This window comes from Colossoma macropomum, unplaced genomic scaffold (genome assembly GCF_904425465.1).
Source record: "Colossoma macropomum unplaced genomic scaffold, Colossoma_macropomum, whole genome shotgun sequence".
NCBI lineage: Eukaryota > Metazoa > Chordata > Actinopteri > Characiformes > Serrasalmidae > Colossoma > Colossoma macropomum.
The window spans coordinates 31,749,005-31,893,183 of NW_023494787.1; the positions used below are offsets into that span (position 1 = coordinate 31,749,005).

General features: G+C 37.9%; 4 protein-coding genes across 5 annotated transcripts; 2 read left to right on the plus strand and 2 right to left on the minus strand.

The window, feature by feature from the left end:
* The first annotated feature begins 667 nt into the window (after positions 1 to 667).
* Positions 668 to 24,317, plus strand: jazf1a (JAZF zinc finger 1a). Its single transcript, XM_036566951.1, has 5 exons — positions 668 to 782; positions 14,585 to 14,657; positions 16,928 to 17,124; positions 18,759 to 18,928; positions 20,833 to 24,317. Exons 1-5 carry the CDS (start codon positions 668 to 670, stop codon positions 20,977 to 20,979), a joined length of 702 nt encoding a protein of 233 aa, XP_036422844.1. The 3' UTR covers positions 20,980 to 24,317.
* A 2,385-nt stretch (positions 24,318 to 26,702) lies between these two features.
* Positions 26,703 to 63,921, minus strand: tax1bp1a (Tax1 (human T-cell leukemia virus type I) binding protein 1a). Of its 2 annotated transcripts, XM_036566949.1 has the most exons (18): positions 63,830 to 63,921; positions 62,412 to 62,492; positions 61,837 to 62,055; positions 50,813 to 50,915; positions 50,279 to 50,469; positions 49,189 to 49,296; positions 44,168 to 44,286; positions 42,146 to 42,236; positions 40,433 to 40,588; positions 39,214 to 39,453; positions 37,913 to 38,107; positions 37,208 to 37,283; positions 36,895 to 37,121; positions 33,885 to 33,971; positions 32,516 to 32,696; positions 31,467 to 31,618; positions 30,664 to 30,749; positions 26,703 to 27,979 (listed from the first exon to the last, which is right to left on the minus strand). In XM_036566949.1, the coding sequence occupies exons 3-18, from the start codon at positions 62,026 to 62,028 to the stop codon at positions 27,769 to 27,771; spliced, it is 2,415 nt and encodes an 804-aa protein (XP_036422842.1). In that variant the 5' UTR covers positions 62,029 to 62,055; positions 62,412 to 62,492; positions 63,830 to 63,921; the 3' UTR covers positions 26,703 to 27,768. The 2 variants fall into 2 exon arrangements, with proteins under 2 accessions (XP_036422842.1, XP_036422843.1); XM_036566950.1 differs by lacking the exon at positions 62,412 to 62,492 and having other exon boundaries at positions 63,830 to 63,911.
* Positions 63,922 to 66,179: 2,258 nt separating this feature from the next.
* hibadha (3-hydroxyisobutyrate dehydrogenase a) lies at positions 66,180 to 101,158 on the plus strand. Its single transcript, XM_036566952.1, has 8 exons — positions 66,180 to 66,291; positions 68,160 to 68,320; positions 71,002 to 71,111; positions 72,832 to 72,953; positions 90,085 to 90,218; positions 91,091 to 91,167; positions 98,546 to 98,702; positions 100,326 to 101,158. The coding sequence occupies exons 1-8, from the start codon at positions 66,222 to 66,224 to the stop codon at positions 100,482 to 100,484; spliced, it is 990 nt and encodes a 329-aa protein (XP_036422845.1). The 5' UTR covers positions 66,180 to 66,221; the 3' UTR covers positions 100,485 to 101,158.
* A 30,694-nt stretch (positions 101,159 to 131,852) lies between these two features.
* On the minus strand, positions 131,853 to 135,924 carry evx1 (even-skipped homeobox 1). The gene is made up of 3 exons (XM_036565696.1): positions 134,790 to 135,924; positions 133,638 to 133,873; positions 131,853 to 133,154 (listed from the first exon to the last, which is right to left on the minus strand). The coding sequence occupies exons 1-3, from the start codon at positions 135,274 to 135,276 to the stop codon at positions 132,609 to 132,611; spliced, it is 1,269 nt and encodes a 422-aa protein (XP_036421589.1). The 5' UTR covers positions 135,277 to 135,924; the 3' UTR covers positions 131,853 to 132,608.
* Between the last annotated feature and the right edge of the window lie 8,255 nt (positions 135,925 to 144,179).

A 144,179-nucleotide genomic window follows, 5' to 3' on the forward strand; every position in this document is an offset into this window, starting at 1 on the left:
TACTGACGCCCCACTGTCTCTGCTGTACTGAAACTGGAGCAAATAAAATATCTCTTCAGTTTTATGTGCCAAAACATCTAAGCTAATCTTCACAGGCCTTATTAAAAAGTTCTTTTTGTGATTAAAAGACTTATCGAGTGTTTGAGAATATATACTCGTATTTGGCCTAGTTTGACAAAATTCTTCTAAATACATGTCGAGAAGTTACCCAAACGTTAACAAGCCAATCTTTTCTCTTCACTCTATTTGTCAGATGCACATACAAATTTTATTATATTCACAGGAGTTCTCCTTGCCTATGTCTATAGCCAACTCCATAAACTCCGACCCTTGTCTAAACTACAATATCCAAATCTACAGATAAAAAACACACAAATCCTGTAAAATGTACATCACTTTTCTTCACATTGTACACGTTTTCTGCACCAGTCATAGTCCTTGAAGTAAAGGGACATTATGCTACATGTTAAATCGTGCTACACAGGTGACCGGCTTACCCTGTCGAGCCGCTCGGTCCCTCCTCCTCCCCTCCTCCTTTCCTCCTCCTCCTCCTCCTCCTCTCCTCCTCCCGCTGCTCCAGCTGCTCCGGGCCGCCGGCTCTGCTCGCCCCTCCCGCTCTCCTTTCCTCCGCTCCTGCCTGCCAGCTCCCCTCCACTCGGCCCCCACCATGACGGGCGTCGCGGCGGCCTCCTTCTTCTCCAACGCGTGTCGCTTCGGCGGCTGCGGGCTGCACTTCGAGTCCCTAGCCGAGCTCATCGTGCACATCGAGGACAACCACATCGGTGAGCCGCCGCCGCGTTCAGCCTTTAGCCGGCGCGCTAGCTAGCGGAGGTTTGGTTTGGGGTTTGGGAGGGGGGAGAGGAAGGCTAAAGCGTTTCCGTTTCGCTCTGTTGGCGAGGTGGGGCGATCTGAAACCTCGGACACGAACACACCGCTACACAGACCGGCTGTACTGAGAAACACTTTCTCCCAGATTGAGCTTCGGCTCCGGCCTGAGTGTGTGCAGGTTCGCCGGCGCTGCAGGCCTGCGCTGTGATTATTAGCTCTCGCCTCACAGCTTTGTTTAGTCTAGCCCTGTGTGTGTGAGAGTGTGTGTGTGTGAGTGTGTATTGGAGGTGCGTGTCGCCAGCGTTCATAACAGACTCTCACATTCACAGTGTGTCAGTCCCTGGAGGAAGATTAAGCAGTATATTCGTCTGTAGCTGAGTTCTTTTTGAACGAGGTTTACAGGTTTATATGCTGCTTTTGATGGAGACTGAGGTTATCTAGGCTTAGTACTTCTGGCAAAACTCAAATAGACAGAAACCAGCTGTGCTGCTGCAGGATTTCTGACAGCTATCGTTGCATTATATGTTCTCAGTAACTTACCCTGTTACCAGAGCTAATATGAAGTTACAGCGATATCATGTATTAAATTGAATATAATAATGTGCTTTTGAAATGTTTTTTGTGCAAATTACTGCAGCTGTGCAAATTTGTTCTGCTTTGATTTAGTTATGCTTATATATATATATATATATATATATATATAGATATATAGATATATATATATATATATATATATATGCAAAATTTTGGGTCCCCTGGTCACACTTCTGCATAATTTCTGTTTACTTGCTGAATTTAATATATTTGGAAAAAATAAAACATGAAATAAGCCTGTGCAAAAATGATGGCACATTTTGTATTTTACATTTAAGTTTTTCCAATATGTTAAAGCAAATAAATAGAAAATTTGGACTAACATTAGAAAAAACATACCAGTTAGGGGATGAACTTATTTTTACTTAGAGGACCAATTGCATGCAAATTGACTAAAGGTGTTCAAACGTTTGCAGTATGAGTGTATATGTGGCTCTGTGCAAACATTCTTGCATTCCTGCATTTATCAGAGTATCAAAGTACTAATGTATATGCTAGTAACAACCATGTAGTTGTGTATAGTTTGTAAATATGTGTGTGTCAGCAGTGCAGCTCTATGTTGTATGTCATCTTGAGGGGAAGGATTGCTGTTTCCATGGCAACTGACTGTCACACAGAGGTGATGAAAGGCTGTGATTGGTTGGATTGTGTAAACCTGGGCAGAAGGTGCCTGTTTTACAATGGAACCCTGCTGCCACTATCGTAACACTGGCACATGAAAAAGAGAAGAAGACAAAATGATCTCAGGTCTTTGTTAAGTTTCAGCTAGACTGTAGCCTGTTTTGCATGTCTGTCACCTTTGACATTTTGTGCATCAGCTGCTCTGATTTCCTCAGGGGGCCACAGATTGGACCTTTAGGGTCAGGAAGCTGACCTCTGGGCATCAAACACAATGCCCTGTGTCTTCGTGGATCAATAATACCCTGTCGATATTTAGGCAGTAATAGAAGTAGTAATTACATTGTAGAAATTGCAGTTTATTACAAACTCAGAAATTGAAATGTAAGATTCTTGTCTCTTGTTTTCTTCTAAAAGCATAGCAAAAATGAGTACTGAAAGCTTTGAGAGGTGTTTGTTTTGGTCCACCAGGTGCAGTGATGTGTAACAGACTATGTGAGATTGTAGGCTGTGATTTGATTTGCAGCATTTAAAATATAACATAAAAGCTATTTTTTCTCCAAACTAAGTATATGTATATGACATTGCACTGGATAAGTATTAGTTATGCCAGTTGTAAACTTGAGCAGCCCATAGAGCAGGGCAATATGACAATATTTATTGTTATCGAGATAAATTACGTCACAGTATGCTTTTCTGAGAATATTGTGGATATCAGCACTTAAAACCACTTACCAACTGCTTGTTTGATTACAAAGAGAGCATAATTAGTCCTGTTTAACTGGATTTATTGCAGCATAATATGTAAACTGTTGAATACAAATAATTGAATTAATAATTTTTGATAGTATTTTTAGAATGTGGGCTTACTTTTTCTGTTCTAACTTATCAGATGTCACAAAAAATAAATATTATGGCGTATTATGTGTTATAATAAAAAAACTATAGGAATATGACATTTTGCCATGTTGCCCACATCCAGCAGAACACATAAGGTTTATTTTGCCTTTTTTTTGAAGAATTTCCCTCTTTGCTCTTTCCTGGATCAGCCCCATGCGAAACTCAGTGCAAGACCAAGTTTTAAACATGCATTTGTGATGACTTGAGGGCCAGGCCAGTTGAAGCTTTTGCAAGTTTCAGAAACCACTATGTGACCTATTTTAATTTCCTTACCCATAGTTTTTCCAAACATCTTAATCTTATCTCTGCTTTGTATTCAGAGTGAGTCATTAAGACATTTTAATAGCTGTTATTCTCTTCAAACAGAACTTTTTAGCAGTGTAGGACAGTTGCACATATGCACCTTGCTAAACTTGAAGCTTACTCAAAGCTGAAGCGACTCTGCCTCCTTGTGGCAAAGAGCTGGCTTTTGCCTCAGCTTGTGGACGCTGGTTAGCTGTAATGTCTGCCATTGACAATGCTTAACAGCATCATTTAATCAAAAGTTACTACATCAATTGCTTCTGCAGCAGGAAAATTGAACTTTGAGTGGCCTCTCTTTTAAGATGCAGAGGTATTAGTTATCTTAAACTGTTATGTTTATTATGCAGCACTTTTCAGTTCCTACATGTTTCTGGGCCTTAAGTTGTGTATTAGTAAGAGAAATGCATGCTCAGTAGGTTCAGCCTGGGTGAACATTCCACAGTTTGGCTTTGAAAAACTCTACAGTCACTTTAGTAAACTTCAGAATTCATCCTGCTCCTTCCAGCAGCACTCATCAATAAAGACGAGTGAATCTTTTCCTCTGACAGCCATATATGCCCATGGCACCATGTTTCATAAAGGAAGTGGATATGCTTAGGATCAGCAGTTCCTTCTTACTCCGCAGTTTTCTTATCCTGTTAGTCTGGTGAAGATTAATCTTTGTCTTGTCTGTCCAGAAGACTTTGTTCCAGAACTCTACTGGCTTTTTTTTAACCTTTACCTGGCCTTTCAGTTCTTGTTGCTTATCAGTGGATTGCATCTTGTAACCATGCTGGTGTGTTCTTCTCTTTATGGCAGGCTTTGTTAAATCTGTGCAAACATTGTGGATTAGGGGTGGGAAATACACCATATGGACAAAAGTATGTAAGCAGGACACCTACACATTACTCCTGCAGGAGCTTTCATGATATCATATTCTAAATCCATAGGTATTAGTATGGAGTTGGTCCCCTTTTGCAGCTATAACAGCTTCTACTCTTCTGGGAAGCTTTCTACAAGATTTTGGAGTGTGTCTGTGGGAATGTTTGCCCATTCATCAGGAAGAGCATTTGTGAGGTCAGACACTGATGTTGGATGAGAGAGCTTGGCTCACAATGTCTGTTCTAGTTCATCCCAAAGATGTTAGATGGGGTTGAAGTCAGGACTATGGGGGCCTGTCAAGTTCTTCTACAGCACTTCTAAGATTTCCCTTCACTGGAACTAAGGGTCCTAGTCCAACCCCTGAAAAACAACCCCATAGCATTATCCCTCCTTCACCAAACTTTACAGTTGCCACAATGAAGTCAGGCAGGTAATGTTCTCCTGGCATTTGCCAAACCCAGACTCGTCCTTCAGGCTGCCAGATAGAGAAGCATGATTCATCACTCCATAGAATACGTTTCCACTGCTCCATAGTCCAGTGGTGGTATGCTTTACACCACTCCATCTGACACTTGGCATTGTGCTTGGTGTAAGGCTTGCATACAGCCGTTCGGCCGTGGAAAACCTGCCATGAAGCTTCTGGTGCACAGTTTTTGTGCTGATGTTAATGCCAGAGGGGGTTTGAAACTCAGTTATGGAGTAAGCAGAGCATAAGGAACTTTTATGCACTATGCTCCTCAGCACTTGGCGACCCTGCTCTGTAACTTTACGTTGTCTGACACTTGGCTGAGTGCTGTGGTTCCTAAACGCTTCCACTTTTCAATAATACCACTCCTGCTTGTGGAATATCTACTAGGGAAGAAATTTTGCAAACTGACTTGTTGCAACAGTGGCATCCTATTACAGTACTTTAGAATGACCTATTCTTTCACAAATGTTTGTAAAGGCAGACGGCATGGCTAGGTGCTTGATTTTACGCAATGGGACTGAATGACACACTTGAGTCTAATTAGTTCTGTACAATTGGATTTGGTACAGTATGTAAATTGTAAAATAAATAGGACAGTATTGATCATTATTTTTATTGAGTCTGGTTTATTTACAGCCAAAATGGCCAATGGCTGATTTTTATTAGCCTTTTTCGTAATCTGAAGCTAAGGTAAATGAACATCTGAGTCACACTAGCACATTTTCAGTGCATTCAGTGCAAAAATTTCCATTTTAAATCAACAAGCAACAGCTTTCAAATACAGTGTGATTGCAGTTTAAGTTATTTACGACATAAAACGTGGATCTGAGAAAATAAAAACAATTAATTGTCAATTTTATATTTTAGTATATTATTTATATATTTTATTTTAAAGTATTTAAATGTGGTGCTACTCGTTCTTTTTTGTTATCAAACCTCAGAAAACGAAACTGTAGTAGTATTGTGATATTGTATATTTTATCATATTGCCCACCTCTATTCTGGAAAGTATTGTTTGGCCATCCAGTACTGTGGCCTCTCCTGGTCTGCAAAGTGTTCTGTGCTATTGCTAACATCGCCAGTGTATTCTTTGGTGCTTAACAATGTACTTTGACATTTGACACCAAGGGCCTGTTTCCCAGATCCAGATTAAGCCTAAACCTAGAGTAAATTGAATTTTCAGTAGTGATTCACCATTGGCACTACAATTTAGACCAAAACTAGGCTTGATCCATGTCCAAGAACGCAGCTCGTGAAGTTTCTTGCCTTACTGTGGAGATACCGCAGTAACTATCTCCAGATGCAAAAGCCACATGTAGAACTCGAGGCCCCTTCTTAGCTTTTCTGTGCTCGAACTAATGATGCAACAGCACACAGCTGGCCAAGAAACAGCAGAGCAGTCGATTGTCAAGTAGTTGTATGTATATGTGTGTGTCTGTGTCTGGCTTTGTCCAACTGTTTTCAACTGGTTGCCTCACTGTTTGTCTAAGGAGAGAGGAATGTTGGATGATGTCATGCTTTCCTCCTATCTTTCAGTACACGGCTTCAGGTACTCTTGCCAGTGTTTTCCAGTGCGTGTGCGCACTTGTAAGTGTGTGTATAGAAAAAGGAGATGTACAAACATGCCCACGGCAAAATCAAGAGAGTTTGCTCCAGGTTATTGTTGCTGCAGTGTACGGGTAACAGATGACATCATAAAAACAGACAACAGTGGCGCAGCACAAACATTTCACATTATGTATTCAGAACGTTATTGTTCTCTTAGACATCTGGGCTCTCAGTACTATTAAGCTGCCTTGCTCACCATGGCCTAAATGGACAGTTTGTACAAGCAGACAATATTTGAACAAAAGTAATTTACAAAAAATGGACAGTTGCACACTATGCTGTGTTTACGTGTTGATATTGGAAAAATGATCTTACCATCATCATCATCATCATCATCGTTAACCGCTTAGTCCAGATAGGGTCGCGGTAGCAGTTGGGAGAGCAGAGAATCCCAGGTGACCCTGTCCCCCGCAACTTCCTCCAGCTCATTCCCGGGGACCCCAAGCCGCTCCCAAGCCAACTTGGAGATATAATCCCTCCAGCGGGTCCTAGGACGACCCCGGGGTCTTATTCCGGTAGGCCGTGCCTGGTACACCCCCACCGGGAGGCGTCCCGGGGGCATCTGGATCAGATGCCCGAACCACCTCAGCTTATGATGATCTTACCGTGCCTCATAATTTGCGACAGTAGGCAACTGAAGATGTTTAAACTTCGTCATGGTGATAGCGTTAAGGCGTTGACGTAATGACTATCAGTCCTTTGTAGTTCTTTGAACACATATAAATGTTTCTAAAGACACCTAATGTGTTTTCATCATTGTTCAAGTTTTGTTGTACGTAGCTAGGTATACTTGGACTTTAGCTGCGTCCTTGCTTCTGAAATTAACATACAGTTAATTCCACTGCTGCTCTGCATGTAACATTCTGTTGACTGTTTGCTGTCGTCTGTCTGTTGACATGATGTAAACGCAGCACAGTGTTAACTAGCTATATGATTTTATGATAGGAGCGTAACAGCAAACGCTAGCTAACTAAGATAGCTAGCATGTTGATCTATGAATATTCATAATGTACCCAGAGTCATAAAATGGCCATTGATGTATTAAAATTGTGCATAAAATTGCATTTCTATACTTTCATGACAAATAACACTATGGGCCAGTTTCATGGACATTAAACCTAGACTAGGGACTAAAGTGCACTGTCAATGTCATTGATACATAAAGTATGTAGAGTTACACACCTGGACATTCGATCAATGGCTTGATCAGTGGATTGATATTGATATTGCTAAATTCAGTGGATTGGCTATGTTCACAATGCAGTCTAAGGTAGATATTGCGTTGAATTGCTGCCTAGTGACTAGTCACACCCATTCTTTGTACGCAAATGTTTTATTGGATAAAAAGAAGCAGTTGAACCCTCATAAGAAATGCTTGGACATTTCGTGTTCAGGAATAGAATTATTTTTTTCTTGGAGAGGCAACCTGGACAATCCAGGGAAATCCTGGAATGGTGGCAACCCCTAGCTGTATGATTCTGCCTCAGTGTAAGATCAGTTTGGCCAAAATAAGATGCCATCTGGTGTTTTGTAAGCTGTCTAAGAACTGAGACAGTCTTCACGGAGAGGTCAGTAGTGAACAAGGTGGACCACATGCACTGCACACATTTATATTGTCCCTGTTTGGCCACACCTTGCTTATTAATTGTCTTATGAGTTGAAGTAGGTGTTCTAGAGCAGGGAAAATTTGTAAGAGTCAGCAACGACCATCAGCATATAATTCAACTTCACTCATATGTTGTATTATTCTTAGAGGCCACTAGAGGTCAGGCTTGTCCAGAAATGTGTGGTTTCAGCTTGTGAGACAGTTCAGATCTATTTCCCATGCATGATGTTGGCACTTTTGGTTGTTAGCTTGGAGTTGAAGAAAAAACTTTGCAATAATAGGCACGTTAGACGTGTTTTGTAGTACTTCTGTAAAATGTGAGTGAATATGTTATGTATAGCAATGTTGAAATGTGAAAAATAATGTTATTGTAATGAATCCATATAATATTTCAGCCAGTTTTTGAATAGTTTTAAAGTTAGCTATGCTATTTATGTGTGTGTGTGTCTGTGTGAGAGTGAGAGGCTTATAGAGAGTCACATTAAATGACTTGTCGGACCTTTTATGAGCCAATTAGTGAGATCCAGTGGAAAATCCCTCATACCAGCCTGCACAGTCCCACCCCATCCTTTTGTGTGTGTGTGCGGGTGTGTATTTATCTCTTTGTGGAGACTAACTAGCCCCAGGCTTTTCTGAAAATGTGAACATTTTGGGGACATGACGGAAAAAGATTACCTTTTAGTTACTGAGCTTTGGGTTACAGTTGGGTTTAGATGTATGCTTAGATAGTTATTCAGAAGTCCATGTAAATACCCCCACGAAGATAGTAATACAGAGTCATATGGGTGTGTGTGGGTTTATCTGTCTGTGCTTCCTGCGTGAGTGTTCACGCCGTCTTGTTGGCATGTGTGTGTTCCTTGTGTGTCTTTGCAGGTATCCTGCCGCTTCCGCGAGGAGTGTTGTGTACTGCTGAGCTCTGGAAAATATAATTACAGCCTCGTTTAGTGCTCTCTCTCTCCATCCCCTCCTCTTCTCTTCCCCTCCGCCCCCTTCCCTCCATCCGGAGACCTGCTGATCTCAAACACATTTAAACGCTCGCCTGCTTTTTAATTAGCCATCTGGAAAACAAGCATGGCATTCCTGCTTCCCCATACCATGCCAGGCTCCTTCACGCTCACACACACACATACAATCTGAGAGGAGGCCTGTACACAGCCTCTGAAAATCAAAAACAATCATAAAGTCATGGAAGACATGCTTTTTCATATATGTTTTTATCTAAAATCACCACAAGGTGGCACACTTGTACTTCCATAGCTCATAGTAAAGCCTGAAACCCTTTTCACTTTGGATTGGGGCTGACACCATTGCTCGGTTAAACTCAGTTTAATACTCTCAAAATATTATCAAAATTAAGTGTGGCATTGCAGTTGCATTCTGTCAGTTTTTAATCACTTAACTTAAGAAAAAGTGAATATTGTGCCAGTTCTTGTGTTATTTTGTGTTATATTTCTTCCACTCCTTACCATGTACCATCTTATTTTGGACAAATTGACCATTCAGTATGTACTTAGTCAATAAGGCAATCCCACAATGTAATACTTAGGACGATATAAGAGACATTTTGGTATCAGCAGATATTTGTTTAAAATGCATAGGAATTGGATGGATGTTTTTGGGCTACTGCTCAAAAATATTCTGCATTTTATTCATTTACTGCATTTGTAACCCTACAAAAATACCTGGTATGTTTCTCTTCAATGTGAATCCAGTAAAAAAAATCCAATCCTGTTATTGCCTGAAAACATTGTATGATATGATGTTGTTAGCTGTGTATTTCTTCTTATGGGGTGCTAAAGTGTTTGAGTAGTTTTTGAGGTCAAGGCTTCTTTGTTCATCTTTTTTCTGACAAAATATTTTGGAATTTTTTAACAGCTGTGCATGGCTTGCTATTGTTCATTTAGGTACATTTTTATTGTGTGGCCTTTTTAAAAAGCTCTTTAAAACAATTGTTACTTTACCCGGTTGCTGATATAGTCGTCGTTGGTAGCCGTGCTCTGCAGTGCCATTGTCACTCTTTCCCTCAGTCTTCCTGAGGAAGTTAGAAGTGAGCTAAATGTACCTGATTCCAAATCAGCCTTTAATCCCCCACTGCAGTATAATGCTCAGTGAAGTTTGATAGGAGGTAAAATTAATGACAGGGTCGGAATATAGAGCGAGTTTATAGGAGAGGTTCGTTCAGCGTCCCCACCGAGTCCAGAGTGTTATTAGACCTACATAAACAGATCACAGGGGTTTAATGTAGTTCATGGCTCATTAAAACACAATATCATCACCATAGGACAGTTTTAGAGAGCAGTACTCTTGCAAAATATGCAGCACAATGATGGTGGCTGATTTTAGTTAGCATAAAATTGAATTGAGTGTGTATATAACGGCTAGTGTTAAGTGAGTGTGTGTATGTTGTGTGCTGCCTTTCCTGCAGGAGGAACTTGTGTGCCTGTGTTTTGTAAGAGAAGGGAAATCATAAAATTTGGAGAACGTTAAATGTGCCCCCTGCACCGCTCTGCACCTGGTACATGTAATTACACTTCTAGATCCCTGCAAATACACCACACACTCCGCACTGAGGGCTACATATGCGCTGTTTCCTCTTGACCAACATACAGGGCCACCAAACTACTGAATTCTAAAGAAAACTACTTTTCAGCTGCAGCAGTATGTCTTTCAAAATTGCTATTCAGTAATAAATAATTCAACATTCAACAACTGTTGAAGACATTAGTTTATTAGTGGCCTGGTTTCAGTGAAGATTTTCAGTCCCATTTATCAAGGATTTTCCCTAAATATGTGACGATAACATGTTGACATGTTGTGACACTCTGTGTTAGTATTCAGATGTTGAGAATCTTTAAAAAGGAACATAAAATCCTAGCTTGAAATGAGTGACCCCTTTAAATAGCCAGGCTTAGTTCAGACTTTTATTACACTTCGGTAACCTAAAGGGCTCATATCGTACATTTCTCTTACATTTTGTATGTACCCCTTGAGGTTGCACTTATAATGTTAGTGGTGTTTTATGTACTAAAAATCTCAATTCATTTGTTCATGACCTTTTTAAATCCTCTCTTAATCCCTTAAAACACACAGGCTATTTTTGTTACTGTGCCTTTAAGACTGATGTACGTTAATGAGTTTTGATTGGCTGCTCTGTATGGCCTCATTTAAAAAAGCCTCCAGACTGGAACCTCTTTCTACACTTCCTATAACCTCAGTGTGAGAGGGTGGAGCTAAACTGCTGTAGGCTTAATAGGTGTATGTGTGTAATTGTGACATCACAGAAACAGTAAATTCTAAACAGGCCAGGCAGCCTAATTTCTGTATATGTACTGTGTGGAAGGGGAAGTGAAGTTTTTAAATTTTTACCAATGTTTAGATATTACATCAAACAAATAGAAGATGCAAAGGAACTATTTTAGTTTTAAAAAATAAATTACATTCATTAATTACTAAAACCTTTATAATAATCCACATAATATTTCAGTTGTTTTTGAATGGGTTTGAAGTTATTTCTGCGTATGTGTACATCACATTATTGTTTTATAGTAACCCCTTATATATATATATATATATATATATATATATATATATATATATACATATATATATATACATATATATACACATATATATATATATATATATATATATATATATATATATAGAGTGAGAGAGAGAGAGAGAGAGAGAGATTGGTTTATTTTATTTTTTATTTGATTTTATTCAGCTATTTTACTCAGCAGTTTAGCTCAAGCAATTTAATAAACGTGGTTACATTTTATTATAAAAAAAAGAAGAAATGGAAAGTAATTTGAATAATGACTTTGATTGATATATGTGAAACTTTTTTGGGTGTGTGAAATTATTATACAACATATAAAAAAATTTCAGGTTTCATTTGATTTCACTTGTTGCTTTACATATTATAACTGGTACACTATTTAAAAAATGTTAAATGTCAATGTAAGTTAATGGAACATAAATAATCAACTCATTATTTGAAGTTCAAATGACTCAAAATTTCAAGGCAGTCTGGACGATAACTTTAAAAATCCCAAAATGTTTTTAACAGTCTAGTTTGACTTGCACTTAAAGTGTAGCATGAACTTAATTGACAAAGAACTCAGGACGCTGGACTTAACTCAGATAGACCTCTTTCATTCACATGCTCACTGTTAAGGAACGACACTGCTTAAGCTCTGCAGAATTAACCAGGCTTATTACGTCCTAGGGAACTTATTTCATAATTACGTGGAAACTATGTGTAACTGTATCACTGTGAGGATTGGAAGCCTGGACCCCTTATAGGTGTGAAAAATAGAAGCCTGGACCCGTCAGCAGCTCCTGGCTATTTAAGCTGTTAAACAGAGCGTAATTAAGTGTTCTTACTCATAAGCAATCACTTGTACTCTGTGGTTGAATTGTAAAACAAGTTCAGGTGAGATGGTGGGTTAAAACAATGGAGGATAAACAAATATGGTCCAGGACCTTTCCTAATACTACAAAACTGGACTTTTCACTTCTGTAAGAATTTGCATAATAACATAAATCCTAAGGAGATGGAAGTGTGAGATGGGACTTCTACAAGGGGGGGCAATTTTATCTTTTTTGGCAGGGGAGGTGGCATCCCCCTACGCCCCCCACCTAAAATTGAGCCCTGCTCAGGTCTCCAAACCAAATAATTAAAGTGAAACCTTGATGAAGACCACCTGAGTGGGACCACCTGAGAGACAGACATCTGTCTGTGTGTGTGTGTGTGACTCTTGGAATTACAAGGTGAGAAAATCTTAATTGCTTCAGTGCAGTGGTTCAAAAGAATGCTCTGTGAATGATAATCTTGAGCTCAGTTAAAACAATCAGTGGTATTTTTGTTGAATACGTCTGATTAAAAAAATGGACAGCTGTTTTGTTTTGTAACCCAGCTGAGTATTTTCTATTGAATTTAGAGGTGCAGGCAAATCGGAGGTGCATGAAATGATAATATGTGTTGGGATATAGTGTAAAATAAGTAAGACTAATAAAGTTAATGTATAGCATGGAGAGTAATGAACATGGTGGAACATTCTGAACATGGCAGAGTGATTCAGACTGCTTCGAGTAATACCTCACCCCAACATATGGGATCCATTATACACTCTGCCTATTATACACAAATAGAAACTGACACACACACAATACAAACCATTCGTACATTCACTCAGGGAGCCTCTTGGTCTGTTTTTCACTTCTTTTCTCTCCTTTTGTGGCATTTTCTGAACTAAATATAAATATATGTAAAATGTGTCTGATTTCCACTCTACACTTTCCAGCCACTGTGATAACCATCTGTGATGCAATGAATTTACAAGTTTTAAATGTGATATTACATCAACACAGTTTTGTCTTTTGGTTACATTTTCAAATAATTGTGTTGATGTATTTTATTCAGGTGGAAATTATGTACACATTCGGCTCAAGAACATTCATTGCATGACTTTTTCAGTGAGCCTGTGCTGTCTGCCTTTTGGATACCCACACACATATAAAGTACTGTGCAAAAGTCAGAGAACCTTCATTTACTTACTATCCAGTCAAAAGAGCCGCTATGTTTGTTATTCATAGAAAAAGCAGAAAACATACATTTAAGAAAAATGTGTGTTTTATTAGAGAAAATTAAATAAAACAGCTAAACATATAGTATTAAATGTATCCAGCCTTTTGCCAGTCAGTTTTTCAAAGAAATCTGCGGGGTTATTCTTCCACAGCTCCAAAGTTCAGTCTTAGAAGCTGGTTGTGTTTTCTGCTTTTCACGAGCCGAGTAATGTCAAACACATTCAGTGGTGTTGAGGTCTGGTCACTGGGGTGGTCAGTTCATTGTTCTGAGAACACCAGCAGCTTCTTTGTTTCATTTGTGAATGTTCTTTTTTATAAAGCTTCTTGACAGCTAGAAATCCTTTCAGACACATAGTGTTGAGTTGTCTTCTCACAGTGGAATGATGGACAGAAACACCTGTGGATTTTTTCAGATCTGAAACAACAGTGGAGCTTGATTTTCTCCTCTCTCTCTCAAAGATCTCAAAGAAGTACTGTTTATCTGATGATGACAGTTTTGGTGGTCTACCAAGTCTTGCATGGTAGTTAGGCGTCACATTTTCTCTGTATCTTTAATATTTTTTTGAGATCCAGTTTTGGAAACTCTTGTTTGTTGTCTAACATTTTTATTTGACATTCCGTTCTTTATGCAAGGGGTGTATCTTAGATCTATCCTCCTTACAAATAACTTCCAAAAACATGCATAGCTTGTAATTAATTAAATAGCTGAGGGTAGTCTCTAAGTTCTAATCAGCACTGTACACACAAAGATACATAAAGTGTGGAGCACTGCAGAATTATGAATTTGATATGAACTTCCACAGGCTGCCACGTGAGGGCAATCACAGCACACAAATTGTACTGAGAGAAACAAATGGAAGCGCACATACACACACACACACACACACACACACTTTTACTTGGCTGAGGATCTTTTGAAGTTTTGCCTGGTTTGCCTCAGGCAGTGGAAGCTGCCTGCTGTCTCAAGCAGTGTGGAAAAAGTGCGTGAGATTGTGTGTGTGTGTGTGTTTGTGTGATGAGGGGGGCACACTTCTGTGACTAAACTTACAGTAAGATCTGTCTAAGCAGATTAGTTTTTAAAGAAACAGTTCATTTTTTCATACTTTAATGTGGCATATTTCTGTGTGTATTATTAAATTCTATTGTCGCGTCAGTAAATGGATCTTTTCTGAATTCTTTCTTCTCCTCTGTCCTCATTTTGGCAGACACAGACCCAAGGGTGCTGGAGAAACAGGAGCTGCAGCAGCCCACGTATGTTGCCCTGAGCTACATTAACAGGTGAGTGAGTGCATATGTATACAAGTTAATGATTATGTGTTCACGTTTTTCTCTTTGAAGAAAGTATGACGTGTACACAGTGATTAGGAAGAGAGTGTTTATAAACCTTACAGGAGTGGTTCTGTTTGAAATGCTAATGTAAGTAGCAGTGGATAATAGCTGATAGCTGGTATTAACAGGCTTGTATTCATTACTAGCAGGGGTGTAAATGAATATTTCAAATTTATGATTACATTATTGTGGTGTAATTCACAATAATTAAAAGTACACTGAATACACTAATGTGACTGTAGAAACTGTTTACACTGCTTTTTAGGTTTGAAAATAGAATTTTATTTTGTCCATAAAATGAGTGCCTACGTGTAATTATTAAGTAATTACGTGCAATTATTCCCGTATGAAAAGGAAATATTTTTCCATATTCTTTTCAAAATAATTGTCAAATTTGTAATGTATCTCCATATATGGTCAACGTATGTGGAAATACATTAAACAATATGTGGAAATGGAAACTGTCACATGTTCCTTTCACGTATGTGCATATATTTCAATATATTGACATATGTGTACATATAGTGGGATATTTCTAAGCCTTCAAAAATTGCTCAGTTATATTTGGCACATATATTTTAAACATCACAAATTGCACATATATTGTGGATATATGTTTTAATATGAGCAAATATATGTACATATATTAGTAACCTTAGCATTTTGCAATGTGGGTGAAAAATTCCTTTAAGGAGACCAGACCCATATATGTGAGTGTGACTGCTGAACAGCTGAAGAGCTGCTAGCTGGCCCCATGAACAAACTACTCCCAAAGCCGTCAACATATGCATGAAATATCACCAAAATGTTTACACAAAGCAGACTGATTTATATCCACATAATATGCCATTAGTCAAAATATCCATCATGCATTAGAATAAAGACACACTAGTCCAAGACCAATTAAAACAGTTCACAATTAAAACAATTCAATTAAAACAGCCATTGAATACAAGTTATTCATATTTCTGAGGAAATTAAATGTAAGGTAATCCACTTACATAAGGAAGGAGAAAGTCAAAAGAAAATAAGGGAAAAAAAACAGGAGTTTCCAAAACTGGAGTTCCAAAAGTTTTTTTTCCAAACATCTTTTGCCAAAAGTTTGGGTAATAATCTCTTGAGAACTTGTAAACACTTTTTTTGTAACAGTTAACACAAATTTCATTAAAAAACTAGCCTTATGTTGTCATGGAGAAAGCTCTGCCCCTCAAAACTTCACTTACTGTAATTAAACACAGATAACAAACACTTTTAACAAAGGCCTTACTGCTTTGTTGATTTTCATTAGTGTTTTGTTGATAATCATTAGTGTTTATGTATTTGATATACTTGAGTGAGTTTTAAAAGCAGTGTTTCATTATGAGCAGAGTTAAAATGCTTTTGCCAGAAAAAGATGCATTTTGGTGAATGTAGTTCGATTTTTGGAAAGATTTGACGTGTTAAAAATTAGATGATTTCAAACAGTGTGTTTTAACAGTTGTGAAAAACTGCAGAGGATACAGAGAAATACAGGATACAGGATAAGAACTGTAAAAGACCTGGTCGACCACCAAAACTGTCTCAGATAAACAGTACTTCAAGTTTTCATCTTAGAGAGAGAGGAGAAAATCAAGCTTCACTCTTGCTCCATATATGAAAAAATCCACATCCTTCCACTGTAAGAAGACAACTCAACACTATGAGTCTGATGTGTAGCTGACAAGAACCACACTGAGAAAAGGAAATAGATAAAGCTGAAATAGATAAAGCTGTTCCCAGAACAATGGACTGACCACCCCAGAGTCCAGACCTCAAAATCACTGATGTGTTTGGATTACTTGTGAGAAGCAGAAAATGCAGTAAACTTCTAAGACTGAACTTTGGAGGTGTGGAAAATATCCCTGCAGATTTCTTTGAAAACCTGAAAGCAAGCCTTTTTGGTGGTATATAGGACTCTTTTCAGAAAGGTTCTATATAAAACCATTTACAGCATATTGTCCATCAATCCAATTTTCATCATGCAAAGAACACTTTAATCATGCAAAAGGTTCTTTGAGTGTTCATGGTTCTATATAGAACCATTTTCTTTACTAAAGAACCCTTGAAGAACCCTGTTTTTTAAGAGTGTGTATATTATGTAAGACAGTATAGGTAGTACATAGTGATGAATTTATTTTCTAAAGCTGTATGTTTATTTTTTGTATGTTTCTATGTGTGTGTGTGTTTGTGTGTGTGTGTAGATTTATGACTGAAGCAGCTCGCAGGGAGCAGGAGAATCAGAAGAAGAAAGTCCAGCCTAAACTTGCACTGTCAGTCACTGGAGGCGTGTCCCGAAACAACACTTCAACCCCTCCTCGTCATAGCAACGGCAGTCTTACTCCGCCTGTGACCCCGCCCATCACCCCATCATCCTCATTCCGCAGCAGCACACCCACAGGTAACAGCAATGTGTGCGTTCTTACTTATACATATAGTGGGGTCCAAAAGTCTTAGACTACTGATGAAAATGCATCTATTTTGCATTCTTTTCTAATTTAATACAAAGATTTTCATTACAAATTATACTATTATAGCAAACACGTTATGGTGAAAAGTAGAAACTTTGAAATTTTAACATGAATTTCAGAATTTCTTGATATTCACGTCCCTCTTTTGCTGAGAAAGCAGGCACTCAAACTGGCGTGAACTCCACAAGTTTGTGCAAAAGCCTTTGATGAGTAGGTCAAATCCTCTTGAGAGTTGTCTGAACATAAGCTTTAATAGGGTAAATAAGACTAAAAAATCTGACCTCTATGTATAAAGGCCTTAACATGGTCAATGTCATGAATTTGCTTAAATTTGAATAGCGACCTACAAAAATAGTTCAGAATCTTGAACGGATATTTTTCATTTTACCTATCATAATTTTTGTTTGTTTTTAATTTTCTAGAAACTTTCTGTTGTTCATTTCCAGGTATAAATGAAAAAAAAAAGATTCTCAGTGTGGTCTCAGACCTTTGGACCCACTATATATTAGTATTGTAAACACAGAGAGCATAGTCTTGTTAGATACCTTTGATATACAGTTGCCAAAAAATGTGATTGTGAACATGTGAATATGCAGTTAGAGTTAACTGGTATGAATGGCTAACAAACCCCTGTGACTAGCAGACACTATAATTGGCTACATTTTTGATGTGGCCGAATCACACTGGGGCTGTCAATGTAAGACTCTTTGCTCGTAACCAAGATTGTTAGGTATCTTTTTTACAGTGAATATGTATAGCAAGTAACTGACAAAAAAAAGCTGGCTAAAAATGGTCATAGTGATGCTATTTTTTTTATCCTCTAACACTGTAATGTAGCCTAAACCCTGGTCTGTAAAACCAACATTTTGTTTGGAATGATGCTAAGACTTCTTTGGTTACAATCAGTGGTTATTTTCTCTGTGGTTATATTCTAAAGTAGTTTCTTGCCCAGAAATACAATCATATGCAAAAGTTTGGGTGCCCTGGTCAAATTACGTTTAGTTGATTTTTAAGTGAAACTAAGTTCACACATCCTCTACAGAAAACACACTTCTGCAGATTTTAATGCACAGTTACTGCTTATTTGCTGAATTTTTCATATTAGAGTGAAATGAAACATAAAATGTGGTCTGTGCAAAAGTTATTTTATATTTTATGTTTTATTTTTTTCCAAAGAGTTCAACTCAGTACATAAATAGAAAGTGTGCACTAACATTTGCAGAAAAAAGGCTTTATTCTTGTATATCTGTTAACATATTTTCGCTAAGAAAATCAGCCACGGATGATACGACTGTATATTTGTAGCTTTTATCAACAGCACTTTCATAATTTCAGACATATAATACATGTAACATATGGTAAGGTATTCAAGACTTGGAAAAAAGATAGAGACAATAGAAAAAGAATAAAATACATGTTATATATATATTATATATAATACATATTATATAATAAAATACATAGATTATATAATACATACCTATATGGAGCACAGCAGCTGCACTTTATGGATAGAAATGCTCCAAAATTACTTACAATAAAATTTTTTGTAACTTCCACACAGGCAGTGAGTGCGATGAAGAGGAGGTGGAGTATGAAGACTCAGACAGTGATGAGTCGTGGACTACAGAGAGTGCCATCAGCTCAGAGTCTATCCTCAGCTCCATGTGCATGAATGGAGGAGATGAGAAGCCCTTCGCCTGTCCAGTGCCAGGCTGCAAGAAGAGATACAAGGTAGACATGCAAAAGACACATGCACTGCAAATGTTCTGTTAAGTGATATAATTTAGGTTTATTATTATGTTATTAATCTTAAGACTTTTCAGTATTCCGTAAATACTATGAATTATTTGGTAACCATGCAGTGTGGGCAAAATACAAGCCCTTAGGGTTTTAACCTTGGCTTGAAAGTTCACCCTGTTTTATTTTTATATGCAAGTTCATGTGAACTCTGTGTTCACTAGATGAAAATAATGTTATAGTATTATTGAAGGCTTATAGGCTTATTTTGTCTAGTCGTATCACTATAACAAAATGTACTGCCTTTGAAATGAAAAAAAAAATCTTTTTTAGAATTTGAAGTTTGAGCAAATAAGACAATAGCTTATTTATTTATAACTTATTTATATATTTATAATTAAGACAATTAGCTGACGATTGTCTCATATATATATATATATATATATATATATATATGCAATTCATGATTTAATTGTTTTATTGATTGTTTACAACTGCTTAAAATACAAATCTAAAGTGGGCAAACTAGCTGATTAGCCTAACTTTACGTAATAGCTTATGTAATAGCTAACACTGTTGGTACTGTCGACTCAATACTGCACACACAACAATCACACAGAGGTCTACAGTTACACAGAACTATGTGTAGAGTTAAGCAAAGCTACATGTTCTTCACAAGAGTGAAAATATAAGGAAAAACACTCATTTTATTACATGCTAATAACATTAGAATAAGCCTCATAGCTAATAACTTAACTCAGTGCTGCCCTCTGTATGTTAGTACACTAAGAAGTTAGAACTTTGTTTTCGTAAGCCCCATAATGTTTCAAAGAACTCATTTACTAACTAATTCTACTTCTTTCCTTTATTTAAATTTATTGGCCTTAACCTAACACACCCAGTATGACACTGAAATCTAATAAATGTGCAAAATGATAGCAGCCAGCTTAAATAATTGAGATGGCCATAAATGATTGAGATTAGACGACTGTTATTATTGTGACAGGTGATTAATTATTTTAATCGTTTGACAGCCATAGAAGGTATATAAGGTATGGCAAAATCTACTCATTTCCTTTAATAACACTTTCTGAGGTTGTTATCTCATTTATTTTCATAAATAAAGTACATGATTTAACAAGTCAGACATTTTGTAGGTTTTTTGTGTAAATACAGTTCTACCTACTGTTTTGAGCAAGCAAACATATGAACAGGACTATACTTGACACTTAAGTCCTCCTATTGTTACTTAATAATAATTTAATAATGGGCCTTTACTGTACTTTATTCTGAATGTGTGCTCAAAACTATCACAGTTCCTGCAACAACAAAGGCAGCATTGTGCTTCTTTTACGTGATAGGAAACATGATAGCAAACATAACGCTTCCACAAAGTATAAGCATAAACACTTTGCATAATTAAAGATTGAAGATGTAAACAAAGTCATGCAGAGTGGTTTGATGCCAAATGCTTCTTTCTAGAGAAGCTTACCCAGTTACAATCGTTAACAATGGTGATAGGAACCAGATGTCGAAAGTGTTTAGTGCCTCTAAAAGCTACATCACAGAAAGCTGTTACACAAAATGCTTATTAATACACCGCCTGATGCCTGATGACATTGTTCTACGATAGTTTTGAGGTACAATTTTGGCCTAAAGGGTACATTTTTAAATCCATCCATGGTGGAGAGGTACACACAGGGTGTTGTGAGGCAAAATAGTCCCCAAAGAGTCACCATTTCATATACACCCCCTCTGAATGACTTTCTTTTCATTACCATCTTTATACAGAAAATCACACTTTAAAGGGGACAAAGCTAAAGTCTCTGAATGTGTGTTAGGTAGGATAGGGTAACCTTGGAGTAAATATTTTGTTCTCTTGTCTGATTTTGTTTCAGAATGTGAATGGTATAAAGTATCACGCCAAGAATGGACACAGGACGCAGATTCGCGTGAGAAAGCCCTTCAAGTGCCGTTGTGGGAAAAGCTACAAAACCTCTCAAGGCCTTAGACACCATACCATCAACTTCCATCCCCCACTGTGATAACCACACACACACCCCAGACTTTACACCTACCATTTTGAAACACATCTTAAACATTCACCCACAAGCTGTGGGATAAAAGTCTTGCTTTTCTGTCTTTTTAAACTGTTATTTTTGTCTGCGTTTATATATTTGTACATTTTTTGCACAATCCATTTCTATCATTCCTCTATATTACACAAGTCAGTAAAAATAGAAGAAAGAAATTACTCATAGGATTGGGACACAACGACACTGAATTGCTTTTAGGGACCTTTTTTTTATCCTCTTTCAATTTAAAACTATAAATGCAGTAGTACCGCTCAAAAAAAAAGATGCAAAAGAGAATTTCTTGTTCTTGATAAGTTTCTATTTTTATTTACTTCCGGTAAAGCACAGCTAAGTAGAGACACATATATGTACATAAAATCTATAAAGAAGCATTTAGCATATATTAGTAGCTATACTTAATATCCAAACTTTATATCATTTATTTTACACGATATATTTTAACACATATGGATATTTTTATTTCTATAGATATATATTACTCATTTGTATGTCTATTTTTTCATTTTCATACTTTCTTTTTCATTGTTTGTTTCTGTCTTGTTTGTAAAGAGTCTGAATGGGAAAGGCATTGATCTCAGGTCACAATACTGCCGCCATTTTTACAGACAATTAAGTACAAACAAGACACAAGGAATATTTATACAGCACTACAGCACCCGGCTCATTTGTAGAATGTTCCATGAAGAAAATAATCACAAACTGAATGATGGAAAAGAGGAGAAAGGGGGTGAAGGTGTTTTTTTTGTTTTCTCTTGCTAACCTACCATTGCCAGCAGCGATAAAGTGCCAAGTTAGTCTTTCCTTTCCCTTCTCACATTTGAATTAAAAAAAGAGCTCTGGGTGTCTGGAGGAATTCAAAAGGAGCAGATGTAACTCTAAAGTGCAGTTTGCAGTATTGTGTCGCCAGTGTGTGAATATATATGAGTGTGTATGAGTGTCTGCCTTTTTACATATCGTGATTGTCATCGAAATTGATATTTGTACATTGTTTTTTTTTTTCTGTTTGAGTAAACATCTGTTGCCCTCCGCTTGCCTTTTATCACGGGGCACAGCTTGCTAGCATGGACTGCCTGCCTAGCTGTTCTGCAGTATCTCCGCTTGTAGCCTTACTATGATGATATTATTTGTTGTCTGAAGTATTATACTGTTCCAATGTTACGTTTCTAACGTGGTTTCTAGTGTTGCAATCTGTAGTGCCATAGATGCAGTCTGTAGGCAGCATTGCCTGAACATATTTTCTCTAGAACAGCTAAGAGCTTCAGACCTTTTGCTGTTGCTCAGTTTAGCATGCTACGTATGGTTTACAATAGAAGTTTGTTTTTATGCCTAATTTTCTGCCTAAGGTTAAAGGACTAAAGAACAAGCGTTGTACCCTTTTTATTTGTTTTTTACTGTTACCACTGTGAAAACAATTGTCAGAACGCTAAGACAGAGTAGGAATGGGCAACATATCACAACACTTGATATCAGCCACGTTTACATGCAGCCTAATAATCCGTTAATAATCTGACTAATAGCCCAATCGGAATAGAATACGTCCATGTGTACACCTCAATCGGAATAGACTAGTTAGATTGAAGCAATTCGGAATACAGTTTCTATCCGATTGAACGAGGTGGGTAATCCTGTAGATAATCCGTTGAATAGAAGAATAATAGCCATGTAAACGCCTGTATCCAAATACATTCCCAATCGGAACGTGTAGGTCCGTTCTGCGCATGTGCGTTCGCGTCACAGACCACTGTACACTGTAGTCGTGGTGTCATTCTGTAGTCGGCGCCATGCTCTTATGTCCATATTAGGAACTCCGGTTCTAAGCTCCATTGTGAACATTCTTCTCTCGAATACCACTGGATCCTCTGAATTACGAGGTCGTTAAAGAGTTGAAATATGAATATTGCTACATGTGAGCTAAAGCTACTGCGCACTGAATTCGCGTCATTAGACTGACAGCCTCCTTAATCAGGCTTTGTCAGTGTACATTTCCATGTACAGACTGAAGGCAGATGAAAAGAAGTCAGAACAAAATCAGCAGGTTTCCCTGCAGTTCTCTGTTCTTCATCTGATGCTCAGTGAAACACGATAGATCTTTACTTTTAGCTTGATTTGAAAAGATCTACAAACGTATCTGCACTCAGGCTAATCCAGTACAGACTCAGCTTAATATCACTGCTCACCCCTGATAAACTGATTTAGGCTCTCAGAATATCCTAATTATTGTTTTAATGCTGGTAACATTTTTCTTAGGACATTCGCCAGTCCTTATTTCGAATTTTTCCGTTCCACCTTAAATGGTGCAGCAGTCACGTTCTGAAGCTGACTTCAGCTTCATGGAGGGTTGAAAGGGACAATATGAGGAGGTTTCTCTATTTCTGCTTAACAGCTGAGTAACATTAACTTATTTTTGCAGTTTCACCGAACTAACAGGTCAGTATTTTGTCTCGTTTGCGCATGTTTGTGATAGCTAGTCAGAACAGCTGCACCATTTAAGGTGGAACGGGAATATTCAAACAAGAAGCTGCGAAAAAAGAAGCCAAATTCAGCCTCGCAGTTTTAACACGGGTAGTATTTTCGATAAGGAGTTTTAGCCTTTCAAAATATCCCACCTAGACGTTTTATTTACGGGTATACCTGTAAACATGCGCTATGGTAGAAGATTTTGATAAGGTAACACAACACGCCAGAGCACCGCCACAGCCCGCCTTAGTTTCTTGAAGCTTAGTGACATCAAATTGATGCGCAGTAGCTTTAGCTCGCTTACAGCAATATTAGTATTATAGCTCTTTACGATCTCGTAATTCAGAGGATCCAGTGATATTCGGGAGAAAAATGTACACAGGACAAAACGTATCGAGTTCTGAACATTTTTATTTAACACAGGGTGCGATAGAGGCGATTTTTCGAAAACCCTATTCATTCTGGCTTAGAGAAATAGAGCTTAGACCCGGAGTTCCTAATATGGGCATAACGAGGACTACAGAATGACGCACGACTACAGTGCTCTATAGCGAAAGCAGAGCCGGCTTATGAGGAGCCTGGCCACTTCCTATTCCCCCCGTTATATCAAAAACAGGACTGCTAAATAGCAGAGAGCGCCTGCGAGTGAGTCCTCAATGAATGGGAGTAAATAGCGCTCAACGGCTAAAAACGAAATGTTAAAATAGTTTCTAATCACTTACCCAGAACGTTTCTTTAATTTTAGAAAATAGAAGGATGTATTGCACTAAAAAAAAACAAAGAAATCCTACCTGTATATTTCCTTTTTTCTACAGCAAACGGGTTTTGGGCAGCAGGAGGCGGGCATTACTGCTAGAGCGTGATGATTGATTGGCGAGTGACGTCTTCCTCTCGCCGTTTCTTTAATAAGTACACGTGAAGTACATTTTCTGAGTCTGTCAAAATTTTAAAGTACTTAAAAACAAAAGCGCGCCAACTGAAAAGTCGTCTCACTCTGACTGGACTCACGTGATGCTCGCTGTCATGGTAACGTGTATACTAAGTGGTACTCCACGCATGCGCGTCATTTTGGATCTGATTACTTGCAGTGCGCATGTAAACGGAGATTTTCATCAGATTGTTGAGTAGAGGGCATATAAACACCTCAGTCTTAATCTGTAATCGGAATGTATTCAATCAACGTGTAAATCAATGTAAACGTAGCCATTGTCAAGATAGTTTTCACGATATTTCGTTTTGCTGAGATTTGATATGTTGGAACAGACAAAAAAAAGCAGCAGTAGTGTCACCTTAAAAATAAAATAAAATTGTATGCGTACAGTATTTGACGTTTGATATACTGCACTGAACTAAACAAGAAAGATTATGTTATTCGTAATTAAACATGCAGTTGGTCTGTGTTTAAGTACTGACAATATCTAAGATATGCTTAGAAAAGCATATTGTCATGTAATACATCAAAATAACGATAAAAAATTGTCATATTGCCCACCCCTATGTTGGTGCAACCCCACCTTATTTACCGTGGTAAATAGGGCCTATTGGGACCATCAGAGGCACCGGCATAACTCCAGACATAATTAATAAAAAAAAGCAATACCATGATGTGGTACACCTGACTTACTGTTTCTGTGGTAAAGTGCCATAAAAGGATACTCCACTAGTTGGCCCCAGTTTGTAAAACGAAAATGGCCTTGTTCTGCTGCTGTTATTTGCTGGTCAAATTTTTTTCTGTATTATGAGTGGTCAATAACAGTCACAATAAGCTAGTTGCTTGTAAGTGCATCTGATTTTTAAACAGTATTTGAAGTTTAGTATTTTGCAAACTAAAAAAAATTTGGTTACCACAAACACATTTCATCAATCGTAAATTGGTACTATAAAGCTTGATTGCATTAAGGAGGATCATATAATGAACAGCCAATTTTTTTTTTTAAGTGTTATAGAACACACCAAGATGAGTGTGTGTTACATAGTACAATAGACTAACTGCTCTGTAAGTTTAAATACTTGAGCAGGTGTTCAGGATTTCTCAGTTTAGCCAGATATCTTTAGCCCAAAGTCAAGCCTGTTTAACAGGAAAAGAGCTACTGGACATTCCTCAAGCTTATCAGGCTAACTGAGAAATCCTGCTTTGTGAAATGCCCCCAAGATGTGTAAGTCTTGTCACGTTTGTCTATGTGCGAGTATGTCTTTTTATGAGCATACAGTCCTTTTCCACATTTAGAACCTGCTCCTTTTCCAGAGTAGTTTGGTCACACACACACATTTCAATATGTCCAACAATACAACTGCAATCAATGGGTTCAATGTGACTTACTGTAAAATTGTTGTACATTTGGATTAAAAAGTGACTGACATGCATTTGTTACAACATGGGAGGCAGTTTGATATGCTGTATAGTGAATGTATTGTACTGTCTTTGTAAAGTGGTTTTAAAAATATATTTTCATAGTATGTTTTGTGGAACTTTGTGTAGCAAAAGCTATTTGTATGTGTGGCAAGATTTGTATCATGTGAATATGAGTATGTGTGACTGGTCAGTTGTTTTAAAAGCTGCTTATGACATTTTAAAAAGGTACAAAAAAAAAAAACAAAATAAAGAGGAAAAGTAGACCAATGTGTTAATCTGCAGCGCAGTTAATTACACTTCACTGAACCTGTAGCATTCTTTATTAGTAAATGCAAGCTTGTTACACATACACAGAGCAACCAATTTCTAGTTATATTTTCAGAGGCAAACATTACATTAAGTTGGTTATATGGATTTGGAAGAGTGATATTTAAAGCCACAATCAGGGATTATCAACTTTAGAAAGTCTTAAATCTCAAAATGCAAAGCTCAATGGCAGAAATGATTCAAAGTAATATTACAACATTAAGAAAGTTTTGTTAATTTGGCAACTTGCTGCAGGTAAAAGGTGTAGTCTTTAAGAACAGAGTCAGGCAGTATATATTACATGAATCTGATTGAATACACTGTATGAATCAGACAGAATATACCACTGTATGATTCAGACAGAATATACAACTGAATCAGACAGAATATACTACTGTATGAATCAGAATATACTACTGTATGAATCAGAATATACTACTGTATGATTCAGACAGAATATACTACTGCATGAATCAGACAAAATATACTACTGTATGATTCAGACAGAATATACTACTGCATGAATCAGATATAATATACTGTATAAATCAGACAGAATATACTACTGTATGATTCATTTTAGAAAAATAGATTGCAAATCCCTGATAGTGACTTCAGTATAATGAACAGAATGAAGAAGTATGAACACAGTATAACGCATTTGACAGACAAAGTGCCAAATCACAACTCTGGCTACTGTTCAAGCTGAAACAGTGCTAGGTTGTTCTTACAGAAATCAAAGCACCAGTTTTTGTTTAATATAGATTTAACACAACACCTGCCAGGATAAAACCATCTAAAACATTTAAAATTCACTGGCATACTTGCACAGATCTGTGATCTTTTATCTGGTTCTAGTTCAATGTTTAATTATACAGTCAGTTTAGCATTCTGAAGCACCTTCTACATTTCAAGCTGAACAAACTCAATCTTTATTTATAATATGTATATTTTATTGGCCAGAGCAAGTATGATAAAACCAAACTGGTCCACAGAGGTCTAATGCACTCTAGATAAAAAATTAGACATTTTTAACTGCATATACTTTATGAAAGGGATTTTTTATATCGTTTAATTTCTGTCCACCTTTTAAGATGAAAAAAAAGAGAAAAGATAACAGAATTAAATATTCACAATGTTTTTTTAAAACATTACCTGTGCTCCCAATCATCATATAAAATCAAAAAAACAAACAAAGAAAACATCCACTGAGTGGCAAATAGTAAGTAGCAACAGACCTCTCTTCATAGATTCTATATTTGTACAGAATGTAAAGCCATCAGCTCTCATTTTACAGTGCAACCAATCTTATAGCAGCTTTAAAATGCTTTCTAAATGCATAAACTTTAAACAAACAAAAATCTGGGAAAGGGCTAAGCTTTACACCTGGAGTTGGCTGACAAAACCTGTTTTTTCCTCTGTGCCCTTATATGAGTATCTATGTGCAAATAAAACATTCTGATTGGTGAATCCTAATAGTGTCATAAAACATGCGACCATTAGCACACAGCCAAGTGACATCGTCAAAAAGTGCCAAAGAAAACATTTAAACTCCCCCTCTTCTCTGTGAAATTTTATTATGCTAAAAAGCAGGACACTGTGCCTCACCCACTTGCAGCTTTCTAATCGAAGTTGTCAAAGTTGAGCACGTTGCCATCAAAGTGCGTGAGAACGTGTTTCTCGTAGAGGTGCTGCTGGCAGTCCAGAGGGAACTGCTCACTGCAGACGGGGCACTCCTTCCAGTGAGACTCGACGTGGCGCTCGAAACTGCGCTGCTCAAAGTGCGGCGGGAAGATCACTTCACAGAGAGGACAGCGCTTATGAACATCAGTCCTGAAAGTGAGAGAGAAGCAGAGTGTTACACAGTATTAGTAATCTTCAAGTAATTTTGTGGTTGAGTAACAAAAACAAACAAAAACAAAATAGTAATTGATTAAGATTAAAACAAACATTCTGACATGTACATGAAATTTATTCACAGCATAAATTTCGTAAAAAACAAAGCTAGGCTTCATGTGGACAAAACAATTAATGTGAACAACCTACATAGAAAATAAATAAATCTAAATTCTAGCTAGTTTTCAGCAGCAAGTGGCTGACTACTGTGCAAACCTAGACAATGCTGAGCTGTTCAGAGACAAATATAATTGCTGGAAAAAGTTTGTGAAGTTCATTTACCACTGGAAACTAGATAAAAGAGAAGTAAAAATTAGCTAAGATTTCAGTTTGAAGCCGTTAGTACGTGTACAAGACATCTTTGCATGTTTGCCGAGCTGTTGTTGTTGTAGCTCCATCTGGAAAATCGCTGCTCCAACAAATGCAAATACAGTGGTCTGTGATAGGTCAGTCTGCCTGTCAGGAGAGACATTTACAAAGGAGTAGACAATTCACTAGTTGGACAATGAATGGAAAAGCTCGACATGGTGTCTGTTTACGGGGAAAGTCCCACCCTTCAACAAAAAGAGCCAAAAGGCTTGCTGTTTAAGCTGCAAGCAGGAAAAGCCCTCCCTGCACATGCACAGTTGCACATGCACAGCAAGCTGTAAATATGTGTTTTTGTGCTTTATTTAAGTCAAATGGTAAGGTAGGAAATAATGCTTGGTTTGACTGAAGCTTGTAACCTGGATTTTCCTACCTTCGAATAAGAAAGAAAGAAAACCAAAGAAAAAGCCCTTCAACTGGGAATTCCTACTTGAAAAGTTGGGATGGTGTTCTCAACTCCGAGCTCAGTCTATGGCATCAAATCAACATGGCTGCTCACACAGTCAATAGTAATAAAGACCTACTTCCATACATTCAAATGAGATAGTAGTTGGTTAAATTATAACATTATTTATAGTTTCCTGTTTTGAGAAGGTAAATACACCATGAAGTTATCACTAACATCTCTAACATTTAGGGCTGGGCAATATGACAATATACATTGTTATCGTGATAAGTTATGTCACATCTTCATCTTCAGCACTTGTAGAGCACTGACCAAATGCATCTTTCACTACAAAGAGAGCAAAATTGGTTCCGTTTAACTGGATTTAGTGCAACACAGTATGCCAAATATTGAATAAAAATTACTGTATTCACAGTTTCTGATAATTTTTTTTAAATGTAGCACTACTGGCTCACTCTTCTCTGTTCCATCTGATCAGATGTCTGAAAAAATAATTAGTGTGACATTGCTTACTGTGAATATTTCTTGAACTTATAATTTTTGCCTACTAACATTTGCTGGCTAGCTCGCTGCCAACAATATTTGTTTTCATTTCATGTTTTCCCCCACTTTGTAGCTCGAACACATGGAGGTCAAAAATGATGCAATTCCAAGTTCCGAATTCCCACGTCCAAGCCAAGTAGAGCACAGCATAACTTCTTTGGGGTGTTGCCAAGAAGCCTAGTAGATTACTTTGGCCCATCCTTACTCAGTGCTTCAGTCAAGTACAGTGTAAAAAGTGTTTGTCAGTTCAACCTTAAAAGAAAAACGTAATATATAATACAATTTCAATCCAATACACTTTTGGCCAAATTCAGTTCATATCTCCTCATGGTCTGCTAGCTATTCTGTGTGCGCGCTGGAAAAAAAAAATGATTTTGGTACCCAGCCCTGGCTCTGTAAAAGGGAAACAAACAAAAAGGCTTGGAAGAGAAACACAACACTGTTCCAGCCAATCAGCAACAGGGGGCGTTTGTGTTCATGCACAGGGCAGGGGGGAAGGGGAGGGGCTGTGTGCCGAACAGTGTCAAGAAGGTTAGATGACCAAGAAACAGCCAAAGAGGAGAAAATATGAAGAACAAAGACTGAGAAAGAAGTTCTTAGATGAGAAAAGGGCAAAGAGCCCTGTTAACATTGGTGAAGCGTTGCAACGCTGGAGAGACCTCCAAAAGTTGACAAGGTTAAAGTTGGCTTCCCATTCACATTTTCTCATTCTACCTTAAATCATGCAGCAGTTCCATTCTGGCACCTCAGACGCCTGAATGTAACTGCTGCACCATTTAAGATGGAACGGGAAAATTCAAACAAGAAGATGGCGAAAAAGAAGCTAACTTCAGCTTCATCGAGAGTTGAAAGGCATAAAAGGAGATGAAGAAGTTGCTCCTTGACAGGTGGTTTGCATTAACTTATTTTTGCTGTTTCATAGAACCAGTAGGACAATATTGTTTTGTCCCATTTGTGATAGCAACCGGTTTGCTTTACAGCAGCAATTGTAGCTACAGTTTGCTAACCCACAACCTAGTTACGTTATGTCAGGGTATTTGTCTGTTAAAAGTTTGCAAAGGGTTTTAATGCCACGAAGACTTAAAAAAACAAGTTTGCTAGCCCCATGAGTTCAAATATCAGTCATTCTCCAGAATCATATACTGTGCCTTTGACAGGCAATTTAACTTGTTTTATTCAGCTCAAACAAATATTTTAAATGAAACAAGTAAAAGTAAAAAAAGTTATTTTACATCTCGTACATCTTGTGTCCTGTTCCACTTTTTACAGTCTAGCCGCATAAGTAGTTAGAGCGCATGTGTGTTACCTAGTGTCAAAGCAGAAACTGGTGCGGTTCTCGTTGGATTCTGGACTTTGATGATCACAAACTGCAGGGGCTTCACCATCACCTCCCTATGAAGAGACAACAGCCCATATTAACACACATAATCCACTTCCTGACTGAACCCTGTACTGAACAGTTTAACTCTCTTTAGAAACATCCAACTGCCACTTCCTTTCTGAGACTTGCAAAAACACAAACACCGAGCACAAATCTCCTAAAAAGCACTGATCTCTTACAAACACACAGACACACGCACACACACACACACACACACCACTCTTTCTACTAAAAGCCACGGCTGTCTGCACACAGCCGGCTCCCTGCAAAGGTTAATGGGCTTTTAATGCAGCAAACGAGAGCGGAAGAGAAGTGGGTCACTACAGTGCAGCGCCTGTGCAGAGCACAGGCCGACACCCGCAGCCAATTAGCACAGCCCTCGTCAGCCTCGCCCGCTAATAAGCCTCCGCCCTCGTCACTCCAATCCACTAATGAGCCGGAGAAGAAAAGCCTTAATTGTGCTTTTATGCAAATTGCCCACCCTTGCACTGCCCCCCTGACCTGAAGTGTCTAGCGTGTGGGAGAGAGAAGAGGAAGGAGAAAGAAAGCGGTATGGGAAGAGAAACATGACAGAAGAAAGGAGGACCAAAGAAACAAACTGACTATAGTTACAGTGATAACAGACTATAGCTGTGTGGCAGCTAAAACCATGAATACAGTAATAAATAAAAATCTGTAATGGTAACTGTCAGGTCTACTAGTTAGAAGTAGTAAAACAGTATTCTCACACTAGGCCGTTCCTCAGCAGGATTCTCCAGACCATCAGGAGGGCTGAGGCTCCGTGATGGCTGACTGCAGACTACAGGTCCTGCCCATGGAGGTGGAGCCACTGGAGGGGGGCGGCATGTCTGCTCAGGGGACAACGCCCCATCTGCACCATCTGTGGGGAGGAAACACATATGTACATTACAGTAATCCAAAACAGAACTTGAAAGATGAGATTGTCATTTGTATGTACATTGGTTGCAAGCGGTACACTCATTTTGTTGCAGATCAAATCCTTGTATTTCCATTTTTTATGTTTTTACTTAATTTGAAAAGGCCAGCTGCCAGTTACAGTACACAGTATCAAAATGTCATGGCAAACAGAATAAAAGAAATGGTTGAAAATGATTAGATTAAATTGCTGTTACATTAACTTACATCGAATGTTAAAGTTTTTTCCTTCTCATTACTTTTTCTGGAGATGCCAAATCCGACAGTGATGATTCACTGTTTACTACAGTAAAGTTGGACCAGACAAACACGTTGGACTTCAGCAATGTTTTGGCAAAGATTTGGCATCTGTCTATAGCACCTACAACTCTGGCAGATCAATTTTTACAGGCTATTTATGCATCCCCCATAAAAGTAATATGACTACTGTCCAATCAGCAGAACAGAGAAAACTCAAAATTACACTAGTGATGCACCGGTATAGTAATCGTTGGCCTAGGCCGATATCCAATACCCTTCATGCACATATCTGCCAATACATAAATATTTCTAAACTGCAGAAATTGGGACTAAATCTACTTGGATTGGTTACAGAAAATGTACTACTTATCTGTAAAGGGTTACAAATGCAATAAAATAATAAAATGCAGACATTTTAGCACAGTAGGCCAGCATAATCTAAACATTCTGTTCTTCTGAAGCAAAATAACTACATCATTAATTACCTGTCTGAAATACTAATTTACTACTGTATTTAAAGCACTTGTTTAAAACTCCTCCACTGCAGCAAAACTGACTGTCTCTCTCGCTCTGCCCCTTTCTGTTTGGCAGCTGCACTCACCACGTGTCTGCTGTTCAGAGTAAGGGTTTCCATACTGCAGCTCTGCAGGTTGCTGGGGCACCAGTGGAAGTGGGGGTGGGTCCTGAGGATACGGCAGAGGATACCGCAACACCACAGGCTCCCTGACCTCTGACCTCTGGTCTGCAGCTCCTTCCTCTCTGCCTGCACATGACCGCAGCTCCTGAGAGAGATAAATATCAGCTAAGCTACTGCTGAGTAAGATGTGTTTGCAAGGTAATATTTGCTTCGTAAACAAGACTATTTACAGCAGTCGCCATGGTTATGCGTGAGAAGCAAGAGTTCGCATTCTTGGCTAGAACACCTAGAGCAGGAGTTATCAAATAGTTTTATTCTAAAGGACACTTCAATGATTAGCTATTGAGTGAGAAAGAGCAATATTTTTTAAAAGGAAGAAACATATAAAACAACTTTTAAAATTATTAATTAGTATAGAATCAGATTACATATTGAAAGAACCTTGAATTACATCTAACTGTAGTCATCAATTAGGCCCATTTAATATAATAAGGCACCACAGAATATCAGTCTGAAAACCACTGACCAAGAAAATTCCAAAAACTTAGCCTTATTTTGAAATGTGAAATGGTTCAGAGAGAACCTGTTGACTGACAGTTGGCAACAATGTTAGAGACATTCTGAAAATGTTCCCTGCAGAAAACATCATTGACTTTTAAAAGCAAAAACAAAACAAAAAAAGCTATTAATATATCATTAAAACCTACGAGTCATCATGGGCTGTAACCTGTGCATACCAAACACTCGAAAAAGTTACCACAGAAGTGTAAACAAAGGAAGCTAACACTTAGTCATTGTGAGGGAAACTGATTATATTTATACAGATAAAACATTCCCTGTCTTTAAATAGCTCTGGTGCAGTGTGCTCTAGCTCTCTTTTGCTCTTTCTCCCGCTCCCCTCTCTGACCTGAGAACCGTGGGTCATGATTAGAGGAGTTATTCCCACGTTTAACATTTAACACAAGTGCTGATGGGTAATCAGGAAGCTGGCTGTGGCATTTAGTCTCTACTGGCTACGCTAGCACATTCACACTCAGCCTGACTTGAATGTCTTAATTGCAGAGTCTAATGAAAGTACTTATGATATAAAAGATCCTCATTAACTTTCATCATTTCTAGCCACAGACTCTCATGTTAGCCTTTTGGATCGCAGTGAATATAGCTAACAGAATTACAAATGGCCAATCTCATAACCTAAGAATACCTTTGAGGATAAAAGCAGGAAATAAGGTGGATCTTACAGGACAGAGTCAAAGGCGTTTTATGGCTTGAATGCATTCTGGTACTAGTAGCATGATGACAAGTGTTATAACAGTTTTATGAATGGTTTTACCTCCTCCAGCCTTTCCTTCTCTCTGGTCACATAAGCTAGACTCTCCCTCAGCGATGACACTTCTCTGTCCTTCTCAGACAGCTGAGCCTATTTATACAGACACACCGGCACAAACACATCAAACATCATGACACCAAATTGTTTTATCAGTGGTCATAGAAAAGATGTGCTTACAAATACTTGCTCAAGCAGTAGTGGCTGGAAAAAGGAGAGGAAAAAAAAAAACAGTAGTTAAGTTGCTCATGCATAGATATCATTAGACAACAGCCTGCATGTTATTCCTATTAGTCATGTACAGCAATAACTCACTACCTCCAAATAGGGAATAAGAAGGTATTTGCAAGCAAAGCAACACCAAATGTCTACGCATTACAGCAATCATAGGAGCTGAAACACATTTCGATCTTAGGTTTAAGTTCATGGAGCTCATTACAAACGTAATTAGGGATGAATGTTTTAATGGTGCAGATCAAATTACTTCAGTACTATCGAGTATCAAAAACTCAAGTGTTGTTGTCTTCTTAACATCCACAAGCCATGCATGCTTGTTCCAAAATCTGGGCCGGGGACTGACTGTCTAAATTACATTCATGCATTATTAATGTCAGTGCCCACTTCCAGCAAGTCACATTCAAGCCACACCCACTTTCCAATAATTAAGTAATTTAAACAGGAACTCAGGACTGACGTCAAGTTATCTACACTGAAACAATTTAAATGATACCCATATCCATACACATAATGTGTAACTGGTGCTAGTTCTTCCTAATATACCACTGATTTGTGGCTGATCATTCAGATAAACAATACTCATATCACCGCAATGAGTCCATATATCTGTTTCTCATTACAGATGCTGCAAAGTAGATTTTGTAAAATATACGTTTTAAAAATTAGCTTTAAAACATTTATTCCAACCTTTATTTAAACCTTACTGTATTGTGGTAATGAGAATTTTGTCATTTAAATTGGAAAATGTTACTAAAAATGAATTTAAAATCAATTAAATCGCTCAGATTTACTTTTAATCATTCAACCAGGAATCATTATTTGTATATTCAAAAAAAAAAAGAATTGTGCATTTGCAGGCACAAAAGTAAAATGGATCAATCATTTTCAAAGCATCACTGATGCGCAGCTTATTGTGAAGGTTGCATTTCAAATATATACAGCTGTATGCTAAAGTTTGAATCCCCCTGGTCAATTGACACGTTTTGATGATTTTCTATGTGTAAATAAGTCTCACATAAGTAAAATATTGGATTTTTCTGCAAATTTTAAAGCAGACTTTCCATTTATTTCCTGTTTGACATACTGGGGAAAAAAAAACAAAAAACATAAAATATAAAATGTGCCACAACTTTTGCACGGGCCACATCTTATGTTTTTGGGTCAAATATGGGTCCAATATGTTAAATTCACTAAATAAACAGTAACATACATATGTTCTCTATAGAGGACGTCTTAACTTACATTCAGTCAACAAAACGTAAATGATCAAAGGTAGTTTTCTTTATTTTCCTTTCTGGATTTTGACTCAAACTGAAACACATGTATTCAGTGCTTTGAAGGTGACAGGTCACTAACAAAACAGAGAGGTCATAATTATTCAATAGGCAAATTAAATCACTACCACACCACAAATGGTGCATTATCCTCCCTGAATGATCTAAAAGTATTAAGCCTGTACTTGATTTCGCTTGCATGCATGTGTGAGTCTGTAGATGTGTTTGCGGATGAAACTGACATAGAGTGATGTACAAGGTGATTCTGACCTTCTGGTTTGGTTTATACAAGTCCTCTCAATCCAAAAAGGAAAAGAAAGGCTACGAGCCTCAATTTACTGTGCACTAATCTCTCTGTCTTTCTGAGTTACGGTTGTGCGTATTTGTGTTTGGGTGAAGAACGCTGATGAAATGGTTAGACCCAGGTTTCTTACCCTGCCTTCCAGTAAACACTCATAAAGCACAATGTGCATGCGTGTGCGTATGTGTTTAAACAGGCTGTAAATAAAGGACTCTCTCGCCTTTGATGGTGCCTCCAGCTTTGTCTAAATACTCAGACAAGGGCAGCCCTTTACGACCTAGTCTCTTCTCCACTCAGCCAACCCGAAGCTTTACGACTCTCTCTCTCTCGCTCTCTCTCTCTCTCGTGCTCCCTCTCTCTCTCACACACCCACCCACCCACACACCCACACACACACACAGACAGAGAGAGAGAGAGAGAGAGAGAGAGAGAGAGAGAGAGAGAGAGAGAGAGAGAGAGAGAGAGAGAGAGAGAGAGAGAGGAAGGTCTCACAGAGAGTGCACGATTGGAGTTGGCCAAGAATATGACCACTTTCTTTTTTTGTTTGCATTTTTGCTCCCATTTTATTATTTTTAGTTTAGTTGATCTGTGTCATAACTTAACCTGTTGATTTTCTCGTAGACAATAAGTTAACACAAACTTAAATAAGTTGACAAACATAAATATGGCATTGTCTGCTAATTTTGTTGTGCAATTTCTATTTATTTGCTGATTTTCCCATTTTGAAAAAAAAAAAACAAACATTATATCCAAAATGTGCCATAACTTTTGCACAGGACACATTTTATCCTTCATTTTTCCCCAATACAAGTTAAATTCAGCAAACTGTAATTGTAATGGGCATGAGTGTGTTTTCTGTAGTGGATGTGTTAGAAGACCAACAAAAACATCTGTAAGAGCACTCATGCTGTAAGAAATAAAGAATTTAAAATGCCAGTTTCTCCTGTTAAAGAGCAAATAATGGTTTTACCTAGTCACAACAACTAAAGACTGAACTAAAGAAAAAAATATGTAAAGAAAACACCACTAAACATCAAAAGTCTATTAAATTGTACTTTCAGATATCACAGTCATTATGGATCACTATTCACAAGTCACTAAGTGGTCCCAGATTTTGAGATTTCCAAAAGAACTTGACAGTTTGAGTATCTATTCAATATGTTTTGTGCCCGTTTGTGTGTACGAGTGTAAGCGACAGATGTACCTTAAACCGCTGCTCTTCGTTGGCCAGCAGTAGTTTCAGGTTGTCATTGATGGTGCATTGCTCTCTCCATCTCTCTTCCATTCGAGCAAGCTCCGCTTCCACTGACACGCTGTACTCCTCTCCTTCCTCTTGTTCCTCTTCCTTGTTCCCTTCCATTTTTTCTTCCTCTCTCTCCTCCCTTTCTCGTTCTCCCTTTTCCTCAGACTCCTGGATCTCAGGTTTCTTCTCTGTAAGACAAGAGACAACATGCTATGAGCACTACAGACTATAATCACAACACTCTGTTCTACACACTATGTTTGCATGTCCACACCTGTATCAGGTGACTCTACATCTGGTGTGTTGGGCTCCTGAGTGGTCTCTGTAGATGCATCATTCTTGTTGGACTCCTACACAAAAACATATTTATATCATATGCTTTTCCAAAAAAACAAACAAATGAATAAACAACCTTTACTGTATTTTCGCAGAGTTTTGCAGACAGTGCTGTGTAAAAAACAGTAGTTGTGTTTTTCCCAGTAAAAACTCAATAAAATTAGAATAAATTAAAATATGTATAGAATAGATATAATACATACCTAATAAATACAATAAATATATAATAACAATTGAATTAAAAATTACAAATGATAATATTTATTCTACGTTATTGCAGAATAAATGCTATAAACATGAATACAGTAAATGCAGTAAAAAGGTTTTAAAATTATCATTTTGGTTAATGAATACAGTTAGAAGAATACAAGTTTTTTTGACTCTGACTTCAGAGTGAACTCCAGTCATAGCACAGATTTATTCAATTTTATTGATTAGATGAAGCAGGTACTGGATGATAAGTATAAATAACGGGCTTCCATAAAATAATAATGTCCTTTGTAATAATTTGTATTTTTTGTAATATATAATAAGTAAATGCTTGAAGACCAGATAAAACAGCTCTACATATTTTCTCAGATGGTCTAAGACTTTTGCATAGTTCTTTGTGTCACTAGATGGCGATGTCGCTTCCCTCACTCACCCCCTGCTGTGTCTCCTGCTGCTGGGTGAGTTTTGTAACTTGTCTGCGCAGGCGCTGGCACTCTCTGTATTTCTCCTTATAGTGCTCTGCAGCCATCTGCAGCCTCAGCTTCAGCTCCTCCACCTCCTTTTGCAGCTCTGCCTCCAGCTCAGTGACCACGCCCCCTCCCCCAGCAGCCCCGCCCTGGTTAACACACTTTAAATAAAGACAGTTGCTCAAATGGAGTCATATTCAAAAATAAAGCTAAATAAACATGATTCGTTTATGACAGCAGTGTTTATTCGTGAATCAGCTACCTTTTAAATATGTTTTTAACTTCGAGATCTTGTGTAGTGATACTTGATGTGATGTGAACATTACGAAAAAGTATCTTTAAGCTCAAGAGGTATTATCTAAGATGGTCTTAGCCATCCAAGTCAGCCATAGCTAGGAATAGTTTTCAGAAAGGAAATGCCCACTGCACAATCTAAAGTTACACCTAGGCACAACTAGGTTTAGTCTTAATGGTGCGCTCATATGAAAATACATGTAACAATGACAGCTGATAAACAAAACTGCTGGACGTGTACATATCTTAGGCTCCCAAAATAAAAAAGCAGAAATAATTTCACCAGTAGTGAAACTTACATACTGGTTAAATTATAGAGTCTGCTTAAGTCACACTGACAGATAAATATCTTTACATGTTCAACCAAAATAGAACAAAAAGTCAGGATGGGAAGGTTCAGGAGGACATCACACATGAACAGAGTTTAACCTTTTTGAGCCACAAATATCCAGAGGTGTATTTTGGGGTTCATGACCCCCTCCCTCCCTTTCCACACATACTTGAAACCCACCCCAGTACTAGCTTGTTTGAAGCGGTTAGCATAGCCTAGAAATTAGTCTAGAATTTGCCTATATGCCTGTTCCCAGCTAGGCATAAAGTTACACAGTGCAATAGTCTTAAAATTACACCCAGAATCTTATGACCAACTTAGTTTACCAGACCCTGTGATGTTTTATTTTGCAAATCACAATAATAGTATCTGTCATATTTAAAATTAAATTCGGTTGGTAAAACTGCAGCCTACTACAGCACAAGATATACAGTGAATCCATAAAATATACAAACAGAATTTGATTTAATTTACTGTGTACTGAACATATTTGGTTATGGCACCCACAAAAGTCTGTAACACAGGGTTACGAAAAATAAACTTCAGAATGTGTGGCAATGGAGTTGAGGCTGTTCACGGTGTTGATAATGCCTGCTACCTCAGTTTGCTCTGAGCCTGTTCCATAAGCATCTGTGTGCTTACTGTTTCTTGTGATGTTTGGCTCTTCAGCTTTTCCAGCTGGCTCTGGGCCTTCCTGCACTCCTCCTGAGCCTCTGCTAAGCTGGCCCGCAGGGCATCAGCCTCTTGCCGGGCGTGGTAAAGCTCGGCCATGGTGCGGTCACGTCCACTGGAGGCATCACGTAGTTCAGAACCCAACATGGCTGCCTGTTGCCGAGTTGCTTGAAGCTGCTCCTCTGCCTGACGCAACTGTTCTTTCAGATTCTGCAGACCCACACAGACAGGGCACTCTGAGGGTGACTGTTCACAAGTGCTGACTGAGTGTCTGAGTATCTTATAAATATCTGGCCGCTATATCCTATACCTAAATGTGCAAATGAATCTTCATCAGGTTTTTTCTATCAGTAACTGTTTTTGTGTTAGCACCATGAATACGTATGCATTTATTTTAGATTCTTCAACATAGCTCCAACACAATTTTGCTGACCACTGTTCTGACTGGATGTCCTGCTTTGTGTCTAATTCAGAAAGCAGTCTGCACTGGAAAAAGAAAGCTTATAGGTTCTACGTAAGTGGGCGGGGCTAGACTGTTGTAGGTTGAATAGATGGATATGTGTAAATGTGTTGGTTTTTGTGACATCATAAAAACAGTGGATTACAGCTTAGTTTGCATACATGGTCTAGGGGTGTGCATTCCAACTGTAATAGATATGTAAATTCACACACATAATGGCGACTGCCTCAGATGAGCTAATTAGCTAGAACTACTGCTGACCAGTACAACACTGTCTCTGGACCTAGCTAATATCAGCCTTGCCTATTTAAGGATAAAGCCACACTATCTCAGCCTTCTCTGTACTTAAGAATGAATCCTTGGCAATGTCTTCACATTGATGCGCTCACATTGTGTGTTACCTAACATACTTATTTGCAAATATGAGCAAAACTCACATTATACAGTACTGTCAAAACAAAAAATCAGTGTTTCACTGATGCTTGGTTTGTATAATATCTCAGTCTTTCTGTCATGAAAAGCAACAAATACCCAAATGGTGATTTCAGTATTGAAATACTGACACCATGAACAGGTTAAAAATAAGTTACTTTTTATTGACCCTGTATGGTACATAAATGTAATTGTAGGAGTAAACCACAGTTAGTTTGGCAAAATATCCAAGCGAACTAACTGCTCTTGTTGGCTTTAATCTATAACCTGTGTGTGAGTGTGTCTGCTGTGGCTTACTGTATCTGCTGGGTGTGTGTTTCTCTCGGTACGGAGCCTATGTATCTCCTCCTGATACTGAGCAATGGTGACCTCTCTATTCAGCTCCACAGCTTTCAGCATCTGCAGCTCCGCACTCAGCTTAGTGTTCTCGAGCTCTGCACTGCGTACATGAGACTACACACACACACGCGCATCATAATCACATATACAATTACAGTGTCATGATTGATCACACGCACATCTAACTGCACGTCAACAAAGCAAATGCAAATATTACAATACAAATTCTCTGAGTTACAATATTCTGACACACACATAACTGCACGCAACACCACATGACCACACATGCATGTGCACGCACACACCCCTCTGACCCTCTGACAATTCAATAGACTAAATCAGAATGCTTGTAAACAAATGTTGGCTGTACTATTGGGTAGATAAACTGCATGTTGTCAGTGGTGGAAGCAGCTTGTTTTAAGTGGTGGTAAACAGAAACAGAACAGACTAAACCAAAAATGTCAAAAATTATAAAATCTTCTTTTGTTGGTGGCTGTAATTTCAAATGCACACAACAGATTAGGTTTATGTTTTTCCAGCTTTGAAAAGCAAGTAGAAAGTGAATGGACATCACCATTAGCCTGGAGCTAAAACAGCCGCACTAGCTCTCAGGACTAGTACAAAATCCTCTTATATCAATGCAGTGCCACCAGCTAGGGGTGGGCAGTGTAACGATATTTTATCGCTATCATGATAAATCAGGTCACAATACACTTTTCTAAGCCTGTCATGTATAACGTTAGCACTTTAGAAACACTGACTAACTACATGTTTCATTACAAAGTAAACATAATTAAGGATAATTAACTAGATTTAGTGTAAAACACTGAATTAAAAACATTTTAGATGTAGGTATTATTATTATCATTATTATTAGTATTATTATTATTATTATTATGTAGCATTACAAGTTTTATTTTGTCTGTTCCAACTTATTACATCTCAAAAAACTAAATATTGTGATGCATATCGCATGTCATGAAAATGTCTTGAAATATTGTGATGTAACATTTTGGCCATATCACCTACCCATACTACCAGCTTTATCCCTCCTGAAGTAAGTTCTCAATGATTAAAAGAATCACAAAAACAAAAATTTGAACATGACAGATCTATGTAATATTTTGGTACAATTAATTAAATTTTGTGTGATATGGACAATAAAAATATGCCTTTTTTATGTTTGAAAAGAGCCTCTGAATTTTATTTTGTCAATAAATAATAGGCCATATTTAACTGAATACTATCATAATTAGGTCTGTCAAATAATTTAAATAATTAAGCACAGTGCAACACTTTTTTGTGTAGTTAATCATGATTAATCCAATTTGTCTTATTTGCTTAAATCTGACCCTAGAGAAAGACGTTTTCAAGTTAAAAAGCAGAGCATTTTGGTATAGCTATATGAGTGGATAAAATAGGCTTCATCAGGCATTTACTTTCAATACCTCAATGACATTACCTCATCATGATCTGAAACATGATGTTCAGATGACTGCAGGGTGAACATTTTTAAGTTCCTCATTTTTAGCACAGATTAACTTTTGACACCACTAATTACAACTAACCATAATTCATTATAACCTTCCAAAATTGAGGCAGTTATATCAAATCCTGCACACACACATACACACGCACACCCACATGCACTCACACAGGTGTAGCACTCACCTTATAGAGTTCTCTTTCATCTCTTTCATTCTTTAGCTGACTCTGCAAACTATCCCTCTCTGTGATCACCTTCTGCAACCTGTCTTTCAGACTGCACAACAGATACACACACACACACACACACACACACACACACACACACACACACACACACACACACACAGTTACATGGTAAAAACTCATACAGCATCAAATATCTACATTTCCCAAAAGATTCTATTATGCTGGCACACTTCCAAATCGAGGCGAGCAATGTGAACATATTTTATCATTATTGTATCATAATATTGTTATTGCAACAATATACCTTTCAGAGTGTATCATGGATATTCTCAGTACTTAAAGAACACTGACCAACTGCGTGTTTCTTGAAAACTTTCAGTTTCATTTTTTAAAAAACATGCTGTTTTTGATGGCTATTTGTAAATGTGACTTTATGGGGCATTGTGTCTGTGTGTGAAAAAACTGTCATATGTATTGTGTATCGTGAAAAAGTGTTTAAAGCTGCACTGTCAATTTTGGAGATTTGAAGACCTCTCTGGTGGAAATGTGTAATTGCATGCAACGTGTGGAGGAACATTTAGTAGCATCAGTGGTGCTTCTGACCTTTTCCCCGGGAGGATGAATCTGACATTTGCGAGTGTGTTGAAATAGTATTCAAAGAGAACTCAGTCAAAACTTGGTGAATGACATGTTTTCTGAAGATGTAAGTTAATTATCTATTATCATTGAGCAGGACTTACTTTTTGAGTGTGTGCGTGTGACATTAATATGCAAGAAAAACTTCAAACCTGTTAATTCAGGCTTTACAAGGGTGACAAACAGCAGCACAAACACACCATATTTTAGCCTGTTTTTCCCCCTCCTGCCTCAAGTTTAACAAGAAGTCTTATATAGTGTCGTTTTAATTATAATTATCATATGATTTTTTTATATTGTCCACCTCTATTTCCAAACACTTGTATGTACATGGGAAAATATACTATACTTCATACTTGTTTTGTATGTGTTTGTATGTGTATATATGTTAGGGGTCTGCTACCCAATCTGTATCTGAAGGAGTCTGACAAACCATGTTCAGGCCAATGTTTTACATACAACATTGGGCCTGGGTTTGTGATGAGTAATTTTTTATAGTATCCTTGTTATTTATTTTCACTTGAATGTACTTATGTAAATATTGTGCAATCTCTCTCACGGTCTAACATGTATAGCTGTGTTTAGGATACCAGTTGAGTTTGAGGGGCAGGTGACCGTGTCCCTCAATGAAAGCATGGATGGAGTTTTATAGTGTATCATAAGCAGTCACACCACAATTGATGAGAAGGATGTGTTGGATTGGTGGAGGAGTCACAGCAGATCTGTTGCTTGTTAAGCTCAACCAAAGTGTGTTATGCATTTCTGCAACTTTGGCGCAATGGGGCTAATGGATGATTAGAGGAGAGTGGATGAGGTTCTCTGCCAGATACGATCAGCAATTCCACAAAAAATATACTGGTAATAAATTAAGGGTTTTGCTCCAAAACACATTATAGAACACACAAGAATTTTTTATTGTTTTTATGATATATGTGGTTGGAAGTGCGCTTTACCCACATGACAAATATCAATGCTATATTATGACTTACACCATCTTTTTTAGAAAAATAAAAATGTGTTTTCTATTATGTATCAGCGATTATTCTTTTTCAAAACTCATTATATCCTAAATGGATACAAAGCATTCTGGAAGGAAAATCTTGAAATACTGTTAGTGTATTACAGATGTGTAAAATACCAGATTATCTCAGCATGACTATCAATGAAATCAAGAGCCAAGTGACAAAGCACTGCAAAACCGTGTTTGTGATTACCTCTCTGTTAGGGTGTGTGTGCAGGTTTGGGTCAGGTTCAAGTTACAAATTTAGCAGCACCAGCTGGACCTGATCGAGTCGGGTCTCCAAGTCGTGGGTATGGTTATAGTTCTTACTTCAGTTACATGTTTGTGCAGACATCTAGCGTGTGCGTGCGCACGTTTCCTACCAGTCAAGCTCAGTCTCTTTGAGCAAAGTTCTTTGTGTGACTCCCAGCAGGTCCTGCTCCAGCTGCCTAACTCTGGCCTGAGCTGCTTCTCTCTCTTCTCTCAGCCCCTGCTGAAGTTCCTGCCACAGGACAGAGCCACAGTTAATTAAACAATCCAACCAATTGCTTCATTTAATCACATGCATCAATCAGCCACCTCAAGATTAAATGACATCAAACAGCTTAAGATCAGACACTGTATGCTACATATATGTGTTATACTGTTACATAACAGTCAGTACAAATCGGGGGGAAAAAACAAAACAAATAAATACATAATAGAGACACATAAATGCACTTTCAAAATGTACTGTCTCTTGCCAATAAGAAAATGCAGTGTTAAGAGTATTTAACTTGATATCGAATCTTCAGTGCAATGCCAAAGAAGAACCACTTTCCTTGGATGGTGCTTTAAAATTCGTGACTGAAATTACTCAATTCAAAGCTTCTATAGAGAACCAAGCATGGGTCTTTTATGGCATCACCCTTAAGAACCCTTATGGGAACATTTTTAAAGAAAAGCAAGGGTTATATACTCTTAAAAAAAGATGCCACAAAGGGTTCTTTGAGTGATGCCATGGAAGAACCATTTTAGCTCCCTAAAGAACTATATTTCTGAACGGGATGCCATTTGTGTGTGAGTGTGAAGAACCCTTTTCAAGGTACAAAGAACCTTCACATAATGTTCTTTCTAAAGCCTCTATAGTACATGGGGGTTCTCGTTTCATAAATGGGTTTCTAAAGAACCATCCATTAGTTTTTAGGGAACCAAAAAAACGTTCTTCTATGGTATCAAGCAAAGAACCGTTAAGGCACCTTTATTTTTAAATGTGTTTATCATCATTGTGTATGTTCACTTTACAGGAGAAGGAAAAACTTTCTTGCTTAACTCTGAATGGAAGTCAATTTAACAGGTAACAGTTGGTAACAGTTTTATTCCATCATTTTAGACCATTTCTATGTGTCTGTTTATCGCAAAGTTTTGATACGATGTAAAAAGTAGCTGGCATTCTCAAATCATGTGAGAACATGAAAACACGGAGAATGTTTTGTTCTGACCACAATGACATATGGAGAGCTGGTTCAAAGTTCAAAACACATTTCAGACTTTTAAGTGACTATGACTTTAGACAAAATGCTTCTGTAAGTGACTCTATACCTTATTTATGATTATTTTATTAAACCAAACAACTGAACATTCCATTTTGTCACTAGCAAAACCAACACCAAACAAATTATAAATTCATTTTTTAGTTAAAAGTTAAACTTCTGATAAATCTAAATCTGTTAACTTTAAAAATGAATCAAAAGGATCTTTAAAAAAAATGAATAAAATGTAAATATTATTTTCACAAGTTGAAATTTAGGGGTTAGGTTTTCGGACAGCTACCATCCTACAAATGTAAATTTTGTATATGAGGTGTATTACTACCTCAATTAGTGCCTTCATCATATATCATGACATAATCTGTGTAAATATCTAAAGTCTGAATACTTATAATCTGAATAATTATTTTCATTTATTTATTTATTTATTTTACCGTGGGCCCTCAGTTTGAATTAATTTGGAAGAATGCTCTATATAATCATGACCACTCAAAGAACCAGTTGAATTCATAAATGATGGGTACCTGTTTTATATGGTTCTTTGAAGAATCTTTTTTCATAAAAACAGTTCTAGATAGCACCAAAAAGGCTATTATTTTAGGTCAAAGAAAGTTTTGGCACTATTGAGAACCCCTTTTGTTACAACTGTGGAGTTATTTATACAGCTAATTTCACAGCAGGTAAGGTGCAGTCCGTAAAAAGTAGTGACATGGTGGATTCGGACAAGACTAAAATCACCAAGATACTCTGGTAATGATCACATTAGCCCACCTCCACATGTAAAACTAATCTCATCCCGACAGCACTTAAGAGAGTGCATTGCGCTGATAAACTGTAACCTCTCACACTTTTGACGTTACGAAGATCAGAGTACTGCTTTGATTTCTCTTCTGTTCTAACATGTTCATATTCAACAGCCATTCATAAATCATGGCAACATCTGGATCTGACATCACACACTCACTCTCTCTCCTCCAGGCGTTTAGTGACTGGTGCTGTTTTATGGCCGATGTAGTTTCAGCGTTACTACACAGGCATATAAAGAGCATATAAAAAGTGTAGTTGTAAAATTAGCAGCCGCAAAACGCTCTTATGCTCTCATGATAACAAGAAACTATATTCACTGGCCAAAGTGAAAAAGCATAAATATAATATGCTCACAAACACACACTTTTTGGCATATGACAAGGTGTGTGTGTGTGTGTGTGTTTGGCTGGGATATGAACGACTATTATGGGAGTGTTAATGCTTTATATCAGATATTATTAGCTCTTTATGACGGACACACATAACTAAAGCCATCATGCTGGGGACACAAGGGGGCGCCGCAAGACCACTACACCGCTACAGTCACATCCTGCTTCACCAGCTCTTAGGCTCGCGTGAGTGCTTTGTAGTGGAATATGCAGAGGAAACACTAAAGCTGGAGCACAGCTAAAGGAGCACTAAAAAAGAAAGCAGTCATATGCGGTGTAGCAACTCGCGGTTAGGAATAGGGACAGAAAACAAGAAAATAAAGTAAATTGTAGTAGGGTGTGGGCAAATGGAAGAGATTAGAAAGGAAAAAAGGGAGAGAAGGGGAAAAAAGAAAGAGAAAGGCACTATATACATAATAACATTAACATATAGAAACATATTAACATGAATTACATGGCCATACATAATCTGCCAACCGTTAAAAAAAAATTACAACAGTAACACTTTTCCCATCTGTCTTATCAATATGTATTCTAAATGTACTCTAAATAGGTTATTTTTATACCTTGATATGGAATATATCACTAAATATGTTCATGACAGTGTTTTTCGTACTCAGCCATCACTATTCTCCCCAAAGTATTTGCCCAACCGTGTAAATAAAGCAGGGAGAGAGGGCATGAGAATGAAAGAGGTTATAACAAAGGCAATATGAAGTATATCACCATAATCACCTCGTATATCAAGTTATATTAGGTGTTGAAAGTAGCTGAAACTTTGGCTAGTATCACAACAGGCAACTAACATGCATGGTAACATTTAGCCTCCCTTTGGTTACAGGGAGTGCTGTTGTCTGCAGATCTGGGCAAGGTGCCCTCTTTTCCGATGAGCTGTTTCATGGATCAGGCTCTTTTTCCCCCATTCCAGTCTGAAAATGCGAGCGGGGGTGCTCGGATTTGACGTCATATTTACTCTTTCTGCAGTCAACATGGCACATTCACAATAGCGGATGCCCCAGAGAACATCCCCCTCTCTGACTCAGTCACGTACACTCATACTCAATTAATCTGTGCGGGAACTATGGACGGGTACATAAGGTCACTATAATGGGCAACTGGTCAACGTCAGGACATGGAGTCATACATACAGTCATACGCAAAAAAGTGAAAACTGGTTACACGTATTCCTCAGAGAACGCTTTTAAATAGTGCACACTTTCTACTCATTTGCTGAGTTTAAATATTGGAAAAAAATAAAACAAAATATGCTATAACTTTTGCACAGGCCACATTTTATGTTTTATTTATTTTTTAAATTCAGTAAATAAACAGGAACTGTGGATTCAAATGTGCAGACATGTATTCAATATAGATGCTGCATAACTTATTTTCAATTAGAAAAGCAACAAAAATATTATTTTGACCAGAAGTGCACAAACGTTTGTATATACGATTTTACCATATGTATTATATCATCTCTGTCGAAATACAACCTGATATCTCCATTTTTTGACATTTTTTCTTTCTTGCTTTGTTTTCTTGAAAATACCAGCTGGTCTTTACTTTATATATAAATTTCATGATAAATGGACCAATAGAAATGCTCCAAAATTACTTGCAAAAAAGTAGTTACTCAAACTTACATTAAAAGTAAAGAATATTGCTGCATTCTCCTATAAAGTTACCACTACCAACATCAAGGTTTTTTTCTGCCAGCAATGATGTGCAACTACCGTAACATAATATACTAAATATGCACTATACATAAAGTTACTACTGAAAACTCCTATCTACAAAATGGTAACTTTTCAGGAAAATAATAAAATACTCTACACTTTTTATAAGATAATTTGTTGTGATTTTATTCCTAGAAATTCCTTTATTCCTGGGCCATTTCAACTGTTCAGTTTGTCAAACTATAACACCCAATGCAAATGCAAAGGCAGTTGGTGTCTTCAAATTATATAAAAATAAAAACATCATGCAATAGTAATACAGTATGTTCCATATTATATGTAACTTTTTATATGCAACAATTTTCTACCCTAAACCATAAATCTCTAATCTTAACCTCAATAATCAAAAAGAATTGATTTTACCTTTTTAGATTTTTAAACTTTTTATGTATAACTTGATTGATCATTATTGAGTTGAACACAAACTATTATGATTATTGTTATTATAATTGTTTTTACAGCTTGTTTATTTTCCAATATTCAATCTCTTTTAATCAACACACACAAAAACAAACAAAAAATGTAGGTTAAATACAATGTCAAACTGGTGCTAATGTATTTAAATAATTGAAAATGCTTTATGCTAAAGTACTGAAATTTTTGCCAAATTGCAGAACTGAACTTTAGATACTTTGTTCAACTCTAGTCCTGACATTGTGTATAACTCCTGTTTTACTCAGATTTCAATTCATTTCTCTCCTGGAAATGTACAAGAAAAGACAAACACACATTATCTGATAAGGTGAAGTGCTTTGTGGGAGTGCTGTGTGTGCACTCTCTGGCAGTCATACAGACAAAAGGCCTTATACTTGGAGACAGTGAGTCTTCACTCAGACATGCACACGGCCACCAGCTTTGATGTGCAGATAACTTGAACTTGTGATCAGCAGTGTTTCACAGACTGCTCAAACAGAGTGTGTGTGTGTGTGTGTGCGTGTAGTACCTGGTTGTGTCGTCTCTGTTCCTCCTGGAGCTGGTCTCTCTCTTGTGTAAGGAGACAAACCGCCTTCTGCAGCTCCCTGCATTCCTGCTGAACCTCCTCCACACGCTGCTACTCACACACACACACACACACACACACACACACACACACAAAAGGGTGATGACACAAACATTAAAGCTAATTCCACAAAGATGAATAAGCTCATCTTGTCAGTGACTACTTTATTGGGCAATATTTGCTATTTATTTATTACACTACATCATTTATTTGTATTACTACTATTACTAATAATAAAAACCGTCATCATTTTAATAATAATAATAATAATAATAATAATAATAATAATAAAGGATGCACCAGTTTTGGATCAAAAATTTTAACAGTTAAAAACAAAGATGTAATAAATACACAATGAAGCATCCAAATCCACTTTAACATTTTACACATATGAATGGTTTGAATGGTAATTAAAACAAGAAACAGTCATTCAAAATGGTGTTTGTTTCTTTGCTTTTTCTGCACCAATCACAGTCTGAGCAGCAGCATTTCAACAGTGAGGAGGAATTCTGCATGCCAAGTGGCTCATGCCAAGTATCAAGGGGGAACACAACACCCAAGAGCTTCTCCACTACAGAATTGATACCACTTGAAAGTTCCTGCTAGCACAGTGATGCCATCTGTAGCCACAAGTTTTGCAATGATGAAAAAAATTCACAAATGACAGAAGAACTAAAAATCAATGGAAGTTCACTGCCTTGGATGATCAGCTGTTCTCTATTGTTGAAGACATGGATGGCACATACTGTTACCATAATAATTTGAATAAGTTTATTTTACAAAGACTGTTTTTCATATATCGTCACCTTTTTCCATTTTCAGCCCAGTTTTTCCTAAATTTCAGTTTCGGGCGCAGCAACAACAACAACGATGAAACAAAAGAAGGCTTAATGCACCTACTAAAGGTTGAAAGAGTCAAGAGTTAGAGTTGAAGCGTAAAGATAAGTAGCTACATAGTAATATGTAGATTAGTTGGAATTCACATAAAAAAAGCATTATAAGCCTCTGTATGTACATGAAGAAGCTTGTTTACCTCCAGCAGTCCGGTTTTAGTGGTCACCACCAGTATATCAGAGTTCCCATCATCCTCCACAGTTAGCAGCTCCTCCCCTGTGGGTGTGGCCGGGCGGAACTGGAAGGGTGTGCTGGCTCCTCTGATTTCGCCCGTGTGGGTGACATAACAGAACTGATAAAACTCGCCATCGCTACGAGGAACATAGTAACCTGGGGAGCAAAACATCGACAATATTGTCAAGCAATAACTTACTTCATTTTATAAGCTTAACCAATAAAACAACACCCTTAAACACAATTTCATCCATGTTTTAAAACCTGCTAGTCATAAATGATGAAATTTCTACAAATAGTTCCTAAAATATTGAAAAATGAATTTTACAGCATGAATAGACTGATTCACAGAAATGGATGTGACTCGGTTACTAAGAACATTTGTGAAAATTGTTTGTGGTGTTAAGAACTGTACTGGTGCCGTAACAAAAATTATTCATGCCTCTTTATTGATGTATTGTGTGTGTGTGTGTGTGGGTGTGTGTGTGTGTGTGTGTACCCTGGAAGACGAGAGTTCTGTGGACGGTGGAGCTTTCAGTGTAATTCTCAGGCATGGGAGACCAAAGGAACGTGTAGTAGTCTCTCGCACTGCTCCAACCCACCTACACACACACACACACACACACACACAATATGAATGGTCAGAGATGGTCACAGTAACACATTACCATATTTTGCTTAAGTACATTTTTCCCTTTAATGGCATTTTTCTGAGTACAATAGCACTTTTACCTTAGTTTATTTCTAATAAAAAAATTCAACTTTGCTATTTTGATTTTTAATAACTGAAGTTGTCCACTTTTCACTATGCAACCTACCTGAGAGCGCTGGCTGGCTAACTAACTTAGCTAAACAGCTACTGTGTTCTTTCATGATTTTCATTTTATTTTGTCATTTTCAAATCTTGCAATAACAAGCATAACAACTCTTTATCAACCCTGAAGCTGTAGTTTATGTAGTATTGTGAATACTTGTTAGTTAGCCATTAGCTAATGTAAGCTAAGACTAGAATTGGATAACGACTTAGCTTAGGCTGGAAAAACCTTGATTACAGGACCTTCTCTCTGTTAAGTGAACATGAAGGATAGGAGCTTAGTCACTTAATAAGAACCTAGAACTTGTTACTTAGAGGAATGGTTTTTCTGCTTACCCTGGATGTAGTTGATCAGCCAAGACATGTTTTTTTGGAGCTATTAGGCTAACACTGCTAACGAACAACAGAAATAGTCACCCAAATGTTTACTATAAACACATTCTCAAAACTACTCTCAACCCACTCAGCGGTTTTCTAAAATGGCTGCCCACTCCATTCAGCTACTTGGTGAAGTGTTATATTATTTTATGTTTATAGTTTGCAGTAAGTAATGTGTACTGTGCTCTAAACTCTGCACAACCTTAATAAAGACCTGGATGTATGAAGTTTTGGGTTATGTACTTACAGAAAAGATTTGGGTTACTAGTGACTTCTAGTGGTTACTGGCAAGGTTAGTCTCAAAGCTATACTAAGTTAGCTATACGAAGTTCAGTTATACTAAAGAAGCAACATTTGGACACAAATTCCTTCAGGAAAAAGCTTACAGAACTTTTTCCACAATGCAAGCATGTGAAGATTTTAAAAAAGCTCCTCCTTGTCATCTATACTTGTCTGCAATTTTATTTAAAATAAATTATAAGAAATGTATAAGATAATATAACCTAAATAGTCAAGCAAAGCAAAAAGCACACCTAAAAAGAGAGAAAAACACTATTACAATGGCAATTTAAACCATATTACCATTATCACTCCATATATCAACTTATCAGATGCAGACAAGCTGAGAACATGGCTAGCTTTTATTTGAAAGCGTTTTTATCATATCCTGCTTTGCAGATTGTAAATCAGATTCTTGGAAACCTTTAGCTTCTCTCTTATGTTAACCAGCTGTTGAAGAGAGCAGTCTGTACACTACTAGCATGCATGTCATACAATAGAAAAAAAAGAAAAGTAAAGGGAAAAAATTAGTAAAATATTTCTAATTTTTGTATTTTATTCAAAAGAGGCATGTGAACAATTTGCATGGAAATGCAAACAGAGTGAATGCACCATGAGTGTGTGTGTGTGTGTGTGTGTGTGTTGGTTGAGCAACTGAATGATTATGTCTGGGTTTTAAACTCAGTGAAAAATGATTGAGTGAAAGTAGAGAGCATGTTTCAAGCCCAACCCTCAGTCATGAAAATGTCACATACAATTACATTTCACAACTCTACACACAGAAACATGCATACACACACAGTTTGGTACTGACAGTAATTTACCATGATGAATATACACGAATACAGAAAAAACACACCTTGACATTACACTGATGACAATATATCACCACTATCATTTACTTCATGGAAAACGTTCAACTTTCATCTGGAACGCAGCAAAATCTGAAGCGTAAATAACCAGATAATTACACAGCAGGAGACTCAGAGTGTGTGCTTGCACATGTGCATATGTGTGTCTATGTGTGTATGTTTCCCACAAGCCCTGCTTGTAGGTACAGGACTGATAAACGATGAATAAAATAATAAGAGGGTTGATGTGACCATCAATCAAGTGTGTGAGAGAACATTCCACAAGTGTGTGACAGCTTAATTACACAGTGTCTGTTCGTCTACGTGGTGCGCGTGTGTGTGCGCGCCTGTGCAAAGAAGCGCAAGAAAAGTGACAAAGAGACAGAGTACATGATACACGGTACATTTGTGTTACTTGAACATAACTGTTTTTTTCTTCAAATAACATAAATTGCGCATCAACAACCAAAAAATGATCTGTACTAAAAGAGTTAAACTGCACTCAAACATACAGCAGCACTGTGACACAGTAAGAAAAATAAATCTGATTTCACGTACACTGAGGCTCATGAGCCCTCACTAAGACAAGAAAAAAAGAGACAGAAGTAAAGCAAGCATAACTGTGCTGAATATATTTGCATATTGTTGGAAGAACTCTCTGAACACTCTTTCTCTCCTAACCCTCATCGCCACAAGAGGGAGCAGGTGGGTCACTGAGCAAACTGAAACAGTGTAAGTCTGTATTGACCTGAGTGTGTGTGTGTTTGTGTATTCTGGCCTTAAGTTTTGTAATCCCTTCACCATCTCAGGTCATAGGACCTCTGTTCCCATTTCACTGTAATAAACATTTTACTGAACCATTCACAGGGCTGGGCAATGTGACGTTATGCTATCATGACAAATTGTCACTATGTTTTCCTGAGTTTATCTGAGTGCATCATCAGCACTTTTAAAACTCTGAACAAGTGCATGTAATATAAAAGACAGATTTAGACCAATCACAGAGAGTCTATAAACAACAACTATTGTAGAGCAACAGCATAGTAACAAGTAGCTGATTGCTTTATCCTCCTACTGTTGTAGACAAGACCACTAGAGGCGAATCTCTAGACTGGGTCAAGACTGAGACCCGGACACACTCAGTCCAGTTAAGACTGATACTGTATTAGTCAAGTTCGAGTGAAGCCAGAGACCAGGAGTGGTGAGACTGAGATTAAGATTTTTTTTCAGAATATAAACATTAAAAGAAGAAAGTGGGGGGGGGATTTGTTTGTAGTTTATTGTACATTCACTATCATTCGAGACAACTTAATTTTTTCCAGAATATAAAAATAAAAAGAACAATGTAAAAAAAACTCTGAAATTTGTTTCTAGTTCACTGTACATTCATAGTCTTTCCTGATACATGATATATATTAAAGATCCTGTAAACATGGTTTCAGTTGTTTAAAATTCTGTTTTAATGGTGAAGACGTTGCAGAATAAGCGTTTACTAGTGTAATATTTTAAAAACACATACAAATAAAGACAATTTAATAGTAGATAAATACTCCAAAAATTCTGACCTGCTGCCTGCTTATAACTGGGTGGGCATGTCAGAATGACAAAAGATTGACAGTTGCATTACTCTGGCAATGTAAACAGCCCTGTGTGGTTCAGCTCTGCATGTCTGATTTTGAAAAACAAGAACCTCCCCACAGGAAAACTTTGCTCTTGTTGAACCCTCTCTGAATGGGGTGTAAAAAGTGCAAGCTGTCTAACAGACATTTGAAAGCTCTAGTTACATTTTGCAGTTCAAGAGCTTTCATCGGGTAGATCACTGACATATCGTGTGCGATTTTTGAATGCCCAGCACTAACATTATATCTGTAGCTTCTGGTTAGCTAGCAAACTGCTGGAGTGCGTTTCTGAAACGTCATATTTGCAGACATGTCATATTTGCACTTGTGGACAAACATCATGTTTGCAGTTGTGGAGAAATTTTTTGTGTGCCTTATTGTGAGCCACACCTGTAAAGTACAATTGCAGGGAAACACTGTGAGCCTTGATGTGAGGGAGGTAGCTATATTAACTGTATATATTTTATGTTTCATATATTGTATTTTATACATTACATCTTTTTATAGTTTATATCTGTATACATTGGATTTTATGTTTTGTAAAATTTAGCATTAAATAATACAGCTCAAAAATATTATTAACAATTACTTAATTACTAACAAATAATACCCAGTTAAGCCATCATGAAAATGATCATAAGAACAGATTTTATTTAAACAGGTACAGAAATTAATGTTTTATTCTGTTTAAAGGTTTTGTTGATATTCAACAATGATAGGTTATGGTTACCTCACATAGAAGCATTGCACACAGCTGATCTCAAGAACAATTTTGAGCCCACCTCACCCCATGACCAAGACAAGACAGAGTCAAATGATGTCGTGACCGAGACAAGACCGGGACCGTGCATTTATACTCGAGACCAAGATAGGACTCAAGTACTACAACACTATTTCCTCCCATTTAATAACGAAATACTTTATTTTTTGCAAATGTTGAATTAAAAACAAAGAAGTCAATGTGTTCACAGACCCCATTTATACCTGGCTGATCATGTGCCTTGTATCAGCATTATAACCTGATAAGATTTTAACCACATGTATTTATACTTGGTACTTAAATATGTCTCTGTTTACTTGGACTGAAATCTAATTGCTTGTAGGGCACGTATTATGCAAATTAGTTTGCATACAACTACTCATTGCCTGCCTTGCTCATCATTTTTCTTGTTCTAGTCACAAGATGTTTATTGCCTCAAAAAATTTGCATACCGTTATTTATTTCCTTACACTGGCTTTCCACTGGTGTTTACAGGAGAATGGCTGTTAGAATAATTAGCCTCCTGTATTAGTCATCGTGGTCATGGACCACGCAACATATTGTAGTGAGAGAGTGAATAGCGACGAGGTGAAGTAAAGATTAACCTAACTAGAGCTTTATTTTAACTGGCTCAGGCCACTGAAGGCTTCTGAATTACTCAGAGGAGAAAAGTCGAATGTGGGTTGAAAAAACGGATGCAGTAACATGCAAAATTTTGGGCACCCCTGGTCAAATGATTTATATATCATAATGATATAAAGTGATAATAAATACACATAATATCATAATGATATAAAGTGATAATAAATACACATTCTCTACAAAGAACACACTTCTATACATTGTAATGCACAATTAAGGTTTATTGGCTAAATTTAATGCATTGGCAGAAAACTAAAAACATAAAGTGTGGCCTGTGCAGAATTTACAGCACATTTTATATTTTATGTTTTAGTCCCACCCCCCCGCCCTGATAAGTTAAACTCAGCAAAAAAAAAAGTGTGTGCGAAAATGTGCAGAAAAATGTGATATGTAGTTCGCTCCTTGTAGAGCACATCTTTTCATTTAGAAAAATCAGCAAAACATGTAGTTTAACCATGTTCAAACTTCTACATACAACTGTGTAACATCTGGATAAAATCCCTCCCAAAGTAGTTTGAGCAATCAGATTAAAACCGTTTTAAATTAGTCTTGAGTGCACTTACACCTGCATTTTTATGTGGATAATCTCTGTTCAGATATAATTCTGATACTCAAGAACTGACCAGATGTAAATGGGGTCACAGTCATAGCCTCTTGGAAATGTGTTGAAGGCGGTGATTTGGTTTATTCCAAACCACTGCAAACACAGCATCAATCAGTCTGCCACATTTTAAGAAAGCCTATATCATCACCATCGTTTTTATGTGAACAGCACCGTTCCCATGTTTAAGCAGGTCTGATGAGTGGGGGTGCGGGATAGGTACCAACTTAAAGAAGATATACATACAGCAATTCAAACGTAAAACTGGGTAATGTCCACAGTTAGACTGGTGCCTACCATACTGCCATGATACCAAATGCTTTATATATAAATATAAAAACAAAGGCAAACAATATTTCATTGTTTGTGTAATTCAGTGTAAGCAACACACAGTGTAAGTGTGTTGCTATACATAAAAAATAAGGCAAAAAAAAAACCTGTTGTGGCATACGACAAAAAAGGGTCATGATACAGTAAACACATGGTAACACATCAGCTATGATCAGGAGTCACACAACACATGCCATTACATACTATAACTGAACAAAACAAAAAAAAAAAAATTTTTTCTATTTTTCTATCACTTTAAGGCTTGTAAATGAAGTCATATATCTATTTTTAAGTCTAATAATGATAATAGACCAGAAATGCCTTCTCTGTTGTAAGTATGCTAAGACAGTAGACTTTTTATAAGAAGCTAATGCTCCTGTAATTTTTTCATGAAAAATTGTGGATACAAATAAAAAGATGTGCAAAAGTTAGTTACGCAGTTAGAGACTTCTATTTGGTACAGCTCAGGAGACACGTGCAGGGACATATAACCCACCTTTCCCCCCTGAATTAGTACTAATATGCTCATGAATGCTACAATCATAGAACAAACACGTTAAAACAAAGGACGTTTTATATAAAGCAAGAGGTAGCTGGATTAAACATACTACATATATAAAGAGGCAAGCAATGGAGGGGGGAAGGTAATATGGATAAGGAGGAAAACAAGAAAAAGAAGCAACTACAAAAATGGAGTCTATGTCACAGACTTGACAAGAGAATTCTGCTGCCTTGTTTGCACGGCTTCTCACTCTCAGTTATCAATCAGGGCAAAAGCCCCCATGCATACAGCTAGAAAAGCACAAACTGTAGCCTCACTGAACCAGCTCAGAGCTAACCATCAAAAGAATAATACTGAGTGGATTAACCATCTATTTCCAATCCACTTTTTCCCTATTAACTTCTGCTCTTTTCCCAAATCTGACAGATCTGGTTGATTTGAAGTGAGTTTTAAACTGTCTATAAACTGTCTCTCTTTAACTTAACAACATGTTAAGTTTCCACTCATCTATTTCCTCTTAATTAACTGTGAAATTAAATGCCATTATGAAAGCACAAACGAGAGGGAGAGCTAATGCGAGAACGAAGGGCGGGGGGAGATCAAAAACTTGAAGTTTCACAACTTTACACAAAAATGCATTGCCAGCTGTATTGCTTAGAGATCTGTAATTATGTTTGCAGGATGGAAGATCATTTAAGTGTGTGCATGTGTATGTGTACTTCTAGTAGCTGAGTCATGTTTAAGGAAAGAGTGTGTGTGGTAGGTGTTGTCTGTATGACTTTGTATGTGAACAAGCATAGCTTGTGGATAATAACACTACACTCAGGAAAAAGTAGGAACAAAAACCATACATTATATCCACATAATATTTTTGTACTGGGCTAGGGTTGGGGCAGTATAACAATAATAAGTTATGTTGCAGTGTTTAAAAATCACAACAAATTTATATTCCATGTCCAATAAACACACTCCACCTATTTACATTTTAGAGGGGCTCACTGATTGGTGGTGTAGGTGCTCACCAATAGGTGGTGCTGTTAGAAAGAAGGGAAAAACCTCAGGAAAACTAAGTGGCTAAAAGAGCTACATGCACCACAGAACATGTTCAATTTTGGCTTTCACTCTAACACCAGTCACCAGACTTTGCACTCTCAGCTGTCATTTTAGCATCAGTTAGTCACTTCAATTTTGGCCTTCTGTCGCTGTTGCACTCCCAGATATTGTCTAAACGGGTGTGATTTTACCATCAGCTAGCTGGAACCAAAACTGTGCTTTGATATTTGGTACATTTGGCCTCTAGCTCTCATTAGCTTAGCCTAAATGCTATTTTCCCAAATATCACAAAATATGTTTGATTTAATCTACACTTATTTCGACAAAGCAGCAGTTAGTCAGAATCAGACATGTACTGTGGTGTGGGTCTGTAGCCTGCTCACTATTGCTCGGTTGCTCAACTTCACTCCCTCAGATTTGAATCTTTATAATCTAAACTTGTGTCGGTGTCGGTCAGAATCAAACATGTCCTGTGGTGAGCAGAGCTTTTGTCATGCTAAGCTAATGCTAACCAACTTCTCTCTAATAGTTCGGAGCAATTATTAGCTGTTAATAAAAATAGATGGTTTGCCATTTGTTGGATGAGGTCTTAAAAATCTATTCTTTTTGATTAATTTCATTTGAAATAACACAAGACGGGATGGCAAAAGTGTCATTAATGCTTTAACATCACTTACGACACCCCAACCACCCCCATCCTTGGTAATACTGCATACTGTGGTAATATAGGTTTAAGGATATTAAAAAAGGGGATACCACCCAACCCTAGACTGGGGACAACTTCAACTTTGTTCTTGTCTAGCAGACAAAGGGCTTTTTATCATTAATTAATATTGTGCTAAATATCCTATGATTTATTCATTTTATGTAACACCTCATTTTGAATATGTGGAAACATCTACCAGGTATTTTTACACATAATTCTGAATAGATATGTAAATAATTAACCACTAATCAACAAACAACTGTTCAACCAATGCTATCAGTTGAAAAACATTTCTTCATTTTTTTTCACTTCCAACAAACAACAACTGAACTGAACAACTGCACAGGCAGGTTTATCATTCAAGTCAAACATTTTTGAACTGTACACATGAGGGTTCAACAGGCACCTGATTTCACTAAATAAGCCAGTGGTCTCCAACCGTGATCCTGGAAAGCTACTTTCCAGCAGAGCCTAGTTCCAACCACAGTTTGCCACACCTGCTCCAGCTGCTCTGAGCCCCTGCCTGGCTGTGTCAGATGTATTAGAACTAGGTAAGGGGCAGGGCAGTTTATGAGATACTGGTTGGAACTAAACTCTGCAGGAAGGTAGCTCTCCAGGACCGGGGTTGGAGACCACTGAAATAGGCCAACGCAAAAAAGAAGCATGCAGCTAAATATAGCAGTGTACAAGGATATTTTTTTGAGAGGATGATAGCACAACAACAATGTATCACATCAAATTCAAACTTTCGCAATTGACAACTATTTAGTCATTTACTTCATTAACAGGCTTATGCCTGGCCCCACCTATCAGTACTATGTTTCATGGACCATACATAGAACACTTCTTAATATCTTGGTACATTAATACAGAATTCAGGTGATGTGTGTACATATTTGTGTGCATATCAAGTTTTTTACCATGGGTTTGAACGTGGCTCAGGCAATCAGATTTCAGAGCCGAAACTACCCATTTTATTTTATTCTGATGGGTCACGTCTTTGATTTTAGGTATGCTGGTTAACAATTAATTGCCTATTAATGACAGTCAGCTGTTGGTTTAAAGGATTTGCCAAAATTTGCTTGCTTATTTCTGAATGTATAATTTTTGAGCCTAAACTGTTATGTTTACAAGCCTACATTGTTAACAATGTACATTAACAAAAAAAGGTTACAATGCAAAATAAATTCTCTCTGGTGTGATGTCATGTTAGTTAGCAATATCAACTATCAATTAAGGTTTCTATAACTAACTAGGCTTATTTGACTGTTTTCTAGCTACTGTTAAGCTCTTGGGCTCTTAAGGACACCTTGCATGTAAACAGGAGTTTTCCTTTATCAGGGATATCAAATTAAGTTTTGAGTTTTACCACCCAAACACAATTTCAAAAAAGTTGAGACAATGTGAAATGCCAATAAAAAGAAAAAATTTGTAAATCCTGTTTAACCTGTAATTGAAAACAGAACAAAAACACAATATTTGATGTTTTACCTCATGAACATATATATATTTTTTTTGTAAATATATACTCATTCCAAATTTGATGCCTGCAACACATTCCAAAAAAGTTGGAACAGGAGCATGTTTACCACCATCTTTATTTTTAACAGCACTTAATAAACACGTGGGGACTGAAGACACCAACTGAAAAAAGTTTTGAAAGCAGAATTTTTTGCTGTTCTTCAGTTACGCAACCATATGGGGCCTTTGTTTTTATATTTTGCACTTCATAATACACAACATGTTTCCAACAGGAGACAGGATCACCTGTTAGCACCTGCACTCTCTGATTACCCAGCCACACTGTTCCAACATGTGCAGAACGTTTCTTGGCATTGTTAGCTGAAATAAGCAAGGGCGTGTCTTAAAATGTCCTTTTCTTTGGCCTAGACAACACATTGTCCATTGTTTCCATGAACAATCTGAAAGGCTGACTCGTCAAACCACAGTACACGTTTCCACTGTGCATCAGACCATTTCAGATGAGCTCAAGCACAAAGAAGTTGGCAGAATTTCTTGACATTGTTTACATATGATTTCCACTGCGCAGTTTTAGTACAGTTTTAACTTGTATTTACAGCTGCAGGAATGCAGTCCGAGGGGTTGAAGGTCACGAGCATGCAGTTGTGGTTTCTGACCTTGATTTTTATGCACAGACATTTTTCCAAATTCCCTGAATTGGGGAACATCCTAATTCACCAATATCTTCCTACGTTTTTTTCTTAATTGTGTTCTTGAGAAAGGTCCTAAGAAAAAGTCTGTCACATTCATGACGTGTTCTTAAACTGCAGAATTGTTCACACTTTTGTGTTCTTGGTGTGTAGATTCCGTTCTTACAAATCCCAAATAAGAAAACATTGCTGTCTGTCAGAATCTTCATGAAAACTGCGTAAGTGGGTTTTGAGAAGAAATGTCTTCTTAAGAACGGTTGGTGAATGAGGCCCAACAGCTGAACTATTATGTTTTTAGTCATAAACTGCACCTATCCAATCTTTTTTGGAATGTGTTGCAAGCATTAATTTTAGAATGAGTGTATAGTTACAAAAAACAGATAAAATATTATACATCTTTGCCTTGTCTTTTTATTTCTTTTGTTTAATTGTGGGTCAAAGTGAATTTACAAATCACCTCTTTCTGTTTTTATTTGCATTTTACATACTGTCCTAACTTTCTTGGAAATGGGTTTTTACTTGCTGGATCTCAAATATAAAAATGAATTTTGAAATTTGGTCCTTTAAGCTATTCCAGACTTGTTACATCCTTAGGCTATTATTTGGTAACTACATGGGCTACAATGCAAACTATCTGAGTTATTTTTAGGTAACAGTAGTGAATAATTGAATATCAGCCCTGGCCATTTGGGTCCTGGCCATTTAAGGGGTTAAATAGCCCCAATTCAAAAGGGTGCCTATTTATGGTTGCCTTTGACAAGTCAACACAACTAGCCTGGTCACTAAAATGTGCGCAAGTGTGTGCACATGCTCTAACCTTGAAGATGCCAACCCAGTCTTTAGGGTGAGGGGTAATAAACGGTGTGAGCGTGTAGTGGCACTCAAGCGCCGCCTGAGGAAGAAAGCTCTTCCCGACATTCTGGAAGATTACATGAGCAAAGTTCGACATCTCCATGACTGAACTCCCCCCACCACCCGCAGAGGCTGCTGCGTCACAGGCTGATGACATTATCTGTGATTGTGTCTAACTTTCTATCTGCAAAAAGACAAAAAAAGAAGCAGAAAGTGGTTTAAAATGCTGTGGAAAAACAAAATTGAACACGTTATATCCAAAGGTATCAAAACACTTTTGATTAGTGAATTCAGTTACTTTACACAGGTGTTCAACTGTGCTCATGCAGCTTGTATAATCTGCTTAGAAAAGTAATACTAATAGAATGAGACGCTATGGAGCAGCTGTACATGAGCCTAAGGTCACTGTGCCCAAAGCCAAGCTTCAGATTTGGCCTGTGGAGCATGAAACTGGAGTGATGGAGCCTCAACCAATATCTTTGGGATGAGTTGGAGTGGCATTTGTGATCCAGTACTAATCATCCAACATCAGTAACCAACCTCATTAATGCTCTTGTGGCCAATCAAATCCTCACAGCAATGTTCCAACATCTGGCCTTTCCAGAAGAGTAGAGACTCTTACTGCAGGGATGAACAAACTTTGCATTAATATCCCAGATTTCAGAAGAAGCTTAACATGGTTTTTCCCTTTTGGTTAAGTAATCTGTTGACCAGTGGTTGAAAAATAATGTTCAAACAGATGTTGTGTTACTTCTACTTCTAACTATTACAACATTCTAAAATAATTTTACTAGACCATGGCACAATTTCCGACACATGAATCACAGACAGCATACACAAATTTGAAATATTTGCAAGTATTTTGTACTATTTACTAAGACAAAAATTTGTGACTTGGCTTCAATAGGACCATATATACCTTAGTAACACCCTATTTGAGCAGCCCAATCACTTCAAAGCTTGCTCCAAATCTGTAGTAGGAGTAATGGATTCTGGTAAGTCACTGAAGTAAGCATACAATGTGAATGCCCCACCCAACTCTATCCTACCACAGAGTGAGTAAAGCTGAAATGTCTTCTCCTGTTATAAGGCACCATATTGACCATCTTCAGGTACTGAAGTTCTTTTGGTGCCAATAATTTATTAAGCTAAACGTTCATTGTTTTGCTAGATAAATTCATCCACCACACTAATAAGCCAGTGGTTCTCAAACACTTCACTTCAAAACAGCATCACACGATGGGCCTTAAAGGCTGAAACTGACAACAACCGTAGCTAATATGCAAAATCTAGATTTCTCGGTGAAAATAAAAATCTTATATTATTTCGCCCAGCGTACGTTACGGGACGTTACTGGATCTAGATTAGGCCTGAATTTAAAACGATAAAAGTTCATTACTGCCCGTGACCAAGCAGACCGACCACCACTCTCTGATTTCACTGACCAAGGAACAACAAACATCATCAAACGAACTCTCTCCAGCTAAAGCTACTAGGTAGCTGCTATCTAAACCTCTAGAGCTAGAGCACAGCTAGGTTAACTAGCCCATTTATTACTTCGGATAAGGCCAGGGCTTTTCGCTGCTAGCTAGCTAGCAAAAGTCTGCTAGCTCTGAGCAGCTAGCAACACGACAGTCACTACGAAGGAACTGTCAGCTGCGAAAACTGTATAAGGTGTAAGTTACTCATATCGAAAGCGGTTGCAGGTCATTCAGGCTGCATTATTTATTGCTTGTGGAAGCTACAGAAAGCGGAGCTTAAGTTGCCGAAAAGTGCCAAACGCTTCGCATCCTCGACGCTGCGCTGCCATCATCATCACCATCATCACCAACATCATCTTCATCCAGCACATCCAGCAGCAGCACTGAGCTGAGCACGGGTCCTCTACAGCTTCAGCCCAAACACCGCTAACTACACCGGTACTTATATTTACTTAGCAAATGAACCATGTAGGTTACCTGGGGACCATGACTGTCCATTCCCAGTGAATAGTTTTAATTAAACGGCTGGCTGTGGAAAGGTGGGACTGACCGCTTTACCGGTTGTCAACATAACTGTGTGGGGAATGTGACATCACACCATTTCCGGTCGCTTTCCGTTGGATCCTTCCAAAGATGGGTGGGTTTACTTAATTGTTATATTATATTATATTATATTATATTATATTATATTATAGACTTATAACTTTGCATAGTTCAGTCGTCAAATAATTTCAAGAAACAATTCATTTACTATCCAAATTTCATTTACTATCCAAAACGACCAGTAAACATACACGTCTTCTGAGCTTTCATATGTAATGTTGATGATGGTAAAATAGTAACTCTGAAAATGTTTTTCTTTAGGTACTATTTTGCCTTACAACGCCCTGCATGTTCCCCTCCACCACAGATGTGTTAAAAAATACAGTTTAGGACAAAACCTTCTTAAAAATATCGTCTCAATGTCTCAGACATCAGTGCATTCATAACCATCTCATGTAATAACTGTCTGTGAAGGAGTTTCAGAGGCATTAAACTCATCAGGAGTCTGGTTTCTATCTTCACCATTAACAATTCTGATTCTGATTATAGATTCTCTATAATGGAGCATTTCACATCAAATGACTCTGAATGACTTTGTTTACATTTTAAGGATTTAATTATGCAGAAATGATGAAAAATGTAAGGATTTCCCCTTTAATCATATCAATGTAGATAATTCCTTTGGTTCATTCTGTAACTTGAGGTTCCTTAAAATGGAGCTTTTTTCTTCAGTCTTTTCTCATGCCAGTGACCATTGATTTTTGAGGACTCAAACCCACAAATGCATATATTTTTACATTATTCGGACACACAGTGCAATATTTCCTTGCATCATTTAGTTATGCAAAAGACCTCATCCACTTCATGCACTCATAGACATGTGGATTGCTGAGAACAGCAGATGGCTGATCCAAACAACATGGATCATGTTGTGTTTGTCTTCACTGATTAGTTATTGCTATTTTCCATTTACTAATGCATTTACTCTGTAGTAATGTACTAACTATAGCGTGTAATATAATTGTGCTATGATTTACAGTTGTATGCAAAAGTTTGGGCATCTCTGGCCACATTACATACATTGTTTTTCTGCAAATGTTAATACACAGCAAAAAAAACAGTATTTGTGACATGTACAAAAGTTTGGACAGCCTTCCAGTAGTAAAACCTCAGAACTTGACTTGTTAGACCTTATTTGCCTCATTAGGACGTTCAGCACATCAAGAATTGCCATTAGGAATTGTCACCTGAACACAATTCCAGAGTGTCATAAATTCTCTGACTTTTCAAACTTTGTGCTAACATTCAACAACCATGGGATCCACTAAGTAGCTGGGTGAGGATCGGAAAACGAAGCGAACTGAAGCCTACAAAGCAGGCAAAAGGATGTCAAAGCACTTCCAGCTTGAAATTTCCACTGTTCAAAATGTCATTAGGAAATGGCAGTTAAGGGGAACTGGAAGTCTGGGCAAAATGTAGAAGACCAAGCAAACCCTTGGATAGTTCATATGCTGAACAGAAAGCTTTGCGTTTGTGTGGCAGGCAGTGACACAGGTAGATAGAATAATAGATTCCACTAAATATCATCAAATTCTGGAAGCAAATGTGACACAATGTCAGTTAAGAAACCAAAGCTGAAAACAGGCTGGCTTTGCAACAGGACTAAACATACCTCAAAATCCACCGTGAACTACTTTAAAAATGCAATATGAAGCTTTTAGAATGACCCTCACAGTCCGCTGACTTGAACATCATTTAAACATGCTGTATACGCAAGACAGCCAAAATACATCGCAGAACGATTTGTATATATCAAAGCACCAGCTTCAGTATATAAAATTAATCTTAGATACAAAAAATTTGAAAATATGAAGAGGAGGTCTGACTTTCTCAGGAAAGAAAAGAAAAGAAAAAGGAACAAAAACAAAAGAAAAGAAGAATAAAAAAGAAAAGAAAAGCACCATCTAATTCTAGAGAACTTGGATATGCACGTATGTTTCAAGGAATCTCCTCAGTTCCATTCAACGTGGCTTCATTCCCTAGAGCTTGACACTGACCCTCAACAAAATAGATATTTTGATGTTTTTTCCCGGTGAAGGAAATGTATCCACAGACATTACAGTCTTCTTTTATGCCTGCTTTAATCCAGTCTTTCACAAACTCAATTAAATCACTGTAAACAGTGGCTGCACGCCCCTGAATATGATTGGTGGTTGCTTGGGGGAGATGTCTGTGATTGGATGAATGTCCGTGTCGATCATATCCGCCTCCCTCGCACTTCCTGACCTGCAGGCTGCAGCGCTGAGGTCGAGGGGAGGAGAGAAGCATGGCTGCCTTTCTCAGAGGTTCTCGGAGTGTTTTAAAGAAATGTAACAGTTATGTCGACCTCATGCTGGGTAAAGTATTTTTGTCACAGTTCTAATTTATCAGGCCATTCAGAAAAAGCGGCGTTTAAATCGTTGGAAAACGTTGTTAGTCATGTGTGAGACAGACGGCAGTCGTTCTCTCAGTTTGAGCTACTAGCGTGGCCGCTAAACCAAAATTCTTGCCAGTCAGAATATTTCTGTCTGTCATTTGTTGTAAGACAGTGTGATAAACAGCGACGGGATCGTGTTCTGTTGTTGTTGAAGTGAAGACATTTTTGAAGTGCCACTTGTTTGCAGTAGTGACAAGATTCTAGTTCATCAAAAAATTACACTAAAATGTATCTTTACTACAACTGTTCCAACAAAAGTTCACCTCAAACAAACTGGAGAACCTGAGCAAGAACAAAAGTTCAAAAAGTGCTTCCACTTTACAAAATACTGTAACATTTTGCTGCATTTTGCATTTTTTTTTTACAGTTGCTGTGCCTTTGCATAGTGCTTTCAGTAACACAAGTAAAATTCCAGACCTCAAGCTATGAAAAGTGTAGACAGCTTTGAAATATGAAATTGTAGGTGCAGAGATCATTTTAAACATCTTGATCAAAACTACATAACTGTAACTGATACAGGCAATGATGCGATCCTTACATACACAATTGAATCTTAATATAAAATATACACCAATCAGCCATAACATCAAAACTACCTTCTTGTTTCTGTGCTCATTGTCCACTTTATCAGCTCCACTTACTATATAAGTGCACGTTGTAGCTCTACAATTAAAGACTGTAATTCATCTGTTTCTCTGCAAACATTGTCCCCCTTTTCCCCTGTTCTACAATAGTCAGGACCCCACAGGACCACCACAGAGCAGGTATTATTTGGATGGTGGTTCATTCTTAGCACAGCAGTGACATTGATGTGGTGGTGGTGTGTTAGTGTGTGTTAGTGTGTGTTGTGCTGGTCTGAGTGGATCAGACACAGCAGTGCTGCTGGAGGTTTTTAAACACTGTGTCCACTCACTGTCCACTCTATTAGACACTCCTGCATTGTTGGTCCACCGTGTAGATGTAAAGTCAGAGACAGTAGCTCATCTGTTGCTGCACAGTTTGTGTTGGTCATCCTCTAGTCCTTCATCAGTGGTCACAGGATGCTGCTGGCTGGGTATATTTGGTTGGTGGACTATTCTAAGTCCAGCATTGACACTGAGGTATTTAAAAACTCCAGCAGCACTGCTGTGTCTCATAAACTCATACCAGCACAACACACACTAACACGCCGCCGCCATGTCAGTGTCCCTTCAGTGCTGAGAGTGATCCACCACCTAAATAATACCTACTCTGTGGTTGTCCTGTGGGAGTCCTGACTAGTGAAGAACAGGGTAAAAGGGGGCTAAACCAATTATGCTTGAGAAGGCTTTTCATTACTTTGTAACTTTATTGTGGCTGTGAGGAGTTACTTCCATTCAGCCACAAGAGCATTAGTAAAGCACACAGTTCTCCAGACCGTTATTCACTCTTCACCAAACTTTATCGTTTGCGCTGTCCCTTCAGTGACAGGTAGTGTTTCCCTGACATCCACCAAACCCAGATTTATGTCAGACTGCCAGAATCATGATTCATCAGTCCAGAGAACACATTACGACTGCTCCAGATTCCAATGTCAGTATGCTTTACAGCACTCCAGCCGACATTTGGCATTGTGCATGGCAATCTTATCTAAATAGACACAGTTCTTAGTGCTCCGTGGAAAAAGAAGAGTGACACTGTGATTTGTTTCTTTAAATTGTAATTGCTATAATTAAATGGTTAATTTTTGTGTACACCTTACTTTAAGCTTAATAATAAGCTCTGATTTGTTTCCCTTTGTCGCTGAATTTCTCTTCTTTTGTTTCAAAGTATCCTGTAGAACGATGGCCTCTAAAACTCCAGTGGGTTTCATTGGCCTGGGTAATATGGGTACACCCATGGCGAAGAACTTGCTGAAGAATGGATATCCAGTCATTGCCACGGATGCTTTCCCAGAGTCCTGTAAAGAGCTACAAGACTCAGGAGCACAGGTAAAAGAGGCTGCATAGTACCTTCGAAAATATATATTATCCCTGGCTGGGGAATGTTATTGCTACTCTAGCAGATGAACACAACACATTATATGCATAAAAACAGCAAATGGTGCGAGTGGAAAATAATACTGACTTCCAGTACTGTAGTTTAGTGGAAATGTAAATTGTTTCGAAACAAAATTTGTGATATCGATTTAATTATTTGATGTAATAAACCAAGCTGGCCTATAAAACCGTAACCTCTAAACAGATTAAACATTCTTGGACCCAGCCCCTCACCCCCGAGTTTGTTCATATTTTGCCACTGTGAAGTGGCACATCCTTTTTGGATGACACACAGTTTTTGTGTGGCACATTTAATAATTGAATTTGTTAAGTCAATAAGACAGACACAGGTTGGTTATACATTTTAATTATGTATTTATGACATCAGTGCTGAGAACTCCCTGTATAACTTTATATGCTCCTGGACAAAAAAGTGGGCCAAGCCCAAAATGGCAAAATATTAAGTTTTTAATGGTCTTAACAACAAATCATTAAACAAACCAAAAAAAGTAACGAATTATGGGATAGCTTTTCCATTTGTTTTCTATAAATGTTGAAGTTCAAACAGTTGAAAAACTTTTTTGAGTTAGTTTGTGTTTAATGTGAGACCAAATATTCTCTATCGGGTTTAAGTTTGGACTCGTGACAAGCTCTAAACAATCAGTAAAAACCATTATATTTTTTTGCCCAGGAATGTACATATGCAGTGTATGTGCAATATATATAAAATATATGTGCAATAACTCTATCCTGTTACATGGTACCTTAACAAAAAAAAAAATTCCAGATCTGTTTTGGTTGTAATTATTGCAAATTTGTGTGTGTGTGTCTGTGTGTGTGTAATGGTAATGCAAGTGAGTCACTGGCTCTGTACTGGTGTAATTCATTCTGCTTTGGCAGTTCAGACTGTTTTCAATCAGAGTTCAGTTTGGACCCCCGGTTTGGCTTACAGGAGAGTGTGTTACACAGACCATTATTAGATAGGCTAATGAGAGGATACAGTACACAGTATGAGACCTGCCTGCTTTAATAATAACCTTTCAAGTACTGCACTCGCACATAAATAGACATGAGAATCCTCATTATCACTCATTGCAATGTTGCATGTGTTTAGTGCAGGCAGGTTTACCTACTCAGACTTAAGAAGAGGTTCACATTTAAATTACATTTTGGCATGTGCTTGACCTAGCTTTTAATAAGTGAAAAGGTCAAGAGATACTGAGGTCTGTTATTTTGATTTAGTTTCATTTTAGTTTAAATCGTAGTGTAGAAAGCATTTGGAATGCCACTTATTAACTCTCAAAATATCTCTCTATAAAGCACAGTATAGTATCGTACAATATAATATAGTACAATACAATACAGTACGGTACCACACAGTATAATACAGTACAATACAGCATAGCTCAGTACAGTATAGTGTAGCACAGTGCCGTGTAGTACATTTTAGTACAGTATAATATAGTACAGTTCTGTGCAGTATTGGTTAACATAGTATTGTATGCACTCTTGGGCAAAAAAATGGGCCAAGCTCAAAATAAAATGTTTTTTACTGATGGTTTTGGGCTGATCAGAGTCCAGATTTAAACCCTACAGGGCATATTTGCTCTCACATTAAACACATACTTGCTTGGCAGTGTTTTTAATCTGTTTGAAGCTGTCAGTGCTGAGTGGAAAAATACAGACTCTTCTTTTTTTGTAAAAGGCTGTCTGCAATACATATAACACAAAACTTTAACATTTAAAGAAATCAAAGGGAAAAGCTATCCCGTATTAAGTTATTTCATCAATTTGTTTAATGATTTGTTGTTAAGACCCTTAAAAGCTTAATATTTTACCATTTTGGGCTTGGCCCGTTTTTTGCCTGGGAGCGTACATTGAACAATATTATTTGTGGATTGTTGACACCTGTGAAACAAGTAGGCTCCCCCATGCCTGTTTAACCCCTGATTACACATGCAGTGCAGAGACATCAATCACAAATAAGACAAAGTTCCTAAGACAAACTTTCACATGTTTGGGATATTGGTTTAATGTGAAAAACATTAATGTGTGCAAAAACATTCAGTATTGTGAAGCAGATCCGTCAGTGATTATGAGGAAACATCTGTTCAAAATTTCACCTCAGCTAATGCCTTACAGCCCTAATACTTTTCCTGCACAACGCATCTGTATTATCAGTCCAGTCCAGTCTGTTTCACAGTCTAGGAGATTTGTTTTAGAGGTCTCCTAACCTAGAAATCCACCACCAGTTCTTTTGTCTTGCTGGTGTTAAGTTACAGGTGTGCAACAAGAAAAAGTTCTCCACCAGCCTTCTGTAGTCTTATCCCCATTGTCTGTGCACTTTACATTGGAGGAATCATTAAAGAACCTCTACAAGTGGCATGAGCTAATGTTGTACTGGAAGTCTGATGTGTAGAGGGTAAAAAAGGAAGAGTTTGGACAGTTCCCTGGAGTGCCCTAGTACAGTTCATCACTATCTCAAACTCATGTATGGTTCTGTAAGAGGGCATACATAGGCAAAGAAAAGTACCATCAGATTGTAGTAGTTAACAAACCTTTCTATTCAGATAAGATTGTAACTACTTTGATAAACACACAAGCCTGTATCATAAATATGTTTCCATTTACAGATTCTGGATTCTCCAGCTGAGGTAGCAGAGAAGGCTGACCGCATCATAACTATGCTTCCATCAAGTCCTAATGTCATTGAAGTTTACACTGGACCCAATGGTATACTCAAGTAAGTCTGAGTGATACCAACTGGCCTTCATAAACATTTTGCGTTGTTGTTAACCTACAATCTGTAGTGGACTAAGTTAGTTGGCTGGTGGTTTGCCATACAGTCTCCAAGTAGGGCTGAATGATATGGGGAGATTTGTAATGTTTGTAATGTTTCTAAAATTGTCTTGCAAGTGTTATCTATAAATAAGGCTCCAAGCCTTTTTTCTCAAGAAGACCCGCAAATCAATTTTTTCCAAGGGGTTGAATACTAAGTAGTTTGCCAGAATGCCCTGAAAGCTCTGTTTAGGCTAAATTTCCCCTTTTTAAAATGTTGAATAATGTAGGATAAAATTTACATTGCAGCTCTTGTGATTTTCAAATAGGGATTTTGATATAAAAGCGATTAATCGTACAGCCCTATCTCCAAGACTGCTAATAGACGAAGCGAATTAGATATTAACTCTTGAACTGTTGCCACATACTTTGGGCTACAGTCATGATCTTGGTCTCATTTTGAAGGTAACACTCAGAATAATTGTATGAATTACTGACTCAGAGTAATAGAGGCTTAGAATAAAGGAGTTTATTTCTACCTGAGTCAGATCTCTAAACTGAACTCTGACTGTTGCTGTGTTATCAAGACCACATGTTTTGGATTAAGATGTCTTTGTGTATAGCAGCAAGGCTAAGCTTACCTTCAGACAGTATTTATAGTTTTTTTTTTTTAAATCTTAACATTAACATTATTTTCATCTTGTTAATGCAGAGTTCACTTAAAAACAGTGGAAACGCAGTGTGAACATGAAAATAAGATGAACATAGTTTCCCATTTTTATTACTGACGTCCAGTGCGAGCAACAGTCACTGCCTGTTTCAACGCCTCTGCGAATGTAGCCCTTTTGTTCTCATACCGCTAAGTCACATCTTGTTTCAAAGGGAACTAGAGCTTTCTGCTTTTGTATTTCTTTTGTTAGTTTGCTGCTTGTTGGATTAATCCTAGGTCTCTTGTTAGCCTTGCCAAGCGTTGTCTGATGAATTACTGGTATTGCAAGCGTCCTTGATATGTTTTGCTTGAAAATTAATTGGTGTACTGTGGTTATAAACAAATTCATGGCATCATAGTAGCTGGAAACAACTTTTGTTGAATTAAGAAAGCCATCAATGGAACTTGCCATTTTAAAACTGTGTTTGAATGAGAGGGCTACAGTCCTAGAGTTATAGCAACAACATGCAAACAGCTGGTCTTCAGGATGGAACTATGGATAGTTTGAAGAGTTGAAATAGGAAAATGCGTTAAAGTGATTTTATTTTTTTTTTGGCATTTCTATTGGTCTGTTCATCATGACTTCTTAACACATTGTAAAAAAGAACTGGCATATTTAGATTCTGAAAAAAAGATAAAAATCGCGATACAAGGTCTTGTTCTGGTATATAAGACCATATCTGGTTTCATGGAAAGATCGTAGGTTTGAATCTTGACGATGAGTCGGTAATTATTGGCACTGATACAGATTAAAATGTGGGCTGTTAATATCTGCCAGTCAGTAGATACTTCAGGTGTTAGTGCTAGGTTTGGATGTGGTTATTTGAATATACAAATATCTAAACTCAAATGTTTTATGTTCTTCATGCCTTTGATACAGCGGTGCCTTTTACATAATGGGTGATGCTATTGTATAAATGTTCCAGCTTTTCTGCGACTGTAATGGTGCTAACTTTCATCTCCTGTTTTTTCTCAGGAAAGTTAAGAAGGGCACACTGCTCATTGACTCCAGCACCATAGACCCCGCCGTCTCTAAGGAAATGGCCGTGGCTGCAGAAAAGATGGGCGCAGTGTTCATGGATGCTCCAGTTTCAGGAGGTAAAACTGATGCAACGTAGAGCAAGTTTAAGCAGTTCAGTTAGAGAAGCCAGTGCATTCGTTTTAACCCTCTTGTGTACTTGCATATCTTTAATTAGCAATGCAGTTGATTAGGGGTGGGAATCTCTAGGCATCTCACGATTTGATTCGATTACGATTCAGAGGGCTGCAATGCGATTATAAAACGATTATCGATGCATCTTTTTTTTTCTATACATGATTTCTATTTTCTTACTCTCTGAGGACTTTGTAGTTTTAAAACAAAGTATTTGTAATGATCAATAATGACCGATATTATGTCCAGTATCGGGGTGTGATCAGGGGGGCACGAAAGACTGCAGATCACCTAGCAACGAGGTTTCACCTGGCTAGTAGCGAAAGAAAAAGGAAAAGAGAAAGACAGACAAACATTTGGAGATGAATGGACTTATTCGCATTTATAAGCAGCGCTGTTGGTTTTCTGGTACGTTAAATATGCAAAGAGAGACTGTCAAACACTAACTAAAAAGTTGCGAAGATGAAGTCGCTTCTCTAATTTTCCCGTTCCACCTTGAATGGTGCCGCTTTTACATTCGGCGCCTCAGTCTGAATTTAAGGTGGAACGGGAAAGTTCAGCAAGAGGCTGGCGAGTGAGAAGTGACTTCAGCCTCGTAAAACAGCTGAAAGCTGAGAGACATTTTACAAGAAACTATTCAACTTTTGAGGAAAAGTTTTCTGGCAGAGATGGAAGAAAAGCGGCTATAGCTGAAGCTTAAAGCAGAGCAGAGTAAGTCTGCATTTTCGTTTATATTTTTTTAGCCTAAACTAGCACATTATCACATACTGGACATAAATGTTGTGGCTCCCAAGGTGGCTTGATTTTTGTTGAAAGGTCAAAATGGCTCTTCTTATCATTTGGGTTGTGACTCCTGACCTAACCTGGCTTTTAATGTAGATGCTGTCGGTCGGATTTCTCACTCATCCAGTTGTGTTTTTGTTATGTGCCGCCACAGACTGTCCAGACTGTTCCGCCCTTTGCGTTCCGTCAACATTACGTTATAAATTAAATATTCAGAAAATCGATTTTTGACATTTATGAATCGATTCAGAATCGTCCATGTCTGCATCGCGATGCATCTAAGAATCGATTTTTTCCCGCTCCCCTACAGTTAATATAGCTTATGTTTTGTAGTTTTGTAATAATTGAAATGCTTTTATGGCAGAACAATTGCTGAATGACTGATTTTTAACAGCTCTGTCTCTGGAGTTACTCCACTGCATTTTATAGTATTACATAAGCTTGGACGATAATGTACTTCTAAACAAATGATTATTGCCTGCAGAATTATTAAGGTAAATGATATAATCATGATTCAGATTGAGTTACAGAGTATAGCTTGTATTTACCATGATGGTTATGTAATAAAACAGACAGCAAAACTGTTAACACTGTTAACATCCAGTGTTTTGTTTTTTTGTTTGGATGGAAACCAAAATTTTGCCAAACTGGCGTCTTGGCACCCTTCTTCCGGACAAGCTTGTCCATTTTACTGTCTACTAAAGAGTATATCATATGTACTGGAGGTTTTGCTTCATTTGCTTCATTTGCTTGTTCAGTTGCATTCATTGCAGTCTATGTTGTAATCTTTCCAAGTGAACTAACTGTAGATTAGAATCATTGTACAAAGAGAACAGTTAAAGATGAAGCAATAAAAAAATGGCACATGAAAGCGTAAAAATGAACAAACAAAAATTTGCATAATATTGGTGCTTTTTTAAATGATTACAATATTTGATAACATCAAGCATCGCTCCAAGGTTAATATATAATGATATAACATGAAAATAAAGATCCAGAACAGTATTTGATGTTTTAAAACTGTATCACAACTTTATCACTGGCATGCCCTGTATTTCTGTAGCTACAGCAGGAGAATCAGCTAATATTCAGGCATTAAAAGCAGAGCATTCATTCTCTTATTTCTGTTACACGTTGTCTCAAGCCTGTATGTTTTTTATGTACTTATATAGCAAACTGTAATGAGAGCATTCTGTTCTTGAGCCTTCTCCCAGTGGTTTGCATGTGTTTACAATTGTGCCATCTCTCAACAACTTCACAAACTAATTTTCATACTTTTTCTCCCTTGTGTCCAGTCAAATGTGTTGTACTGTGGCCAGTTACCCTTTTTAGTCAAAACAATGTTTGTTTATAGTACATTATGAATTCCAGTTTTCAATCCTTGCATACTTTTTCTTTGCCAAAGCCTCTCGTGCCTGAAAGCATCAATTTGGAATGTGTTTAGTGCTTGTGCAGCGGAGTGTTGAATCATGGCATTGATTATTGGAAAGAGTAAATTAACTTATTGGTAAACAGGGTTGTGAGGTATAATGGTAATAAGTAACCGTAGTATTTAAAAATGATGATGGTATTTCAAAATTATGACATCACATTTCTGTTTTGCGTCTGAAAACATTTCACTCATTTATATTTTAGAGCAGTGGTTCCCATCCTTTTTTTTGTTTGCGCTCTGTCTGATAGTTTTCCCGTTTTGTGAGGAGTAAAGAAGATCTTTGTCACCTGAAGACATTCTGTCTGCCTGTTTGCTACTTTTTGTTTCAATGTGATAAGGCTCACTCTGCTCACTGCTGCATTTTTCTTTGTTTCGGTTTTCTTGGCTCAGTCTAAGATAGCTATGGGGGCTGTTTCACTTGTAGGTGGTCCATTTCAAACCATTTATCCATGATGGAGGAACTCCATAAGAACAAAAAATGAAGTGTTCTTCTTTGCGTTGCAGTGAAAATGTACAGATTTTAAAGTAGTCATATTTTCAAATAAAAAAAATTGGTTAAATGTCCACATATGGTAAAATTAAAAAAAAAAAAAAATCAAATTAAAAAATGTGGTTACAAACTGGCCACAGCCCCCTAGCAATACCACCAGCCCACAGGTTGAAAACCACTGTTTTAGAGGTGCCCATTGATTGGTGGTATGTGAGTTCACCTATAGGTGGCACTAATTGAAAGAGGGGAAAAAATCAGAGTCAGGAAAAACTTCAGAAAAACTAAGCATTGTAATAGCTTAGTAATGGCTAAGAACTGCATACACCACAGAACATGTTTATATTTACTCCTTAACGCCATAAGGCCGTAACAGACCGAACATGATGCAAATAAACATCAAAGAAACAAAAAACAAACAAGCCGAATATTAAGTGCTAGTGAGACATCCTTCAATCTTCACAGAACTTCTTAACAGTGGCACTGCACAGGATATTTTCCAATTTGGAATAGAGAAAGTAGTACAGAGACACTTTAAGGCATCATTCATCTGGAACTTTCTTCTGCATATAATGTGAATGTTTGTAGCCCAGTTTGAGCTTCTTTTGAGATGTTTTTGGAGATTCTAATTCATGTGACATTTGCGAAAAAGTCCCTGTATCTGGAGCACAGCTTTGTTGTTGCCATGCCAACCAAGTTAGCCACTTAACTTCAGTTAGCCAGAATCGAACACATTTTGTAGTGGGCATAGCTGTTATCATGATAGCTATGCTATGCTAATGGGAACAGTAGCTATACTGTATACTGTGGTTATATTTGGAGATCGTTTGAGGGTATTAAATAAGAGAGACCTCCCAACCCTATCGATGAGTCATTCAAGTATTTTACGAATTGTAAATGGGTAGTGATGCTGTAACAACTACTCCTGGTGTCGCTGACGTGAAGCGTCACTGTTATAAAGCACCAAAAGCTACTTCTTTTCCTTGTGGAGAATCTTTAGCCTACTAAATGTGAATAAGTGAGGAAGGCCTATGAGGTGCTTCACATCTAAGAAGCAGTTTAGCAATAATGGAAAACTCACAGCTTTTAACAAATGCACAGCTGACTTGATCCTAGTTATGGTCAAACTGGCAATCTTAAAACTACCCTCATCACAATCATGAACAGGATCCTACAAGGATGTAGAAATCACTTTAGAAAATAACCACGCTTAAACTGGCAAAAATGTTGGGCAGCTTTGGAATAGAGAGAGAATGGTAGTAGTGGCAATATGGCAAAAATATCATATCGCACGTGATACTTCTAGAAAATTGCACAATACACAATCACAAATCATGTATCACAATATTCTGACACAACAACACAAGGTGGTAGTAGTTCCAGAGTTAAAAGCAGCCATCAAGAACTATGAATACAGTGTTTTTTGTTCACATGTTGTCCTGCATTTAATCCAGTTAAACAGGATTGAATATGCTCTCTTTGTAATCAAGCATGCAGTTTATCAGTGTTCTTTAAGTACTGATGATATCCACAATATGCTCATTAAAGCATATTATGACTGTAACAAAATGTATCGCAATAACAATAAAATGTCATCATATTGCCTGCCCCTAAATGGAGTATTTTCTATGAAATTCTAAGAGAATCAGACCACCCATCAGGAAATGTAGCCCAGTGTACTGAAACACTTGGCTACGTTTTCTGATGGTTGGTTTGATTCTCTAATAATTTGACAGAATGTATTCCATTGTCCTTTTCTTGTAAATTTTCATGTGTTTTACAAAAATATGTTGATGTTTTTAGAAGTCAGAAAGATTATTAATCTGATGTATAGAAGTCCAACTTAAGCTACAAGTAAAATTGAAGGAAAAAACCTGAGAATTTGAGATCCTGCAGTAATCAACATGAGTTTGGACACGTACCTGTAACTGAAATGGTACTGAAATGGCAGCATTTTATGTTCATATTTTATTTAAATCTGTGAAGAATCATGTAATAAAGCCGCTACTGTATAAACCGTTAAAAACACCTTTGTTTGCAAAAGCAACCAAGAATATGTCACTTCTCCTTGTAAGTGTTAAGTTGGTGCTGGGCAATAGTGATAAGATTCAAGATCACATTACACAATATTGTAAACATAAACAGAAAGCACTTTTGCACTTTTTCCAGGAAAGATATCTATACATATATTTTTTAATCTTTGCAGTTAAAGCTCAGGTTTTGGATATCATGTGTAAAGTGCTCAAATTGAATAAACTCGGCAACAGAGACAACGCAATTTTATTGGCTTTGTATCATGGATATAATGCTCTTTATCATTATATCACTAAAAATGTTACTAAAACTCAAAAGCAGTATCACAGCATGTCAGTATAAATGATATATTTTCCAGCACTATACAACAGTGAATTGATAGTAGTATCTTTTCAATGCTGTTAATACGAATATAAAATTGCTCATAATTACTTAAATAGGTAATGTTTTGGAAAGAGGATCAGATCACATGTTGAAGTATTCTAATACTGATTGGTTTATATATTGCATTTTTGTTATATTTTAAATTGTTCCTGTTTTGATTAGTGTTGAGCTCATTATAGTATGAAAGCTATTTAAGAGATTTTGTGGAAACTCAAGTCCTAGACTTTTGAATCTCTCTCTCTCACTCTCTCTCACTCTCTCTCACTGGCACACTGGTACATCTTCTATTATGCAGTGTCTGGGACTATGATAGCTCTTTGACGGGGTCTTTAATGGTCTGAGCCGTAATGGAGGATGGTGCTGTCACTGGCTCTTATTCTGATGGAGCAGTAATGTTGTCCCTGCTGATGTCACTGCCTTTCATGTAGATAAAAGGCCATAAAAACGCTAGAAACTAAGAAACTGCCTGTCATGAGCTCAAGCCCTACTTTCTTCAACCATTGCACCATTGACGGTTGGCTGGATGTTTACTGATTGGCGTCGCCACTGCAGACAGGGTTTTAAAGCAGGAGAGACGTGTGTGTGTGTGTGGGCTCCCTTTTTTAAGAGTCTCTGATCCTTCTTAGTACTACTACTACTACTTACTACTCAGACAATTGTAAGGATTGACTCATTTTCCAGTCCAGTGTGAACGCGTGTAACTTACATATAAACATGTATGCGGGTGAATAAATTAATCTGCACTTAAGTAGTACTTTGTGTATTTGAGTATGTTTAGTAGTATCTGGGGGGTTCTTGTCTAATAAGAGCCATGTGTCCCTCAAGGGAGGTCATAAAACACACAACTCTGAAAGACACTGAAATTTTCATGTACATTCCTCTTAAACATGCATGATGTTAAATATTTGTGTATTACTATTGCTAAAATCTCTGAAATGGGAAACCTTATTATGTGCTAATGTGGATGTAATTATTTTTTATTAAGTCTTTTTGAAACATTCTTACATGTCTTAAAGGTCAGCTGGTGTTTTCATATAAGTGCATAATGAAAGAAAAAAAAACAGAATTAGGTTTTGATGTTGTGTTTGCATTAAAAGATAAAAAGAAAAAGACATACACATAGAATGTCTTAGTGTCTTAACACTGACTAGTAGCTAAGTATTAATGTACAGTTCTGTGCAAAAGTCTTAACAAGCCATATAGATTATTTTAAAGTATTTATCTCAGCAGTCAGGCTATGTAACATTGTAGTAAATACAAATGAGCAAAAATACAGTAAATACTGTTTTAAAAAGGTATCAGCATTTTGGTTTAGTGATGCAGATTTTGGCAAATTCTTTTGACTGATAATTAGTTACGTAAGACCGTCATTAATCTCCTATTACTCGTTAACTGGCAAGCCTAAAATCGAGGGAATCTGACTTCCAAAGCCATTGTAAAAATCCTGATATAAGCACACTTATGGGTGCACACATCAACCAATTCTGTATTAATGCATGGAGTATTCCTTGTATGGACTGTAGTACTGACAAGTGGAGCCAGGCCTAAGCCAGTGAACAGTCTGAAACCGTATTAAACGCATCCTACGTAAGAACCCAGTTTTTTAAACAAAAATAAGTGCATGATTATATAACTTAAAACCAAAACGTTGATGAATTACAAATGGGTAACTGTAAATACTGGACTTCCTCGATCAGAGCTTAGGAAATGGTTAAACTAAAACTCTTACACACATACAATCAAAATGTACTGTTTATTTGTAATCTAATATTAGTGTTTTTTTAAACAAATAAATGCTTACTGCTCAGATAAATGGCTTTTATAGATCATTTTCTCAGATGCCTTTTTTTTTGCAAAAAAGTTCCTCTATGCTTTTTTTTTTCTGAACACTTTTACACAGTCCCGTATGAGGTCAGTGTCAGAATAGAACAGAGAGAACAAACATGTCAGCCAACAGAACGACAGAGCAGCTGTCCAGAAGGTGGCACTCCATCCAACATGATGCTGAGGGTCTGTCGTAGTGCTAGAGTGTGACTCACCAAGCAGATCTCACACACAGACGTTTGTGGTGATGATGTGCCCATTTTTTTGTCTCTCCTTGAACCAAGAATTTCTGCTGTTCAAATATATTACAGCATAAAAACTGTTTATTCCCAATAATGTCTACATGTCCATATAATCACATAGTTTCTCCTTTCCTTTCTTTCTTTCCTTCTGTCTTTCTCACGCTCAGTCGTTCATGTGGGAAGCAGAGTATGTCTGTCTTTTAAAGTTTTCTTTTGATATAGTTTTATTTTCTTGGTTTGGTCGTTCTCTGTGTGTGCGTCATTAAGGTTTGGCACTTCAGACTGCTCAGCTCGAATAATACCCTCGTAAAGCAGCGAAACACTCTTTTTCTCTTCTGTCACTCTCTTTTTTTATTCTTCTTCTGCTTAGATTTGTAATAAACCCTCACACACAAACCTCACAGTCTACTGTCGCTGAATTGGACCCACAACAAACTCCAACTGACGTCACGCACTTGTGCGTGCACACATACGCTGTGCGATGTGAGGATTGTGTGGCCATCGCAGCTTCTAACAAGTACACAGTTAGGTAACGATAATTACCCACTTTCTTTTTCTTTCTATTTTATTTTCTGAGATTATAGCCACTCTGTTATTCTCACACACTCAAGCTAGTGGGAATGCTGCACTTTTCTGTGTGTCTGTGTGTTTTGCTCGGTCAATATTTTCAAATAGAATTCAAAACACATGGCTGTGTGGGGACTGTCTTACATCTGCTGCTGTTCTCTCAAAAAAGCTGGTAATCAGTGATTCACCAAGACTTCAACTTCAAGTGTAGATTAAAATATAGAAGCCATTAAAATTAGAACATATGCATTCAAATTCTTTCTTTCTGTCTACCAAAATGTATCTCAGTTTTCTATATTAATGTATTGTGCGTTTTAGTGTTTAAAACATCCATACTATAGAAGGCCATTAGTAAATAGATTCGGACATTTAGGGTTATGTTATGATCTGTTTAAACCCAAGGCATTAATAGTAGTAGAGATAGGAGTAAGCTAAATATATACAAAATCATCATTTGTAGGGTTCTTTCTTTTGGGAGGTGTCTGTCCCAAAATTTCTATTTGTAAAAATAATCCTTTTTTCACTGTTCTTTTACATGGCCATGGGCCTGCTGACAGGCCCGAAGTTTTATTACATGCTTCTATAACCTAAGAATAGCTCAGCCAGTGTGCATTGAAGTCACTGTAGTTACTGAATAATAAGGCTTAGTATGTAATAAGCCTGGGATTTTTTAATAGTTTATTTTTTTGTTCTTTTAAAGTAAGGTTGAAAGATTTATCATGAGTTTAAATTTTGAAAAAAATGAACTTTTATGCAAAAAGTACTGTCCTATGTTTTCATGTCACTATCAAAACAAAGAGTTTTAGTCCCTAGGTGGAGCCTTATTTTAGCCACACCCCTGCATTTTAGTGCAGGAAGTGAGACTGCGTTCCTGTCCCTCATGGCCACACGGTGAGCAGTTAGATCTCATTGTTTTGAAGTAAATGTGTCCCACAGTCTGAAAAATCAGGGTGTAACATTAAGAATTGTCACTACCGAAACAGGTATTATCTGCAATTAAGTACATGTTTTTTGTGCTTTAATAAGAATATTATGATTTTATGTGTGTTCAAAGCTGTGTTTGTTAGTCATGTACTGGCTAGCGCTTTGACTTCATGCTCAAAATGAGCTTATGATTGTCACTACCAAAACAGTCATTACCAAAACATTTAGTAAAGTTTGGTGCTTATTGGTTCCTGTTTTAGTATCGGCAAAATTTGCTTTGAAGTTTCTTGTTCTGCTTCTATTTTAAAGAGACTGCTGAATTACCTTCACTGTAGCAGTACACGCTAAACTAGTAAACATATCAAAAATGTGTAACTTTCACCCAAAACTAATCTTTAGCAATGGAATAACAGGTTAAAACACACACAGACACACACACACACATACACATACACACACATACCCACACACACCCACACACACAAAAACTTTATGTGAAGAGAACTGAGAGAAAGTAAAAAGCTTCCCCACACTAAAATGTTTGTATAATTTTCATTTGTATACAAAAGTGCGCCTCTGTAACTTGTAATGTGACCAGCGCCTCTGGTCACATTGCATGTTTTGTTGATTTGCCAAGTGAAATTAATTTTGAAATTAAAAGGGTCTACACAGTTAAATTCACAATTACAGTTTATTTGCTGAATTTAACATATTAAAAAAATAAAACATAAAATATGACCTTTGCAAAAGTAATGTCACATTTTGTATTTTATGCTTAAATTGTTTTACAGCAACCAAATAAATGCAGTATATTTCTTTATTAGTTTTAAACTAATATAATGTTAAACTAACATAAACCTTTTAGATTTATGTATAGGTTATTTAAACTTTTTTAAAACAAGTTCTTTAAAAAGAACTCCTTCAAAGTTCTCTTTAAAAGCTTCTTCATATGTGTACATATGTTTTAAAGAATCATATTTTTAAAGAATCATCCATTGAAAGGTTCTTTGGGAATCCAGACCTGGTTCTTCTATGGCATCGCTCCAAAGTGCTCTTTTTTGTAATGGAATGTTTAGCTCTTCGAAGTTGGTATGGGTATCTGTGACAAAATGTGCATATCATTCGGGCCCTAGCAATTACTAGAAGAGAGTAAATGGGCAGGTTTGAAGATTTAAAATTTTAAAATGCAGTAAGTGGTCTTGCTGATGAAGTGAATTGGGAGCAGTCGGAGGAAGGGGGAGGATGAGTGTGGCTGACGGGCTCATGAGTGACAGAGGAATTAGCATAACAAGCTACTCACTGAGAAGGCCAGGGAACAGGGGAGGTGTGTGTGTGTGTGTGTGTGTGTGTGTGTGTGTGTGTGTGTGTGTGTGTGTGTAGGATGGGGGGCTGAGCCTTGTCCTGGACTCCAGATGGAAACAGGCCCTTAGCAGCTGTCTAACTGGGCCTCTTACGACATGTATGTGAGAGGGAAAGTGTCTAGCTGAAAGAGAAAGGTGCTGTGTTTGTGTACGTTGTGTTGAAACAGGAAATATCTTGCTTACAGTAAAAAATTTTGATTAAACAGTATAGCTAGTGATGACGGTTAGCAGGACTGATGTGTAGACTTTCAATGAAAATGGTAGATTGTCATCTGAAAGTGAGCTTAAAGTGTGTCATCTGGTATGCAGTGATGGCTCCTGCTGTGGACTTGTCATTCAAAGTGAAACCCCCGTTCCCTGTCTCGCTATCTGTCTGAGTCTCGTAACAACTGTCTGATGTACCCTACAAACACAGATCATTGTGTATATTTTAAATAGGGCCCAGCCAATATAAAAAATGTTGTAAGCAATAGCAATTTTTAGGTGTTAAATATTCCAATGACAACAAGCGCCTTCTCCGACAGCTCAAGCACTTAACAAAAAACAAAGGAAAATACTATGTTAAAGTAAACACCCATAAGTAAATGCACATAAATTAATATTAAATGGAAGTGAAATAATAAAATATGATATATTATGGATATGAAATAAGAAACAAGAAGCACAAAAAAGAATGTAAAGACATAATAAGAGATAAGTAAAATATATAAAATAACATACAGTATGAATAAAAATACAAGGGCAAATTAGCAACAGTATGCATCCCTAAAGGTGAGTTTTAAGAAGAGATTTAAAAGACTTCAGACTTCAGTTGATATAAGTTTTGCTTTTGCTCAAGGTAGACATTTTATTTACTGTCTAAAATGACCAGTGAACCAACACGTCTTCGGTTTGTAATATGTTTTTCAATATGTAATGTTGATAATGGTGAAAATATGTTTTCTTTGGGGGCTAATTTGCCTTACAATAACCTGCATATCCTCCATGAATAGATTTAAAAAGATATGTTTCAGGCCAAAAGCTTAGCTCAAAGCTATCGTAAAATAATGTCCCAGGCATCAGGCAGAAGATTCATAACCATTTCATGAAATAACTTTTTCTATGAAGTAGCTTTTAGAGGCATTTAAAAAGTTCAGACATATGGTTCTCATCACCATTGTGAACAATGCTGACTCGGCAAGGTTCTCTAGAATGGAGCACTTCACATCAAACCCTTTGCTAAGAAGTATGACTTCGCTTACATCTTTCAATTATGCAGAAATTTTAGAGAAATTGCTGGAATTCAACTTTAAATTCTCAAACGTTGAAGCTGCACTATGTAAGATTTTGTTCAAATTTAAAGACGTAGAATTAGTGATTCAGGATTTCACTGAATTCACTGAGTTTTCAGACCACATCAGACATCTTTATGTATTAACGTCACACACAGGCTCAAAAAGGTCAAAATCAACATCATACTGATGAAGGTATGATGACAGTAGTAGATAATTCACTTACATCCTCAGAAGATACATCCTTTGCCAAGTTTTGACTGAGCTCTTTTTCAGTGTGCTCGCATTCATCAAATTAATCCACTCGGGGAAGGGGTCCAAAGCACAACCAACAGTACAAAATATTCTTCCACACGCTGCGTGCAATTACACACTTCCACCAGAGAGGGCTCCAAATTGCTGAGTCTTACATAGTGCTGCTTTATCAGTTTTCTCATGGCATAGGTGTCAGTTTGTCACAATATAAAACACCACCAATTTTTGGCGATATGTTTGCCAATACTGCTTATTCCACTCTACCTCTGTGTCAGCTGATATCATTCAACCATTATGTTGACCGGGCCCTACATTTTAAATTTATTTTATTTTACCCTGGTTAACAGAAAGGCATTATTGAGCAGTTTTGCAAGCGCTACCATCGTTCTTAAGCTGCTGACTTTGCAAGTATGCCTGCTCTCATGTGTAGTATGTGCTTGTGCATGTGTGGGAGGCCACTAATAAGCATCATTATCTGCACTTCAAAAGTAACCTTATTCGCTCGTCTGGATCTTACTTGGTCTCTGAGGAATACTTGACAAGTAGTGACAGTGATGATTATTGTTTTTGGTAAAGATGAAGCAGTAACAAAATTAGACTATACATGGGATTGTATGTGAAAGAGTGTTTTGGTGTCTCGTGAATGGTTTCACGCTGATGAAGTGAAACGTCAATGTGTCATTAGTGTTGCTGGCATGAACTGTTGACTTTTTTCTTTTTCTCTTATTTAAATCTGCAAGAAAATTTATTAAGTCTGTTTGGGTTTTTTATTTGTTTTGAGAAAAGTTCTCCTTTGGTCATAATTATAATGTTTAACCACATTTGAGGCTGGTATACACTTTCCCTGCTCTGCTGTTGTGTTCCCACTGCATCGAAAACCACAGTGACCAGCAGCCCCAGAAATGTCTGGGCTACATGAGATAATCTGACCTTTGAAACTTGTAATCTTTGGATTATAGTGTCAAATAGACTAGATTAGAAAGTGTTTTTGTCATTTATTCATTTTGTCCGATTTTCCTATGCATGTTTTAATCAAGTAGTTTGTATTTTACAGCACAGTCTGTATGGAAGATGCAGTAAAAAGCATTGCTGCAGCGCTCCCACGAGACCGATTAATGCTCTGCCTGCACAGAGGTTTAAAGAGATCATCATGTGTGAATCCCTATTGTCCATTTCTGATAGCAACACCTAATCAATACCAGCCCTTTTACAGTCAAATGTTAAGCTAGGAGGAGCTATTGATTTAACTCAGTAGGCTAACCGATAGATCATTAAGAAGAGCTGAATGCGTGAATGTGTATGTCTTTCTTTCTGTGTGTATCAGGAAAAGCACTGATTTGATCATTTAGACTCTTTATTAGTGTCAGCAGTTATAGAGGCTTGTAGAAAGAAGGAAAAAAAGCAAATTGGTTTTTTATTTACTGGCTGTAATGGCACAGAGACCTAAAGGCTCAGCAAAGTGGTTTCAGCCTCTGTGAACTGCGTCATTCAGCGTGGGAAATAAGTGTGTGTGTGTGTTTTAGCTCGTATAAACAAATGTAGTTTAATGTAACTGTGCCACTAATGAAACGTTTCAGTGCTTTAAAAAGTGCTCGTAACTTTGGGAGGCATTTGTGAGTATCTAAGATGATGCTGAGAGTTGCTGGTACCTGACACGGACTAAACATGGCTGCGGTACAAAAGAAGTTAAAAAGTCTTTGAAGATTTCTAAAAGTGTCTGTCTGTGATCGTTTAATTGATTTTCTGGAAAAGAGCCTGATGGATGTATCGGTTAGCTGATGTTATCCACCAATATTAACACCTAGTTTTAGTGAAAATACCACTGATAATGTGCCGATAACCAGCAGTATTTTTGGTTGGAGAATGACTTTGATTCAAACAGCAGCAACAAGGAAAAACCTTAGACAGTTATGCTGATATAGGAAACTGAATGTAAGTCACCACTAGTTTGCTTATTTGATGGCAATACATGCTGAACTGGTGAATTTGAACACAAAATACCATTATGGTAGAAGTGTGTAAAATGTGTTGAAACCTAATTACTGGGATGAGAATAACAACTGTAAGTGCTACGATATTTATATTATATAAGGGCAGATCTGTCAATACACTAGAACTACTGGAACAAAATTGATTCCAGAGTACAAAAATATACAATTCTATTGGCTTTTACTGTTACTGAGTATTGAAATTTTAAGCCTTTTAAAATTAATATTGGACATAAAATGTTTATATTCTAGAGTGATAAATGTTACATATATAGTCACTGTCTGATTAAACGGTTATCTCTATTTTATCGACATCATTTGAGCTGAATTTCATGATGAATGTACCAATAAAAACAAAAAAAAAATAGAAATGCATTTTGCAAGTGTACTCTATTAACTGCCTTCATAAACTCACTTTTATGTCATAGCTATATCATATGTCAGCCTACAGTGTGTATGTTGCATAACTGGTACACCCGTGTCTCACTTAAAGCTAACATAGAGGCTAGTTAACCTTCTGAAACTACTGAGGTCCAGATCTTGCTGTTCTTATAGCTGGTTAGCTAGTCATGATCATATTCCTGCCTTTGGGAATGGAATTTTAATTTTTTAGCAGTTTAAATTTGATGTACACATGGTTGTTTTGCTAAATACTATGTTTATTTGTTTTTTTATTCTTTGGATAATTTATATGAAACAAAATGTATCATAAAATGCTAGATTGTGGTGAGAGATGACAGTACAGATGAGGACACTCTACTCTCTTGTGCTGGGTGAACAAATAGAACATAGCCCAATCAAATTGTTGATATGAGGTGTGAAAACCATGTGTGTCAAGCTCCATATACACATCTAGCAGGAAATTGTTGTAATGGTTTGAAATAATGGATGGGAGTAGGAGATAATTATATTGGCTGACAATTGTACATTTTAAAATACTAGGCCGTGCCAGAGCACAGAAGTAGCCTATAACTCCTGCTTGTCAGTTAACAAAAGGAGTGATCCACTTTGCTCTAAAATGCAGTGTGTCAGTGCACAGCTACTGCAAATTGTATATATATATGAACAAAACAAAAAAAAATCTCCACCCTACAAAAAGTACTCATGGGTCTTTGATATGCTCAAAATATTTTAAAGTTCACTGCCATGCACTGTCACACTGAGTTAGCACCTTTTATATGGGGCGTATGAGGTAAAGATCCTCATGGTCAGATGCTATAAGTTCTATTAAAATACTAAAAATAATCATGGTGGGATGCCATAAGGTCTATAAAAAAGAATAAAATAATACAAATAATCCTATGTGTTTTTATTGTGTGGCTGGACACACATATTTGCTGCGATGTTGTGCACAAGGACGGAAATGACAAATACAAAGCTAATGAGGGAATTATTGATGGTGGACAACTACATGGCAGATCAATACAGACAGACGGAGAGCCATAAACTAACCCACTCTCTCTCGTATCAACTCTTTTGTTTGGGTCTTTAATAATTAACTTCAGCATTATTAGCTCCTCATTAAACAACCCAGTCATTAGTGTATACACAGTTCTGGTGCATTTCTGAGGCAGTTTTTGTGTATTTTAAGAAACATTTGCTTGGAGACTCAAATTTAGATGCCTAAATAGGTTCTTTGGCTCAAAGCCATAGAAGAACCACTGTTTTCTGTGGTGTTGCTCCAAATAATGCTTTTTGGCACTTTTTAAGAGTCTATGCAAGTAGCAAGATGAGGCTTTAATGATGAAGGTTCATGAGACTTTTACTGTTTTAATTACATTCTGATCAGTCAATTCTCCGGACACATGTGCCTGTGTCAGCAGCCTCATGAGAGCCACTCCAATGTAGAACATGGCACGCTTTAACATGATTGGCCACGCATGGTCCTCCGAAGGCGAGGCACGTAATTGAACATGATAAAGTGTAAAGTCAATTACCCCTTAGAGCTGTCATTCACACCCCAGGGGGTGTGTACAGTTAAGGGGGTGTGTCACCTTAGGTCCAGCTGTCGTATGTGTATGTGAGGGAGAGAGAGAGAGAGAGAGGAGAAGCGGACAATAGATACTTGTCCTCTGGGAGTTGTGTGACAGATGATTTGAACATTCAGCTTATAAAGACAAACGTTCAAATTGTGTCCCTCTGGTGTCAGAGAGCTTATTATTAGCCTCTGTTCCATTACAAACACTTAATAGGCATGCACACAAAACTGTTTACTCCTGCTTATCTTTTCTCGCTCTTATAAACACGTTTATTTATTTCATGGCATTTTTAAAGACTGGCACTTGCCATCAAAGAATTTTCCTGGAAAATAGAGTTGTCCTGTATATGCCTCACAAAAAATTTAGTATATGCATAGGGTTTCCTCCAACATCCAGTTGATATTCAGAACATTGTGTCCTACATTTACTTTCACTAAACAGACAGAGAGAATGTTACACAACCTATTGAGAAATGCCTTTAAAAAAAACAGTTATCCTTCTCAGTAATGTGAGTTGTACTGTCTTTTAAGGTCAAATGTTGTCTTTGCCTGATTGGGAAGCATAAAAAATTATGAAAGTTTATCAGATAAGGGCAATCAGACGTCCTAGTTTGCCCCAGTGGTGAAAAAAACATGTAATGATTGCTACCACCCTGGGATGGTGAGGGTGCATCATCTGACAAATATAGGCAATCACTGCATCATTGGCTAATGTTGCTCTATATTGACAGAGAAAGAAAAACAAGTCATTCTTTCCCACTGAGTCAATAAGTAGACTTTCAAGTATGAAAAGCTGTGGCATTACTTGATGATACACTACATGATTCCACTCATTTTACACAACATTCCTAGCTGTTTGTGCCCCTGTTTTATTGATATTATATACCGGGAGAGCTTGACATTTTTCTACATGTACTGATTTGAGGACACCACTGTTCCATCAGCATACATTATCTCCAAAACCATCCAGACACCCCTTCAAATTAGTGAATGCACCTTCTTTATGGTGTGCTTATTGCTGACACAGTTATTCAATTGCACTCATACAGCTTGTGTAGTCTGTATAGAAAAGCATTGCTGATAGAATGGGACATTCAAACATGAGCCTAAGGTCACAATGCCCAATGCTGAGTGTCAACTAGAGGGGTGTAAAGCCCCCAGCATTGGGTTGTGGAGCATTGGAACTTTGTTCTCTGGACTGATGAAGCACACAGCATTACATTTGGGATTAATTGGAGTGGCATTTGAGACCCAGAGCTAGTCGTCCAACATCAGTACCTGAACTCACTAATGCTCTTTTGGCAGAATGCAATCAAATCTTCACAGCAATGTCCACACATCTCTAGTGTAAAACCTTCCCAGAAGAGCAGATATTGTTACTGTAGCAAAGGGGAGACAAACTCCCTATTAATGCACCTGATTTCAGAAGGAATGTTAGATAAGTAGGTATCTACAGTCTTTTGGACATGTGCTGTACATTGAATTAAGTGTGTGTGTGTGTGTGTGTGTGTGTGTGTGTGTGTGTGTGTGTGTGTGTGTTCTTCAGGTGTTGGTGCTGCAAGTCTTGCTAAACTCACATTCTTGGTGGGTGGAGTGGAGGAGGAGTTTAATGCTGCTCAGGAGCTGCTCACTTGTATGGGAGCTAATGTTGTTTACTGTGGCCAAGTAGGAGCTGGACAGGTGAGTGTGTAAGAACTAATTCAGTCAGCACACATGCAGTGGGGTCCAAAAGTCTGGAACCATGTTTCTGTAAACTTTTAACCTGAATTTCCTAGTATTTGGCATGTCCCTATAACTCGAGCTGGCATGGACAGGTTTATGCAAAAGCCTTGTATGAGTAGATCAAATCCACCCGTAAGTTGTCTGAATATGTACTTTAATGAAAAGAATAAGATTCAAAACAAATATCTGACCTTTTTGTACAAATACCGTAACATGGTTAGTGTTGCTTAAATTTCAGCAGAGACCTAGAAATAGTCCAGAATCTTTAATATTTCTTCATTTTACTTTTTACAGCTTTTCATTGTTTTTTTTATAATTTTTAAAGTTCTAAAACTTTAGATTTAAAAATTGCTGTATTTGCAGGATTAAATGAAAAAAAAAAACACTGCACACGCAGAAATACACACAGTTACCTCTATGGGAGCTAGGATGATGTTGCTAAGTGGGACTTAAAATGAGAAATACACACTTAGTGCCCCATGTGGGCCTCTCAGCTTCTCTGTATTAACCACACTTAATATTCAGTGGCAGGAGTTGGTAAGATCTGATTCAGATACCTCATTAAACTTTGGCATCCTCTGGATTGTTAACAGCTATGTGTGGTTGCTCTTAGTAGTTAGCTTTGGTTTACCTGCCTGGAAAGTCAGCATTTTCCAGGAATATCAGCATTATTCTTTCCTTGCCATTGCAAATTTGATACTGGAACAATCTAACAGTGTGGTTGACCAAATTTCAAAATGGCTTAAGCTTCCACAAGTGATAACAGATACTGATCGAGATTTTAAAGGATTATACAACTTAATCAGCACATATTTTGTTCTTTCTTGTAGGCTGCAAAAATTTGCAACATCATGCTGCTTGCTATTGGAATGATTGGCACAGCAGAGACAATGAATCTTGGAATCAGGTATGAACTGTGTGTGTATCAACTTGTTACTGTCATTAAATAATAGGAAAAACATGAGATGCTGTAGTGTTCAAGTTCAGTGTACTAAGCATTATCAGTGGCTATGTAGTAAAATAACACAGAACACTTATAATTCTCACATGTTGCTCAAAACGTTGAGAGAATAGACAAAATAGGAAGGAAGAACCCCAGTGTTTCATCGATGTGGACAAAAGCAATTTGCATAACATACAAATTTCCTTGTTGCAAGCTGTTTTCTACCTTCTTTCCCAAAATCACCAATTTTCAGTAATATCATTTTAGCCTGTCCAGAAAGTGCTTTTTTGTCCTTAGAAAAATCACAGTGAACATCTTAACATCTTTCAGAAATGCTTGTTTCTAACCTATCTCTTAGAAAAGAGATGAGCCTGAAAGACAACTATAACAGCTCCTTCATATGGATTCATATACATAAACAAAGCCAGCATTTCCTCTAAAAAAATGAATGAATGAGCTGGGAGGTAGGGCTGTAAGCAACTTGCTATCACTGTCCTAGCCTTAGAAGCCAGACTTACGACTATTGTCAGAGAGTCTGATTTATTTTGTTACTTAGCATGACCACAGATTACCTACTTTGACAGGTAGACCATTTTTTGTCAATGTTGGGTGGGCAACTAATAATACTGTGCTACAACAAAAACAGACCTGGGTGAAGTGAAAGTGGTATGCATTGGTAAAATGTGAGGATGACTCATTCACTTTTTAGACTATCATTTGACTAAATCTAAAGATAAGTTACCATGAACTTTTTTTCAGTCTAGTGCCTAAATCTTGATCTGAAAGGCTTGCTGTCCTCATGGTGTGCAGAGCATGTAACGTCTGGCAGAAGTTTGTTTCTGACTTATAAAATTGCTTTTACATGGATGAGAGTCTAACTGGCAAAATTCTAAAAGTTTTTGCCAGTTTAGAATACAATCTACTTCAAGTGGTCTGTGTACCTCTGTAAGTGCTAGCTTTGCCTAGCCTGTATAACCCTTCTAGGGCTACAGCTGCTGCAGCAGGGCTATATAGCCAGTTTGCTATGGGCCAAGACTCCACTTACAGACTCTATCTAGAAAGCACTAGCATTAACAAGCGTCAAAAATAGACTCAAAGCTAAAAACTGCAGTATGTGCATGCTTAACTGTTGCTTGACGTGCATGGCTGGACATATTCTGGCAGCCAATCAACATTAAGAATGCTAGAATAATGCTAGAATGTTTGTAGATGTAGGTTGTAGATGTAAATTGTTAATTGGATTTAGTGGGTGGGAGATTGAGACTACTGGCTGACTCACCCACAGATTACTACGCTAAGGAAAACACTGCAGAACTATGTATGGTCCTTATAAGCACATTAGTACAAGTATAAACATGGACACACACATACACAGAGAGTCTAGCAGTTAAAGCATCTACACTCAGGCACATGCAGCCTGTGTACAGATGTTTACAAGGATAATTGAAGTTTGGTGATAAACTAGTTTGTTTCCTCTTTAATGCATTAATGTACACTTGAGTTGAGTGTTTTGCACAGACCAGCATATGTGTGTTTCTGTGTGTGTTTATTGTAAGAGCCTCCTGCCGGGTTTGATAAAGATGAAACAGCGAAAAGCGCAGTAGTTAATAAACTCAAGTCTTTAAAACCAATTCCTCCTATTGCACCATAATCACACTTCAAAAGCCTTTTTTCATCCTGTTTTAATTGAATTCACTCATTTGGTTTAAATAAATGAATTGGTTTCACTTCCATCAGCTTCAGTGGCACTGATACACGCATACATTAGCATGCACTCATAAACCTGCAGTGTTTCAGTTTTGTGTATGTATGTTTAAGAAATAAGAGCAGAAGGAAATGCTATCCAAAGGAACATGTGAGTCAAACCAACAAAGGAGGAAATTTAAATATGCAATTTTACTAAATTATGTACAGTATTCTGATTATGTGCTCTTTCATTGGAAACTGTACCGATAACATGACTTCATTTACATTAAGTATATATGTTTTTAAATATTAAAAGCAATTATTTTGAAAACGCTTTGCTTAAAGCCTACTACATGTATGGTCATGAAAGATTTTGTTCAGTAATACAATAATGTCATATTACCATTACCGGTAACTGCCATGACATGCCATAATGTTATATATGAAAAAAAATCTGTCATGACAGCATATGACATCAGCCATGTCATGTTTATAGAAGGGTTATGTCAGCAGGTATGTGTAGCAGGTTTTTACACACTAAAGATAAAATGTTTTAACAAGTACTAAAACAAAACACTTTGTCACTGGTGGTAAATTCAGTTATTTTCAGAATATTATATACTGTAGAAAATGGTTTGTCAGTTCAACCTATAAATGTACTTAATGTGGTAATAAGCAATTTAACTGGTTTTATTGAACTCAAATAAATACTTTGAATGAAGTGATGCAAAGCAAAATAACTAGTTTTAGGGATGCACCGATATGAGAACTTTGGGCCGAAGCCGATATTGTATATCTTATAATATTTATATGTACACTTCTTGATATATGTGCCAACGTATAAGCATTTATAAAATGTAGGAATTAGAACTAAATCCAGCTGAAATCACATTGCAGAGACATATGTTACAAATGAGGTATAATGAATTAAATTAAAAAAAAGTTGCCCAGTGTAAATGTTGCCCAGTAAATATTTTAGATGAACAAAAGTGGTATTTTAATAACGTTTCAAATCAACTTCTACCCTGTTCCACCTTTCACAATGTGTATTGTGAAAAGTATCCTATGGATTTCCATTTTTTTATTGAAAGTATTTTGAAAAATAAATACAAATCATTTCAAAGAGACCCAAATGACATGTAATTCAGATATTTTCATGTGAGGGGAAAAATTTGGGATTAAATGCATTAAATTGTTATTTTTTCTTAACTGGGTACCTGAAAATTGATCTTATAGCTAAATACATGAGTAAAAGTGTGACCACAAGATTGATTTGAAAGAGCAATTTTCAGTAGCAGTCTTAATTACAGCTTATTTCATCAAGAATGTTGTCTTAAAGTGTACATAGGAAAACTTAACCTAATAATGTGGAGCGTATGAATTGCCTGTTGATGATTTAGACCAATTAAAAGCAACCAAACCACCATGTGCTATATACATGACAACACAACCACAACTAGCTGTCAGTCTGGCACAGTACATTTAGCATTCAGGCCTCAAGCCAGAGATAGTGAATAGTCTGGTCTTCTTGGCCAAGACAACAGACATGGACCTTATTTTGTAGAAAATAATTTAAATCACTGTCACAAAATTGGTCAGGAAAATCGCAATTAGATATTTTCCCTAAACTGTTTAGTCCTATTTTTGTTGCACATGTTGGTTCTATTTTTCCACATCTCTAAAGTTGTAGAAGTTGGTTGCATTGTCTGTGTTTCATGAAAAGCACATTCTTTGATGTTTAGTTTGTATTTCGTTGCATTCATTTCTGAACATATATACAAAAACAAACATTTAACCGAAAATGATGCGGAGGCCTCAACAGCTAAATATAGTATCATATATGTGTTTTGTTGCACATGTGTACATTTGAACTAAAGTCACATGCGGGCCTGATAATCATGCTTTAGTTCAATCAGGTTGTCCCATCTGGTTGCTTATAGGATTTGTCCTTTTTAAAGCGTGACATGTTTCGTTCATGCCAATTGTAACACACAAATGCTTTAGTTAATGTCCGTAAGGCAGGCTGGCGAACGCTTTACAAAGCAAAGGGGTGGAGCTGGAGTGCTGTTTATCAATTAATTAGAGATCGCACCACCCTTGTGCCTGTGCCTCTCTCTCTCTCTCTCTCTCTCTCTCTCTCTGCTGTAGTGGTAAAAGAGTGATTGGTGTAATAGCAGACAAGCCAGGCTGCGAGGGAGGCAATAACCTTTTCAGTCACTGACCCAGAACCTGTGTGTGTGTGTGTACGCGCATGGTCAGGGGGAGGGAAGGGAGAGATGTTGAACATATGTCACCCGTTGTCCCCAAGAGACACAGAGTAAGACACAGAGCCATAGACAGAGAGCGAGAGAAAAAGAGGTATGGGGGTTCAGTCAGTTTGCTTTGCATAGACTATGGCTTAGAGGTGGGTGAAATAGCAAAAATGGAACGTTAGGATGGTCGAAGACTTTGTGACGATACACAGTATGTATCACAGTATTTTATTTTGGTAAATGGACAAATTCACCAGCAAGACAGCAATGGCATGTTTGAAAAAGATTATGAAAAACTATTAGTAATAAAAAAAATTGCTTAAGGATAAACTAAGAAGGAACAGGAAGAAGTTAGGACTGTCAAAGTTTACAATTAATCATGACTAATCTTTTTTTTTTTTTTGTTAATCACGATTTTCCATTTAAAGAGCATTTTTGTAGCTAGATACAGTCCTGTGCAAGTCTTAATTTCTTTAATTTTCAGCCAAAACTGCTCAAGTTATTCATTATTCATTATTATGGCTTTATTTGGACCATGGCCAATAACATCATGTTTGTACATAAATATAGTACTGTGCAATAGTCAAACACCAACCTTCATTAATTTAATTTCCAGTCAGAATGTAAGTATGTTTCTAAGAAAGTTATTCATTTTTCATCACCTGGAAAAACATATATTTAACAGAAAATTAAGCCTCAATAACTAAATCTTTTAAGTATTTCGTCTGTTTATCCTTTACCTTTATTACAGTTTTCATTCTTTTCAGGAGACCTGCTTTCAGTTTTTCAAAGAAATGTGCAGAAATCTTTTCTACACCTTTCTACAAGTCTTGGAAGTTGGTTTTACATTTTCTGCTTTTCACGTTCCAAGTAATCGCAAACACATTCAGTAATGTTGAGTCCATTACTCTGAGCAACTTCTACGTTGGCAAAATTTCTTCTTTTTATGCCTATTTTCTTTTCTCAGTAATGGCTTCTTGACAGGCTACATGTCCTTTCAGACTCATTGAGTTGTCTGCTCACAGTGGAAGGATGAACAAAAACAATTGGTGGAAGCAAAATAGGAGCTTGATTTTCTCCTGTCTCTTAAAGATGGAAGCTGGTTGTGACAGTTTTGGTGGGCTGCCAGGTATTGCCTGGTTGTTGGGAAGCCTATCTTCTCATTTTTGAAAACTCAAACTTATTTTCCTTTGGCTTTCCCTTTCTCATGCAATTAAATTGTCTGAAAAATGAGTATCTTGTACTTAGTTGTTGTACTAATGGCTGTTGTGATTGGAAATTACATAAATGAAGGGTGGCCTTCATTCTGACTTTTGTGCAACACTGTTAGTTATTTTAACATCATGTTGCCGACTCCTAGCATAGACCTTCAACTGTTAAAGATCTATTCAGCAAAACAATTCAAACGCGCACCAAACACATGCCGCCCTATGCACGTGTACAGACATTATGCATTTAGTAATTTCCAAAACAGCCTGTAAAGAAAGACAATGTGGGATGAAGAGCAAGAGACAGAAAGAGAGGGCAAAAGAAATTGACTGTTTATATGCAGCTGTGTCCTAGTCTCTTAATTACTGCGCAGACATATAAAAACTGTTGGTGTGTTAGTGTGTGTATGCCTGTGTGTGTGGCGGCGAGCCTGTGAATGAGAGACAGGTGGAGTTACTGTGTAACTGTCCTTAAACACTCATCATAGTTTAATAGACATAAAAAAGCAAGAAAGCACAATTTACTGTCTTACCACTACTACCACTCCTGCATGTGTCGGGCTGTTCTTGATGTGGTCATATTTACGCTGTTGTTAAAGTAGGAGACGGCAGCACTGTGCCCAGTTACACATCATCTCTCCCTCTCCCTCTCTCTCCTCCTTGTTCTTTCCATCTTTCATCATTCTCTTTCTTAAACTCTATCTCATTTCCTCTCTCTTAACGTCCCCTATTCTTTCTCTAAGTATGTTTATTATCTGTTATTTTCTACATTATCTTCAATTATGTTGATTCTCTGCTAAAATGAAAAACATAAAACAAGGCTTGAAGGGTAATATGGCAAAAATATAACACAACAAAACGATAATATAGACTTTTTTTTTTACAATGCATCATATGTATCATATTTTTTAGGTCTGCACACAAAATGCACCATTGAAAAAAAGAGGGCTGAAACAGTGTACTGTTTTTTTTCCCATTCAGTTGTTTGCAAAATAGAATTCCCAAATTTTAGGACAATTTTAAAAAGCCTAAAATATAAGATAATGGTACAGTGGTCTGACATCTGATCAGCTACTTGTTATTGTGCAGTTTATGTGGTTCTGTATGCTGGTTGTTGTTGTTTACGAGCTCTTTATTAATAGTCAAAATCTCACTTTTTTATATTTACAGTTGTTCAAAGTACTGATAAGACCCACAATATACTGAGAAATGAGTGGACAAAGTCTGTAAAATGTCTCTAAAGTAAAAGTAGAAATACTTCTGGTAAAATATTACTTAAAAGCATGTGTTCTGTCTATAGTTCTGCTGTTTGTAAATAAAAAAGAACTTTAAGTTCATATCAGTTTTATATTAGTGGTGTCCACAAACTTTAGTGAGGGGGCTGAGGTGTTTCATGTGGGTCGGGGAGACTTCTAGAAGAGCTCATATCAGAATTTTTATGTACAGAAAGACCTGTGACATGCACCCGTCCTCTGGGCCCTGATGATAGCTGCCCTGGCCACGCTTCCTTTTCTGTAGCGAGGCCGCTAGACTACTCCTCACGTTCGATCCAGGTGGCCGAGATGTCGTTATTGTCCCCCCTCTCTAGTGGCTGTTGTCCTCCTCCCGCCATCACTCGCATCCCTCAGCGGTATTAGGGATTCAGGCCTTCTTGCTGGCTGTCATGGCTATGGGGGACGGGTGCATGGCACAACCATTATTAACAAAGTTATTGTAATATCATGATATAAATGTAATGTATATTGAAGTGATTTCTTGTTGCAAGAACAAAGAGCAGACTTATTCCTAATAAATGTTTTAGTAAATACTTACAATGACAGTGTATTGTATATTGTCCAGTCCTACTCAGAAACTTGCCTTGTGTTATAACTAATCCGGATAGCAGTAACACATTGTATCGTTCACCCTTAGCTTGTATGGATGCTAATCAGGATCAGTCAAGTCAAAGCCAGATGAAATGCAGTGCTTTTATTTATTTATTTTTGGCCTGTAAAGGACAGATTGGGTTATGAGGTCTGGTTGATAGGTCAGCTGCACGTGTCAGTTTTATTACTGTGTGGGTGTAAGAGCGAGATGAACTGCGCCTCTTAAATATCAATACTGTATTATCCAAGCCTACTTTCCACTGAAGGATTATTTGACCCTAAGCCTACAGGTCACAGGCCTCTCTGACCTTTGCCCTTTGACCTGTTTCAGGCTGGGCTTGGATCCGAAGCTGCTGGCTAAGATTCTAAATATGAGTTCCGGTCGTTGCTGGTCCAGTGACTCTTATAACCCCGTCCCCGGTGTGATGGAAGGTGTACCCTCTGCCAACAACTACCAGGGAGGCTTCAGCGCCACACTAATGGCTAAAGTAAGAGATGAGAACATCATGATGTAAGAGCCTATTAGCACGTTAGTAGATTTTCCCAATAAAGGTGGGTAAAGTGGCACTTGGCAAACATTTTACAGCATTTTCAAAATTCTTATCTTGTACATTATGAGCACAGTGTGAACCATAAATATTTCATCCTTTCAATGGATGGTCCCATAGGAAACAAAAATGGTTCTTAAATGACATCACACAAATTTCTGGCACCTTCATTTTAAGAGCGTATGAATTTACATTGATGACTGTCCACTTCAGTTCAAGGATGTGCGCGTTCACATTTTTGATTCATCAAGGCACAAACAATGTAAATGTACCTTCGAAGGTGCAACAGTGGTTTTAAGGTCCAATTGAACCCTATATAAGTTTTTCCAGGTGAAAGGTACATATTTTTACCTTTTTATAACCTGATGTTTTAAAACAGAATAATAAAATAAAAAGCCTGGAGGTGTTATGGGGTGTGTGGAGTCAGTACAACTTAGAAAATATAATTTCAGTGGATTATGGTACAACTATGTTCCCTGACTAAAGGTACTGAGATGTACCCTTGAGGGTACCACCCCAGTGACGAGATGGGTACTGCCCCAGTGACAGTTTCGTACCATTATTTCTGAGAGTGTAGGAATCACAGTCTCACTTATACAGAGTGCTTTCTGGGAACAATACGTAATTGGTTCTTGTTGAGCCTTGTGTTGTTGCATTATTATCTAATGCACAAGATTGATAGCAAAAGGTTTAGATTTGATTTTGAATGTGCCACTCAGCCTATAGCTGTTGCCTCTCAGTTGTTATTAATAGTTAAATGCACTAAGTGGCATATGTTTATGCTTGAAATTGTTGACTCTACATCTCATTCAGACAGCAATTTAAATAGGAATGTTCTATCAACTTTGTGTGATGAGGGTATAGATAAGTGCAAATTTTGTATATAATATAAAAAGTTTTAGTGTTGCAGAAAAATATAATAGCAGACAAAGGCTTGGGAGCTTGAGGTCAGATGACATGTTTTGTTGATTTTCTAAGTCAACGCATCCTCTACAGAGAACACACGTCTCTGCACAGTTGCAAAAATTGTGCACTAAAATTTGAAAAAATCAACTAAACGTTATTTGACCAGTGGTGTTCACATGTTTTCATAAAACTGTACAACATGAAGACAGACATCTTTATGGACATATGTTTGGGCAAAACAGTTAGGAGTGGACAATATGATCATAATTAACATTGTTATCAATTATATCACATCTTCAGTGCTTAAACAACAATGATTAACTGCATGTTATAGTACAGAGAGAGCATAGTTAGTCCGGCTTAATTGAATTTACTGTAGTGCAGTTTGTGAAACGCTTAACGAATGTGTTGAACATTGTGCAGTTTTTTATGGTATTTTTTTTAAAATGTGGCACTATTATGGCTTTTTTTTGTCTGTGCCATCTTAAGAAACCTCAGTAAAACTATATATCATGATTTTTACGCATATTGTGAGAATATCTTACAGTGAAGTGAACTATTTTGCCCGAACTCCCTCCCTTACCTTCAGCCATTCTGGGATTAATAGCAGCTAATTACAAATGATCTTATTTGTTTTTTTTTTCTCTCTCTCCTCAGGACCTGGGTTTAGCCCAGAACACTGCAACTAACACTCGGACTCCAGTTTTTCTAGGTTCGCTGGCTCACCAGGTCTACCGCACCATGTGTGCTCGCGGCTATGCTAACAAAGACTTTTCCTCCATTTTCCAATTCCTACGAGAGGAGGAGGGACAGTAAATCTGGTCCCACTGTTCAAATTGGGCTCATGCTGCAAAGGGAGCAGTCGTCGTTGTGATTGACCAGTTTAGTATTGATATATGTGTCAGTGTCCAAAGATAAAGTTTCGTTAAAGCTAACAAAATTTGTTTCTGCATTGTTTAGTAGTCAAAGAATGGTGCTGATGACTATGGTGAATAGTCTGCAGTTCTGTGTTTTAAAGGTACTCTCCCACCTTTGATCCTATGCATTTAGATTTAGATTTAAATTTGCATCTGTGATTTCATTTTGTCCTGTTGGGGCGAGATGATGATGATGTTGGCCATTCTGAATGGCCACTTTTGACCTTTAGTCAACTGTATCTGTTTACAATTTACTGACTTTTACTTCTTCAATTTAACTGGAGGAGGCAGTCCTACTTTGCCCTCATTGGATAGATCCATTAAGGGCTTTCCTTTCTGAGCCATAAGTAGTAACTTCTATTGCTCGCACACTATCCAGCTCAGGTTACTGAGCAACCAAATGGAGCTATATTATATACCTCGTTATGATCAGTTTTAATCTGACAGATTCCTGACTGTTTAACAAACATATGCATGTGTTACATTTCTAAGAATTCTCAGATTATGCATGAAAACTGTATTCTGCTGTATTACATACCACAACGTATTACATAGTAAAGTTACAATTTGTTTGTAATTTGTTCTCTCTCTCTCTCTCTCTCTCTCTCTCTCTCTCTCTCTCTCTGCTTTAACTAGACCATAGCCAGTAGCGTAGCTTGGTGTTTGTACAGTACTGTGCAAAAGTCAGAGAGCAGCCTTCTTTTATTTCATTTCCAACCCCCCCCAAGTTTTTAATGCGTCCATGTTTTGCTTTATTTGCTTTATTACAGCTTTCATTCTTTTTGGGAGACTTGCTTTTAGTAGGGATATTTTTCTCTACCTCCAAAGTTCAGTCTTAGTTGTTTGCATTTTCTGCTTCTCACAATCCAAGTAAATCTAACACATTCAGTGATGTTGAGGTCTGGACTCTGAGGTGGTCAGTCCATTGTTCTGAGACCAGCAGCTTCTTTATTTGATTTGCACTTTTTTTTTCTTTTTTTTGTCCATTTCCGTTTCTCAGTAACAGCTTCTTGACAGCTACACATCCTTTCAGACCCATAGCAATGAGTGGAAGGATGGAGAGAAACACCTGTGGATTTTTTCAGACCTGAAGCAAGAGTGGAGTTGATTTTCTCCTCTCAAAGATGAAAGTACTGTTTATCTGGTAGTGACAGTTTTGGTGGTCTTCTGTATCATTTAATCATTTTGGAAACTGGATAATATCTGCAAATGGATAATATCTGATCTCCTCAGAAATGTCTCTTAAAGGCTGTTCTGACTAGAAATCAACCAAATTAAGGGTGGTCTCAGACTTTTACACAGTGCTTTACTTTTCTTTCATTTGCTGTTATAAAGGACCGTTTTGATGTCATCTGTAGATCTTCACTCTAAGAAGACAGAGATGTCATTTTTTCTTCTCTCTATATAAAAACACTATAATTTACGCTACTGTCTTAATAAAAGAGAAAACTGAATATCACTTCAGCGAGTCACTGTTGGCCTGATCAGTATTCTTGTTCCTCTTCATGGTCTGCTGTTTGTTCTCCTCTTTAATATCTGTTAGCATTAATCTTGGCCTTTTCCTTTGTGCATTTGGTTTAGCATGAGGTTGAGGCCATGTCCTTTTTGCTCAGAAACAATTTGGGTTTTAGCTGAGGTCAAGGCTTTGGGTGTGCCACATAAGGTCAGAGATAGTAAAAGTCCAATATAAGGGGTGAAATTTCAAAGAATAACACACATACCTCTCAGAAACATCCAGACTGTGGTCAGTGCCATTAAGTATGCCTTGTGCGATTGTGTGTCCTTTCTTTGCCTTCTGTCCTCTGCCAGTGGGAGATGTCAGCCAGCGCCTCCAGTTTTGTGGTCCACTCGTTTTTCCATTGTTTCGTTAAAAAAGCCCTGTTCCAGACGACCCAACCACACGCGCACACACTCTCTTCAAATAATACCCTTATTTCCATCATCACAATCAAAAACAAAAAGAACCCTTTAATAGTGTTTTTGGTCTTTCGTCTTGCACTTTTTTATGAATACTGCAGCACTGTTTGTTTGTAGACAGCCTCAGACAGACTGGCAAACCCAGTCTGAATTAACACAAATGTTGTTAAAAGTGCTTTTATCTCCTGCTTTTAATTGCGAGCCTTAATTTTATGAATAACGCTCGTGATGTGCAGTTATGTGGCTGCAGTCTCAGACAGTCCTACCATAAGCGCACTAATGGTTTAACTGGGATGGCTAGTTGTTAACTGGGAGTGTTGGGCTGTAACTGGTTGGGTGTGCGTTAAGCTGGAAATTATGGTAGATGCTAACTGTAGTGTTTTGGCCTTAAGCTAGCAGTTGTGTTTGAATGTGGAAATTGATATTGAAAGTGTCACCACAGAGGATGACACTGACAGTTGCATGCAGTGTATAGAAGCTGTGCACTAGGCAACTGCTATACTTGAACATGTCATAGTGTTGTAAGCTAAGGAATAAAAGTGTTACTGTAATGGAAACTTGAGATGGAATGATACCACTTTTTCTTTTATGATGTTGGTACTTGAACCTTCACTATTGGCTGATACCAATATAATCATTTTTTTTTTAAATAAAAAACCCAATTTTTAAAAGTCCACTTTGCTAGCTAGATTCGGTCTCCTCTAGTTAGCTAGTACATGCTCCCTTTAAGACATATGAAGCCAGCCACTGCATCATTTCAAACTGGTGCTAACATAGCGCCATTGGACAGCTAAATGTGCTTGGAGGTGAATGCTAACTGCCAGTTATTTTGCATCAGCTAACAGACACTCACCTTGGCTAGCACTGTACTGAGTTATGTGGGGGGAGAAGACAATTTAGTTAGCCAATGACACATCAGCAGTTCCTCATAAATGTGTTTATCAGTATTTATTTGAAAGGTACATTCTGAATGAACAACCTGATTGAGCAAATGTCACCTAAAAAACACATTAGGATCATAAATAAAGTTAGTTGGTGAAATATTAGATGCTGAGGATATGTTGTCTTTTACACAAGGTCTTTTAGCAAACCTCAAGAAGTACGAAAGCCCATTAATATTTATGATTAATTTTAAATAGTTTTAATATTTTTAATGTAATAATTGCCAATGTGGGCACTGTACAACCATGTTTGACCTTAATTTATTAAGATGTCAGTAATTTCAGCAGCTAAGCTGAGAAAAGCTAACTGATCTTATTATCGATATAAATATAGCGTCTAATGATAACCGTAATATCTGCAAGGTGATCGTTAGATGCCATCGCCGTTCTCACTCCATGTTTATTTTGAGAAGGTTTGTCAAAGTTTCTCATTCACTTACCAGAAAAAGTAGTTAGACACAGTAACCAAGCAGTAATTAAGTGTTGTCAATCATCACTTTGCCCCGGCCCGGCCTGTGGACCGTATATTTGACACGCTGCTTTAACCCCTTTCTTCAGGCCAGGAGGAATGGAAATTGACTAATATTTTTATTAAAATTTAAAATAGTTTAAATCCAAAATATTTACAATTGAATTCAAATGTTTTTTTAAATCTAATTTAATTAGAAATATTACAGTTTAAGCATGAACTGAGGGACTTTAATAACAGGCTGAAAATTTCATTTTTTGGCTACAATGAGAAGGGCTCAACGGTGCAAACATTCCTACTACCCTACAGAAGGAAATATGGACACATTTTTTTTTTTTAACTCTGCTACATAGCATTGGCATAAACATGCCATAAACATGTCATGGGTAATTTGTTATGTAGATTTTGTTCAGTAATATAACACTGCAATGTTACCATTACCTCTAATTATCAGATAATTGTCAGATAACTAACAGATAATGTTTGATGTCATTATGGCTAACTAGAGCCCCTTAGCAAAAATTAGCAGTGACATCTGTCATGACAACTCCTGACATGTTTATGGCATGGTTATGTCAATGTTGCATTGCAGGGTTCAAGTAGTGTTACCAAAGATGGATAGATGTGTGAACTGTTGCTGTGACTGCAAAGACTCTTTTAAGTTGCACTATGTAAGTTTTGGGGATTTGGAGACCTCTTTGGTGGAAATGTGGAAATGCACGCAATTTGTGGAAGTGCATTTTGTAAAATCAGTTGTGCTTCGCATTTTGAAAGCGTATTCAAAGAGAACTCAGTCAAAATTTAGTGAAGTATGTGTCTTCCGAAGATGTAAGTGAATTATCTACTGTTGTCTTCATATCTTCATATATAGATGGTTTTACATTTGAGACCTCAACACCAAGCCAGACCTTCTTGTTGAGGCTGTGCGTGTGAGACATTAATAAAACTTTGTTTTCTTTTATGCTGCACTAGAAGCAGTTCTGTAATATTTCAGTCTTGATCCGTTACAGAATTGGATCAGATTCGTTCCAGGCATCTATTGATCTTTACTCATAGTGTATGCCATTTACTGTTTTTCTTACAAAATTGTGATTACTGCCTTCTGTCACTAACAGTACTTGACTCATGCTGACGGAATGAGCACCGTGAGCTACTCAGACAGTGTGCTGTCCAGTCTGACCTCAGTGAAAAACTACAACTGCTGAGCGTCAGCCATGTTGAGTGTGATTCATATTTGGATTTTAATTTGGCCCTGTTTACAAGGGGGCTGCTGCGAGTTGCGGTTCCCTCATTAACAGGACTTGAAAGTGGCTATAAAGAGAGCAGCGGTGAAACCGGCCCGCACTGACGTCTGTGCACCACACAGACACACTGCCACTTACTTCAAGACAGTACATAAAGACACGTGCACACACACAAGCAGTCAACACACAAACCTGGACACTCTCCTTTCAGCACACCCTTTCATACAAGGTCTTACTAAAATACACTGTGCGTATGAGCAAAGTGGGAATTTGTTAGTCAGAGTTTGATAGAATTGTTTTATCTATGCTCCATCCACAAATGCTTCCTTTCAAAGCGGCTGAGGCAATGTTGGACAAGGATGTTTGCAAAAATCACATTCAACCTTTCAACCTTAGGTTTCAGTTTTGCTACATAATGTTGTATTTTCAGTTTAAAATGATACACTACTGAGCCTGCCCGATGTTGTACCCAACAGATTGGTAACAATGGTGTGCCACCATGCTAGTGTTAGCATGAAAACCCAACACCCAAATTTACATACAAACTTACACATACAGAATAAATTATATTAGAAAGGAACAATGCACTGTCAATCTCCAGATTTTTTCCACTACAGTTATTCATTAGGCTAAATCCAATTTTTGCCAGTGTTCTGTAAAGCCTGTCCAAGCATTGCAACAGGAGCTTCAAAAAATAAATAAATAAAAACAAAAAATTGTTAGAACATAGGTGGGTCAGTTGGATCTAATCTATCTAATATCACATTATAACCAATATAACTAACATGGTATTTATATATATTCATCACAAATCTTGCACATTACAGCTATAAGTGTCTAAAATTGTTTGACTCAGATATATATACTTTTTTTAACTGTACATATAGATAGAAGCATTCAAGTCAGAGTTGGGTTGGATTTCATGGGGGCTATTTGGACCACATCGTGTTACAGTCTTTACGTGTTAACAGACACAGGCTCAAAAAGGAGGTCTGGCGCATAACATTATACTGCTGAAGATATGAAAGCAATAGTAGATAATTCACGTACATCCTCAGAAGATTCGCCCTTCACCAGGTTTTCACTGGGTTCTCTTTGAATCTGTTTCAATGTGCTCTTCACGCAATCATCAGATTCATCTCCTTGGGGAAAGGGGTCCGAAGCATAAGCGACAAAATGTTCTTCCACACACTGGCCCTTATTCACAAAGCTTCTCAGACTAGGAGAGCTGATCTAGAATCTGTTCCTGTCATGGAGATCATTTTAAGTAAAACTTAGTAAAAATCAGCACTTCTACTTTTAGAAGCTTTGTGAATATGGGCCATTGTGTGAGATTTTTTACTAGTCTTCAAATTCCCATAACTCCAAAGCTTAAAGTGTATCTTCAAGTAAGTAAACCAATTTTTTGTCATCTCATCCATGTCTTTGTTAATTGAACAGAAAGAGATAAGGAGAAAGAGGAAGAAAGGATGAGGAAAGGTAGGGATGACTGCATGAGAGATTGCTTATTTGTCTACAGTATCACTTCACTTTGAATAAGAAGTATATCTAAAATATGTTTCTAGTGCGAAATTACACTATATGTTCAAAGGTTTGTGCACTCACTGCTGACACAGGTGTTCAAATGCACACACAGCTTGCATAGTCTCCATAGAAAAGCACTGACAAAAGAACAGGATTGTCTGGAGCAGCCACACATGAGCCTAAGGTCATCATGTCCAATGCCAAATGCAGGCTAGAGGGGCATGAAACCCCCAGCATTGGGCTGTAGAGCAGTGGAACTGCATTCTCTAGAGTTATGGTCACTTGCAAAAACATGAAAGTATTTAACTTAAATGCTTAAGGACTACATTTTAAGCTGTAAATTTAAATTTTGCATCTGTCAAAATTCATAGCGTTTAAACATAAATTTATGTATCACCCACTACTAATTTGAACCACTTCTTGATTTTTTTTTTTCTATCTATAACAGGGCTGAAACCTCACCTATTTACCCAATGAGAGAACAAACATATTTTAATACTGTAAATATCTCATTATAAACTTCAAAACCCACCTACAATTTATTTTTGTATATTGTCTTTTCATTGCTCAAAATGTTTTGGCACCCTGGATCTAGAACACAAAAGTGAAAAGTGCACATATTTAATAGTATCAGTGAGGCTGACATTCTGACAGATTGAATAAGAAAACATGGAGAAGGAAGCTGGCATAGACGCCAATTTAAGAGATGAAAGAGAAAAAGGTTGCAGTCGGGTTAACATATGGTGCACCGCTGGGTGCCTGAGGTATTTTGCTTGTTACATTATTGTTGCTCGGCACTTTAAAGGTGCTTAAGATGATTAAGTGCGTGAGGGACACCAGATTAGCCAATTAGCCGCATCCCACGACACCTCCTCGTGTGTACGCATGTCGGGCGGAAGGAGGTGTATATGTGTATGTATATTTGTGTGTGTGTAAAAGGGGTCAGGTGCAAAGGCCTATGCTAATTGCCCTCTCCCCAGTGTGTGTGCAGACAGATTCCTGTGTGGCGAGCCCTGAAAGTTCATAGCGAGCTTCCAATGCGTTCATTATCTTACTATAATAACCAGAACTGCGGTGCCCTGCTCTTTAGTACATAACATTTACAGAGAGAAAGATGCATGGCTTACTGCTAGTGGCTTAATGTTAGCAGGCGGCAGGGGGATAGCTAAATGATCCTTGATCCAATCTTAAAGATATAATTCACGCAAAAACTGTAACATTGCTCATAATGGGTAAAAGATAGACTGGCAAACTGGGTCCAATTTATTATGCTAATTAGCAAAGGCTAGCAAGGGCTTTCATTCACTGTTAGCCATATTAGCCATGCTAGCCATATTTTCATTCATTGTAAGCCACTTTCCATTAAGAGCTTCAAGGTACCGTACCACCATACCCTACAAGATGTACCACCTTGTTAACTCCTAAGACAATGATCACTCAATCATGGTTGAATTTTTGGCGACAGGTTGAGGCCACGCAGCATAATATCAAGTTCAGTATGCCATTAAAGATGTACTGTGGGACTCTGCCTCTTTGTGTTATGCTACTGTATCTCTTTTTCTTTCTTTCTTTGTATGTATGATGTCATGTTTGAGTAACGACATTGGGGCACCAGTATTTATCACCTTCTCCTCCTCACATTCAGGAGTTCCTCATTATATTATTTACTCTTATTGGAAGAGTGATCATCGACCCAATCAGAATCCATCACACTTCGGTTCCCATGGCCATCAGAATCTATCACTGACCCTTTCCCATGACGATTGGCCAGGTAAATGATGACAGTACCTGCAGGAGCTGATGGTAAACCAGACCCCATGGGGGCAGGTCTTGTGCATCTATCAATGCCAGAATGAGCTAGCCTAATGCTGCTGTGGTGCTAGCCAGCAACGCTTGCTTAAATGCTAGCACCAACACACCTAACCTTACACAGATATCTAATGCTAGTCAGCGTCAGTCTGTAAACCACATTCCTTCATTTTGTACTAGTATTGTCCATAATTTTCAAGTGTCGCTGAAGCAAACATGATTGACACTATCACTTGCACACAAATCTCTGAAAAAAATCTTGCAAGCTGACCAAAATCAGCCCAGCTCTACAAAACTGAAAATGGTAAATGGCGGTCTGACATGATTTAATGCACTGATTTGGTACATCATCAGCTCCTGTGGCCGGTGCCAGCAGAGAACTCATCTTCTTGTTAGTGAACATCCCATTAAAGCAGTATTTGGTCAGGCTATAGAGCTGCACAATATGGACACATTCATATTGTTATTGTATTGATTCATGTTGAGATTATGATAAAATTTTCAACGTATTAAAATACATTTGTGAATCGTTGATGTGACATGGTTAACGATTGACCTGAATTATTTTTGACAAATTAAACATTTAGGGCATTTCTCCACTTAACAAATCAGCAGAACTTTTGGCACCATAAAAATGGAAATGTACTTTTTCCATTGCCTAAAGGTCCATTTCTCACAGTTCTAGTTGTATGGATTTTGGTACCTGCTCAAGATTAGTACCAACAGGACCTAATGCTCAAAGATGTTCTCCTTCCTGTTTGCAGCTGAAGCCAATAAATTTAGCAAATTGTTTACCCTTCCATGTGACGATGTCATCAAGTACTATTAAGTAAACCAAAATGTAAGCTACAACGGTATGTTGATGTGTAAAAGATGACATAAGCTACTTAGGAAACCAATGCTACTGCTATTAGCATTTCTGCTAGCCTCCACAGAACGTGTTTTTGCAGATGTTTCACTTGCCAGAGAAAAATACAAGCCGTGCTTAGCTCTACACATGATTGTCTGTAATTGTAGAAATTTGTAAACACAGAAAAACACTACATTATTTCATGTCAGCACAACTAGTTAAGCTATAATAAGCAAGATAGCTAATGCTTCAGTTCAAAAAGATGAAAAAATTGATGCTTTGCCTGTCTCTACACGAGTCTGTGTAAGTATAGACATGTAGGTGAGTATGTGCGCGCAGAACAGTGTTTCAAATGAGTCAATAAGTTAAGCTAACTGGTAAGCAAGGTAGGTAATTTGCCCAATTGGAGGCTTTAGCATGCCATAACATGACCAAAATGATAAATTGTTAATTGTGGTTATTACAGTTGTTCCTGCTGTCTCTCAAGCAGGTGGAAAATGAACTAGAACTAGAACTATAAATTCTGTTGGTTCCCACTTGGGTCTGTTCTTGTTTCTGAATGTGCAGTGGAAAAATGCCTACACTGTCAAACATTGTACCCATGTACACAGATGTACCCTCAACAGTACAACAATGGTCATTAAGACATTGTTGTTTAACTTAAGTTTAAAATTACGCTACCTTTAGCATATTTGTACCTTTTCATAATCTACCATTTTAAAATAAAACCAAATGTAAAAATGTAATTGCAGTAGAATATCCATCCATCCATCCATCCATCATCTAAACCGCTCATCCTTCTGGGTCACGGTGGGGTGCTGGAGCCTATCCCAGCTGTCATTGGGCAGAAGGCAGGATACACCCTGGACAGGTTGCCAGTCCATCGGAGTGCAATAGAATATGGTACAACTATATATTGTGCAGACCCTGTCTCAATTACGGTTTGTTGGTTGAAGGCACCACAAAAGCCAAATGTGTCAATACCTCCAAATTCAATTCAGTGTTCTTCAGATACTGCCTTGACATTCTTCTGTTCACTTGCTGCTAATTGTGTGATGAAGCAGCCAGGACCTTATTGTGCTGCCAAAAGGATCTAACGAGGTAATCAGCATGTCTAAACATGTCAATTTATTTGAGGAATCCGCATTATAGAGGCAGGCACTTAAAGCCGTAATGCCATAATGAAAGAACAACTGTTTCCAATATCTCTGCTGCTGCTGCGCTTGATGTTTGCTTCATGGTCAATTGACCTGGCATCTCATCCATGTCTTTGTTAATTGAACAGAAAGAGAGAAGGAGAAAGAGGAAGAAAGGATGAGGAAAGGTGGGGATGACTGCATGAGAGATTGACTTAGTGCCAAGGTAGTGCTGATTAGCCAGAGAGTGCTGCAGTGTTTCTCCGGTAGTTCTGATTCATCTCAGTTACTCATACAAGCTTATTTAGGAAGAAGAGGGGTCAGTAGGACCCAGTGAAAAGCAAGGATTAACAAGAGACAGCCAGTGACAGATGCTAGACTAGATATTTTGTGTTAAGGGAGAATTCCACTGATTTTTTAAATTTCTGCATAATTAAATGATTAAGCAAACAAGTAAACAAAGCCATTCAGAGAGGTTTGATGTGAAATGCTCCATTCTAGAGCAACTTACTGAGTCTAACTGATATCCGAAGAGTTTAATGCCTCTAAAAGCTCCCTCACATAAAGTTAGTACATGAAATAGGTATGCACTATCAATACACTGTCTGATGTCTGACACATTGTTTTAGGATCATATTAAGGTAAGAGTGTGGCCTTAAATTTATTTTTTACAAATTAATTTATGGCAGAGAGGTACATGCAGGGTCTTCTTAGGTAAAATAGTATCTATTAAGAAACAGATTTTTTTCAGCTTTATCTATTTTGCCATTGTCAAGATTACATATAAAAACTTGGAAAACACATGTTCACTAGATATTTTGTGTAGTAAATAAAATGGCTATGTTTGTGTTGTTGACACCATAAAACCTGAAATTATGATTGAATTATGCAGATATTTTAAAAAGAAATCAGAGGAATTCCCCTTTAAATCCAGGAAAGGCCCAAAAAGAAAATGAAAAAAAAGGATGAGAAGAGGTGAAGAGGTGGCCACCGCATTGGTGTTTGCAGGGGGGAGCGGTGGATCCTCTCTCGTTTTCTCTCTCCTCCCTCGGGTTTGTTCATTCATCACCTCATCATGCCCCCTCGACGGTGCGGAACTGGCTCTGTGCTTCTGGGATGCAGCGCTGGACGGGGAATGATGGGATAGCATGGTCAAAATGTCATCGCTAATCCAGCACTCTCATCCACAGAGCTATATCTTCATCTGTCACCACGACTTGGCGCTTAGTCACCATTACAGGTGATACACAGCCACACAAAGCTCAGCAGTGCATTGGGTTGGGAACATGCGGTAAATATAGCCCATATTGGTTTGGTTTGATTTGAATAGAAAAGGCCAGCAAGTTCCTGTGTGGCTGTCTAAGAGTAAATATAATAGATGGACACGGGTTGCCCTCTTAGCCTCACACACACTTATATTTTGCCCACGGTTCCTAACACCCACCGTGGACACTGAGATATCCATGGTTTTTCTCAAAAGTCAGCAGTCATTGACAATATGATGATGCTGGTGTACGTTCAGTGTGTTTTTGTCTTTCACCTCTATATTTGGTTTTATTTATTTAAGCAGTTTGTGTGAGGATTCTGTTTTAGATATGGCAAAATTAGGAAACAATGTGTGGATTAGTGATGGAACTGAATGCGAATACATTGTTCAGAATAAACCAATAATGTGTTCTTAACAGACATTAATAGAGACACAAATAGGTTGCCTACCTACTCAGGTCCCTCTGAAAGTTTTAATCTGTGGGAAACTTTTTTTTTTTTTTTAAATGGTGCATCTGTCACTCCACAATCCAAGAGAGGTTTACTTATTCAGAATACAGGGCATTCAAAAATACAACAACATTCCTATTCTTAAGCAGCATGTTTTTACATATAAAATTATAAATGTTCATTTAAGTACACGGGGCAGTAGGGGAGAGATGTATTGCACATACAAGAAGAGGTCTAATTACTAGACATACAAGACAACTACACCAGATGAACGAGAAAGAAATGGCACCAAACAGTGCTGGTGACTGGCAGTAATATCATTGCACTGTGAATATATAGTGCAGCAAGGCGTAATACTATATGTGGAATAATGCGAAGTAAAAGACTATGTTTGGAGTAATATGGTAATGGTAATTAGACTGAACATAGTCTTATTAAAGTCAAAAATAATTAGGGATGCACAATGATATCAGAATCATATCAGCATTGGACCGATTGTACTGATATTTGACTGATATTTGATATCTGCTGGGCTACTGCACTAAAATTTTTATTCCATTTCTAACCCTCTACAGTGTTACTTTTCTTCATAATGCTAGTGCAAGTTGATTTAGTCCCTGTTTCTACATTTTATAAATATTTATGTAGCATCAACAGATATGTATGTGAAAAATATTGGTTAACAGCATCTGTCCACAGTTCCCATATTGGGGCATCCCTATAAACAATCCTATAGTTCTACAACATGTAATATACAACAAAGTAAGATGGTATATTACTGAATTGATGAATAATTTCTCAAACTTTAATTCCAAAAATAACATAAAAACCTCTAATATGCAATATGCCCACTTCCACTCAGAAGAATGGTCAGATACTGAAACACTAAACAGCTACTGTTTTGCATCTGTATTAAATTAACTGGACCAATTGGGCACACACCTATTTGGCAGCTGGACTACTGGACAGAGTTATAAAAAGCAGATTATTGCACTTAGTGTTCAACTCATTGTTTCTAAAAGCTCCTCATTTCCAGGGCAGGATCTGCAGCTCTTAGTGGATCTCTCCTTTATGAACTCCTTCAGGGAGCAGCAGTCTGTTTCTGAGAATATAACTGTCATGTATTCACCATCCCTCACTGTGCTAGCCCGTGCCTAGCGTTTTCAATGCCACAAAATCAATAGAAAGGAATGACACCCCTCTCTGCTCTCTCTTACTCACTCTCTCTCTCTCTCTCTCTCTCTCTCTCTCTCTCTCTCTCTATCTCTCTATCTCTCTCTTTCTTTCTCAGTTGCTGTATGTTTCTGAGACAATAGGCACTGTTTTGCATCTATAGTAAACAAATTTGACCAACACTGCCTCTCTCATGTTCAAGCAGTATTGTACTTTGTAGTCTATGTTGCTTTTTAATGTCTGATTGGATGTGCACCTTGGCTGTAACGCGCTCCCTCCTCATTTAGCAGTGCACCTTGAGAATCTGCCCTCAATGTTCATTGATTCTGTCAAGCTTTGGATGGAGAAGGCCCCTTATCTCTCTCTCTCTCTCTCTCTCTCTCTCTCTCTCCCTCTCTCTCTCTCTCTCTCTCTCCCTCTCTCTTTCTCTCTCTTTCGTTCTTTCTCTCCTTGCCTCTTTCTCTTTTACTCTCTCTTTTTCTCATTCTCATTCCCTTATTAATTGTCCCTTTCCCCTATCCTTCTTTCTCTTTTTCTCTTATTCTCACCCTCTATCATTCATTGTCCCTTTTCCTCCATCTTTCTCTGTCTGTCTCTCATTCTCTCCCTCTTTCTTTTTTCTCCTCTCTCTCTCTCTCTCTCTCTTATTCTATCCTTCACTCATTTATTGTCCCTTTTCCTCCATCTTTTTTCTTTCTTGTTGTCTCCCTCACTCTCTTCCACTTTCTTTCTCACTTTCTCATATTCTTTCCCTCCTTCATTCATTGTCCCTTTCCCTTCATCTCCCTCTCTCCCTCTTTTGCTCTTTCTTCCCCTCTTCTTTCTAGCATCACATTTCCAATGCTCTTTTTTTCCTTTCACCTATCTATTCTTCCCTGCTCACTCTCTCCCTCTCTTCTCTCTTCAGATCAATATTGATTATTATCTTTAAAAGGCCTGTCTGGCCTGAAAGGTGGCTAGACTCCACATCACAATATTTTATTTCACATCATCATCATCATCATTTCTGCTGTGCAGGAGTTACTGCTTTGGAGAGAGATTAAACAGAAAAAGATGGGGGGAAGAAATCAGCAAAGTGAGGGAAATGAGAAAGAGGAGAGGAAAGAGTGTGCCAAGAGATTGCAGCCCATATCGATTCTTCTTTACAGGGTGAGGAGAGGTGTGTGTGTGTGTGTGTGTGTGTGTGTGTGGGTGGGGGGTGGGGGGGTGTAGCGTTCCTTGTTTTTTTGCTCTTAAACTCAGGTTTTCCTGTTTTGCCTTGTCAGATGATCTCATGCAAATAAGCTTTTAAGAATGGCAAAAAATGATTTCCTGATCATTCAGATTTGATAAACTGAACATTTATGGACCTGCTTGGGAATTAAACTGTGTGTGTGTGCGCCCCCCGTGATAGTCAGTGCTCCATCACACTGTATCTGATGGCTGCATGATGACTATTGACGCTGCGATGATGGATGTGAATAAAAGTGATTATGATGAGTTATGATGATCTCTACCCTACTGTTGTGTGTGTGTGTGTGTGTGATCAAGGACTCTACAATGGTGTAAGCCACTGCCTTCAGTAGAAAAAGTGACCCTGATCAGTGGTTTTCCAAAAAACAGAAAAAATGTGTATGATTTTAAGTTAAATCTCAGAAACATCATCATACATCATAATGGAATGAGTTCACAGGACTAATTGCAAATACTGCAAATTTTACATTACATTTCATCAGTGGTAAACTGTGACTGTTTTAGCTTGGCCTTAAGATCAGGCCATAAATGATGAAAAAACAATGATTCACTAGCCACTTTATTAGGTTCACCTACCTTGTATCTACACTCATTGCCCATTTTAGGTCTACTTATGATATAGATGTGTTTTATAGTTCCACAGTCTATAGTAATCTGTTTTGTAATAATTTGTTAGCCCATTGTTACCCTGTTCATCAATGGTCAGGACCCCCACCGAGCAGGTATTATTTTGGTGGTGGGTTGTTCTCAGTGACACTGACATGTTTGGGTCATGTTTGTGTGCACTTACCTAGTGTTAGGGTTAGAAATTTCCTTTGATGAATGATGTGTTGGACCCTAACCCTGAGCACTAACTCAAGTAGAACTTGTTTCACCACTAAACCAGTCACTACTTATCTATTATTTTCATTCATGGGTGATGAACAACTATACATGCTAAAGTGACTATGCACCTAGTATGCAGTTGTAATTTGATGATATGCCACTAGTTCTTATTAAGAGACTGTCTATTTATTGTTAAGGACTCCAATTTACTAATCATTAGACATTAGACAGCATTACAGAAATGCTGATGATCAGTGATATGCTCAGAAGAATGTATTGTGACATACACAGTATGCCTAACAGTATCCAGACACCTCTTCTAATGTATAATTAGTCAACTGATCTACTTTAGTCTGCACAAAATGCTGACACAGGTGCTCAACTGTGCACACATAGCTTGCATAATCTACACAGAAAAGCATTGCCAACAGAATGGGATGCACTGGAGCAGCCACACATGAGTGTAAGGTCACCATGCCCAATGCCAAAAGTCAGCTAGAGGGAAATAAAGCCCCCTCCCCATGTATTAGGGGTGTCACAATTGGCATGTTAATATTTATTATTTTTGATAAAGGGCTTGCAAGACAGTATATGCTGTGAATAGAATACAGGTAGACTTCATGCTATGAAATGTGTGATATTGAAAATGATTTGACCATCAATGTAAAAATACTATTGTACAACTCACAGAACTGGGAAAAACTGGTTTGTTTAGTCAATTCTGGGCAAAGCAAATAGCTTCTTATTTTCCAGCTTAAATGGACAGCAGTTACATTCTAGGGCTTGAGGAAAATTCAGACAAGAGGCTGGTAAGATGATGCGTGGAGAGAGCAATCCTTGCATCCATTTTCTTTTTTGGGAGCACTTTAGTTTTCCCGGTCAAGTATAAGAATGATGGGCAAAGAGTGGTAGACTGAACAGTGACAGTGTGTGGATATTGCATGAGTATCAAATAACCCTGCCAATACCTCAGCTATGCTAACTCATTTATGAAGACATCACCCAAATATGTCAGTAACCAAAGTCCCTTTAACAAGTACTGTTGACTTTGTGGAAAAAAAAATATTTTGGAAACTACCTGCCATGTTTGGAAAAACAAAATGCTTCATAAAATTAAGCAAAGCTGCACTCCAAACAGAAGAACAGTACTGCAATCATTTAAAGTAGGTCTTTACATTCTTAGCCAACTGGATGATGAGCCCATAATCACCATGTTAGTGTTTAACTTCAGTTTGAGAGACTTCTACACTGAGTTCTTCTACACTGTTGCTGCAAACAACCCTGTTTGGCTCCCTTTTGTCCATCATCATGGAGTGATAAAGTGAAAATACACAGATCAGCCGTAACATTAAAACCACCTCCTTGTTTCTACACTCATTCTCCATTTTATCAGATTCACTTACCATATAGGTGCACTTTGTAGTTCTACAGTTACAGACTGTAGTCCATCTGTCTCTCTCCTTTTACCCTGTTCTTCAATGGTCAGGACCCCCACAAGACCACCACATTATTATTTGGGTGGTGGATCGTTATCAGCACTGCAATGAAACTCGTGTGGTGGTGTTGTGTTAGTGTGTGTTGTGCTGGTACGAGTGGATCAGACACAGCAGTGCTGCTGGAGTTTTTTTTTTGGACTTCAGTCTATAATTGTAGAACTACAAAGTGAGCCTACATGGTAAGTGGAGCTGATAAAATGGTCAGTGAGAGTAGAAACAAGGAGGTAGTTTTAATGAAGTGGCTGATTGGTATATGATTTAATGGTAACTTTATTTATGGTACAGTTTTAAAGTATTGAATAACGTGGGGTCTCTCAGTTAGAAGGATCAAGCATGTAGTGTGAAAGTGTGTTGATGTTTGTTCATTACCCTCCATCCAACATCAGCTTATGAGACACTGTGATGACATTTGAAATGAAAAGTTTTCCACAGTTTGTGTCTTTTGTACTAGATCAAGATCTGAATAAGGGTCAGACACAAAGATAAAGAACAGAGAAGGAAATAATGGTCACAGACTGTGTGCGATGTTGGCAAAAGTAGCCTAAGTTCTCTGCTTAGCCCATAACTAAGACTGTCTGGAGGCTGAGAAAGAGCTAAAGAGAGAGAGAGAGAAACTCCAGAGGTCAACTGATTGTAGAAGCGCTCATAAAAGTTCCATTAACCTGCTTAAAGTTAAGAGACTGTTCAGCTTAGCAGAAGACAATTACCACAAACAGAACATCACCATAAAACCCTTTGTTACTCTTTGTTACTCTATCTCACCCCTTTTCCCATCAACAGACATGCCTAGACTTAAAGCACATACTTACAGGAAGACCCAGCTACACCCTTCCTCAGCCACAAATCAGTGTGTGTGGTGAGTCTCTCTGTGGTGACTATGTGTATGTATATATGTGTGTGTGTGTCAGAGAGAGCGAGTGGGAGTGAGAGAGAGAGAACCCATTCTTTGCTCTTTATTCTCTGGGTCAGGGGAAAGCACAAACAGTGAGTGATCTTTAAAGACATCCATTAAAGATAGAAATCCGCATCTCTGTCTCTGAGCTCCCCCTCACAGTAGTTTCACTCTTTTTTTCCAACCCCATTACCTCATATTTTGTTAGAACTGATCTTAATGTCTGTTGCTAAAGTCTAAATACTGCTGTAGAAAGGGGCGGTCTTTGCACTAGGCGAATGTCGTGGGCCCCACGACATTGATGACTGATGATGTTAAGTATCCTATATACAAATCCTATATATTTATATGTATATGCAATTAGACTAGTATGAACAAGGCAATTAACTGATAGTCTGCACTATGTAGAGGAGGTTCTTTGGTGTGATTTTCTGGGTATTAAGAGGGTCTTTGTACTATTTTCAAATATATATAAGGTTTAAATGATTTGCACATCATTGCATTCTTTTTTTATTTAACATTTGGCACAACATCCCAACTTTTTGGAAACATGTTGCTGGCATCAAATTCAAAATGGGCATATATTTTTCAAAAAAATAATACAATTTCTCAGTTTCAACATTTGATGTGTTGTCTTTGTGCTATTTTTAACTTTTTTGAAAACAGGGTTGTGCAAAGTGTTCCATGTCCGCCAGCCAGTGTCTCCAGTATCAGCCTCCTTTCTTTTTAGATGCCTACTATAAGAACACAAATACTGTGCCCGCAAAACAAAACTTAATATCTTGCCATTCATGCCTCTTCCAATTGTTCTATAAATGGAATAAATGAAGAAAAAATATTTTTGTGTAATGTTAACTAATGTTAGTCTCAGTCTCAGACAAATACTACACTGTACATACTTTACACTGTAGGTTTTTATACAGTAAGACGTCAAAACTGTACATATTCACTGTACAGATAAAGAGTAAGTGTACTATGAAATTACTGCAATCAGAACCACCAAGCGAATCTATACAGACAAAGTACTGAATAGATCATATCAAGTCTATTTAGTGAGTTTCTTTATTTACTCAAGTGTCTACATCATGTAATATCTTATTATAGCTCTTTGAGAGAACAGCAGTAGTACATAATACACTTCACAAATTGTCATGCAAATCCTGGACTTTGTATTATTAATCATTTCAAATTCAAGGTACATAGTTGTTCAAATGACTTTTCGGCCTTTCTGTATAGTTACAAAGGTCAACCTTGCTTTGTTTTTCTTTTCTTGATTTTGTATGGATTACCTGGCCGTAAAAGTTCTGTGAAGACCTTTCAAAGAATGGATGTCTTCTGTGTGTAGAATTGTATATATTTTGCATATATACAGGTAATATGACATCTGATTTGATTAGCTACCCTGTCTTGGGCACTCAATATTTCAGAAAGAAGTTAAAAATTAAAAATAAACTTCTACTGTGTATTTCAGACGTATGGATCCTTTTGATGGCAGTGAAATTAAGCATTTGCTCCCCTACAGCCAGAAAAAGCACAACTTTTTAATCACCTTCTTTACACCCTTTAGACTTTCTGCAGTAACAACACAGCTTAGTACTTCAACATGAAAGCCTGGTTACATGTAAATGTGTTCTTGGTTGTGACATGACAAGAAGGATGGATTTTAGTTTCCATGTATAGATTTTCTGGACTGAGAAGTCAAAAATACATTTAGGAACTCATAACATTACAAATTTCTCATTACAAGTTTTTTTTTTAGTCATGAATTAATGAATGAGTGTGATATCTTTTCAACCACCTAGTTGTGATGGATGTCATAACTTCCTGTGTGTGTATTATTTCTGTTGAAAAAGACTAGGTTATATCCAGAGGTTTTAAAGAAGAACTCAAATTCACTTTCTGACATAAAACAAGGTTTGTTCATGCAGATATGTGCCCATACTGCTTTGATTAAGCTTCAAAGCTCAGCTGTATCAGTGGTCAAAAGTGCTTATACTGGCTGACCTCTTCGCTGGTGGGGGGAGTAGAATGACAGCATCCTTTCCCATGTCTAAGCAGTACATCAGGCAATTCTCACTCCAAAGGGAAATTAGAATTACAAAAGGTAAATAATGTGTATAGACAGAGGTACAGATGGTACCAATGTGTGACTGAGAATAGATTAGTGGGTCAGAAGCCAGAGTTGTTTCTATTCATGACCCAAGATTTTGAAAAAGATTCATGACATATAGTCTTAACTAACAGGCCTTTGATAGTGGACGTTATTAAGAAATGTCTGACAAAATCATACTTTGCACCTCTTTAACTCTGTGGAAATGGAAATGCATCACTAGGTCCCAGAGATGACCTCTCGTTCTATTACTCTTTCTCTCTCTCTCTCTGTCTATCTATCTACCTCTCTTTCTCTCACTCACATGCTCTTACATACCTTTGTGTACCTTGTGTATATTTTCAATAACCTTCATCAAAGACTAATACTACTTTTTGTAGGTGTAAAACCGAATGTGTAAAATTGTGTAAAATGTCATTATAGAATGGCTTGAAAGGATTGGAAGGATAATGTGTCCGTGCATCAGTATTCCAGTACATTTCAGCATAAAAGTAGGCCTCTACAGTTTATGTGTGTGCTGATAGTGCTTAGATTTTGTATTGTGTCTCTGATGCTAGTCTGGGAAAGGATGGGAAAAAGCTGGGCCTGGCATGGTTGCCATGCAGTTCGGCGGCATGGCCGCCATGCAGTAAAGCGTAATGCTGTAAAATAAAACGAGGTGTGGAGAGAGCTGGAGTGCACTGTAAAGCCATTGGCTGCCTCAACTATCATAAAACAATAACCCGCTCCCATAAAACAAAGTGCTTATTAAATTATTTTAAACAGTATTGCATGATTTGGGCTTGCTTCAACTGGGCCCAAGCTTCGGCTCAGCCTTTGGAGTAAATAAAGACTTTTGGGAAAGTAAAAAGCACAATTGTCAACAACATTAGCTCAGACCATCATGGTCATAGTTACGTCTAAGTGTGAGATCTTTATCAGAAAGCCATGTTTCCATCATCATCCATGTCACAAATACAATTAGTGACACTAGACCAAAGCGTCCCTTTCAATAGTAATTTACCTCCAAATAATAGACTATGTCATACATACTAACATTGCTGTAAGAATTGGTCAGAAATATATAAATTAGATTATTGTGTAGGCTTATTTCTCAGTGATCTACATTAATGAAGTTAATGTAGCTTTAATTGGAGCTTGATAATGTGGCTTTATTTACGCCAATATAGAGACCTAAAAACTTACCATTAAGTCTATATCCTATTGTTGGGTGTTCAGTGACCAGATGTGGGGATGGCTTTTTGTAAAGCTTTCGTATTGCAGTTAAATGAAATGATAAAGAATAATTCTTTTAATAAAAGAATTATTAATTCAATTGAACACCTGATGTACTGTGTACACAGAAGTACCAACATGTTGGGCATAATGGTTGCATATTGGTTGGTCAGTTGTTTATAATCAGGTGAATAGTAAAAACCTTACACGATTCTTAACTTTGACATGTGATTTAAGAAAAAAAAAGCTTTTTTAAAGGTTTTTAAAACACTCTTCACACCCACACCTCACATTTACAACAAAAATATCTTCAAAGAGCCATCAGTTGACAGGCTCTTTAGGAAAACAAAAGAGATATTCCTATGGCTTCCCTTTTTGCCCATTTTTAATGGAGTGTGTTGCTGAATTAGGCCAAATCTAAGTAATGAACTATCACCATATTACCCTAAACGTTAATTTAATAACAGTTGTTTTCTGCATAGACACAGCTACTCAAAGGTGTCACTGACATTATTACCCTTGAAAGAGACACTAACATTTACAGGAGCTGCTACCCAAACACACCTTAGCTGCCTTGCACATTTATTTCTCATGTGAATCTGAATTGCTAAGGGAGATATTTCTAATGACATTAGATATGAGACAATCTGCTAGCATAGGTAAAAAAGATTTGGGACTGGGAAAAAACTGGGATTAAAAAAGATTAAAGGATATAGAGAACATGGGATATCTAACTAAGAGCATAAATTTGCACTAGAACACCAAAACTAGATGTCTGAGATGTGGAGTACACACACAAAAGTTAATTAGTAAAGAAAATGATTCTATTTAGAACCATGAACACTCAAAGAACTATTTGCATGATTAAAGGGTTCTATATAGCACCAAAAACAGGGTTCTGCTATTGTTACAATGTTAAGCATATAACCATAGAAGAACCCTTTTGGTGCTATATAGAACCCTAGAACAAGGTTGTCTATAGAACCATCTATAGCACATTCTCCATCAATCTGAAGAACACTTTCATGATGCAAAGAGCCCTTTAATCATGCAAAGGGTTCTTTAAGTGTTCATGGTTCTCTATAAAACCATTTTCTTTGCTAAAGAACCTTTCAAGAACCACCTTTTTTAAAATATGTAAGGTTTTATGAAAAATGCAGTGAAAAACTCCTCAAACTATGTCTTCAACCATGGTGGAGGGTCATTGCAGGTTTTGGGACGTATAAACAATCTGGAGTTTTTTTGTTTGTTTTTGATTGAAGGCATCATGAATGCTGGTAATTACAAATAAATGTTAATACACATGCAATAACCTCTGGAAAATGTTTGCTGGGGAAGAGATTCCATCTATGTGATTGCATATGCAGGTTATGCACCTGCGAAATATTCATCAAACACAGAAGCTACTGATCAATAGACTGGTCACCTGAGAGCAAAGACCTCATCATGGTATTTGGGATTATTACATCGTGGGATGTAGAAAATACAACCAACTTCTGAGACTGAACTTTGGAGGGGTTTACAAGAGGCATGGGAAAATATCTTTTTTCTTTAAGAAACAGAACACAAGTCTCATGAACAGAATGGAACCTATGAACAGGCAAAGGTTGAGCACACAAAATACTAAAAAAAGTTGAGGCTTTGGTGCAATTTTAAGTTTAATATGTACATTTTATATACAACCCCATTTCCAAAAATTTGGGATGCTATGCAAAATGTAAATAAAAACAAAATTCAATGATGTGCAAATCATTTAAATCCTATTTTATTGACAATAGTACTAAGACAACATATCAAATGTTGAAACTGATAAATATTGTTGTTTTTTTGAAAAATATATGCCCATTTTGAATTTGATGCCAATATTTTACCATCTTGGCTGTAAATATGTCTCAGTATGTCCTAATGTTCTAGTATGGGCTAAAAAATATAAGAGCCTGTAAATAAAAACTGAGACTTACTTTGCCCTGCTTTAAGCTTTAGCTCAGCTATAGCTGCTTTTCTCGCATCTTCGGCAGGAAACCTTTCTTCAAAAGTGGAATAGTTTCTTGTAAAATGTCTCTCAAAGTTTGATTTTTTATGAGGCTGAAGTCAGCTTGTCATTTGCCAGCTTCTTGTTCAAATTTACCTGTTCCACCTTAAATGGTGCCTGAGGCACCAGAATGTAACCACTGCACCATTTAGGTTGAAACAAGAAGCTGGCACATGAGAGGCTGACTCCAGCTACGTGACTTTTTAGTGTTTGACGGTTTCTTGTTGTAGATTAATCGTATAAGGAAACCAGCTTGAGTGCTTCTAAGTGCAAAGTCCATTTGTCTCCAAATCATCGATGTTTGTCTTAAATCTTTCTCTTTGCCTTTTCTTTAGCTACTAGCGAGGCGAGAATGTTGTCTGCACCAGCAGTCTGCGTGCCAACCTTCAGGGTTAAAGGTTGGTGAACTAGCAGATATGAGCTACATTACCTTCAGCGTTTAAAACAGTGTTAGAACCATCAGCAGAGCTTTATTGTACTGCAAAGCATGGTAATTTATATTTTTACCTAAACATCTAGTTCTGCGCTGGAGCTGCAGCAAGCAGTAAAAGAGCTGCATGCGGCTCCGGAGGCGTGTTGCCGAGCCCTGCACTAGCACATACATTATGGTAGCAATGCCTACTTACATAATACCTACAAGATAATTAAAGTAATCGTAAGGATTTGATAAAGATATTAAATCATTATGTACTCATCTCCTCAAGTTATTTAAGAGTTCTTTAGTAATGATGACAACATAAATAAACCATGTGACCATGTGAACGTTCATCTTTGAGAGAGATGAGAAAACCAATTTCCACACTTTGCATCAGATCTGAAAAAATCCACAGGTATTTCTGTCCATCCTTCCACTGTGAGAAGACAACTCAGCACTATGGGTCTGAAATGATGTGTGAAGAGGCTGTTATTGATAAGAAAATAGCCAAAAAAGAAAAAAAAATCTGCAAATTAAACAAAGAAGCTGCTGTTGTTCTCAGAACAATGCACTGGGCACTCCAGTGTCCAGACCTAAACATCGCTAAATGTGTTTGGGATAACCAAAAAAGTTGGGACGCTGTGCAAAATGTAAATAAAAACAGAACTCAATGATGTGCATATCAGTTAAACCCTATATTTCATTGAAAATAGTGCAAAGACAACAAATCAAATGTTGAAACTGAGAAATTTTATTGTTTTTTTGAAAAATTTATACCCATTTTGAATTAAATGCCAACAACACATTGCAAAAAAGTTGGGATGGGGACATGTTTACCTCTGTGTTTCATCACCTCTTCTTTTAACAAACACTGTAACCATTTGGGAACTGAGGAGACCAATTGCTGTAGTTTTGAAAGTGAAATGTTTTCCTATTTTTGCTGAATATCGGATTTCAGCTGCTCAACAGTTCGGGGTCTCCTTTGTTATATTTTTCATTTCATTATGTGCCAAATGTTAGCAGTGGTGACAGGTCTGGACTGCAGGCAGGTCAGTTTAGCGCCCGGACTCTTTTAATATGGAGCCATGCTGTTGTAATACATGCAGAATGTGGTTTGTCATTGTCTTATATATGTATATATTGTTCAGCATTAATGGTGCCTTCACAGATGTGCCAGTCACCCATGCCATGTGCACTAACGCACCCCTATACCTGTACTGTTTTCACAGACAGTATTTTTCAGAAGTGTTTCTGAGCCCATGCAGTGATTTGCACTATGGAATCATGTCTGTTTTTAATGCTGTGCCACCTGAAGGCCCAAAGGTCATGGCCAGCAAATACTGTTTTTTGGCCTTGTCCCTTACATACAGAGATTTCTCCAGATTCTCTAAATCTTTTAATGTTATTATGTACCATAGATGATAAAAAGCAAAAGTTTTTTGCTATCTTACATTAAGAACCGTTATTCTTAAATTGTTGCACTATTTGATTGTGCAGTCTTTCACAGAGTACCCCTCTTTATCTTTACTTCTGAAAGACTCAGCCTCTCTGGGATGCTTTTTTATACCCTTATCATGTTATTGACCTGTTGCCAACTAACCACCAGGTGTTTTTTAAGCATTACACAACTTTACCAGTCTTTTGTTGCCCCGTCCCAACTTTTTTGGAATTCAAATTCAAAATGGGCATATATTTTTCAAAAAACAACAAAATTTATCAGTTTCAACATTTGATATGTTGTCTTTGAAGCATTTTCAATGAAATATAGGGTTTAAGTCATTTGCACATCATTGCATTTTGTTTTTATTTACATTTTTCACAGCGTCCCAACTTTTTTGAAAATGGGGTTGTACTTTGATTGTGAAAAGCAAAAAAATACAACAACTGATAAGACTGAACTATAAAGGTGTGGAAAAATATCCCTGCAGATTTCTTTGAAAAACTGGAAGCAAGTCTCCGAAAACAATGGAAGCTGCAATAAGGGGCAAAAAGTGGGCACACTAAATCTTGAAAAATTCATATTATATTTAGTTGTTAAGGCTTCTGTGTAATACATTTCTGCCTTTTTCATGATGCTGAAAAATGAATTACTTGTACTTTATGGTTGTTTCAACTGGACATTAAGTGAACAAAGGGTGATCTCTGACTTTTTGTGAACTCTAACCCAAATCAATTTGAAAAATGTTCCACATTACACCAAAAAGGGTTCTGCAGTTGTTATAGTCATAGTCATACAACATTTTGGTACTATATAGAGTCCTTTTTTAGTGTATTTCATTTTTTTTGTAACTACAATATCTGAGATTAAGCTTAGTTTAGCTGATAATGTGAGCACAAATTAAACACATTTTGAAATGCAATAATCAAGATCAATGGAGGAAAATACAATGCTAAAGAGTGGGCTAGGTAAATTAATGAAACATTAGCATTGTTGTGGGCATTAGAAAGAGAGAGACATAGAGAAAGAGAGAAAGAGAAATTCTCTACCTCAACACTCTGCATCATCCACTACCACAGTAATCTCCCTGATGATCACCAGAACTCCAGGACTGATATCTTCCCTTTATGCAAAAATAGACATTCATTTTGTAACATTGAAGAATATCTCTTCCATATCATATTTTCATATTGCTTCTGGTTGACAGTTATGCTGAGAGGCTGACAAATAGGTATATTTTGATGGATATTATGTTGGATAGGCAGTACTTTAGCATTTTTGGGCCTTTTTTAAAAGATGCATATTTCCAGCATGGAATGGGGATGGAGCTCATAGAAAACCTCTGCTGAATGGACAAAGACCAAATACCATTACATCTACACTAACTTCCTGTCTTTCTCTTCAATAAAAGCTTTTACCAGATCAAACTTTTACCAGATCAGTCTGCAGACAGTGTAAATATTTATGTCAGAGCATGTTCTCCTCATTGTTCTCCTCATATATATATATATATATATATATATATATATATATACAGTGGTGTGAAAAAGTGTTTGCCCCCTTCCTGATTTCTTATTCTTTTGCATGTTTGTCACACTTAAATGTTTCAGATCACCAAACAAATTTAAATATTAGACAAAGATAACACAAGTAAACACAAAATGCAGTTTATAAATGAAGATCTTTATTATTAAGGGAAAAGGAAATCCAAACCTACAGAATCTCAATCAGATTCAGGTCAGGACCTTGACTAGGCCACTCCAAAGTCTTAATTTTGTTTTTCTTAAGCCATTCAGAGGTGGACTTGCTGGTGTATTTTGGATCATTGTCCTGCTGCAGAACCCAAGTGCGCTTCAGCTTGAGGTCACGAACAGATGGCCGGACAAAAATCCTTCAGGATTTTTTGGTAGACAGCAGAATTCATGGTTCCATTTACCACGGCAAGTCTTCCAGCTCCTGAAGCAGTAAAACAGTCCCAGACCATCACACTACCACCACCATATTTTACTGTTAGTATGATGTTCCTTTTCCGAAATGCTGTGTTACTTCTACGCCAGATGTAATGGGACATACACCTTCCAAAAAGTTCAACTTTTGTCTTGTCAGTCCACAGAGTATTTCTCCCAAAAGTCTTGGGGATCATCAAGATGTTTTCTGGCAAAACTGAAACGAGCCTTTATGTTCTTTTTGCTCAGCCGTGGTTTTCGTCTTGGAACTCTGCCATGCAGGCCATTTTTGCCCAGGGGCGGGCGCCTGTAGGTTTGGATTTCTTTTTCCCTTAATAATAAAGACCTTCATTTATAAACTGCATTTTGTGTTTACTTGTGTTATCTTTGTCTAATATTTAAATTTGTTTGGTGATCTGAAACATTTAAGTGTGACAAACATGCAAAAGAATAAGAAATCAAGAAGGGACACTTTTTCACACCACTGTGTATATATATATATATATATTCATAAATATACGTTCTAACATCTCTAAAAGTTACATTATAGAAAGTTATAAAGTTATTACACAAAATGGGTACAAATACACTGCCTGATGTCAGAGATGTTTTAGGATAGTTTTGAGATAAGGTTTTGGCCTAAAACATATTTTTAAACTTCATTCATGTTGAAGAGGTTTATGCAGGGTGATATAAGGCAAAATAGTTTTTTGTTTGTTTGTTAGGTTTTTTTTCTACTTTACCATTGCCATATTTGTGATGTGAACATTGTGACCTCTGGTTCTTTTCATCACCACTGTAAAAAATCCAAGTCAGTAAGTTTCTCTACAAGGCATTATTTCACTTCAAACCATTCAGAATGATTTTGTTTACGTATCAGCGTTTGAATTATGCAGAAGTTTTGGAAAACTGGTGAAATTCTCCTTTACGTACTGGCAATAAACACAAATATGCTCAGTGCATATCAGAATATTGTGATGTAATATATTGCGATAACATATAGTCATATTGAGCCTCCTTACTTAGAATAAGTGTTTGTGTATATCGTCCCTGAAATTACACACAATAAACTAAACTAAAACTCCTGTAATGGACCGAGTGACTAAGCCAGGATGGGATGAATCTAGAATAAAGATACTTGCTTCAGCTACATCAAAACAAGTCTTACAAAGCGTTTTTTAAAAAGCGTTTTTTTAAGGGTTCTTTAGCAAAGGCAATGGTCATATAGAGAACTGTGAAAACTCAAACCAATGAATAGCAGAAATCGTTCTTTGCATGGTGAAGCAATTGGAAAACCTGTTGTATATGAACTTTTAAAAATGGTTCTGCTATTGTTACAAGCTACTGAACCTTTTTTGGTATTGTACAGAACTCTATTTGATAAGAGTGTAGGCTGCACTCAAAGCCACATACTACTACTATTACATTACTAGTACATACTACATATACAGTACTAATGAATGTAGTACTAACAATGGTAGACCACTTTGACTCATGGTTTTAAATATGGACACAGCCTCTCTCTTTGTTTCAGAAACCAGATGATTTCACAGCCAGCTCTCAGACAGACACAGGAGGAACTAGATCTGGATAAAAACACTGTAGCAGCCAATCAGAGGAAAAGCAAATGAAGCTTAGACTAACATGCCAGGCAGGTCTACGCCTCTAAACCAATCTGCAACCTGCTCGTTCTTTGAATACATTATTCGGGACGTTTTATCTAACGGCGTGGCTGTCGGTGCTTTGTTTCTCCAGCTTGGACGGGCTGTTGTCTCCGGCGCCCCATAAATAACGCTGATAGACTCTATTGGAATATGACTTTGCACCCACCGTCCAATTGATTTAAGGTGACCTCTGCTTTCTCAACGCTATTGAAGGCCTATTTAACCAGATGAAGGCTCAGATTGTCCCGCGCGCCTGCGCATTAATTTCCCATTCATCATCATTAGGAAGCGAGCGGTCCGTTCACGCCTCGCGCGGCCCGCCGTAAATTAGAACGTAAACAGGCTTTTAAACGGCGCTTACCGGACAGCTGCACGGTACCGCCCCAGCGCCCGCCTCGCCGGCAGTCCAAAGAGAGGCTCATTTTCTCTGTGAAGCTCAGTCCAGAGCTGATGACACTTTTTTAATGGCGCCTAACAGTTGTCAGAGGCTTAACCACTCTTGTGTGGCGTTGTTGTTAGTGTAGTTAAACCGTTATGGGCAGACTGTGGTCTTTGGCCAGTTGCTTACTGAATGTAAATGTGTGGCGGTCCATGAGTGGCTGACACAACACTTGGTGTAATTCTCCATCCCTCACGTAGGTCTACAGACCACTCTGTTATCATGTTTTCGAGATCTCATTTTGTTGTAACATATAATTCTATAATAATATTTCGATTTTGAAAACTATACTTTAAGACGACAGATCAGCCAGTGAAGCGGTTGTATCGACTGCGTCTTTTTAATCAAGCCCACGGTATTTATCATACTCCTTCCTCGTTTTTATTATTCATTGTAATTTTTTATTTTTACTCTCTGGCTATTTTCCTCCCCTGCCCGTCGCTGTAATCCGGCTAAACGTAATAGAGCATAAATCTGCTTCCCACTTTCAGCTCCAGCCCGTCCGCTTAAATGGCGCATTATTCCAAACATATGCATTTTAATCAGCTCGGTCACACTTACAAGCAGCGCGCTTAATAAGAGCATCAATCACGGCCGGGGCTCGCGGGGGTCACGTGCTCAAATGCGAGCGAGGACTTCATTTGCTGACGGCCGTTCAGAAACTAGGAGAAGCGCCAATTAACGGAGGCAAAGACAAAACACAGGTGCCCCAGTACAGGCGTGATTAAAATGGAGATGCACACAGGAGCTTTAATGCAGGAGAACAGCACCATGAGCTTTTTATACGCACATCAAATCGAATTTTTGACCAAACGTTTACCCAATGTACACTGTCCTGTTACTGCCTTGGTTGTTTATTGTGTTACTGTCTTGGTTATTGATTGTGTTACTGTCTGAGGTATATATTGTGTTACTGTCTTGGTAATTTATTGTAATACTGTCTTGGATATTGATTGTGTTACTTTCTTGGTTATTTGTTGTGTTACTGTCTGTGATGTTCATTGTGATATTATGATATATTTTTTTCAGTTAATCTCTGAAGGCTGATGTCCAGCGGTATGTCTCAATCTACCCCCCGCTGTATCTAATTTTGTCTGTTAAAGCTTTACATGGTGAACGCCTTCCCGCGGATGCAGCGCGGTCCGGCCGGGCTTCGATCTGCCGCGCGCCCCTCAATTACTCCAAATGCAGCCAATTAACGCGCGCGCCGGAATCATCGATCTCTCGCAGTTCCAGCGCGTCCGCGAGACGCGTCTCATTCCGCCCTCTCTATTACCATGAGAAAATACAGCGCCGTTAAAGGCGAGCGGGGAATACTTAAGAGCAAAAAACAAAAAACAAAACCACTACGAGATTAGAGAGCGCGAGAGATTCAGGTTAGTCTCGCAATCAGCGCTGGTATTAAAGGAAGTTTAGAAAAACGTTGAGACTGCGTCAGATCCGATTATTAATTATGAGTGAATTTACAGGAACATTAGTGTTCAAGTATGAACATGAAATTCTTTAGTGTAGGAAGTTCACGACTTCTATGTTGTTTTTTTTTTTCATCCTGTCTTGTCTTCATTTTCATGTACGAATTACCAATTCACCTGCACAGGTACATTTACAGTGATGAATTAACACTGATCGTTTTCTTTGTGTTCGGCTGGATTGATTCAGCTCTGGAGATGATGATGCTGTGTGTAACACCTATTTGGCGTTAAATAAATGTTAAATATGTGATGAAATCAAATAACGTATTTATTTTCTTCTTAAAATGTCGTTTAAATAATTCGGTAATTATTCAGTAAAATACACATATGTATAAGAGGCGTTTAAATGTCTTGATCTTATCAGCCAGTATTTTAGACTAGTTCCAATCAGTAAGTGTTTTAAATCAGTAGGCTAATTTTCATGCCTTTGAATGAATTTCAACACATTCAGCATTTTTCGTTTAAAATACACTTTTATTATGAAATTCAATGCACTCAGAACATTACACCAAGATATTTCCCAAAGCTAATCTCTGCCTGCTCATCTGGCTATAACTACAATTTCCCCCACAAATAAGAACATATATATTTTGATATAAAGCGAGCAAAGGCTGAGGCTGAATGGGGAAATAAAAATAAAACAATAAAAAATAAAAAACAGAAAGATGCTAGCAGGAAAAAACAGACATGTTCAGTACATAAGGCTGCTTTTCTCTGCCAGTGCTATTTTCCGCGAACGTTTGTTTCTCTCGTGCGTTTGGAGCCTTTCTCTCTGAGAAAGACAGAGGATGAAAGAGAGAGAGAGAGAGAGAGAGAGAGAGAGAGAGAGAGAGAGAGAAGGTGCAGGATGGAGGTGGAAGTGTTCACTAGACAAGGAGAGGAAAGAACGGGAGAGGAGACGGGCAGCTCCCAGTCTGGTGCACGTGACCGACCCACGGATCTCTCGTGCGTCTCGTGCCCGTCAAGCCTCTCGCGCTGCTTCTTTAATCCGCTCCCTGGGCGCCTCGTTACCGGCCTGCCTGACCAAGCCGAGCATTAGCATTAATTCTGAATTCAAGAGGAAGAATTCTCTCTTCCGAACACATCACTCCTTAATTTCCCTCGCACGTGCATATCCCGGCCCCGCTGTACCGGGACCGCGCGCTGGCGGCGGTGGAAGCCTAATGAGCTACTCGTACCCGGTTAACAAATCCCCCTGTTAGAAGAAAAAAAACATAATTTTGTTGGACCAAAGGAAAACGTATGTGGGTCAATTTGGACGTGTGAGTGTGTGAGTGTGTGAGTGTGTGTGTGTGTGGGGCGGGAGATAAATTATGATAAAGGTTTATCCTTCACTCATTCCAGTGTTCGGCAGCATGTTCAATCCCTCATCTACTGGACCTTATTTGCATTAGACCTACACTATTTGCCCATACGTACACAGGCACCCTGAATCAGCCATTTTAAGGAGCACCCATTGCTTATAGAGCACTGCAAATTTACACTCGGGAGCAGCCAACCATAAGCCTAAGGTCGCTATGCCCAATGCCAGGCGTCTGCTAGAGGGGTAAAAAGCCCCCCAGCACTGGCCTGTGGAGCAGTGGAACTGCGTTCTCTCGAGTGATGGAGCTCCACTCAATACGTTTTCAATGAGTTAGAGTAGTCCAGGACTAATCATCCAACAACTGACCTCACTAATGTTCTTGTGGCTGAATGCAATCAAATCCTCACAGCAATGTTCCAACATCAAGCTTCCCAGAAGAGTAAAGGCTGTTATCGCAGTAAAGGGGAATAAACTCCCTTTTAATTGTTGCAATGAAATGCTGGATGAGAGGGTGTCTACAAACTTTTGGACATAGTAGTGTGGCGTTTTTTTCTAATACGTTTCTGCGTATCTACTCTATGACGTTGCTGTTTGTCTTGTCGTTGTTACAGTTCGCTCCTGTGCGAAGTCTGGCTGGTGGGGGGAGGGGGGAACAGGGCATTTTTGCATAGCAGGCCGCTGGCGGAGAGTTCGGGTCGTGTTTCATGCGGGTTGCCTGTTCGCGTCGTCCGTAGGATGACCAAGTCCGCGTAGCTCTCGGCTTTTTATCTGGTCAGCTGCACCTCCTCCCTCTGGTCCAGCCCAACAGAAGTGGGCTTGCTGAGCACGGCCGGCGTAAAGGTGAGGAAGCCCTCGGCTCTGGAGAAGTCCGCGCTCGCTGACCTGGGCTGCGGCGGGGGTGGAGGTGGCGGAGGAGGCGGAGCTCCGCTCGTTTGGCACGCGAGGCACGAGCACGGACTGCCGCCGGGGCCCAGCGGGTGCGTCGCGCCCGCGTACAGCGATGGGTGCCGGAAGGCGCACAGCAGCTCGGGTCGCGGGTACGGGTGGTGCGAAGAGAGCACGCGCAGGCCGTCCAGCGAGCGCGCTGCTGCGTGCCCCGCGATTAACGGAGCGCCTCCTGCCGACGGCGCGCCGCCCAGCGGCGGGTAGTAAGGCAGGGGCAGGTGCGACGGGAATGGATACGGGAGGCCGCCCGCCGTGGCCGCCGCGTGGCTCAGCATGTACGTGTAGAAGGCGGGGTCGGCCGGGTGAGGCCACGTCATGGCCAGCCGCTGCCGCTTATCCTTCATGCGCCGGTTCTGGAACCAAACCTGGAATTAAAAATACGTACATTTTAAAAAGACTTAAACAGCATTTAGTTTATAATGCATGTATTCGGAGTGTTTGAATTCTGAGGGAAAAAATTGGATGCATTTCTAAAAATCGAGGGTTCCACCTTTGACCTCCTAAAGAACCTTCAATTGAGTAGTTGAGCTGTTTAAGGAATCATCAGTTGAAGGTTCTTTAGGTACCCAAAAATGATTCTTCTATAGAATCGCTCCAAAGACCTTTTTATAAAGGTATATATGTGGTCTAGCCAAGCTATGTGCTAAACGTGTTCATAAAAAGTCATTATTAGAGCACAGGTGTAACTAGATAATTATTACGATGTTATATAATATTATTATTCGAATGTTCATATTATGCTCAATCGCAGGCTTTGCTTTATGGACACTGTATAAAATACATATTCTCCCTTGCTTAAAGTTATTATACCTATTCTCTCTACTCTGAATTAAAGGCTTTTGCTGTACCTTGATGGTCGTTTCTGGCAGATTTAAAGCGGCCGCCAGTTCACACCGGCGCGGCCGGGACACGTAGTTTTCCCGGTAAAACTCCTTTTCTAGTCTGGCGATCTGCTCCCTCGTAAAGGCGGTCCGGTATCGCCGCATCTGGTCAGGCCCGTAGGAGAGGGCACTGGGGCTCGAGCTCAGCTTCCCGCTGTCCGCGCCTGTCTCCTTCCCGAGGCCCTGAGACTCCTTATCACATCCTGGAGGAATGAATCACACACAGCTTCAGGCCCTCTGACAGCGTGACAGCTGCACTGTATACACTCAGGCTACATGTCATGTTTGGTTTTTGTTGAAGTGTAAATGAGATCTTTCATTAAGACAGCAAAGAATTAATGATAGGAGATGAATACATTCAACTACATTGTCAGCATCGATCGTCGATCTGATTAGCAAATAAACAAACCTTTTCGTTATATTATTTAATTTCTTGTGGTAAATCATTAATAATATTATTATTATCTTTGAGACAATATAACCGGATAGCAGCATACAGACATGTAAATGGCAAATGAATGAAGAAAATAAATAAATAAATAAATAACAATCTTTTACTATCTCATCTATAATTTTCTGTACTTTCGATAATAATGACAGCCCAATTACAACCCCACATAATTCCTACACAGTCTACTAAGAGATAAACAACATTTCTTTGATCTTCATTCAGTATGTTGGTATTAATACTGTTCGTCTAGCAGATTTTCTTGCTTTAGCTGCGGAACTCCGACACTGACAGCAGGGTCACTGTGGGCCACTGTATTCCCACTCACACTCTATGTTTAAGTGCCATTGTGGGCTGAATTGTCCTTTAAGTTTACAAGAACAAACTTGTCGTCTAAATTTAAGAGAATTAAATGTTTGTAACTGCTGTTTGCAAAACAACATCTAGCTTAAAGCTGATGTGACGGAGCTACACTCCACACAAACACACACTGTGGTCTGCTAAACGGACTCATTAACTCGAAACGCAGCAGTCGAACTCCCTGTCAGCAGCACACACCGCGTGTGGCACTGCTTGTTGTTTAGTCATGTTTCTTAACCGCGCCGTTCACTCTCCCGAAACAATGCTTTGCAGTGCTATGCGTAGTTCGCCGTGTCAGGCTCGGTCTTTACCTTGTCCAGCGGGGTAGTCCATGCTCTCTGGGGTGCAGCTGACATCTATCTCCTCGTAGAAGTCGGACTCCGCGTCCGAGCCGCTGCCTTCTTTGTTGGGCAGGTCGGAGAGCTCTCTGTCCGGCACACACGGCTTGCCGGCCCCCCTCGTATCCCCGCACGTGCTGCTCCGCGAGTGAGGAAACGTGCCTGGGCTTCGGCAGTCCCGGCGAGCCAGCTTGTCCCGATGCTCGCCAGCGGAGTCGGACACATCGGAGTCCTTGGCCGCTGCCGGCGCGTCCTTCCTGCTCTCCATGACGGATGCGCGCGGTGTGCGCGGGGCGCCGGGTGGCGTGCAGCTAGCGGGGAGGGGGCGGGGGCCGCTGGCGGAGGGGGACGCGCACGGAGAGGCGGTCGTGTTGTGGAGAGTGCGCCGCTCGCTCTGGGACGAAACTCCGTGGCCCCCTCTGTGCTCACGAGCCGTCAGTCTTAATAGGGCGGGCGTCATAATGGAGGGCTCGGTGACGCCACGCGGCGACTCGAAAGGAATAAACAGGCGAGCGTGAAAGAGATGGGGTGAATCAAAGGCTACGCCAAAAAAAAACTACGTATAATAGCACACGAGCGTATGACACCTCTAGAGACTCTAGAGAAATGAGAAGGCTGAGGAAGCCAACATACAGCACTAATCAAAAGCACCACTGTTAGTTGGCCAATTACAAGACATTTTTACAGAAAACGCTCACATATTAATTAAAAAACACTTGATATTTGCCTATATTTACATAGTGCTGCTCATTCGCCCTGCCACTGTTCTCCACGGAGAGAATTCATAGCAAGACATTCATCACAACACTGTCTTTGAAGGTACACTGTCAGAAAAAAGATATTTTGCAGGTACACTTTTCATTCATCAGGGTACAAACAATGTGAATGAACCCTCAAAGGTACAACAGTGGTTTTAAGATTCAATTGTGTACCTTAAATGATTTTTTCTCAGGGAAACGTACGTATTCATGCCTTTTTATGAACTAATGTTTCAAAACAAAACAGTAAAATAAAACGACTGGAGTCAAGAAATGATGTGTGGAGTCAATATAACTTAAAAAAATATAAGTGCAATGAAATATAGTTGCTATGTTCCCAATCTAAATGTACTGAAGACCCACCCTTGAGCGTACCACTCCAGTGACAGTCTAGAACCTTTTTTCTGAGAGTGTGTAGGTTCGTTGAGGAGATTATTTTATGGCATGCAAGTCGTCACGTCTGAAATGTTGAAGTAATCTGCCTCTGAAATGGAGGTTAATAACAAAAAGCAAAGCTAAAATCTATTAAACAAATAGCTGTCCGTTGTTACAGTAGGTAAGTCAATATGTTGGTGCCTGGAATAAGAAACTACAGTATGACAGTATACAGTATGTGGCTTACTGTGTAGTAATAATAATGCAGTATGTAATCATTCACCAAGAGCATAACCTTTAAAAAGTTATGAAAAGAACCATGACAGCTCAAAGAACTATGTGAGTGCTGAAATGTTTTTTTGCATTGTTCAATGGTTCTTCTCCATGATAGACAACCTGTAATGTGTATTTTACATAGCAACAAAAAGGATTATTATTATGTAGTCAAAGAACATTTCTTTAGTACTACAAAACACAGAAGTGCAGAAGGAGTGCAGAAAGTAGGTGGTTTTACACCTGTTCAGGTTTGAGTGTTGATGTATTTGTCGCCCATTGTATAGAAATGCACACAAAGGCAGTTACTCATCAGCTAGACTTTTTTGGTAAGGTTCGGGTAAAATGGTATAATTGGACTAGTTTGTAATAATTCTGAGAGGTGACGCAGGCATAATGTGCAATAACGAGGAAATCCGAGACTTGAATAATGTGATAGAACCTGGATCAGTTCAAGCCCTATCCATTATCGCCCTGTCTCCACCGCGCAGAGCCGGGGACGGGCTTAATGGCAGCCCAGGAATACATTAGCACATGTTCCTCTCGGATCAACACAGGGAGCGCGCGCTGGAGGACGTCAAAGCGAGCGAGAATATTCAAGAAGATGAGGAGCGCTGTCTGTCCGGCGGAATTTGAAGTGAACACTCCATATTTTCATCTCTCAGCGCGCCATCTTCGTCACGCTCTTGCGCCTCTCTCTCTCTCTCCCTCTCTCTCTCTCTCTCTCTCTCTCTCTCTCTCTCCATATCTCTCTCACTCTCCATTCCTCCTCATTCGTTCTTCCAAAGCGGTGTCAAGTAAAGTGCAGAAAGGTCAAGTCCTTCTGGCCGGTAGTCAGAATAACAGACTATTTGACATTTAATTGGATTTGTTTAAGCCAGGCTAACAACGCCGCTCTCGGGGTTTATACTGGGTTAAGCTGTCCTTTCTCATTAAGCAGCCGGAAAATGAACAACTCTTTCAATTTTCACTGAAAGCCTTTTATTACAAATAGTGGAACTACACTCCTACAGGCTACAATTGTTCTGTTTTAATTTGCCAGCAAATTAAACATTAGAGACAGTCAGAAATGCCTCTGAGTATGAAAAATGCGAGATATTGGCCTAATTATGCTGGTAATTGTATAATATCCTATATGTCTGTCTTTGCAGATAGGGATGTAACGATACACTAAGCTCACGGTTTGATTCATGATATTGAGTTCACGATTCAATTATCTCAGGATACTTAAGCTAATGTACATGCTAAAGTGAGTCATTGATTAATGAGGATTATTGGTGTTCAAGCAGTACAATTACATTCAATGCCATAATTTATATTGCTATTTATTGGCAAATTTTGCATTGTCATCTCACAATATTGTGATGCACTGCTGTACCCCAACCAGCAATATATTATGGTAATAACGCTTAATTTACTACCTGAAGTTTCTGTGTAAATAGTCTTCTTAGCATGTTTAACCAGAATCTAACCAATGAGCTGCTTTACTACACTCTTAAAAATGGTCCTTCAAGGGTTCTTCAGTAAAAGAAAAAGGCTCTATTTAGAAGCCTAAATCCTCAAAGACCTCTTTGCATGATAAAAGGTTTTTAGCATGGTGAAATGGTTCTTGATGGAGAATGTGTTATACATGGTTCTGTATAGAACCTTTTTGAAAAGAGCACCAAAAAGGGTTCTTCTATTGTTATGATGTCAAGCTTGTAACAATAGCATAATCCTTTTTGGCGCTATATAGAATCATTTTCAAAAATGTTCTACATAGAACTTTTTTTTTTTTTTGATAAAGAACCCTTGAGGAACATCTTTCCAAAGTTTGTAGGCAAGACAAAAGGTCTTCATTACATAAAATAGTACAAGAGGACTTTCTTTATTTTTAACAAGTAGAATTCCGTTTCTGTATACAACAACAGAAAAGTGTTTTGAAGACAAATCCTAAAAGGAAGTTGTAGATTCTTTACTCAGTTCTCAGGATGAATGAGGAGCGTTCTGATGGGAAGGTTATCTTGAACGCAAAGCCAAACCCTTAACATGACTGCTTGCTTTCAGGGAGGAGGCCTTTGATGTGCTCTCTGGTAGTAAAAGTTCACTAAGCACAGTGATGTAGTAGAGAGGCTTTTAAAGATATGGCCTTTTGGGGGGTGGAGGTGGGGAGGGGTGAACTAGTATAACATATCCACGTCCACGGCGTACTGGGAAGCACTGGCTGTGTAATAATAATAATAATAATAATAATAGTAATAATAATAATAATAATCTATGGATTGTATTTAAAGCACTTGTAACATTAATGATGAATATAAAAACCCATAAGCATGTAATTAATTAATATAATGACGTACATGATTAACTACGTGTATGTAGGGTAGACCGAAATTATGAACTAAAACCCAAAGCTGAGAATGATTGCGTCAGGACATGCGGAAGCACAATTTCTAGAGCCTTAAAAACATTTTGGTAATATCATTAGATCACTAGATGAAATAAACCCGATGTTTTTCAGTTGTTTATTTATTCAGGTTTCTGGTGCGGACAGTGGTCATCCTGTTTTCGCTCTGTGGGAAATTCGGTATTCTAAAAACACTGACACAACCAACATCACTGTTTCTTAAACGCAGCACAGGGCTGGGACACGCATGGAAGTGGTTAATGACGTCAGAGGCTCGGTGTGTGTGGCCGTGGTGACACTGCGGCGTTTGGATACTCAAAGCTGTGCTAGTGCGCCCTCACCTGTCTGAAGAAAGAACAACACAGGAAGTATTTTATACGGACACACACACACACACACACACACACACACAGACACACACACACACACACTCAGCTTTTGAGTAATACTTTATCTAGGATTACGGGAGAATCACTGTTAACGCTGAAAGTCATTCCGGCAGACTTTGCTGACATGCTGTCAAGGTCTATAGACTGATATTGCGATTATAAAGGCAAATCTTTACGAGCTCAAGAGGCTTTATGGCTTACGTCCAAATGAAATGTTTTCCTTGAAAGAGTTTTGAAAGATTGTACAACAATAAGAAGACCAACAACAACACCACCATCACCACCAGCAACAACATAACAACTACTACTACTACTACTAATAATAATAATAATAATAATGATAATAATAATAATAATAGTTTAAAAACATTTTTTTCAATGTTAGAAGTAAAGCTGCTGTGCAGGCACATTTTTCATTCATCAAGGTACAAACAATGTAAATGATCCCTTAAAGGTACAACCGTGGTTTTAAGGTACAATTGTGTACCTTAAATAGGTTTTTTAAATAATTTATTTTTTTGGGTAAAAAGTATATATTTGTACCTTTTCATAACCCAATGTTTTCAAACAGAACAATAAAATAAAAGTCCTGGAGATGAGACAGGGTGTGTGGAGTCAATACAACTCAGAACATATAATTTCAATAAATTATGGTATAATTATGTTCCCCGACTAAAGGTACTGAGATGCACCCTTGAGGGTACCACCCCAGTGACAAGAGGGGTACTGTCCCAGTGCCAGTTTTGATCCTATTTTTCTGAGAATGTATCCATATTGTGTGTTTATTTTGGACTTTGTGCCAAGTTGTTCACTATTGTGCATGACTGTATTGGAGTTGGTATTAAACTACATTGCACTGCACTCTATGTCTTTCTGACCTGTACTCCACTATATACTTCTATACAGTTGGGATGACAATGAAGTTGTTCTTGATTTTCACAAATAGGACTTCATTACTTATTGGCAAGACGTTTAATCAGCCCTTTAGTCCTATACACTAATGTGTAGTGTAAATTAGTTTTTAGATTATGTCAGTTTATCATATGCTAGCAAAGCCTCAATTTCATTGTTTACTACATCTATCAACATAAGCTTTAATTCGAGCTTAAAATGATCAGTCTATGCCTTTGGATCTGGCCTGCCTGACTTTTCAAACATACCTTCTCATGATAAATGTAGCACCCCATATGTCAGCCTACAGTCCAGATTAATAGAATGCTACAACATGCTCCAGGGTTAGTCTTTAGAGCTGCCTATTTCATAAAGCTAGCTCTACTTTCCTGAGCCCTCACATCTTGTGTACATTCCTAAAGCAGCAATAAACTTCTGGGCGTTCCTTTGAGACGTCCTTGAACTTTGAACCTTAAGACGTTTGTCATTCTAGAGGAGAGCAAATGGTCTACAGCTAAAGCTCCAGTCAGGCCTCCCCAGGACTAGCTCTGAGTTTACTTTACCAACTGATCCCACATAAACTCAGGCCATTCATTGTACGCTTTCTTGTAACATGAATGTTGTTTGAAAGCCGCTTTCGTTCGTCTTTGATTTTTTCCTCTAAACAAATCTTTCTACGTTCACTGTCTTGGCGGGATTTTGGCCTCTGGATCAACTGAACAACCTGAAATGAGCTTTGAAGCCCGAGAGAGGCCTTATTTGTCGAACTCAGTATATTAGTGTTTTGTGCAGCGAGGTTGGTTTTAGAAAGCGGAGTAAAAATCATACAATCACATACACTGAACTGCTGTCAGGAAATAACCTCTAAAAAGTGCTTCCTTGAAAATTAATATTCTCATTAGAAAGTTTATATATGTCCGATTGCTTCCTCTTTCGAAGATGTATTTTGCTTGGCGTTTTATTTCTATCTGAAAAAAGCATGTCTAGCAGAAATGTAGACTAGGTTTGTGTTCTAAAAATATCTTGCCGAAACCTTCATTCCACCCAACAGCTACTACACAAAAGTCATCTTCAAGATACGGAAATATAGAATCTGTAGTTTCGTCTTACTGTGTTTTCTTGGTGTAACGGATCTAAGGCTGCTTATTTGGCGCTCTAAAAGCAGATTCCAAATGTAGTTCTTCAATTATCTTTGAGTCTCCGTGCTGGAATCTGGCACCACACCTGTCCACATTTAAAGCATCTTCCTTTTGTTGCATATGTGGCAGTCCATTGGGCTCCTAATCCAACCACTTTAGTTCATTTAAACTTGCCTCGATGACACCAAAAGTCAAAGCAGGTACGTTTATTTAGACCGTTTACACTTCTCTGCAGCACAATCACAGACTTAATGAACACCTGCTGTGTAGATTTGGCTCCCCACTTTGGATATTTATTTTAGAAATAGAACAAAGGTTTATAAGGAGTGGAATTAAAGGGTTATATAGAACTGTATTCAACAAGTTGGAGTTTTTCACAGCACGCATTTGAGATCGTACATTCATGTACACAGAATACATGTCAGAACACAGTGAATGGGATTTGAACATTAAAGCTATGGACCAAGATAACAGAGCAATGTGCCATTTTTAGAAAACAAACATTCGCAAAAACATAGCTGCCGCTTTTTCAAAGAAAGGCTCTTTTTCAAGAAAACCATTTATCTAAATGAGATGTACGAGAACATTGTTGAAGTTTAAAGAACCTCTACAAAATGTGAAGGTTGTACACCAATATAAAGTTTTTGACAAAGGGAAATTTTATTATGTTATATTATATTATATTATATTATATTATATTGGTTTTTACACTTCCTAAGAATGATGAAGGTGTAAAAGAGCAGCGCTGCAGAATAACCACATTTGGGTGGATGGTTGTTCAAAGAATCGTTTTTGTAAATGAAAAGTGGAACTGCAAAGAACCTTTTTCAAGAACCACCACATAATGTAACAGTTCTGTACTACATTAACTGTCAATTAACTGTGACCAAACTGGAATGACAGAACGTTAAAGAGTGTGACAACCAAAGAATATATTTAAGCATTAGGAACTGAAAAAAAAAAATATTTCTATGCTGTTTCTCTACCGAGACTACAAACACCTTTGCATTACTGAAACATGAATGTTTTAAATTTATGTCTCGCATAAAAGCACGTCACGCACGAAAATCATCTAAAGGTTAAGAACCTGACAAATTGTACTCAAAATGCAATTTTAACAAAGATAACGTCAGTGCAAAAATATATCTATATATCAAAAATATATCAGGAGGGCCCAAACTTTTTGTCTTGGGGAACCAAGGGGCAATGTTCATGGTGTGCCAAGGGCCAGGAAGCAAAACAATGGACAAACAAATAAGTTTTTTTTTTGTTTACATTACATGTAGAATTCTCTACATTTTCTTTCTAAAACACTTCGAAAATACAATTTCAAGGGAAAATTGTAATTCGTTTATATTCAGTGTTATATAGCAGAAAAATATGTATGTTTTCTGGCTAGGTGAGGGGGTGGGGTTAGGACAGCGTTTACATCTGTATAAAGTAAGAGAGTTTGATGTAACGTCAGTAAAAAATCCATAGTCATAACTTCATCCACGAATTCGTTAGCGTGGAACAAATATTTGACTAAAATGCGCTCTTATTTTCCGTCGCCTACAACAGCTCGCAGTAAAATCTTACAGAGGTGAGCTGGGTCAGCCACAGGACAGGTCAGGATTAGATTCTGTGTCGAGATTAAGTCTCCCCAACCCCTCTGGATCAGCAGTGGACTATACAGTGTACATATTTAGAATCACTGCACCGAGAGCAGAGCTGAGGAGAAAACTTTGAAAAAGTAGTGACAGCTGACTCCTGAACACACTGTCAGAAACGTAATCAGTAGTAAATTCCATTTCAATAGATAAAACGTAATGTATTCAGAAAACATTTGGAATACATGTTGACAAGGCATGTGGGGGAAAGTGCTGTCTTCATTTTTATTTACTTCATTCACTGTTCCTTGATGTTACTGGTCGGAGATTTTCTTTATGCAATTCTTCTCTTAATATATTTCATCAAAATTTACTTATTCTAATGAAGTTACAAAATTCTCAACATAATTTTGGCTCCTATCAGCTGCTTCAGTCCACTGCTGCGCCCTTAATCCCACTCAATTGGGCAGCTATCCAATTTGATGAGATGACTGTTCAATCCCATCATCCCTCAAAGGAATTAAGTAACATTGAGATAAATAACTGATCATCACATTGAATTATCAGTCTACCCAGGCTTTAGCAGAGCTCAGTAACACTGAGATTAACCCCTGAAAATTCCAGGTTTATTACATACTAAGGCTTATTATTCAGTAAGTAGAGGAGCTTTCAGTGCTAATGGATTGAGCTGTTCTTAGATTATCGAAGTGTGTAATAAAACTTTGGGCCCTTGGCCATGTAAGGGGTTAATAACTGATCATCACATTGGTTTATCCATCTACTCAGGCTTTAGCAGAGCTCGGTAACACTGAGATTAATAACTGATCATCACATTGGTTTATCAGTCTACTCAGGCTTTAGCAGGATCTTCAGCGTTTGTAAAGAAGCTGTATGAATCCTTCTAGAGTATGTTATGATATGCTGTGTACTTTTTTAAGCATCTGTATTCTGAACACTGCCTTTAGAAAAAGTAGACTGAACTCAATGCAGCTGTTTCATCTTTATATTCTGAATACTTATTGGGAAAACATGCATTCTGTTACATCCCAGCCCTGTCTGTAAGCAGCCTAAGCGAAGAGGACTTTGACTGTGTATGACGGAGCGTTCGTCTCCAAAATGAATATGGGCTAAAGCAAAAAGTGTCAATAAAGGGGGAACTGGACTTCTGTTCTAAAAAAAAAGCATCGCAGCACAACACTCACAGTAACAGAGAGAGTGTTCTCCTCGCCCTCACACCTCTTGAACGTCGTAAATACTTTCAAAAAGCCAATGGTGAGCGTCTAGAGCCTAACAGGAGCAGCACATATCTACGACTAGTAGCGAATTAGATTTTCGTGCCATTATACTGGCTCGTGATCCTCGCCGAGATAAAGCGTGCAGGCTGCTGACGGTGCTTTTGCGCAACGAGGGAGACCTTGATCAGATAAGGAAATTGTTTTATTGGCACTGACTTCTGTGTGTGCGGAAATGTTCAAGGCCACGAACGGCCGCCTCGCATCCTCCTGTAACTCAGCGCTGCTCTTTTTCTCGCGTCTTCTTCCTTTTGGAAATGTTAAAGAAGGA

What these genes read in the sequence shown, in the direction of transcription:
- jazf1a (XM_036566951.1), top strand. Translation starts at nt 668, where the DNA reads ATGACGGGCGTCGCGGCGGCCTCCTTCTTCTCCAACGCGTGTCGCTTC. An exon ending in GCCCTGAGCTACATTAACAG is followed by an intron (nt 14,658 to 16,927) that starts GTGAGTGAGTGC and finishes GTGTGTGTGTAG; the next exon opens with ATTTATGACTGAAGCAGCTC. An exon ending in GCTGCAAGAAGAGATACAAG is followed by an intron (nt 18,929 to 20,832) that starts GTAGACATGCAA and finishes ATTTTGTTTCAG; the next exon opens with AATGTGAATGGTATAAAGTA.
- tax1bp1a (XM_036566949.1), bottom strand. Translation starts at nt 62,028, where the DNA reads ATGTCATCAGCCTGTGACGCAGCAGCCTCTGCGGGTGGTGGGGGGAGT. An exon ending in AACAGAGACGACACAACCAG is followed by an intron (nt 44,287 to 49,188) that starts GTACTACACGCA and finishes GTCCTGTGGCAG; the next exon opens with GAACTTCAGCAGGGGCTGAG. An exon ending in TGTAGAGTCACCTGATACAG is followed by an intron (nt 37,122 to 37,207) that starts GTGTGGACATGC and finishes CTTGTCTTACAG; the next exon opens with AGAAGAAACCTGAGATCCAG.
- hibadha (XM_036566952.1), top strand. Translation starts at nt 66,222, where the DNA reads ATGGCTGCCTTTCTCAGAGGTTCTCGGAGTGTTTTAAAGAAATGTAAC. An exon ending in GGATGCTCCAGTTTCAGGAG is followed by an intron (nt 72,954 to 90,084) that starts GTAAAACTGATG and finishes TGTGTTCTTCAG; the next exon opens with GTGTTGGTGCTGCAAGTCTT. An exon ending in ACAATGAATCTTGGAATCAG is followed by an intron (nt 91,168 to 98,545) that starts GTATGAACTGTG and finishes GACCTGTTTCAG; the next exon opens with GCTGGGCTTGGATCCGAAGC.
- evx1 (XM_036565696.1), bottom strand. Translation starts at nt 135,276, where the DNA reads ATGACGCCCGCCCTATTAAGACTGACGGCTCGTGAGCACAGAGGGGGC. An exon ending in GGACTACCCCGCTGGACAAG is followed by an intron (nt 133,874 to 134,789) that starts GTAAAGACCGAG and finishes TCATTCCTCCAG; the next exon opens with GATGTGATAAGGAGTCTCAG. An exon ending in TGCCAGAAACGACCATCAAG is followed by an intron (nt 133,155 to 133,637) that starts GTACAGCAAAAG and finishes TTTTAATTCCAG; the next exon opens with GTTTGGTTCCAGAACCGGCG.